General features: G+C 37.4%; 8 protein-coding genes, 1 non-coding gene and 2 pseudogenes across 9 annotated transcripts in view; 5 read left to right on the top strand and 6 right to left on the bottom strand.

The window, feature by feature from the left end:
• LOC115989169 overlaps window positions 1-1755 on the top strand; it is a 3999-nt gene extending 2244 nt beyond the window's left edge. The window contains exons 3-4 of the mRNA XM_031112831.1: window positions 366-666; window positions 1459-1755. Coding sequence (XP_030968691.1) covers window positions 366-666; window positions 1459-1595 — 438 coding nt within the window. The 3' untranslated portion in view covers window positions 1596-1755. The remainder of the gene's footprint in view (window positions 1-365; window positions 667-1458) is intronic.
• Window positions 1756-2258: 503 nt separating this feature from the next.
• On the top strand, window positions 2259-2330 carry TRNAD-GUC. The gene has a single exon. It is a non-coding gene; the product is annotated as a tRNA-Asp (tRNA).
• A 34945-nt stretch (window positions 2331-37275) lies between these two features.
• On the bottom strand, window positions 37276-49999 carry LOC115989581 (cell division control protein 48 homolog C-like). Its single transcript, XM_031113337.1, has 10 exons — window positions 49226-49999; window positions 47330-47946; window positions 44788-44940; window positions 43366-43482; window positions 42984-43088; window positions 38540-38605; window positions 38359-38423; window positions 38073-38274; window positions 37779-37916; window positions 37276-37623 (listed from the first exon to the last, which is right to left on the bottom strand). The coding sequence occupies exons 1-10, from the start codon at window positions 49935-49937 to the stop codon at window positions 37576-37578; spliced, it is 2223 nt and encodes a 740-aa protein (XP_030969197.1). The 5' UTR covers window positions 49938-49999; the 3' UTR covers window positions 37276-37575.
• A 1622-nt stretch (window positions 50000-51621) lies between these two features.
• On the bottom strand, window positions 51622-56117 carry LOC115993138 (putative pentatricopeptide repeat-containing protein At1g12700, mitochondrial). Its single transcript, XM_031117423.1, has 2 exons — window positions 53755-56117; window positions 51622-52311 (listed from the first exon to the last, which is right to left on the bottom strand). The coding sequence occupies exon 1, from the start codon at window positions 55768-55770 to the stop codon at window positions 54034-54036; it is 1737 nt and encodes a 578-aa protein (XP_030973283.1). The 5' UTR covers window positions 55771-56117; the 3' UTR covers window positions 51622-52311; window positions 53755-54033.
• Window positions 56118-61870: 5753 nt separating this feature from the next.
• Window positions 61871-68363, bottom strand: LOC115992904 (probable glycosyltransferase At5g20260). Its single transcript, XM_031117145.1, has 4 exons — window positions 68107-68363; window positions 67565-67726; window positions 64285-64639; window positions 61871-62604 (listed from the first exon to the last, which is right to left on the bottom strand). Exons 1-4 carry the CDS (start codon window positions 68361-68363, stop codon window positions 61924-61926), a joined length of 1455 nt encoding a protein of 484 aa, XP_030973005.1. The 3' UTR covers window positions 61871-61923.
• A 3864-nt stretch (window positions 68364-72227) lies between these two features.
• LOC115992320 (probable glycosyltransferase At5g20260) lies at window positions 72228-75472 on the bottom strand. The gene is made up of 4 exons (XM_031116474.1): window positions 75242-75472; window positions 74851-75002; window positions 73311-73659; window positions 72228-72935 (listed from the first exon to the last, which is right to left on the bottom strand). Exons 1-4 carry the CDS (start codon window positions 75470-75472, stop codon window positions 72255-72257), a joined length of 1413 nt encoding a protein of 470 aa, XP_030972334.1. The 3' UTR covers window positions 72228-72254.
• Window positions 75473-88587: 13115 nt separating this feature from the next.
• Window positions 88588-95377, top strand: LOC115991035 (RPM1-interacting protein 4-like). Its single transcript, XM_031114790.1, has 4 exons — window positions 88588-88678; window positions 90685-91367; window positions 91673-91870; window positions 95230-95377. Exons 1-4 carry the CDS (start codon window positions 88588-88590, stop codon window positions 95263-95265), a joined length of 1008 nt encoding a protein of 335 aa, XP_030970650.1. The 3' UTR covers window positions 95266-95377.
• A 1952-nt stretch (window positions 95378-97329) lies between these two features.
• Window positions 97330-98016, top strand: LOC115991034. Its single transcript, XM_031114789.1, has one exon. The coding sequence runs from the start codon at window positions 97330-97332 to the stop codon at window positions 98014-98016; it is 687 nt and encodes a 228-aa protein (XP_030970649.1).
• An 8663-nt stretch (window positions 98017-106679) lies between these two features.
• Window positions 106680-109147, bottom strand: LOC115991033 (annotated as a pseudogene).
• A 1298-nt stretch (window positions 109148-110445) lies between these two features.
• LOC115988642 lies at window positions 110446-117144 on the top strand (annotated as a pseudogene).
• A 743-nt stretch (window positions 117145-117887) lies between these two features.
• Window positions 117888-131064, bottom strand: LOC115992612 (heat shock cognate 70 kDa protein-like). The gene is made up of 2 exons (XM_031116834.1): window positions 130851-131064; window positions 117888-119687 (listed from the first exon to the last, which is right to left on the bottom strand). Exons 1-2 carry the CDS (start codon window positions 131062-131064, stop codon window positions 118048-118050), a joined length of 1854 nt encoding a protein of 617 aa, XP_030972694.1. The 3' UTR covers window positions 117888-118047.
• Between the last annotated feature and the right edge of the window lie 13115 nt (window positions 131065-144179).

Here is a 144179-nt window from a genome sequence, read left to right as displayed (position 1 = left end):
ATTTATATAGTTTAAAAGATTGCCTCTAAGGGTGTACTCAGGTGGTGGGTTCATTGGTTTGGGACGTGACAAAAACCCAAAAGTGTAAGATTTAATCCACTTTACTATCAGTCCATGAGGTTTCTGGGGTGCCTCATGGGCAGAGAATAAAATAGTCTAGCCAAAGGGCTTGCCCGACTGGGACACATAATTATTTCAAAAATAAGATATTAATCAAACTAAATTATGTCAGAAATGTACAAGGTGCCTAAATCATAAAATTTTCACCTAATTTCAAGTTTTATAAGATTCCTTGTAAGAAAACAATTTCCCTGTTTATTAATAATTTCAAATTTTTTTTTTTTTTTTAACTTATAATTGTGCAGGTATGCTCTATTAGCCTGGTGACTGGGCTTTTCATATGCTTGCGCAGTGCCACAAAAATTACACACAAAGCACAGTCCCTTACAAGTCTTGCTGCAAAGTGGCACGCCTGTGCCACAATAAACCCTTTCGATAACACAGATGGTGAGACTCCAAGGGCTCGGATTACTTCAAGTCAAGTATTTTCTATGAATCATTATTGGGAATCAGATGATGAAGAGGATGGAGATGATGATTTGGACAATACCAAATTGGTGCCAATTTTTACGCATACAATCTCATTTCAGAAGAGACAAGCTCTAGGTTAGTGGATTTCATTTTCTTCTGAATATGAATTTTTGCCAAACAAATGTCTGACATATAGGATTTCATTTTTTATTTAGTTATTGAAAATCTTATCATTTAATTTTATTTCGGAAAAAATTGTTTACTTATCAAGTTAGTCTTTCAATAACCCTATCATTATAATGGAGTGCCATATGTCTTTGTCAATGTTTTTAAAGAAATTCTTACGATTAAAAGGATCTTTTCAAATTCTAATACATATTTGATACTCAATAGTGGGAGTGAGGGGATTTGAATCATGTATGTCTCGGTTAGAACTTGGAAACACTAAAAACTATAAATTGAGTTACAAAACTCTTGGTAATAGTTCATAGAACTTAAGTTAGTTGATAAGCACTTTTTTTTTTTTTTTTTTTTTTCCTCCTTCTTTGGCTGAAACATGAAGGATAACAATTTTCCTAAAAGACATCTAAATGTCTAACACATGGTAAACAATATGTAGGACTGATTTTTGGTAATGACAACTAACTAGGTTTTGAGTTTTCAAAAATGACCTAAGATTTTAGAAAAACAAAAACAAGTAAGCACCTTTTGTTTTTGGGATAGATTCAATTGTTACAATGGGGAATGAGGGATCGAATACTTGATATCTCTATTAAAAACACCATGTATCAGTTGAGCTATAAAACTCTTATGAGAAAAAAACAAATCCAAATAAGGTATGTAATAAACAACAATGTAGCATGATATTTTAGTAATGTTATACTATTTGGTGCTTATGAGTATGACAAAATAATGACTGTGTTGCAGTGACATATTTGGAGAACAACAAAGCAGGAATAACAGTGTTTGGATTCATGCTGGACAGAACTGGGCTTCGTTCCATTTTTCTGCTTGAACTAGCTCTTTTTCTCTGGCTGCTCAAGAAGACAATCGACGTATCTTAATCCTTTTCTTTCGTTCTTCCTTTGTATGTTTTGTGTTTTTTGAAAACACAAGCACCCTCAAAGTTTATGTATATAATCTACTTTGGCCGCCAGTAAACTTTTCTGCATATGGTATGGATCCTAACTTTTTATTAATAAAAAATGTAAAACACTAGTTCAAGTGTAGACTTTACAATTGGAAAGTGTAGTAGTGAAATTCTACGAGTCACAATTTTCTTTTGTTAATCACCAAAAACCAGGTATTAGACTCAGAACACACAGCATGCACAATAATAATGATATGATGATGATAGTGCAATAGTTTGAAATTTTTATAAACTTGAAATGTTGAACTAAAGATCCAAGTAAATTGGGCTCCAAAGAAGAATACACATCAAATGGCCTTCATGAATATGGGTAATGCTTGTGCAAAAATTACCTAGCTAGGTAAAAACTGTCTGATTGCCAATCTTTTCAGACTTGCTGTGGTATTATCCAAACGGTTAAAACAAGAGAGCTCGAACGGGTCTAAGAATTCCAGCTCAGGACAGCCTGACAAGTGGCAACATTGTTATCAGCCACATTGATTGTAGTATTTGACAAAAATTGAAGAAAACTAAAATGGTATTAAAATAATATCATTTCTATTAAAATAATACTTATCGTTACACTCCTAACACAGAAGTCGTTGTAGTATAGTGGTGAGTATTCCCGCCTGTCACGCGGGTGACCCGGGTTCGATCCCCGGCAACGGCGATATTTTGTTTTTCCTTTTTCAAATTTCACTCGTTTAGTATAATATTTGTTTTTGATTCATGCGAATAAATTATGCGATAGTAAATTATTTTGAGCCTTTGACTTTTTAGTCGTTATAGTATAGACTGTATAGTGGGCAACTGTGCTATTTTTTTTTTTTTTATCTTCAGACTCCATTTTATATATACATTTTTCAATAAAAGTTTAATAATATAATCTAAATATTATATCACATAGTGCAAACATTTCATAAAATGAAATAAATATTGTGACAGTAGTAGTAGCTAGTTCTTGTTAACCTAGCTTAACTACAAAAGTTTTTTTTTTAATCACAAGAGATTAAGGTATTCTTAAAATAAGAGATGAAGGATTCAACTGCATATACAAACACCTAATTGATATCTTTTGATTTGGTGATAAACAGCAATTATCATAAAAGTATAGAACAGACACTATATGTTGAAATTCATTGTATTAAAAGTAATGATATTGATATCTTAACTCTAAACCAGTTTGGAGCTATAATAATTTGTTCCTAAATTTTTGGTATTATAAAATCTGGAATTCTCTCTCTAAATAGAAGATCAGAGTTTTATTGAATCAGAAAAATGAATTAATACAAGCAATTGATTCCAATACAGTAAGGCTATTCTATATATACATGTCAAAGACTATGCTAATTGTACAATAGTATTTCATTATATACATGACAACCTAATTATTATAAGCCACGTGTATCATAGTCTCCAAAGCTATGTATGAAGACTCTGTCTTCATGATAAAGCATTGCCTCAATGGTTTCTAGCACATCCCTGCAAGCCCACTGGTGCTCTGTATCTGATGCTTCTGCTGCATGTTTGCTCCACAATTGTTTATTGTTGTGGCTGTCCTTGTCTGCTAGTGATGATGCTACTGTGCTTGTACTAGCATCAGTATAGCCACCAACTATCTCTTTGCTTCGTTGGCCTGCTCCACCATTGGATTGCTGCCCTGCACTAGTCCCAGCAGATAATTCCTTAAGCCTTGAGCAAATTGTATCGGTTAACAGGTATACTATACATAAAGATCATGCATTTCATGCGTTAAGTCTCCTATATTGGTCCTAAGATTTTTTTTTTTTTTTTTTTTTTTTTTTTTTTTTTTCTAGTGAATACGTTTTTCTAATTTTGTTGTTGGGTCCCTCTCTTTCAAAACCTTAAGTCTCCTCTACTCCAATCAGCCTAACCCAATTGACTACTGTCCAATCCAAAAACTTAACAAAAATAAAACTTGAAAAAACTGAAAAACCTATTAGCCCGATAGTTGTTGTTTTTATGGGTTTCTATTTGAGATGCTGAAAAATAAGTCAGTGAGAATTTTTTTGGCAACTAAGCCTTGTACTTTCATGTATATGGAACTTTCGCCTTTGTCTTTTTCTAATTAATTTGCCTTTGGACAAACTCAAAGGAGAAATAACAATTTTAATAAAATAAAATGTTATGAAAAACTCTTTTTGGCTCTTTTACTTAATGATGATGCTGAAAAAATCACCAATAAGCTACACAGTCCTCGTACGCTCAAAACAGCACCTGCACAGCAAAAAGAGAAGACCTAACAAAGAGCACCGGTGTGGTGCCGGCCAAATACCCTCCGAAGGTCAAGTCAGAACTATTCTCACAATTCTAGAGTGCTAGAAAGGGTAAATTATGCATACCTTGGTTTGAGAGGGTGCTTGGGTTTTTATAGTAGTAGGGGTTGACCCTTTTTCCTTGGAATAAAAGTCTTTTCCTTATAGGAGTCTTCTTGGGCGTATTTTGCGGGATCCTTTTCATATAGGAATTCCTTTTAGGTTTCTCAAAACGTGGAGGGCAAGTCATCTCCTTACACACGCAAACGTGATTGGCAAGCAATCTTTAACTAATGTTGTTAGCTTACACTATACCTTCAGTCTTAATCCCGTAAGCTTCAGGATCCCTTCAGCTTTATGATCCTATCAGCCAGGGGCGGCTTGATGTATTTGGGGGCTAAGGCGAAAATTGATCATCTTAATTTAGATGCAAAATTACTACTAATTGACATGAACTACATAGAATTTTTTTTTTTGGAATTTTTAAGACAAAAAAAATTTGACAAAATTTTTCATACCTGTTGATGTGATAGATTGATAGTGGTAAGTAAAACAGTGGTGTTAATGGTAGATTTAGATGAAAACTAGTAAAAGTTTGCTAATTAAACTCTTATTATTATTCTTTTTTTTTTTAGAAGTGTAACATTCACAATATTTTTTACAATAAATCCTAGATTTTAAATTGCTTTTTGTTTTTTATTTGAAAATATCACTATAATTATTTTTTTGCCATCAACAATAGGCTATAACAACCTGCTACTTAGCATTAGTTGTAAAAGTGTTGTGAAAAATATTGTGGACGACGTTACATTTTTCTCTATTTTTTTATTTGTTTTTCATCTAATAAAAAAATTATTTTATTTATTGATTATAAATAATCCTATTGGTTAAAATTTGGGGGCCTTTTTTTTACTTGGGGCCTTAAGCGGTCGCATTTCTTACTCCACCATAGAGCCAGCCCTGCTATCAGCTTCATGACCCCGTCAGCCTTAGGGTGTGCCTTGCCGGTACTTCTCCCTACAAATCTCTTCCGTCGACAGTCATCAAATAAGGGCTGACGGCTTAGTCGTTCCCTGTCACCTACAAACTGTCGGCTTATCTTTTTGTGATTAATCTCTCTTTTATCCTTATCACTTTACATTCATGAGGAATTTAATGAAATCTTTATGGATGCTACTGTGTGAGTCTAAAATGTTTTTGGGTTCATAGACTGAATGAAAAATAAATAAATAAAAATAATAATAAAAATTAGCAGCCATTACCTATAAGTGGTTTAAAAAGTGTTATTATACCCACCAGAAGTCTCTGTTATGTAGCCATTACCTATCTCATCATTTTCTCCATTAAAAACATGAGAGAGAGAGAGAGAGAGAGAGATCTGAATGAGGTAATTGAAAAACTTATGGAAGTTGTTTATGTTTTGAATTAAGAACACTAAAAGAAAATCCTAGAAATGAATCTTAGTCTTCATATAAGAAAATTAAAACTCTTGTATGATTCACAATCACAGGATAAGAAAGGAAAAAATTGGCGTTTGCCCTTTTTGAAAAAACAATCCAGCATTTTGCCTCATTTCCCAAACTAATTAGGGAAATGCCCCTCTTTTGAAACTCGATTTTCTCAAAATCGAGTTAAGCCCTATAGTGCTGTTTTTAAAGAGTCTATAGTGACGTTTTAAGGACATATAGTGGCGTTTTGAAACTCGAGCTCCTTGAAATCGAGTTATAGGCAAAAAAAGAAAAAAAAATTGCATGTAACTCAACTTCACGGAGATCGAGTTACAAAACGCCACTATAGGTCCTTAAAACGTCACTATAGGCTTCTTAAAACGCTATTATAGGGTTCCAAAATTTTTTTTTTATAACTTGATTTTGAAAAATTGAGTTTTAAAAGAGGGGCATTTTCCTAATTAATTTGGGAAAATTAGCAAAATGCTGAATTTTTTTTTTGAAAGGGGCATTTGCCCATTTTCTCTGGATAAGAAATAATAATTGTTTTAAACAATTTTTTATTAATTGAACCTCAATCAAACATCTCTTAAAAGATGTGGGTAGTAGTGATGAGTGACAAGAGTTCCCTAATCACTACAAAGAAAACCGAATTTTAGCATTAACAAAAAATTGGCACTGAAGATAACAAAAATAGACGCAATTTTCTTTGGGTGTGTCAACCAAATAGTTGCCGCATAGAAATGAAGTAAATCATCATACCTTAAATCTTCACCCCAACTTAAAACGTTAACAAAAAAAGTAAATTTTTTTCCAATAATTAATAAGTTTTTGTGTCAATATATTTTTTTGACACAAAAAGCTTATATAACGGCATTATTTAAGTTGACGCATTACATATATTGCATTACATCTTTTTGTGTCAAGCCATCAACAAATATAACGTCAACGACGCATAATGTATTACATCTTTTCATGTCAACAAACTTGTTGATGCAAAAATATATATAAACATATATATAAATTAATTTGGTTGCCTAAAACAATTAGATTCTATTCGATAAACATTTATTTCAATTATTCTCATTTTATAGTAAGGTAAGATATGGAGAATTAGCCGATAAAGAGAGAGACCTAATTGGATAAATCAAATAAAAATTTAATTCTCTATAAATTTCGTGAAAATATCAGTTTACACCTCCAATAGAATAGTTATACATTGTTTTCCGATAAAAGAAAATTGGGAAATGCTAACGAGTGCTCTTAGGATACTGGTTAAGAATCCAGTTAAAGAAAGTTTTTATGGGAAAAAAAAAAAAACAATTAATGTTTTGACAGCTTTTTTCATTTCCCATAAAAGTGATGTCAAAACTTTCCTAAAATTGATTGTTAACAAGTACCCTAAGGGCACTCGTTAGCATAACCCAAGAAAAGTTGATCTCGTCTCGAGTCTTGATTATGCTTCCTTCTTCTAAGATATTGTTACTAGTGAGAAAATTACAAGTGAGTTAAGTGAGAAAACTTTTATAGTGAGTGAAAGAGTTTCTATATCCTACAATAACTTCTTATGATTATGAGACATATTATAATGTCTGTGTGTGTGTGTGTGTATATATATATATATATATATATATCAAAACAGAGTATTTGTCTAATTCATCCCAAAAACAAATGAAACATAGTGCAGCCAAAAACAAAGAGAGTCCAAGACACGATCAATTATGCAATCCATACAGGTGCCAAACAATCCAATATTATTATATTATTGAAGTAAGTTGCAATAGTTATCAATCCAAAAGCCACCACAACATCCCTCATAATATAGCTCATAGATCTCTAAGGCCCTTTAACCACTACTTAACGAAGTTGACGCAAACCTAACAATACTAAGAGTCTAAGACTAGTTTAAACCAGTGCCAGCTCAATGGGTGAGTCAAATAGGCAACTGCCTAAGGCCCCCAATAAAAAAAGACCCCAAAATTTTTACCAATAGAGATATTATTGTATCAATAGAAGTTTTAATTAAGCCCTAAATATTCACCTATAAATAAAAAGTAGTTGTTTTTTATCAAAGAAAAACCAGTTAAAGAAAAAATTTTCATTGGATGGGTCAATCATTTAATCTCTCACACATAAATGTTAAAAGAACTCATTAATCTTACACTAGTAAATAAATTTATACTCAAATTCTATTTAGAAATATCAAATATATAACTTCATTAAAATTTTCAATCATAATTTTTTAGTATTCGGTTACTTCATTCAATAAATAGTGTTTATTTTAGTTGTATAGTCATTGAATAATGCAATGGGTTCGTTTTAATTTGTAATTTTTTTTCCAAAAAAATAGATTTTAAATGGAAAAAAAAAACACTAAAAGTTAAATAAATAATCTATTAATATTCAAAGTATAAGAATAGAACTCACTTAAAGTTGTCGCCTTAGGCTCCACAATACCTTGAGCCGGCCCTAGTTTAAACTTGAATGGTATATTTCAATGAATTAATTTTTTTTAGAAGCTATAAATCAATGAATTAAATCTAAAACATGGTGTGGACCTAAAGCTAGCTACCACTTTTAGGGCACTGATCGTGCATTTTGAAAGTTTAAGGTACAAAGTGTAATTTGGGGTATAGTCTAGAGTAGTAAAATGTAATTAAAAGAATTAAATAAAAATTACAAAACCCTGTCATTGATCTAAAATTGAAACCAAAAATATATAATAAGATTTTATTAGAGAGAGACAGAGAGAGAGAGAGAGAGAGAGAGAGAGAGAAATTCTATGCTATATAACCCAGTAAAACTATCCATTCTTGTGCCCTACTTTCTTGCCAACTAGTAATTTTTAATTCTTCCTCACTCAACCACTCCAACAACCATAAAGGAAAGAAAAAGAAAAAGGTTGTAACTATGGGAAAGTTATTAGGTACTCTCAGAGTATCATAAATGTGTACATCTCACTCTCACATAAATGGTGGGTCCTACCATGAATTTAATTAGTGGAACCCACCATTCATGTGAGAGAATAAAATACGTATTTATGGTATTTCGAGAGTACATAATAATTTCCCGTAACTATGATATATATGACCTTTGGTTTGATACGAAGAGGAAATGCTACTTTTTAAGTACCTTATAATTTTATAGTAACCTACATACTACAATCTAGCATCGCTATTCTGAAATTGGGTTAAGTGGGTCCTAGCCAACATTCAACTGTATTACCGTAGTAAAAGAATGAGAGAGAAATGAGATATAGCTTAGATTTATTTCTAGGGTTTTTTTTTAGTGTTCTTGAGCCAAAACAGAAGCAATTTCTATAACTTTCCAAATAACCCTTTCAGATCTTCTTTTCTCTTCTTTTTTTAAAAAAAAAAAAAAAAAAAAAAAAAAAAATTTATATCTATAACAATGAAAGTGATAATGTGGATAATATTTCCATACCATAGCTAACCTCTAATAGTTTAAGTGAGACTTTTCAAACCACAAATAGGCAACATGAAATTGGGCCTAACCACAAGGGGTAAACTGTAATCAACTTTATCTTTATACTTGAAGAAAAATTAACATTTATTCATAGGTTCAAGCTTAAGAAAAAATAAATATTTATGTTTATGAAGTTTTTTTTGTTTAAATATTGTATTCAAAATATAGTCACATAGTTCTTTATTATTTGTACTCATCACCCTTTAAGATTTTTGAAATTCTATAGGAATTATAAATTACATGTTAGGATTCATTTAGTAACTTAAGTAGAAAAGATAAGTAGATAACTACATAAATTTACTTAATAGAAATTAAAAATTCTTGACCACACATAGAGAATATGTCTCTTAATTTTCCTTCTATGCTTTACAATTATAGTATTCGAGTTAAAATGAATTCAATGCAAGAAATGAATAATTCAACTTTATCCTAGTGTGCATAACCTTTTAGTGGTATATTTGATGATTGTGTTTTAGAGTTTGAATAAAATTTTGTTGTTTGTACTTTGTGGTATCTTAAGCTCTCAAGGTTGGTTTTAATATAGCTCTTATATGAATTTAAAATGCATTCAACAGAAATTTATTAATAAATATTGACTAACAATTAGTAAAATACATATTTTAAGTGTTCTTACAACTGAAAGAAAATGGTATGATCTTTGCAAACAGGAGACATACCTAAAAGTAGCATTCGTATGTGAATATGTGAGACAACAAAAACTATATGTTAGGATTCATTTAGTAATATATATATATATATATATATATAAACATAAAAAGATAAAATTTACATGTTAGAAAAATAAATCACTTGAGCACATATGAAAATCTTTGCATCTTAATCTTCTTTCTATGTCTTACATTTTAAGTTTTATTCTTAAAACAAATTCAAAGCATGATGATAATTTTAACTTTATCCTAGTGCACACGTCCTTTTACTAGTATTTTTGTTAATCATGTTTTGGAGATTGTTGTATCAATTAATGTTTGTTGTTAATTTTGGTTTTAACACTACAAGAAAACTGGGCTATTGCGGCGGGCCGTCCTGCCAGTGTTGCAATGCTGCTATAGGTCAATTGCGGTGGTCACGAAAAGCGCCGCAATAGATCTGCCATTTAGCATTGAACATAACAATTATATCTTTTATGTGAACATAACAATTAATTAAATTTAAAATGCATTCACCATTATTTAATAAATAGAGGGTATCACAGTTAATTAACACAAGTAGTGAAAGAAAAAGGTGGACACTTCAAACACGTGAACAAATACCTAAAAAAGCTTTTGTTTATGAAAATGTGGGGTTTAAAGGTTAACACCAACTCAAAGAATATAGAAACACTAATGAAAAGGGTGGGGGCTTCAAATACTTTAGAATTGAAGGTGGCTTTATATGTGAATATGTTGGGAGAATTGATTAAAGATTTTCATAATTAATGTTAATTGCAAATATAATTGTGGGGCCCGGCCCAGAAATAATGGGCTATTCCAAATTCAGGCCCGTCCGAGGAGCGTCCTGTCCGAAGAGAAACCACGTATGAAGCATTACTCAATCCCATAAACGCCAAGGAAACCCGTCCGAGGAATAACTCCTCCTCGGACATCACGAAGCCCAGACGAGGAACTCTCCCCAGCCACTTCAGTTCATCCTCCCAACATATAAAATGAATAAAATCCAAAATATCCCATGGAGAGCTACCACCACATTAATTGCGCCCCAACCACCCTCTTGGCCGCATTAATGAGGAAATGACCCCTGAACAGTACCGCCTTGGTCTCTGCAACTCACATGGGGAGAGATGAAGGCGTATGATGGGACAGCCACTCAAGTAGGTGCTTAGATAGTCAACAAGTGTAAGGTTGAGATGAGAGAAGGGAACTATATAATGTAGTGGAGTCCCTTAGAGAAGGGGACGAAAAATTCTGTATGAGGAACTGAAGAAATAAACTTATATGGGAGAGATCCATTTTCGTGTCTTTATTTTTCTGCAACCATATTGCCCATGCATCAGACTGAATAGACTCGCTGAGGCCAAGTTCTTTGACCCATCCTCTACAAATATTTATTGTGGGTTGCGCTTTGGGCCAGGGCCTGATCAATCGAATTTGGGCCAGGAAAATCGTGCAACTACAATTGGCGCCGTCTGTGGGAAGAACTAGAGCATCAGCTAGCACAACGGTCAAGCATGGCAGAACTAGGTCCGCACTAGGAGAATCCTCACCAGGCTAACTCCCAACAGACACAACCCGCCGAGTCCTAGAGGCAAAATAACCCCGTCAACCCAGGCCACAGGGGAAATCGTGAGGGAAGTGTGCATACTATCCGGACAAGCCAGAGTCACACTCAGATAGGTAGTCACGTGTCCCAGAAGCGAAATAGTCACCAGGCCATGCAACGAGAGATAGATGATCTGAAGAGGAAGCTACGACGAGCACAGCGAAGGCGATCTCCTTCAGACTCAGACAAGTCCTCTAATGCGGAGGATGTGAGTTACCGACGAAGGTCAAGGACCCCCCCAAGTGAAACCTTTACCTACGAAAAGGAACCACGCCCTGTGCGAAAGTATGAGAGCACATCTAGTAAGGGTTCGGGAAACGACGCCATGAAGAAGGCGTTGGATCAGGTTTCAAGGTCCCCCTTCACGTATAGAATTGAAAGGGCTGAGCTCCCTCGACGGTTCAATCAACCAGCATTCGCCATCTACAGCGGTCGATCAGACCCGGTAGAGCATGTGAGTCAATTTAACCAAAAGATGGCGATCTACTCGCAAAATGAGGCCCTTATGTGTAAAATCTTCCCGTCCAGCTTGGGATCAATGGCGATGAGGTGGTTCAACGGCCTGAAGACAAATTCCATAAGCTCTTACAAGCAGCTCACTCAGGATTTCTGCTCTCGCTTTATCACCAACACCAGAGTCCCCAGGCCCCTCGGTTCGCTATTGTCCTTGTCCATGCACGAGGGAGAGACTCTGAAAGCATACTCCGATAGATACTGGGAAGTATATAATGACCTGGATGATAACCATGATGCTGTCGCTATCAGCACATTCAAAAGCGGCCTCCCCACCGACCATGGCTTAAGGAAATCCCTCACTGGTAAACCGGTTGCCAACGTTGATCAGTTGAGGGATAGGATAGATAAGTACAAAAGAGTGGAGGAAGATCAGCTGCAAGGGAGGGGGAAGGAGAAGGTTATCCACCCCAAAGCAAATGATTTCAGGTCGGAACAGCACAATCATGGTCAGCCGAGGAGAGATTTTTCGCGACAGGCTGGGCAGAGTAACCCGCAAACAGTGAATGCCATATTCAGAGAGCCCGTACAACAGGTACTGGAGAAAGTAAGAGATGAACCCTATTTCAGGTGGCCGTGAAAGATGGCTGGAGAACCTTCCAAACGTAACCAGAACCTGTACTGCCACTATCATCAAGACCATGGGCACACTATTGAGGACTGCAGGAATCTGTGGAATCATCTGGATCAGTTGGTCCGAGAAGGAAAGTTACGTCACCTGCTGCACCCGTCGAGTGGCCACACCGGCCAAGCAACACAAGAGCCTCGAAAGGACGTGACCTTAAGACCACCCACCGGGACGATACATGTCATCTTCGCTGCACTAGGAAGAACGGGGCCACCCATCCCTAGGGTGTTAGCTGTTGATCGGCTCCCCTCCGGGAGCAGGCAGAGGGAACACAAAAGGTCAAAAAGGGGAAGCTCTTTGATATTGGGGTTCTCGGATGAGGATAAGAGAGGAACTATTCAACCTCACGATGATGCCTTGGTGGTCACTCTGAGGATTGGGGGCTTTGACGTGAAAAGGGTGTTGGTGGATTCGGGAAGTGCAGTAGAGATAATGTACCCTGATCTATACAAGGGGCTGAACCTGAAACCAGAAGATTTGGCAGATTATGACTCCCCCCTTCTTAGCTTCGAGGGAAGAATGGTTACGCCAAAAGGACAAATCCGACTACCCGTACAGACTGGGACGGAGGTGGTGGAAGTTAATTTTATTGTCGTCGACGTTTACTCACCCTACACCGCGATAGTCGCCAGGCCATGGATCCACGCCCTGGAAGCCGTAACCTCCACACTTCATCAGAAGGTGAAATACCCATCCAAAGGACAAGTGGAAGAGATCCGAGGAGATCAGGCCGTATCCAGGCAGTGTATGGTGGCCGCCGTCTTACATCGGCCCCATGCCGAATCCTCGGCCCCTGAAAGTTTATAGCAATCAGCCGCCTCGGCAGAGCAAGACGACGGCCTGGCCGAGGAGATAGGGTGTGAAAGTTTAGAAAAAATCGCTGTCAACGACGACCCGGAGAAGTTCTTTTTGGTCGGCTCGGAATTGCCCTCTCAAGAAAAGGAGGAACTGGTCGGATTTCTTAGAGAAAATGTCGACGTGTTCGCATGGGAAGCCTACGACGCCCCGGGCGTCGAGCCTAGCCTTATTTGTCACCACCTGAACGTCAACCCCTCTTCCACTCCGAAGAAGCAGCCACCCCGACGCCCTTCAAAGGAACATGCTAATGCCGTAAAAGACGAAGTGGCAAAGCTAAAAAGAGCGGGGGCTATCAAAGAGGTCTTTTACCCAGAGTGGCTGGCAAACACTGTGGTGGTAAAGAAGAAGACAGGGAAATGGAGGGTCTGCGTAGACTTCACGGACTTGAACAAGGCATGCCCAAAGGACCCATTCCCCCTACCTCGAATTGATCGATTGGTGGATGCAACCGTGGGGCACCCTCGAATGAGCTTCCTGGACGCCTTCCAAGGCTACCATCAGATACCCCTTGCGCTAGAGGACCAAGAGAAAACGGCTTTCATGACGCCCATCGGAAACTATCATTACAAGGTGATGCCGTTTGGGCTAAAGAATGCAGGCTCAACCTACCAAAGAATGATGACTCGGATGTTTGAACCACAACTGGGCAAAATCATTGAGGTTTATATAGATGATATGGTCGTCAAGAGTAGAAGAGCTTCCGAGCACGTGAAGGACCTCGGAACAATCTTCACCATATTAAGGGAGCACCGGTTGCGGCTGAATGCATCCAAATGTTCATTCGGGGTCGGGTCTGGGAAATTCCTAGGGTATATGGTCACCCACAGGGGAATAGAAGTAAGTCCCGATCAAATCAAAGCCATTAACAGCCTACAGGCTCCTCGGAATCCGAAGGAAGTACAGAAGCTCACTGGTATGATTGCGGCATTGAACCGGTTCATATCGAGATCGGCGGATCGATGTCGGCCTTTCTACCTCCTGATAAACAAGTGGAAAGAGTTTGCATGGTCGAAGGATTGCATTCAGGCTTTCCATGAACTTAAAGACTACCTGTCCCGACCACCCATCATGTCCAGCCTGAGGCGGATGAGGTGCTGTTTGCCTACATCGCCGTAGCTCCCCACGCTGTAAGCCTGGTACTGATACGGGATGATAATGGGGTGCAGCGACCGGTGTACTATGTGAGCAAATCACTACATGAGGCCGAGGTGCGATACCTACCTTTAGAAAAGGCAATTCTGGCAATAGTGCATGCAACCCGAAAACTTCCTCATTACTTTCAGGCGCACACGGTCATCGTTCTGACTCAGCTTCCCCTCCGAGCAGTGCTTCGAAGCGCTGACTATACAGGAAGGATCGCCATGTGGAGTGCGCTCTTGGGAGCCTTTGATATAAAATATATGCCCAGATCCTCCATCAAAGGGCAGGTCCTCGCAGACTTGGTAGCGGAGTTTGCTGAGCCCTCCATAGAAACAATAACCGAGAAGAGGGACATGGATGGGAAGTCGGTTGGTGCAATTTCAACAGGGAGGAACACGCATTGGAAGGTCTACGTAGATGGCGCAGCCAACCAGAGAGGGTCAGGAGTTGGGATAGTTTTAATATCCCCGGACGGTGCTGCCATTGAAAAATCATTAAGGCTCGGATTCTCGGCTATGAACAATGAAGCCGAATACGAAGCCTTACTTCAAGGGATGACGATGGTTCGGAGGTTGGGCGGAAGAATAATAGAAGCGTTCTCGGACTCCAGACTGGTAGTCGGACAGGTGATGGGTGAGCTGGAAGCCCGAGATACTAGGATGCAAGAGTATCTGGGACAAGTCAAGCGGCTACAGACGAATTTTGAATCCTTCAATCTGACACACATTTCCAGGAGTGGCAACACCCATGCGGACTCGCTGGCCACTCTCGCCACGTCCTCGGCACATAATCTGCCGCGAGTGATCCTGGTTGAAGATCTAGCCCAGGCAAGTCCCATCAGTAGAGGCCCTGCCAGAGTCCACCAGATCAGAAAGAGTCACAGCTGGATGGATCCCATAAAGAACTTCCTGCAAAACGACGTCTTGCCGGAAGAAAAATTGGAAGCCGAGAAGATACGAAGGAATGCTCCTCGGTTTTGGCTGTCAGAGGACCACAAACTATATCGGCGCTCCTATTCTGGACCGTACCTACTCTGCGTACATCCAGAAGAATCCGAATCTCTGCTTGAGGAGTTACACGAGGGGATTTGTGGAAGTCATACCGGAGGGAGATCGCTGGCGCACAGGGCACTTACCCAGGGGTACTGGTGGCTGAACATGCAGAGAGAGGCCCAAGAATACGCTAAGAAATGCGATCAGTGCCAAAGATTCGCCCCGAATATCCACCAACCCGGAGGAGTTCTCAACCCCCTCTCGAGTCCATGGCCGTTCGCACAATGGGGCCTTGATCTAGTTGGACCCTTCCCCAAGGCCGCAGGGAACAAGCGATACATAATAGTCGGAACGGACTACTTCACTAAATGGGTGGAGGCTGAACCATTGGCCAACATTAGGGACGTGGACGCCCAAAAATTCATCTGGAAGAACATCATCACCCGCTTCGGGACCCCGCGTACACTCATTTCCAACAATGGTCTGCAGTTCGACAGTAAAAACTTTAGGGAGTATTGCCGCGAGTTTGGAATCATCAACCGATATTCCACCCCCGCCTACCCTCAGGGAAATGGACAGGTCGAAGCCGTGAACAAGGTCATAGTGAACGGACTGAAGAAGAGGTTGGACGAGGCGAAGGGGAGATGGGTAGAAGAACTCCCCCATGTCTTATGGACTTATCAGACGACGCCACGACGATCGACCGGTGAGACCCCCTTCTCGATGACTTACGGGGCTGAGGCCGTGCTCCCGATTGAGAACAACTTTCCCACACTGAGGTCTAGATCGTTTACCCCAAGCGATAACGACGAGTTATTAGAACGGAGTCTGGACCTAGCCGAAGAAAGAAGGGAAAAAGCGATGATTCATGTGGCCTATTATCACCAGAAGCTGAGACAAGGGTATGATGCTAACGTCAAACCACGGCCTCTGGGGCCAGGTGATCTTGTAATGAGGAAGATTCTTGGCAGCGCAAAGAACCCCTCTTAGGGCAAGTTGGGGCCCAATTGGGAGGGACCATACCGTGTCACATCCGTGGTCGGAATAGGCGCCTACTACCTAGAAGATTTAGATGAAAAAGCTGTACCTCGACCATGGAATGTAAATAACCTCAGAAGATATTATTATTAATGAGAATGGCTTAGCACACGTTTTCTTTCATGATTATCCGCTGCTTGTTGGGCTACTGACAACTATTCATAGTTTTAAACAGAACCCAAGTCCTGCATGGCTCCTCGGACCACAGACTTGGGGGAAATTATTACTAATATAAGTTTTAAACAGAACCTAGTCCTGCATGGCTCCACGGACCACAAACTAAGGGGAAATTAATACTTAAGGCAACTATTCATAGTTTTAAACAGAACCCAAGTCCTGCATGGCTCCTCGGACCACAGACTTGGGGGAAATTATTACTAATATAAGTTTTAAACAGAACCTAGTCCTGCATGGCTCCACGGACCACAGACTAAGGGGAAATTAACACTTAAGGCAACTATTCATAGTTTTAAACAGAACCCAAATCCTGCATGGCTCCTCGGACCACAGACTTGGGGGAAATTATTACTAATATAAGTTTTAAACAGAACCTAGTCCTGCATAGCTCCACGGACCACAGACTAAGGGGAAATTAATACTTAAGGCAACTATTCATAGTTTTAAACAGAACCCAAGTCCTGCATGGCTCCTCGGACCACAGACTTGGGGGAAATTATTACTAATATAAGTTTTAAACAGAACCTAGTCCTGCATGGCTCCACGGACCACAGACTAAGGGGAAATTAATACTTAAGGCAACTATTCATAGTTTTAAACAGAACCCAAGTCCTGCATGGCTCCTCGGACCACAGACTTGGGGGAAATTATTACTAATATAAGTTTTAAACAGAACCTAGTCCTGCATGGCTCCACGGACCACAGACTAAGGGGAAATTAATACTTAAGGCAACTATTCATAGTTTTAAACAGAACCCAAGTCCTGCATGGCTCCTCGGACCACAGACTTGGGGGAAATTATTACTAATATAAGTTTTAAACAGAACCTAGTCCTGCATGGCTCCACGGACCACAGACTAAGGGGAAATTAATACTTAAGGCAACTATTCATAGTTTTAAACAGAACCCAAGTCCTGCATGGCTCCTCGGACCACAGACTTGGGGGAAATTATTACTCATATAAGTTTTAAACAGAACCTAGTCCTGCATGGCTCCACGGACCACAGAAATTAATACTTAAGGCAACTATTCAAGTTTTACTCCACCACAGGGCTCAGAACCTAGTCCTGCATGGCTCCACGGACCACAGACTAAGGGGAAATTAATACTTAAGGCAACTATTCATAGTTTTAAACAGAACCCAAGTCCTGCATGGCTCCTCGGACCACAGACTTGGGGGAAATTATTACTAATATAAGTTTTAAACAGAACCTAGTCCTGCATGGCTCCACGGACCACAGACTAAGGGGAAATTAATACTTAAGGCAACTATTCATAGTTTTAAACAGAACCCAAGTCCTGCATGGCTCCTCGGACCACAGACTTGGGGGAAATTATTACTAATATAAGTTTTAAACAGAACCTAGTCCTGCATGGCTCCACGGACCACAGACTAAGGGGAAATTAATACTTAAGGCAACTATTCATAGTTTTAAACAGAACCCAAGTCCTGCATGGCTCCTCAGACCACAGACTTGGGGAAAATTATTACTCATATAAGTTTTAAACAGAACCTAGTCCTGCATGGCTCCACGGACCACAGACTAAGGGGAAATTAATACTTAAGACAACTATTCATAGCTTTAAACAGAACCTAAGTCCTGCATGGCTCCTCGGGCCACAGACTTGGGGGAAATTATTACTTACGGTAGATTGGGAGATCATTACTTAAAGGAAACCATTTTAATACGTGCGCGCAGTCTGGCACCATCGCAACCCTCAGATGCGCAGCCCAAAAACCCATTTTTATCTTGACCGTTTATCTGTATCTACATAGTTGCAAATGTTCAAAGAAGAGCGCTACTGACGTGCATCCATAGTAAGCAAAACGAACATTTTATATTAATATTCCGAGTACATTAGAAGGAGAAGTCCTTACAAAAAAGCGGGAAAATTGGACGACTCTCGGTCAAAAAAGGAAAGTGTACAAAGATCAAAAGCCTAGAAGGCTAAGCCTCAACAGGAGGATCTCGTTTCTGCTCGGGCTGAGGAGGCGAAACCTCGATGGTAGAGTCTACGACGGGATCATTCGCCATATCGGGCACAAGTACAGCATCAGGCGTCGCCAGATCCTGCTCAGAGGCAGCTTGGACACCATCAGGATGCGCTCGGATCTCTTTAGGATAGAAAATGCTCTCGGGCAGTCTCAGCGCCGAGTCAGCAGGAACTCCTGCAGCGTCGAGAGCACGAGACCATGAGATATCGCAATACTCCCGGCATACCTCGGGGATCTCCTCGGATAGCCTGGCCTCCGTCTCTTCGGCCCCGAGCTGGCGTGCGGCACTCTTCTCAGCCTCTGTGGCCTCTCGGATCAGTTGGGCCTCCTCTTTGGCCCGTCGCAGCTCATCCTCGACCCTCTGCAGAGCGGTCTTGAGATCCTGCACTGCCTGTTTCTCGGTGGCAAGGTTAATCTGGGTCGAGAACAGTTCCTTGCGCTGGTCCTCCGCCTGGGCCTTAGCACTCTTCAAACCAGCCTCTGCAGACTTGTGCCGGTTCTCCGACTCCTTGAACTTGTCCATGAGTTCAGTGTAATCGTGCTGGAGGGACCCCAAGGTTTTCTCCACCTCCGCTCGCGCCTGGTTCTCGACCTCAGCCCGACTACTGTTACCACGACAAAATTTCTCAGCCACGAATACCTGCTGGGTAATCTACAAACGAAACAAGATTGCTGTAATCTAAGGTCAAATAAATTAATGAAACAGTAAAAGGATTATTTACCATCGCGAGATCCCTTTTAAGGGATAAGAAGATCTCGGGCTGAGAGAACCGCCTATAAGCCTCCATATCCCGAGGAAGGAGTAGGGGCTGCTTTAAGGCCTCGGCCACGTAGCCCGCCCGGCTCCGATTGTACTCTCGGATCGAAGCATTGTAGGGAATGGCCACCCCATCCAGCTCCAATCTGGGGCCCCATACACGCGGGATAGCACGTACATCCGCAAGAGTCTCCTCGTCCCGACTCTCCGAGGAGTTGCCCCTTCTGCTCCTTGGCGCGCGAGTGGTTTTTTGCTGCTTGGTCGGCTGGGCAACCACCTCGCCCTCCTCAGGAGTGTCGGCCGGCCTTTTCTTCTTTAAGTTTGGATTAACCTTAAGGCCAAGGTTTGAGGTGTCCGTAGGAGCCACAGGAAGGAGGGTCTTGCCCTGTGGTGGAGTTGGCGCCTTCGAGGACTGTCCTTTCGGCAACCGGCCTTTCCCTCGGAAGGCCATCAGCTCCTTTAGAGTTTTTCCTTTTTCTGCCATGGGCTCTATCTCCTCGTCCGAAGTATCGTCCGAGCAGAGAACGATGGAAGGAACACCAACTGCAGAATGTCGGTCCCGCTCTCCTTCGGGATCAAAAAATTCCACCAGGGGGGTCTGTTGAACTTCCTCCTCAAAATAAAACTCGTCTATTTCTGCCTCAAGGGAAAGACGAGATGATTCAGCTTCCTCTTCGACCTGAGCGGCAGCACCAGGCTCGTTTGGCGGAGGTAGCTGCTCTGCCAAGTAGGGATCTCTAACACCGGGCAACACAACTGGTGGCAGATCGTGTTCAGCTAGGAGCCCGTCCCTGGACACGTCAATCCGAGCCAACCTCGGACTACCAGCCCTTATGGCGTGACCGATAGCCTGGAAAGAGCTGCTCAGGGGTTGATAGCCCAGAACCAGATGGGCAGCACGTAACTGCCCGTCCTCGGAAACGTAGATCTCCGACCTAAGAAGGTAGTTCAGCGCTAGCACGTTCACAAAGTTTAGCCGAGGGGCAACGTGAATTTTATCTGCAAACAATCAAAGAAAAGGGGATTAGTCCACGAAATCTTCCAATTATAAAGAAAGCAAAAAGTGTAACCCCTCAATGCTAAATCCTATCCCAAAAGGGACCGATCCTAGAGACGCCGCACCTGGGTTTCCTGCCCGAGTTGGACAATGAATACCGTCGAACCACTCCCCAGAAGCAATAAGGAAATCATTCTTCACTGTCTTATTGGATATTGGGAGACAAGAGATTAACCTAACGTCCTCGTTCCGGGATTTAAGATAATACCCCTCATCCCCGAGGCGATGACATTCGTACAGATAAGCCACATCGTGCCAAGTAAGGCCTAGATTCATCCGCTCGTTTAAGACATCTACACAGCCTAGTATCTTGAACATATTCGGGGCACACTGGTACGGCGTCAACCTATGGTTGAACAAGTACTCCCTTGTAATCCTACGCATGGGAAGTGTCATCCCTCCCTCTATGAAGGCAATCATGGGGATAACGACTTCTCCCGCACGCCTATCTGTCAATATTCCTTCAAGAGGACAGTACCGCAGCCCAACCCCCGGGGGAATGTGATATTTAGCCCTAAGGCTTCCATAGCGGCGGGGGTGTTAACTAATTTCTCAAATCTACCCATCTGGACTGAACCGAGGAACAAAAGTAAAGACTCAGAAAAAAAAAAGTAGAGTCCGAGGAGGAAATTGAAACAGCAAGATGAACGAAATGTACTGGTACCTTCACAAAACGTTCAATGAGGCGCCTGGGAATCTCTCGTGGACGAAACGCTTCACAAAAACGGCTACGATGGCGTAACGGTCGCAAGTGTTCGTGTATCTCTGGGGTTCGATGGAGTTCTCTGGAAGCCTCTAAGGTTTGTGAAATGCAGATAAAAGAAGAAACTGAACCCCTATGACGTCTTATATAGCCAGGAGGAGAGAGAAAAGATCGCTCCTGCCTAAAAATACGGGAAAAAACGATAGCCGTTCGATCTACGCCACACCGTTGGATGAGGGAACATAACGCCTCCAGAAGTTAATGGCCGCGCCTCGTAAATTGCAGCGCGTCAGAAGTAACGGTCCGCACGCGCGCCACACGCTCTCCTTATTTCCACCCTCTCCCAAAATATCAAAACCCCGTCTTTTCCTCCTCGGAGGGAGATAGAAACCGGAGTTTTGAGGGGCTAATGTGGGGCCCGGCCCAGAAATAATGGGCTATTCCAAATTCAGGCCCGTCCGAGGAGCGTCCTGTCCGAAGAGAAACCACGTATGAAGCATTACTCAATCCCATAAACGCCAAGGAAACCCGTCCGAGGAATAACTCCTCCTCGGACATCACGAAGCCCAGACGAGGAACTCTCCCCAGCCACTTCAGTTCATCCTCCCAACATATAAAATGAATAAAATCCAAAATATCCCATGGAGAGCTACCACCACATTAATTGCGCCCCAACCACCCTCTTGGCCGCATTAATGAGGAAATGACCCCTGAACAGTACCGCCTTGGCCTCTGCAACTCACATGGGGAGAGATAAAGGCGTCTGATGGGACAGCCACTCAAGTAGGTGCTTAGATAGTCAACAAGTGTAAGGTTGAGATGAGAGAAGGGAACTATATAATGTAGTGGAGTCCCTTAGAGAAGGGGACGAAAAATTCTGTATGAGGAACTAAAGAAATAAACTTATACGGGAGAGATCCATTTTCGTGTTTTTATTTTCTGCAACCATATTGCCCATGCATCAGACTGAATAGACTCGCTGAGGCCAAGTTCTTTGACCCATCCTCTACAAATATTTATTGTGGGTTGCGCTTTGGGCCAGGGCCTGATCAATCGAATTTGGGCCAGGAAAATCGTGCAACTACAATAATTATTATAAAAAATTAAAAAAAAAAAGTTCATCAAAAGCAAACATATAAGAGCCTTTATGTTAAATATATTGTGTGAATTGATGGAATTCTTTGATCCCTATGGCTAGCTCCAAATCACGATCAACCAAAGAATTTGTACGAATAAGAAAATAACAAGATAAGGTTAGATATCTGTAAGAACTAAAACTTGTTTAGAGTTTAGAACTTCTGAAAGTTTGTTGTCTTATATATTTTATATATATAATATGAAATTCATTTATATATTGAAAGACCACAAAAGAAAAAAAGTACAAACAACCTAATAAATTCGAATATTGGTTTATTAATGTCAATAAATTTTCATGTTTATATTTAGAGGAAAAAAAACATTAGTTTATAGGTTCAAAATTAAATATAATAATAATAAATGTTTATGTTTATGTTTATGAAATTTTTGTTTAAAAATTGTATTAAAAACATATAGTTATTTATTTTCAATATTCATAACCCTTTAAGATTTTTTTTTTTTAAAGTAATCAAAATAAACTATTATATAAGGATTCATTTAATAACTTTTATATATATATATATATATATATATATATATGTATTTAAAAACAACATAAAATTTTCATATTAAAAAATGAAAAGAATTTAAGCATGTCACGTAGATCCTGTGAATCTTAATTTCTTTTATGCCTTAAATTTAGAGTTTTGTGTGTTATTATTCAATGTATAGAGACAATTCAACTTCATCCTAGTATGGGCATCCTTTTACTAGTATTTATGTTAATCATGTTTTAGAATTTGTAGCATCAATAAAAGCTTTTTATTTTTCTATCTTAAGTTCTAAAATACTAGTTTTAATATAGCTCTTGTTTGAATTTAATAAATTAATTAAATCCAAAATGCATTTACAAGTAGGTTATTTAATTAATAGAGGTTAACAATTAATAAATTACATATTTTGAGTGTTCTTACAAATGAAAGAAAATTTTGGATACATTAAACATAGAAGACATATCTAAAGTAATCTTCGCGTGTAAATTCATATGAGAGATTGATTACCCATCTGAAGTAGGTGTGGAATTCAAAGAGTTTATACTTTATAAAGGAACAATCTATCCCCCAATATGGATTATATTACAGTAATGTTGTGCCTTTCACCACATACAAAATTACTAAAGAACATGGTTGAAATTGTTCAAACATTGGGATAATTGACTAATCAGTTATTTTTTTATTCTTTTTTAGGATGAGAAATTGATTAAGCACTTTAGTGTTTATTATTATTTTTTATGTGAGATTTTTAGTTATTTTTATCAATATTATATATAAATCACAATAAATAAAAATAATAAGAAAATGGTAGAGTTCAAAGAATTAAGAAACTACTTAAAGAAGTCATATGTGTAAAATACATTGGATGAATTGAGGGGCTGTTTGGTTCTTGTGGCCTGCTCAAAATCACAATCAACAAACCCTCAAATAAAAATTATAACAAAACAAAGTAGGTTTGAATGTTCTTAAGAACTCAAATTTGTTTTAAATTTAAATACTCTAGAGGTTTGTTGTCCCTCTCAAACTTAGTATTGAATTGATTTATACTTTAAAAGAAAAAATAAATTGAGTGTAAACAACCTAATGAATTCAGATATTGGTACAAGAATTCCAATATATTCTCATTTTATATTTGAAGAGAAACTAACTTTTTTTTAAGGATAAAACTTTAACAAAATAAAATAAATGCTCCTTTTACCATCAATTTCTTTATCACCCTTGCTCTCCCCAGAGAATTTGTGATCCCATGGCAAAAACAAGGTTATACACACCTTCATTTTAGAAGAGAGGAGAGGAGAGGAGAGGGTGTAAGAAGATTATGGAGACAGGAAAATTATGGAAGTTGAGTAATGATATAAACTACTATGGAGATGTAAAAAAGAACATGAAAATATGGGATAAAGCACAACACAAGATACAACAAACTGGAAGATATTATTAGATTCAACAACTTTTTTACATTAGACATTGGAGACTCTGGAGAACATCTTACAAAGACTTACAAGGACTGGTGATCATACAAGGCTTCTAGGGGATTTCTTTCTTTTTTCACTCTTGCCTTTACAAAATTACAAAGGTGCTATTTATAGAATACAAAGCTTAGAGATAATGTACTATATTTGTCTCAGTAGATAGTAGGGGCCGAAATGTCTGGTCTACAAGTGCAGGATGGTAGGGGCCTGATTGAGTTCTGCTATCACCATAATTGTGCATGCCAGGATAGGTTTCAGAAGCTAAGCTGAGCTGACAAGTGTCCATTTTGGATGGAGGAGTGATCTGTCTTGATAAGCTTCTGAGGAGGGAGCAGGGATGCTACTGTTGTGGATAAGGATGCCACGTCTAAAGATGATTCTGGAAAATTTTTTTTTTTTTTTTTTTTTTTTTTTTACAACAAACTGGAAGATATTATTAGATTCAACAACTTTTTTACATTAGACATTGGAGACTCTGGAGAACATCTTACAAAGACTTACAAGGACTGGTGATCATACAAGGCTTCTAGGGGATTTCTTTCTTTTTTCACTCTTTTTTTTTTTTTTTTTAAGTGTTAGAGGTAACTAGTCCCATCCATCTCTTCCTTGGAACCATTCTTCATCTTCTTCAATATTGACATCTGGATCATGGTTATGATAATAGGGGTCATCAAATCCAATGAGAGGATTGGGCATTTCCAGTGATCATCATGTGGCCATTGCTGTCTACACACTTCTGGGTCCATAGGTACTATTTCAGGGAAGATTCCTTTGTTTAGGGATTCTGTCATTGTGAGAGCATGGTAACAGGATACCCAAGATGGGACTCGATGTGTATGTGGAGTGCCATCTGGATTGATTACCCAATTGATTTCTGCCGGGTGAAAAATTCCTTCTGTACGGATGTCTTTTTTGGAATTAAGCTTTGCAATCACACATGCTGAAGTAATCTTTCTTCCAAATCTTGGATGTTCTGTGGTAAGATACCTTGTCCACTGTCCATCATGAGCATCATTCTTCAAAATTTCAAACCAGAATTTATGAAAATACCTGTTTTCTCGTGGGAAAATATATGCATAAAATTCTGGCTCAAAATGGAGGCACAAGTAATATTCATTAAGTAAATACCACATGTAAAGATAATGTGCAACCGTCCAATTTGTTATCCAAAAGGCAAAAGGTGTTTTCCATGGCTGGTTTATATCAGGGAAGATGGCCAGAAAATGAGGTTGGCACCTTTTGAGGTAATCATGGAGGGCTTTAATGATTCTTTGGGTTCTAGCTTTAAGAGTTAAGGTCTTTATCTGGTCTTTTATTTCTGAGGGAAGGTCTTCAATCATGCTAAGGATATCATTAGGAGGAAGGCTTGTGGATGAGGATGGATCTGTAACAGGATATACACATAAGGGTGGAGAGAGGATCATGGTGTTAAGGGCTGGAGGTTTTCTTGAGAGATAATCAGTGAGGAGGTTATCTTTTCCTTTGATATGCTTGACTTGGAAAGACCATTGTGAAAACCAATTTGACCATCTGAGTAACTGGGGATGTGGGAGCATTTTTCTCTTGAACTGAAGCATTTTGGGAAAGGAAGACATGTCCATTTCTACTAAAAAATGATGTCCAAGAAGGTGGAACTGGAATTTTTCAATTCCATGTTTGACTGCAAGAATTTCTTTGAAAGTAGAATGGTAATGAAGTTCTGAAGGCTTGAATGCACCACTTTTATAGCCACAAATGCTCCTTTTACCATCAATTTCTTCAAAAAGAGCCGCTGCCCAATATTCATCACTTGCATCTGTCTGCAATACTCGTTTGCCTGGTCCTGGAATCTGTAGGGGAGGAAGCTTTTCAGATAACCTTTTTAATTGTTGGACTGCTTCAGTGTGAGCAGAGTTCCATTCAGGAGGGGATTTCTTTAGCAACTGGGCCAAACAGTTCCTGTATCTGGAGACTTTTGGAATGAAATCTGACATGTAATTCACAATTCCAAGAAACTGTTGTATCTGCTTGGCACTTGTGAGCTTGTCTGGGAATTCACTCAAAGAGACAGCTATGTGAGGCTGCAAAGTATATTTTCCATCTGAAATGTTTACTCCCAAAAAGTCTATAGAAGACTGCCCTATGACCATTTTCTTTTCTGAAAGCATTATTCCTTGAGATTTTACTAAACTGTAAAATTCAGCGAGCAACTTGGCATGGGATTCTTCATCTTTTGATAACAAAAGAATATCATCCACATAAATTAGTGCATTGGTCAAGAGTGGCTGGAATAACATTACCATTGCTTTTTGGAATTGAGAGGGAGCATTTTTTAGACCAAAAGGCATCACAGTCCATTGATAGTGGTGATCTGGAATGCAAAAAGCCGTCTTGTATCTTTCTTCTGGATGAATGCCTAATTGCCAAAATCCTGCTTTGAGATCAAACTTTGAAAACACTTTTGCATTTGAAAGATGCTGAAAAAGGGCACTCTTGTTTGGCAAAGGAAATTTGTCATCTGCAAGAAAGTGATTGAGATCTTGGTAATTAATTACCAATCTGAGTTTACCACGAACTTGCTCAGCATGCTTATTGACATAAAAGGCTTCACATGCCCAAGGAGAAGTTGTAGGTTCAATGAGGCCTTCAGATAGGAGAGTGGATAGTTCTTGGGTGGCCAAAGCTAAGTGTTCTGGATTCATTCTTCTGTGGCTGGCTCTGGTGGGGTTGACATCTTCATTTTTCTTGAATGGGAGGTATATGAAGAATTTTGGATTTTTCCACAAGGGGTTTGGATTTTTAAGGAGAAATTCGGAATTGCTGTTTGCACAACAGTCTTTGATAATCTGGAATTTTAGAGAATCAAAGGGGTCAACTGTGAATAAATGGGGTACTTGGGTCCAAGTGAGAAGGTGTTGCTTATGCATGAGTCCCTTTGAAGACCATCTGAGACTTGGTATCTGGTGAAGAAGATCAAATCCTATGAGAAGGTCTCTGCCTGTAAGGGGGGATCCAAGAACTTGGTGTTTGATGGTCAGGGTTGGAAAGATTCTGATGAGGATAGGCTTACTTTTTAAGGTTATGAGAAATGTTTCTCCATTTGCTGCTCTAAACATTTGGTGATGGGGTAGCCAACATTCTTCAGGCAGAATTTTGGGATGAAGGATTGTTGCTGTTGCTCCTGTGTCAAATAAAGCTATCACCGGAATAGGTCTAGAGTAGGTATCAAGGAGAAGGTGTACTTGAGCTATGGGTGTTGGGTTAGTCAAGGGAGCTATAATTGGCTGGGATGTGAAAATGGCTTGGATTTCTTGTTCTGAATCATATTCACTGTCTGGCTCTGAGTCTTCTTCTGAAGTGGAATAGGCTAGAACTGCCAAGGCCTGAGGGGAGTAATCATCATCCAATGAAAAGAGTGACTCTACATCAGAGAAAGGAATATCTTCTGCATGGATTTGAGCTTGTTCAAGAAGCTTTGCTGCTTTTTCCTTTTTCGGGTAATTTTTTGCAAAATGTCTTGGTTTTCTGCATACAAAGCAGACTTTTGAGGTCTTTCCTTTAAACTGCTTCCTTCTGAGAAACTTCCATTTCTTCTTCCCAAAAGAGTTTTTCTTTTTTTCTGCATAATATCTCTTCTTTCTAAAATATTTCTTGAAATGATTTCTCTTTTTCTGTGGACAAGCACAATTTTTCTCATAGCACTTGATTTGCAAGTCTTTCCTTCTGCAATTGTCTTTTAGCTTGCTATGGACTTTGTCAATTTCGGAAAGGAATTTTCTTTGGTTGCAGAGCTTTTCTAAGGCAATCAGCACATGCTGGTAGATTTCTCCCAAGGAGGATTGTTGCAACGTTATTTTTTGAAGATTCATCATACGGAGAGTTTCATCTCCTAATGGTTCTGGAAGGGAGTTGAGAAAAGTATGCTTGGCATTAACATCATCCATACCATTAAAAGAGTAGTATCTCCTTGACATTCTGTCAAAATGTTTCTCCAAATCTTTCCTTTCAAATGAGCAACATTTCATCAAGAGGAATTCTTCTCGAGCTACTTCTGTATAATGAGTCACTGAGCCCAGAAATTCGTTATGAACAATGGTGAAAAAATCTTCCAACGTTTTGCATTGGGCTACCTGCCTTTGTCTATATTCTCCAAGATTGATCCACCATTCTCTTAATCTTCCCGTAATCCTTGCTACGAATTTACCAATGGTCTGGGCAATAGTAGCATTTGGAGCTTAAAGCTCAGCAATACACCAAGAATACATGTTGAAGATCTCATCATGCCATTTGGACGGAGGAGTATTATCCAAAGTGAACAAGTGTTTTGAATCTATAGTCGGAGAGTAGGCCAACCTTGTTTGATATTCTGGAATAAAAGGAGGTGGAGGAAAAATCGGTGGAGGGGATGGAGGTTTCTTAGGACGAAGAACATCATCTTCTTCCTCTTTTGGTTCCTCTTCCATCATGAACACCTTTTCCAGGCCAAGGTCAGATAGGTCTAGGTCAGCATCTTCAATTATTGGAAGCACCAAAGGTTCTCTTGGATCATTAAGAGTAAGAGTTCTCAGGAATGAAGAAATTGGATTTGGGGGATCAGGGTCTACAGCCAACATATTCATATCTGGAGGTCTAGAAAAAGCACCAACAATTGGATCTGGAGATTGGTTTATCTGTTCTTTATCTGTTTTCCTAGAAAGATTATTTTGAGGGCTGGATTGTTGGTCTAGTTGAAATGGTGCGGTATTTGTGATGCTTGGGAAGATTCCACTTGTTCTAAAAGGATTAGGATATGTCATGGCTAAAGGTTGTGGATTTTGAAAAGGGGAGGCTGGTAAAAATGATGAGGTCAGGGGCAAAGCTAGGTCTTTATATAATAATTGCCGAGGTTGGTAGGATGTATGGACCTGCATTGGGAGAGTTTGGGTGGCTTCTTTCTGTGAGTTCTCCATAGATTGGAGTTGTGCCAGCAACAGTTTTTTCTCTTTTTCCTTTTGTCTAATGAGTGGAAAGGAAACAGACAAGTCTTTCACTGTGGAGGCTATGACTGCCAATTCTTGTTCTACTTCCTTGATTTTCTTCTTCAAATCTTCAATAAGAGAATTAGAGGATGAGAAGGTATGGGTAACTGCTTCAGCCATCCTTTGCTGATTATCTAGAATTCTTGAAAGAACCTTGTTTTGTGCTACAGCATTCTCCGCCTGCCAGTTCAAAGCTGCTTCTGCTGAAGAGACCTGTTTTTTGGTGCCATCTGGATTAGTTCCAACAGGATTTTTAATCTTCCAGACATGTTTGGTATTGGCTTGGGGGTGGTCAAAACTTTCTAGTGGAGGAAAGTTCTGGGAGTAGGAAGGTGAAGCTTGGTCAAACATATAACAAGGAGACAGTTCTTGGTTTTGGGAAAGGACGGTAGGGGGAGATTGGTATTTTGGGTTTTGGGAAAGGACTTTTTGGTAATATGGGATTAATGGAGATTTCTGGTCTTGATCATGATTTTGTTTACTTGGAGAGGGAAAGAGAGATTTTTGTCTTCTGGTTCTGGGATAAAGAACATAGTAGTCAAATTTTCCCGAGGGTTCTCCTAGAAGGTCAACTTCTGGTAATTAATTACCAATCTGAGCAAGTTCGTGGTAAACTCAGATTGGTAATTAATTACCAGGATCTCAATCACTTTCTTGCAGATGACAAATTTCCTTTGCCAAACAAGAGTGCCCTTTTTCAGCATCTTTCAAATGCAAAAGTGTTTTCAAAGTTTGATCTCAAAGCAGGATTTTGGCAATTAGGCATTCATCCAGAAGAAAGATACAAGACGGCTTTTTGCATTCCAGATCACCACTATCAATGGACTGTGATGCCTTTTGGTCTTAAAAATGCTCCCTCTCAATTCCAAAAAGCAATGGTAATGTTATTCCAGCCACTCTTGACCAATGCACTAATTTATGTGGATGATATTCTTTTGTTCTCAAAAGATGAAGAATCCCATGCCAAGTTGCTCGCTGAATTTTACAGTTTAGTAAAATCTCAAGGAATAATGCTTTCAGAAAAGAAAATGGTCATAGGGCAGTCTTCTATAGACTTTTTGGGAGTAAACATTTCAGATGGAAAATATACTTTGCAGCCTCACATAGCTGTCTCTTTGAGTGAATTCCCAAACAAGCTCACAAGTGCCAAGCAGATACAACAGTTTCTTGGAATTGTGAATTACATGTCAGATTTCATTCCAAAAGTCTCCAGATACAGGAACTGTTTGGCCCAGTTGCTAAAGAAATCCCCTCCTGAATGGAACTCTGCTCACACTAAAGCAGTCCAACAATTAAAAAGGTTATCTGAAAAGCTTCCTCCCCTACAGATTCCAGGACCAGGCAAACGAGTATTGCAGACAGATGCAAGTGATGAATATTAGGCAGCGGCTCTTTTTGAAGAAATTGATGGTAAAAGGAGCATTTGTGGCTATAAAAGTGGTGCATTCAAGCCTTCAGAACTTCATTACCATTCTACTTTCAAAGAAATTCTTGCAGTCAAACATGGAATTGAAAAATTCCAGTTCCACCTTCTTGGACATCATTTTTTAGTAGAAATGGACATGTCTTCCTTTCCCAAAATGCTTCAGTTCAAGAAAAAAATGCTCCCACATCCCCAGTTACTCAGATGGTCAAATTGGTTTTCACAATGGTCTTTCCAAGTCAAGCATATCAAAGGAAAAGATAACCTCCTCACTGATTATCTCTCAAGAAAACCTCCAGCCCTTAACACCATGATCCTCTCTCCACCCTTATGTGTATACCCTGTTACAGATCCATCCTCATCCACAAGTCTTCCTCCTAATGATATCCTTAGCATGATTGAAGACCTTCCCTCAGAAATAAAAGACCAGATAAAGACCTTAACTCTTAAAGCTAGAACCCAAAGAATCATTAAAGCCCTCCATGATTACCTCAAAAGGTGCCAACCTCATTTTCTGGCCATCTTCCCTGATATAAACCAGCCATGGAAAACACCTTTTGCCTTTTGGATAACAAATTGGACGGTTGCACATTATCTTTACATGTGGTATTTACTTAATGAATATTACTTGTGCCTCCATTTTGAGCCAGAATTTTATGCATATATTTTCCCACGAGAAAACAGGTATTTTCATAAATTCTGATTTGAAATTTTGAAGAATGATGCTCATGATGGACAGTGGACAAGGTATCTTACCACAGAACATCCAAGATTTGGAAGAAAGATTACTTCAGCATGTGTGATTGCAAAGCTTAATTCCAAAAATGACATCCGTACAGAAGGAATTTTTCACCCGGCAGAAATCCATTGGGTAATCAATCCAGATGGCACTCCACATACACATCAGTCCCATCTTGGGTATCCTGTTACCATGCTCTCACAATGACAGAATCCCTAAACAAAGGAATCTTCCCTGAAATAGTACCTATGGACCCAGAAGTGTGTAGACAGCAATGGCCACATGATGATCACTGGGAAATGCCCAATCCTCTCATTGGATTTGATGACCCCTATTATCATAACCATGATCCAGATGTCAATATTGAAGAAGATGAAGAATGGTTCCAAGGAAGAGATGGATGGGACTAGTTACCTCTAACACTTAAAAAAAAAAAAAAAAAAAGAGTGAAAAAAGAAAGAAATCCCCTAGAAGCCTTGTATGATCACCAGTCCTTGTAAGTCTTTGTAAGATGTTCTCCAGAGTCTCCAATCTAATGTAAAAAAGTTGTTGAATCTAATAATATCTTCCAGTTTGTTGTAAAAAAAAAAAAAAAAAAAAAAAAAAAAATTCCAGAATCATCTTTAGACGTGGCATCCTTATCCACAACAGTAGCATCCCTGCTCCCTCCTCAGAAACTCATCCAAGGACAGATCACTCCTCCATCCAAAATGGACACTTGTTCATTAGCTCTGAAACCTATCCTGGCATGCACAATTATGGTGATAGCAGAACTCAATCAGGCCCCTACCATCCTGCCACTTGTAGACCAGACATTTCGGCCCCTACTATCTACTAAGACAAATATAGTACATTATCTCTAAGCTTTGTATTCTATAAATAGCACCTTTGTAATTTTGAAAAGGCAAGAGTGAAAAAAGAAAGAAATCCCCTAGAAGCCTTGTATGATCACCAGTCCTTGTAAGTCTTTGTAAGATGTTCTCCAGAGTCTCCAATGTCTAATGTAAAAAAGTTGTTGAATCTAATAATATCTTCCAGTTTGTTGTATCTTGTGTTGTGCTCTATCCCATATTTTCATGTTCTTTTTTACATCTCCATAATAGTTTATATCATTACTCAACTTCCATAATTTTCCTGTCTCCATAATCTTCTTACACCCTCTCCTCTCCTCTCCTCTTTTCTAGAGTAGCAGTTGGTATCAGAGCCCTGTGATCAGTTTCCACTCCTTTGATTAGTATACTTTGATTATTGTCCTGATTAGTATGCTCTGTGGTGTGCAGTTGCCACATTCTGTGGAACCTCTGTATTAACCACATCAGAACACTGGATTTGATAATCAAGTAGAACACTAAGGAGTTTGTTCTCAAAAGTCCTTAAAGAATTTTATTTACCATAAGTTTCCTTGTGGACGTCTAAGCCTGAAGTTGGTGTTTTAAGTCCTGATAGGTCTTTGGTAAATAGTTCTTTCTATTAGAAACTATCATGGCAAGTTCATCCTTAGAAGTAACTGATACCACTAAATCTGTTTTTGATCTTTCTCTACGAAAATCCACTGCAAATAGGCTAGATTACTTGTATGAAATTTCCCATGTACCTGAAGATAGTAAAATACCAATTACTGATTTTCCTATTGTAAATCCTTATACTGTGTTTGATAAACCCCAAGTCTCTTTCAAAAAATCCATAAAAAAATTGTTAAGTCCCACTCAGTCTTCTACTGTAAAAGAGTATGTTCAAGCCTCTAAGTTTGACCAGTATAATATTCCAGCAAGAGAAACAGAAAATTTCATCACCCTTGCTCTCCCCAGAGAATTTGTGATCCCATGGCAAAAACAAGGTTATACACACCTTCATTTTGGTGCAGTAAGATTGGCTTTGACTTTCCATGGAAGAAAGGGACTCCCTGTAGTCTCAAGAATCTCACTTCTTGATTCCAGATTTCTGGAATATCAAAATGCTGTCATAGGAACGGTTCAAACCACTCTAAATGCGGGAACAATCTTTGTTACTCTCTTTCCAAACTTCAATATGTCTTTAAAAGACCCCCATCTTTGTGATGCTCTTAAAGTTCAAGTCCAAATTACAGGAGCCTCTCAAGTGCAGGATACGTTTGTTGCCACACTTCACTATCAGTTGGCCTATCGGCTGCAGAATCATGCTTTTGATATGGCGGTTCCGGATATAGCCCAATCTAATGATGCATTGTTGATCCAGGTTGATCCAGGAATGACACCCATGTGCACGTTTGTCCCAAGACAACTTACCAAAGATCAGATGGCTTCTCTTTTCCCAGAATCGTGGATTACAAAATATGAGATGCTTCATCAGGCAACCAAACCGATCCAGTCAAAAGACCCTCTCTTCATAAGAAAAGCAAATGGTGAAGTAGAGACGAAATTTCTGACAGAACAATCAGAAAAGAAGGATGTAACGGTCTTCCCAACCCAAATTGCTATGCTTCAACCAGTGTCTTATGTTAAAGAAGATGGTCTCCAGATCAAAGCATTTCGGGAAGATGGAAAGCCTTGCTATGAAGGGAAATCACCCACTGGACACATATGGTGGGATATTTGTGATTGTGCTGATTGTCAAGAAGAAGAAATTTTTGAAGAAGATTATCCCAGGAGAAAGAAAAAATCTTCTCAGCAAAAGCTTAAAGAAAGGTATGAAACAGGAGACCCAGAAGTTGACCTTCTAGGAGAACCCTCGGGAAAATTTGACTACTATGTTCTTTATCCCAGAACCAGAAGACAAAAATCTCTCTTTCCCTCTCCAAGTAAACAAAATCATGATCAGGACCAAAAATCTCCATTAATCCCATATTACCAAAAAGTCCTTTCCCAAAACCCAAAATACCAATCTCCCCCTACCGTCCTTTCCCAAAACCAAGAACTGTCTCCTTGTTATATGTTTGACCAAGTTTCACCTTCCTACTCCCAAAACTTTCCTCCACTAGAAAGTTTTGACCACCCCCAAGCCAATACCAAACATGTCTGGAAGATTAAAAATCCTGTTGGAACTAATCCAGATGGCACCAAAAAACAGGTCTCTTCAGCAGAAGCAGCTTTGAACTGGCAGACGGAGAATGCTGTAGCACAAAACAAGGTTCTTTCAAGAATTCTAGATAATCAGCAAAGGATGGCTGAAGTAGTTACTCATACCTTCTCATCCTCTAATTCTCTTATTGAAGATTTGAAGAAGAAAATCAAGGAAGTAGAACAAGAATTGGCAGTCATAGCCTCCACAGTGAAAGACTTGTCTGTTTCCTTTCCACTCATTGGACAAAAGGAAAAAGAGAAAAAACAGTTGCTGGCACAACTCCAATCTATGGAGAACTCACAGAAAGAAGCCACCCAAACTCTCCCAATGCAGGTCCATACATCCTACCAACCTCGGCAATTATTATATAAAAACCTAGCTTTGCCCCTGACCTCATCATTTTTACCAGCCTCCCCTTTTCAAAATCCACAACCTTTAGCCATGACATATCCTAATCCTTTTAGAACAAGTGGAATCTTCCCAAGCATCACAAATACCGCACCATTTCAACTAGACCAACAATCCAGCCCTCAAAATAATCTTTCTAGGAAAACAAAAAAAGAACATGAAAATATGGGATAGAGCACAACACAAGATACAACAAACTGGAAGATATTATTAGATTCAACAACTTTTTTACATTAGACATTGGAGACTCTGGAGAACATCTTACAAGGACTTACAAGGACTGGTGATCATACAAGGTGCAATCAGACACTCAATGAAGGTCAAAATCATAATTTCATTCACTCTACAGTAAAAACATCATTTAGACCATTCCATGAACACAACTTTTATTCTAAGATACATCCGAGTTCACAACAATGTACAATCGGACAACTCAATTAAAAGATGAGCCTCCTTGAGAATCAATAGTTGATATGCTATTATACAATTTTAGGTTTGAACTATGTGTTTATGATTGATTAATTTTGATTGGTCCTTAATTTGGATCAATAAAAATTAAGAAGAATTACACTTTACTCACCTATGGTTTGCCTTAAATTTAACTTACCCATCTATGATTTTATTTTTGACACTTAACCCACTTGTGCTTTACTCTGTTACTATTCTGTTACCCACCTCCCTATAAGACATTACTCTTAACACATTTTTTTTTATCAAAAACAAAACCCAAAACAGATCAAACACTCCTCTCTCCCAAAACACACTCCCATCCACGAGTACAAATTTTCAGCATTTTAAGCTTGTACCAATTTTGGTCAGGTTTGTGCCACCTCACAAACTTCATGTTGCAAAAGCAAAAGGACAGCAATAGAAGACGAAGACAAAAGCATGAGGGAATAATCATTATTTGTTAACCTAATAGAAGACATTCATTTCAATGAAACAAAAACAAAAGCCCAACAACATGAGGTTGATCTACTCTCTCTCTTAGGACTAAAACAAAAGCCCAACAACATTGTTTCCTCTCTCTCTCTCTCTCTCTCTCTCTCTCTCTCTCTCTCTCTCTCTCTCTCTCTCTCTCTCTCTCTCTCTCTCTCCAGTGGCGACATTAAGGAGATCAATCTGCCACCATAGTGAATAACCCATATCAACCACCACCATTTTTGCAAGGAATCAATGCCGAAGGTTTAGATCGAACTAGGGCTGTACACGATGCGGTGGGGCCGGTTTTTGTGGCCGTTCCTACACCACACTGGAACCTTCGGTTTCCTAAAAACTTGAGCCATCGCCACGCCTGAGGAACGGTTCTCCGACAACATCGATGGCAGTTCCATTCGGCACAATGGTCGGTGTCCACCTGTCTATCACACACACAAAGAAAAAGAGAGATCTAAAACCAAAATCAAACCTAGAAAACTTAAAGATTCAAACCACAAATCAAAACTTAGATCAAATAAGATCAAAAGATTCAAAACCCACTACAAACCCAAATATTAAAACCCAAACAAGTTGAAGATTCTTGGGACTAACCATCAATTAACTCACTTGCAAAGTCTAATCAACCACCAGGCGATGGAGGCAGAGACAATACCTTGAAGATCTAACTTGGGTGGCACCATGGCAATAATAGCAGAGGTGGCTTGAAGATAAAAAGCTAAAACGGTGGTGGGTTTTGTGTTGTGGGTGGGGGTGGAAATCTTAGATCTGACTTGAAGGGGGTAGAAATCTCAAGTTTTGTGTATATATAAGCAAATCGGTTTGGTTCGGTGTTCATCGGAATCCAAAAACCTTCACTAACAACCGTACCGGCCGACTTCGGTGCTTGAAAATCGCTGTCGACCATCATGCCTAACACCTATGGTGGAGGTTTGAGGCGAGCAAATCAATTTGGCTCTGTCTGGTTTTGTCGGTGGTGGGTGGTGTCTATACAACCCTAGATCGAACTACATCTCTTCTCTCTCAAATTTTGCTTCATGGATTTTGTTTTTTATTTTATTTTTTATTTTTTATTTTTTTGTAGTTTTGGGTTGTGGATTGATTTCATTTTGGTGGAGATTGTGGATTAGGGTTTGTAGTGGTTATGGTTTCCAATGGAGTTGTGGTGGTTGTGGGTTCCAATGGTGGCTGCGATGGCCCCAAATGGTTTTCGGTCTATTATCTAAAACTCTCTGCCTTGTAGCATCTATAATCTTAGTTTGGTGAGCACATGCGTATGGGAGTGTGCTTTGAGAGAGAGTGTTTGATCTGTTTTAGGTTTTATTTTTGATAAAAAAAAAAATGTGTTACGAGTAACGTCTGATAAGGAGGTGGGTAACGGAATAGTAACGAAGTAAAGCATAAGTGGGTTAAGTGTCAAAAATGAAACCATGGGTGGGTAAGTATATTCCTCCTAGAAATTAATTACATGTCATATGATATTGGTTTAAATTTTGAGACAAGAATGTAAATAACGTTATCAGATAAAATTTTCAGATAATTATGATTTTTGATGTGTCCCTCAGTTGTGGTTCGGAAGATCTCTTCTTTTTTTTCCAAGGCAAATTTCAAGCAAAAGATGAGCTAAGACTAAACATAAATTCTAACTATTAAAAGGCTCAACGAGTTTCTCAACTAAGACTCGAAGTAACTAACTCAACAAATTTCTCGAGCCTCATTCAGCACAAAAATTCATTCCCATCGTGGGGAAAGCAGGTTAACTTACATTGATACACTTATAAAACATGAGAAAAAGACAATGGGAAAGGAATTGTTTATTCACTTTTGACATCAAAACTGGCTTCATTTTACATTCAATTTTTACTATGGTAGTCACTATCGCACCCTCAGCCATGGCATGTAGATAGTCGATTAAGGATTCTTCTCATGCTGCCTTAAAACTCTGTGACCAAGTCTGGTAATCTCGTTTTTGCTGTTCCCCAAATAGAGGCAACATTAAGAGTTAAAAATATATAGAGAATAATAATAATAAATAAAAATCATTTTGCTTCAGATATCCTTGCGCTAGACACACACAAGCAGAAGTGGTATTAAGAGATTTACTTTCGGCAACGGAGAGAGTCATACCTTGTCTGAGACAGAAGGTGAGATTTTACCCAGTGCTCGCTCAAAATGTGTTGATTTTATGGTACAAGGAGCTGCATCTGAGGTGCTCTTAGTTGACGTCAGTTTGTCTTCAAGAGCAACCATTGCAGCTTCATTCATCTGTCAATAATAGAAATTTAGACATTTCATCTGAAACCCCATCCAGCTCCCCTACTTTCATCCTCCTCACCCCCACACACACACACACACACTCACACACAAAAGATATCAGCTTCAACATAATATGAAAACAGATGAATTCGAGCATAAACAAACCAGTGCAGCAAGATCAGCCCCACTAAAATTTTCACAAGCTTCCATTCGACCAAGAGCACTCAAATCCACACTGGCATCTATAGGCTTCTTTCTCCCAAGAGCTTTTAAGATCAAGCCACGCTCATCCGGACTGGGCAACGGAACATAAAGAAGTTTACCAAATCTACCAGGCCGTAAGATGGCTCTGTCCATCACCCCAGGTCTGCCAAAAGAGATGCCAACTGAAAGGAATCAGTAAGGCAGTAATCATCAGAACAAATTGAAGAGGATAAACAATTAATTTTACCTATTTGTCGCGCCAATAACAAAAACACCCTGCCGCTGCTCTGCTCCATCTAGTTCTATAAGTAACTGCAATTGTAGGAAATGGGTTGATTTTATCAACATCAGAATATGAATTGGTACAGCTAAACATAATAAGTAGGAGAGTATGATTTTGCTCAGGCTATCTGATGAGATTATTTTACCTGGTTCAGTAGCCGCTCAACAACCCATCCGCCTTCTTTACCACGCTTTGTTGCCAAAGCATCCACCTACAAGTCATGGGGGCAGAAATTCAAAATCTCAAAAAAAAAAAAAAAAAAAAAAAAAAGGCAAAGCAAAATTAATGACCACAAAATAACTACTTTAAAAATAAATTAAAGAATGGAAACCCTAATCAAGACACCCATTTTGAAAAGCCATGTTCTCTGGAGCAAGATATTGTTATTTTGAATACAAACTTACTACCCATTAAATGCATCCGATTTTATCATGAAAGAAAACCTAGTATGATGTGGAAAAACACTAATTATTAAACAGAAATTCCACATACATCTCTACAGCAATCTAGTATAATTCTTATCTAATGCCTGAATGTAGAACACCAATTGGCTTGCATTTGCTTCAAACATATCTTCTTTATAAGTAAAATTAAACAAGGACATAAAGCAGATACATGAGCAAAGGGGTGAAAGGAAAAAAAGACCAATAAAACCAAATTGATTAAGAAGAATACAAAGCCATTCTATTAAGCTCTGGAATTGAGAATTGATGCTGTTGTTACCGTTTTGAAGTATATTCCTGCTGTAAACCTTTTGTATGATGTGACGCTATCTTGTTTTGAAAACATGAGTTATTTTTTTATAGTATCTATTGAAAGAGCACTGTAGCTATCTGGTTCGTAAAGATAGATGTAAAACTGAAATTTCAACCTTCCTTTGAAGAGACTCAATGCCTTGATTGCTGAAGAAGACAGAGTGCCATTTGAAGAAACTAATCCTGAATTCCATTAGACAAAAGAGTTGATCCGATACAGGGCTCCTCTAGAACTCATGTTATTCTCTCTCTCTCATACACACAACAGAGCTGATTCATTATTCTAAATTCCACTTTTAATTTTCTAAATACATTTCAGATTTTAAGGGGATTGGCATAAATGCTCAGATAATATGAGCCTTTGTTCAAACTATGGGTGCGACAAGGTTGGCAAGGTTGGTTTTGCGGCAACGAGATAGTGGCATTATTGGTTAAAGAGGGTAGCATCAGCAATAGGGTGGATATGTGGGGAAAAGGAGTCTAAGATATGCAAGGAAGATGTGGAGAAAAGGAGCATGGTGGTTTGGTGCTGCAATGGCAATTTGTAGTGGCAGTTGAGACTTGAGAGGAGAGATGAGAATGCTTAGGCAGCTGAAACTTGAGGGGAGATGAGAATGTCAAAAACTCGGAAGGGATCATCAAATTGGGGACTTAAATTACGGAAAAGTGCTTCATGTGTGCACGTCCATGAACCTGCACACTAGTAGTTCACCAAATGTTCCTTTATAAACAATATTTTTATAACTTGTTTATATTTTTTGATAAATAATAACTTTTATAGATATTGAGAGACTTATGTACACATACAAAGTGCTCCTAAGGAATTACATTGTGGAAGAATCACATTCTAAGAGAAAGTTCATAGAGTCTAAAATTAAAAACGTATAACCAGTTCCAAAAGTTCAGGACCAATCAAATAATGATCTCAAAACAAGGATTTCAGCTCAATAACTCAAACCCCCACTCCATTAAATGTGCAATTCTTCCTCCGGGAGTAAACTATGGGACAAGGTGGGTAGGTTTTTTGACGGAGTCAAACCCCAAATCCAACTTACTCCCCTACACTTCTCTCTCTCTCTCTCTCTCTCTCATTGATATTAGAAATGAAAGCTTGAACCTTTTTTTTTTGATAAGTATTAAGATTTATTGATATATATAAAAATTAAAAAATTAAAAAAAAAAAAAAAACCCTAGTACACAAGGAGTGTATAGGGGTCAAATACAGAAATTACAAGAATTAAGAAAACCAAAGATAGAAGAGAATGATTGGTTTCGCAAGGCAAACAACCAATCCAAAAAAGTTCTAAAGAAAAATAACTTGAGATCAGGAATGAATCTCTCAGAATCTTCAAGACACCTACCATTTCTTTCCCTCCACCTCCAAAGACACCACATTAAACAATGGGGAACAATTATCCATATATGACCATTTCGATGACGACCCAACCAGCCTTGCTAGCAAGCAAGGAGCCCCACAGCTGACTTAGGCATAACCCAACTTACTCCAAATAAATCCAAAACCATAGACCACAAATCCATAGCAACCGGACAATGAAGGAAAAGATGGTCAACCAATTCACTATTACACTTGCAAATATAACACCAATCCAATATCACTATTAAGAGTGTTATACACGTGGAAGTGATTGCGGAAGAGGTTAAAAGTCAATAGAAATAATAAAAGGCTGAAACTTCAGCTTTCCTCTTTACTGTTAGTCACGTGGGGCTCAAAAAACAAAGAAAAAAAATTAAAACACAAAATAGAGAAGTGGACAACCCAAAACAAAGAAAAAACAGACCCACATACAACACAGTACACACAGCCTCCAATTCCCAAACATGAAAACCCCTAAAGAAACTCACATGTCACATCCCAAAAAAGGACCCCATTAGAGAACTTCATAAGCTCAGCCACACTTGCCTCCTTATCTTGGCAAAATCTAAATAATTTAGGAAAGCAGACAACAAGAGGTGACTGCCCACACCAACAATCTTGCCAAAACTTGATTTCTTTGCGGAACCAATCTTTTTTATCATTTCTTGATTTCTTAGATTCTTGTAATTTTTGTGCTTGATTGTTTGACCCCTTGTACACTCCCTGTGTACTAGGGTGTTCCACCTTTTTATGATATCAATAAACTTTTTACTTATCAAAAAAACAATCTTGCCAAAACTTCACCCTCGTCCCATCACCAATTTCAAACAGAATATGATGAGAAAAAGAAGGCCATCCTTGACTAATATTTTTCCACAAACAAACACCACAATGACCAGAAACTGGACAGGTACATCAACCACCCCATACACATCCATATTTCACCTCTATCACTTGCTTCTGAAGGGCATCCCTTTCAAGCCCAAATCTCTATAGCCACTTCCCAAGCAAAGGTCTGTTAAAAAGTCTTACTTTCCCTATCCCCAAGCCACCTGAAGAAAGAGGCGTATAAACAGTAGCCCATTTAACCAGGTGAAATTTAGGTTCATCCCCTAGACCACCCCATAAGAAATTCCGCTGAAGTTTTGCAATTCGGTTAGCCACAAAAGCAGGGATAGGAAATAAAGATAGGAAATAAGTAGGTAAATTTGATAGAGTGCTTGAATCTTTTGTTCTTCAATATCTTCTTTACTGTTTGTAATTTTTTCTCTTCTACACTGTTACACGACAAGAAATCACCTAAAGTAGAATGCAGCATTGTCGGTGATGGATGAGAAGATACGAGATTGAGTAGGAGGTGAGGCCCAATGGCATGCTTGTCTAGAAGTGAGACGACATAGTCAATGATAACAGTGCTGCTTCTTATGGGAGGTAGGCTACAATAAAAGCCACCTTCTCCCTTAGCTTAGTCAACCACCATATCATGAGAGATTTTCATTTTTTTTATCTATTTGAGGCCCATATCCCTCAATCCCTACCACATTCAACCACATTTGAAATTTTTTTTATAATTCCAACAGTATTTGAATTTTTTTTTTTAATAATTCCAACAGTATTTGAATTTTTTTTATATAATTCCAACAGTATTTGAAATTTAAAAAACATTTATTATTCATCGGATACAGCTTGGACTCATATGAAATGGTGTCCAATCTGAGTCCATGTCTGTGTTCAATACATATCTGACACCACCACGTGATGGGATTTTCCATGTTCATCCTTCCTAGTAGGCATGTCAGAAGCATTCGTATATATCCTACAATGCCATGTATGTTAGGAACTTAGCATTGAACATTTTTCAAGTAAAATGGGGAAAACATGCAATCCTCTACCCAGATTTCTTTTAAAACCAATTTATAAACAAATTTACTGAGTAGGGCCTAAGAATTGTTAAAGATCAAAAAGAGTCATGTTCTAGAAGATTTCCTACCAACTTCAATTATTTTTTTTTTTTTATCAGTAAGAAAGATGTATATTCAAAAAGCTACCTCATGCACAAAAAGCACAAAGCAGACCAAAGATTACAGAACAAGAAACGAAAAGACAAATATACTGATTATTGCCAACTTCAATTATTGCCAACAACGTAGCTATGTTCACTCATAAATATACTGATTAAGTCCTAAGAATTGTTAAAGATCAAAAGAAGTCATGTTCTAGAAGATTTCCTTCCAAGTTCAGTAATTGCCAACAAGGTAGCTATGTTCCCTCATAAATAAGCAAGAAAAAAAGCCCCTGCCCATGAATAACGAAAGGATAATGATAGTAATCCATAAATACTACTGAAAGAGTGAAAAGGTCCCAACATTCCCAAACTTAGTGAAATAGACTAAAATTTAAAATAACCAAAGCCGCTCAACTGCAATAATAGACATTTATCAAGAAAAGAGAACACAAACCTCATCAAAGAAAAGTATGCATGGTGAACATGTCCTTGCACGACTGAATAATGTCCGAACTGCCAGCTCACTTTCTCCAACATATTTATTCAAAAGTTCAGGACCCTAACCATTAAAAAACCATGAACATCCAAGTTAGGACTTGAACTCAAAAATCAGGCAAGAAACAATTAAGAGGACATTTATTTTTCTTATGTTCTCTCGTTATTGAAGCAGTTATGCTTGCGTGAAAGCGCGTGACCGACACTACACTACGTAGATACCTGTGCAGGTAAATCACAACTTGACACTCACTGTACCAATGCACAGAACAACATTACAATAAAACGATCAAAAATTACACATACAAATGTAACAAAAAGGGTAAATCAAAGAGACTGACCTTGATGTGAATGAAATTGGCCCCCGCCTCATTAGCCACAGCCTTTGCAATCAGTGTTTTACCACAACCTGGAGGCCCATAGAGCAAAAATCCTGTCTCTAAGTCTACTCCAAATCCCTGAAGATGCAGATTATTTCATGACATGTGATCAGCCATTTAGACTGCTCCTACTAACCTTTCAAGAAATTTTAGGAAAAGCTTTGGATAAATAAAGAAAATGCAGCAGGACTCCAAATTTAAGTACCATAAAGTAATAACTCTTCAACAATACAAAATATCTATAAACACAAATAAGGGGGCCCATGACAGTCCAAGGTACACTTGATCGATATACAGGGTGGATCTCCAAATTTCCCCCTTCTTTTGGCCAAGAAAAAAGTTCCTTTATCCTAAAGTAATCCTCTGAAATATGCATTTTGATATGTTCATGTGTAGTGGGTTGAAAGACCAAAATTTAGCAGCCTTTGTGCAACATTCTTTTCTCCTAGGGGTCTCTCATGCTTAGGGATCTCTCTTTGGCGAATCAGTGTTGTATTTGCTACTGTAATGAGGAATCTGTTGATCATCACCTCCTCCATTGTCCTGTAGCTCACTCGCTGTGGGTGCATATGCTTCAGGTCTTTGGGATCCAATGGGTCATGCCAGGTTATATGGAAAATTTAATGTATTGTTGGAGCCACTGGTTGGGGAAATTTAATTCGGGCATCTGGAATATAATTCCTAGTTGTTTGATGTGGATTGTTTGGACGGAAAGAAATCGGCACTCTTTTGAGGCTACTGAGAAATCACTGGTTCAATTATAAGCTTCATGCCAGCGAAATCTTTTCGATTGGTCTAGGTGCTAGGGTTCTTTGAATTGTTCTTCTATCATAGAGTTTCTTTCTACTCTTAGAATTGTCCCTTTAGTTATTTTTTCTTTGATGTTGTTTGTTGTTTTTTCTTGTGTTCACCATCATGAACACCATGTATTTTCTTTCTTTGTTTTTTTTTTCATCATGATTAATATTACTCTTATTACCTATCAAAAAAAAAAAACATGAATTGTCCATGCCCAAGGAACCTTGAATCAACATGAGAGACAAAATAGCTCTGTTGGTCTCATTATCTAAATAGAATTTCAAGCTCTATTAATGTTCATAGAAGGACATCCTTGGCATGTGAAGCTAACCTAGAAATAGGACACTTTAACAAATCCTACCCAGTCCATATCATGAATAGCCCAAGTTAACCTATCAGTAATTTCTTCTGATAAGCACTCCATACATACATGTATACATATATATCATTTACAGATATAGGTTTTTCTTCTTTTGAAGAGCCCTCATACTCGTTTCTGTTTTAACTTCCAATGAAGTCAGTTTTCAAAGTGAAACTCACACACACAGCACACAAAATGAGAAAAGAGACAATAATTCTAAATACCTCATAATCCTCTGGATATTTTATACGTCTAACTATATAACGGTCAAACTCCTTTCTTAAATAGTCAAGCCCACCAACATCTTCCCACTTTACATTAGGAATGACAGAGAATCCTTCCCTTTTTGATGAGGGCTGAACCATTTTAACTGCTTCCTGAAAAACACCACATAAAAAGCAATTGACAACATCATTTAAGAAAATCACGTAACAAGAACAAACCAGCAGAATTTTATTCACATTTTCTAAAATGCAAGATCCTTCACCATAAGCAAAACTGTCAGTACACCAATCTCGGTCACCAAAAGGTAGATTTACACGTCAGTGGATAAAAACCACTAAAACAGCAATAAAGATATCTACAGCAATGTTATGAATACTGTTTCGGTGCTCATTCTGGTTTGTTCATTGGAATGGAAAATTTCAGTACCAGCCCATTTCGACATACTGTTTCAGAATTACCGTAATTATATATATATTAATAAGAATAAGAATAAAAGGTAATACTAATAAAATTTAATCTAAATATTCTAATTGTTAAGCTGCAAATACAACATTTGAAAAAAAACAAAACAAAACAAAACCATTACATTAAAAATGAACCTTCCAAGAAACATCCCACTTTACTTGTAAAAGTCTCCCCCAGCCCACATGAATATCATCTTTCCCTAGGAGTATTGATTAGTTTTACTTTACCACTCCTTTTTTTTTTTTTTTGATAAGTAATAAGATATATTGACAAAAAAGGAACACCCTAGTGCACAGGGAGTGAACAAGGGAAAGGAAATCAAATACAAAAATTGCAAGAGTCTAGGAAATCAATAAAAGAAGGGAAAGATTTATTTTGCAAAGCAAACAACCAATCCCTTAAAGTTCTAAAAAAGAGAGGCTTGAGGTCCAGAATAGATCTCTTAGTATCTTCAAAACATCTACTATTCCTCTCCCTCCAAAGCCACCACAATAAGCAATGAGGAATGATAGACCAAATATAACCATTTCGATGACGACCAAAGCTGCCTTGCCAACACCGTAACAGCCCCAAAACAGTGTGCGGCATAACCCAAGTTACTCCAAAAAGACCCAAAACCATAGACCATAGATCCATAGCAAAAGGACAATGAAGGAATAGATGGTCAACCGATTCACCATTTCTCTTACACATGTAGCACCAATCCAAAATCCACACCTTCCTTTTACGTAAATTATCAATCGTCAAGCATTTCCCTAAGGCAGCAGTCCAAACAAAGAAAGCTACTCTAGAGGGAATCTTCTGCTTCCAAATACTTTTCCAAGGAAACCCATAGAAAGCGGAGCCAGCTAAAATTCTATAATAATCACTAACCAAGAAACCCTTAACTTTGCTAGGAATCCAACACATTTTATCCTCACCTAGCACCCTTATAGGAGAACCATAAATGGTTTCCATGAAGTCAGACAGCCTCTAGATCCCGAGCATGCACACCCCTAACGAATCTCACATCCCAAAAGAGGACACCATTGGTGGACATCATAAGCTCAGCCACATTGGCATCCTTATTCCTGCAAAATCTGAACAAATCCGAATATCTAACAGCAAGAGATGTCTCTCCACACCACCGGTCTTGCCAAAACTTCACTCTAGACCCATCACCAATATCATACAGAATACGACAAGAGAAGGAAGGCCATCCCTGACCGATATTTTTCCATAAACCAACACCATAAGGGCCAATCACAGCACTGGTACGACAGCCGCGCCCCCCCCCCCCCCCCCAAAATCCATATTTTATCTCTATCACTTGCCTCCAAAAGGCATCTTCCTCAATCCCAAATCTCCAAAGCCACTTCCCAAGCAAAACTTCATTGAAAGGTCTTATCTTCCTTATCCCTAAGCCACCCCAAGAAATAAGAGAACAAACAGTAGCCCATTTTACCACTCCTTAATAACCATGAGTCCTCTTCTTTCAATAAAAAATTTCTAGCATCTTCTTCTTTCTATTTTTCTCTCACAGACCATAGCCTCCTCTGTGACTCTCCTTTCTCATCTCTCTCTATTTTCTTTTTCTTTTTCCCCACCAGCAGATCTAATACACTTTTTCCCTTCTACAAACATCAAAAAAGTAAGCATATGAGTTACTCATCTTTTCCTTATACTCCGAAATCATGTGTTGTTTTAAGTTTAAGGAGAAGAATACCCAAAACTCAATTCCGGCCAAATCTTCCACTTTGGCCAGTATTGGCCAAAACTCACTGGAACAGCCTGAAATTTTGTCCAAGGTGGAATAAGGGGGGTTATCATTCCAGTTTGCATACCAGTACGAGATTTTCTGGCCATTCCGGCTGCCAGGACAGAACGAAATTCAGAACATCGATCTACAGTATCATGTCCAAATGTTCAACAACGCCCACTTAAACTAAAGTGATGTGTGATGAAACAGAATTTGTAAAAGCAGATATAAAATCAGTATTGTCTTGACCAAAACTCATTTCCCAGGAAACATAGGCAGGTGAATAAATGAGAGTGTATTAGATATAAAAAGAAAAGGAAATAGAAAGACAATAGCACCTCAAAATCAGCCATTGTGATGGTAAGCTTTTCCATCTCCTCAAGTGACCATGGTTGCCTCCACCACTCTTCAGTATGTTCTTCATTTATAGAGTCTTTTGATAGCTCAGACTTTCTTTCATCAATAATTCTCTTCATGGCAAGGTTGCCAGCCTTGTTAGCCAGGGCAGTCAAATCAGCCCCAACAAAACCCGGTGTAGACCTAGCTATTTTCAGAAGGTTGAAAGAACCTTCCAGTCTAAGATTGCGTGTAATTACAGAAAGAATCTTAATCCTTGCACTTTCATCGGGAACACCTAGGACAATCTCGCGGTCAAATCGCCCAGGTCTCCTTAGTGCAGGGTCAACAGCATCAGGCCTATTGGTCGCTCCAATGACAAGCACATGGCCAGGTCTCTGATCAGAACTTTCTGAGTTTGAAATAGCATCTGCTGGTTGTACAAGTCTGTGAGATTCATCCATGCAAGTCATCAACTGTGTCACAATTCGTCGCTCCATCTCTCGTTGTAGATTTTCTCTTTTAGAAGCAATTGCATCAATTTCATCAATAAATACAATTGATGGAGCAGTCCTGTATGCTTTAGAAAAAAGATCTCGAATATTTTCCTCCGATGCACCTGGAATATTCATTAAATGAGAAACAATTATAGGAGTTCCAACTTATTGAGGGGGAAAAATGTAGTTTCTCCATCAAACAATTGAACCCAATGCAGGAAGAGGGGGATAAAAATAAGAAATAAGGTCATATGATCAAAAACTAGGGGGGAAAGAGAGGGGGGGCGGGGAACAAGATATCATTTATGAATGCTGACATAGTCAATATATTCATGTCTTTAAATTTGAAAACCTCCATTTAACAAGAATCAGTCCCTAAAAACCAGATTGATCAGCAATAGAGGTAGAACACAAAAACAGGCTTTAACTTCACAAACTCCTTACCACCTTATTAATTGGAGGTGTGCCTCTTAGAGGGCGGGAGCACCAACCACATATCAATTTTTTATTGGATAAGGTAGGGATTCTTTTTCTAAAGAACAGTCCTTTGGACTCGCCCATTATAACCTATGGGTAACTAACCCCACCGGCCAAAACCATTCCTTAATTCAAATTCTTAATTCATAAACAAATATTTCATACTAGGCAAAATGCCCCAGTATCTGGGAAAAATAACTACATTAGTGAGGCACAGCTGCTAAGGTTACTACTCTTCAAAAGTGAAACCTAAACTTAGCGATAATAATAAAAACACACCCATTTTAGTTTTGGCAATGTAAACAAGCCTTGGATTCAAAACATTTGTTTCAGCACATGATAGACCTTTATTGCAAAATGAACAAGATATTGAGCTCTATAGATACCGAAATCAGAAGCAGATATATGCATCAATTATGAAACTCATTCAACTAATACAAATTCATTTCGCTGAGATTATCCTCCAGCAATAATGATGAAAGAAATGAAAGAAAGTTAGGCAAAATACCCTATTGGTCCTTAAACTAAAAAAGTAACACATCATCACTCTATTAGACACATTAGCGGCTTAAGGACTAAAACTGACCTCTTCAATTTCACGACTAAAATTGCTCATTAGCAATGCATACCAAACGAAAGACACCATAGACAAGTTAAAAAGTAAAAAGTAAAAACTAACATGTCATCACTCCATTAGACACATTAGCGACTAAAATTGGTCATTAGTAATGGATTACACGCAAACAATCACCTAAAATTCACGATCACTATAAACTTCAGAAACTAAAATTGCTCATTTGAAATTCACGATCACTATAAACTTCAGAAACTAAAATTGCTCATTTGAAATTCACGATCATTCCATTTTATACACATTAGAAGCTAGAATTTAAACTTGCAGGTGATGAAGAGAGCGATACATACCTGACACACCAGTGACGATCTCGGTAGCGGAAATCTTATAGAAGGGAACACCGGTCTCATTGGCAATGGCGTGAGCCAGTTTGGTCTTCCCACACCCGGGTGGCCCGCGCAACAAAATCCCACCCATGGGCTTAACCCCTAACCACTGCGGCAACTGCGGATGGTACAACGGTACAATCACCTCCATCTTCAGCTCCTCAATCACGCTATCCATTCCTCCCAAATCCCTAAACCTAGGGCCATCGTTTCCGTCTCCGTCTCCTCCTTTCTTCACCACCATCTTCACCTCCTCAACCCTGTATTCCTCGACTTCTTTATTGCTATCAACCTTTTTGGCCTCGCTCAGCTCCATATACGACGCTAATAGGTTCGATTTCATGACGTCGAATTTCGGCGGAGGGTCTTCCGATGTGGAGACCACCGCGCCGTCGTCTTCTTCTTCTTCATCGGAACTACTACTCGAGGAGTTCGAGTCAGACGACGTCGTTTCCAGAATTCTCTTTCGCTTTTTCTTCTTTTTGGTGGTGGTGGTGTTGTTGTTTTGTGGAGGGAGGGATTGTAGGGTTTTGCGAACGAAGGTTGTGAAGGGTTGTCTCTTGATACGGTTGTAGTCGCGGTAGGTTGCACGGAGATGGTCGACGGTTTCATCCAGCGTTGAGGAACGGTGGTTGCCGTAGCTTTCCAGCCGCCGACGGAGTAATTCTCTCTTCATATTTTTTCAATCTCCGCCGCCCCTGCGTACAGCATAGCGTAGCTTAGCTTTTAAAAGAGCAAAATAATTAAAATTAAATTACGTTTAGAAAAAATTAAAAATGTACTTTGATTTAAAAAAAAAAAAAAAAAAAAAAAAAAGGTTTTTTTAAGGTCCTTATATTTTTGTTTCATTCTCATTTTAATTTTAATTTTTTTATTTTATCCTTTTTAGTCCTTAAAATGAAAAACGTGTTTTATCTTGGTTCCTACTGTCATTTCACTAATAAAAAATAACTTATGTGATAAACAGAACGCACAATTGGCACATAAAACACCTATGCGGCCATTAAATTAATAAAAAAAATTATTTAGCATTTAAATAATGCCATATTAGCATTTTAAATATTAAAAAAGTCACATAAAAAAAACAATTAAAATAAAATTCTAAATTGATAATTTTTTAAAAATAAAATAAAAAAAACTTTTTTTGAATAAAATACTATTTTGATCTTTAAACTTTATCAAAAACTCGTAAACTATGATTGGTATTATTTTGTTTTCTGAATTACTATGCTCTCTTCACTATTCTTTTGTTTTCTTAATTACTATGCTCTCTTTGATACATTGTTGAAGCCAATTATTATTCTATAGTCATAAGTTTGACACTTCCATCTCAACCCCAGACAATCTAACCCTCGGTTACTAACAAATCACAACAGTGCAAAAGGCAAATATCTTTTTCTTTCTTTTAGGAACAAAAGGCAAATAACTTGATTCCCTTAATATTAAATTCATATGCCCCCATACAAGAATTCATTGCAATGTTAATCTCCATCCCTGAAACCTAGAAAATTCAATAGGTAACAGATTTTTCACTAAAACATGTATTTATTCATATTGCACATTTGTGAATTTGAAACTCTTCTTAAAATAATTTTTGAATTCAAAGTATACGTTAGGGTAATTGGGTTTTAAATCCTAATAATAAAACGTAAAAATATTTGGGTTAGGAATAGTTTTTTTATTTTATAATAATGCTGATGTGTAAAAAATGTGAAAGCTCTAAAAACAAGAAAAATATTGGTCAAAAGCTTCGATTTTAGAATATATAGATTAAATATATATAGATTATTAGGACAAGTTGTGGTTGACGGGTTGGGGTGATTGAGTTGTGTTTTTTTTTTTTTTTTTTTTTTTTTTCTTTCAGTGGTTGTGATCTTTCAAAGAGAGAGAGAGATAAAATATGATAGAGAGGAAGAGAGACGAAGAGGAAGAGAGAGAAAGGGGTAGGGAAATTAATAAATAAATAAATAGATGAGATAAATGAGAAATGAGATATTGGATGTACGGTAAAGTATGATAGTATATAATAGATAAAGTAACTTTTTAAATGGTAAAATAATAACTGTATACAAACTTAGATGCTAATGCTCATTGTAAATAGCACAAAGTACACACTCTCTTTTGGAAGGTTGTTTTGTCTATATGCAATGCAATTAGCTTAAAAAGTTTATCATCATAACCATAAGGATTGGTCTTGTTATTTTTAAGGTCTCATGAGATCTATGAGTTCTTAAATTCAAAACCTCTAACTAGTAATTAAGGGCCACCCCAAGAAAACGAGAGGGGATTACACACACCCATAAGAATAGTCAAATGCTCAAATAGTTTTGAACAACCTCATTAAAATAATAATTAAAAAATAAAAATAAAAAGTGTTTCCATATTTCAACCTTGTAAACACAAATTCAATTTCGCTTCTGACAGTAACTATAACTTTTGGTACGACTGTTGAAACAAAGAAACCAAATAAGTATACAAAGAAAAATACATCTGCGGTACAAAAGAAAAAAAAATGGAGGCCTCCAGTGGGAATCCCAAGTGATGTTCATAAAGAATTGAGGCTTTTTTTTTCTTCTTCTTTTTTGTTTTTTATTTTTTAGTAAGTAAAGAATTGAAGCATTTCTTGCAGATTTCTTTCCTTTAAGAAATAGTCTCCTTTTGCTTTGTCTAGACTCATTAACTTACTAAGCTTATATCATCCACTACAGTTTCAAAGACCAGTCACCATTTCCTCTTTTCTGAACATGTCTCTGAAATAGCCACACTGCTTATCAACACCAACCACTATCTGCACTCAACTTTCTGCAAAAGATTCCAAGTAACTTCCCTAATAACTAAGCTAATTGCAGGGATCTTATTAGAAGTGCTTCAACTATGATAGCCTCAGCCCTGTTTTAACACAAGCAATTTCCTTTCCACCTAGATTTTCCATTGGCAAAAGCTTCTGTTGTAATAAGAACTTGTCAGTTGTGACACTGCTGGAGGAATTGCTTGCCCACACCTGCCTGATTATAAATGGGCCCACCATGCTGTTTATCCACAAAAGACTCCTGCACAATTGAATGACGAAAACTTACAGAAAAGAAATCTATACAAAAGAAGGCACAATGATCCATGACTCAACAGGAACTATATTCCACAATACAAAAAGATTAACAAGAAAAATATTTTAGTGACTCATCCATATCACTTGACCAATTGCAGAAACAAATTATGAGATATTAATAACTTTGACCACCATCTGCCAACAGATCTAAGAAGTTACTGTATTGAGCAGATAGTTGACACCATGCTAATCTAAAAGTTGTAAAGATCCTTAAATATTCTCATCCAATAGCACTAGCGGAGACAAGGTTCCAAACTGAAGTTTTTGTATACAGATTCTCAGACAATATAATCAGAGTGGACTTAAAGGGCTTAGTTTCTCAAGAGTTGGATATAACAGCACCTAGAAAGTTAAACCAACTGCAGTGGCCGAAGAAGATAGAATAAATGTTAAATTGCTAAAATCCCAGGGGGGGTGGGGGGAAGAGTTCTAAGGTCTTCCAAAAACAAATAAATTGGATCTAACAAAACAAGAGAACAAAATGTGCCAGAAGAAAGAAAAAATATTAATACATCATAGGAGCTTATTTAGGTAAATATGACATTTATATATCTGATGGCAATTATCAATGTTCTTGCCATGCTAAAGTAATGATCACGACTTCATTGGTTGTCGTTGATGAAACTATTTAAGATTTAAAAAGAATAACCACAGCCTGGATAAATTTGCTATAATTAACAATAATATTTATCTTTTTTATGTTTTGCTGTGCTATATTATCAGCAGAGTATGAAAGTAAACATGCAGTAAGCTGTGGTGATGGTAATTTTAGAAATTGAGCAACAGTGTACAACAAGAAACTAGTTCAGAGAAGCATCTTTACATCCTTCATAATCACACACAACAAAGCTATGTAAAAAGCCCAATGAAAGATGAATTCTTTGATAGCAATTCCTTAGGCTATCTTGTGCCATTGCAATATAATCCACTACTTGTCCAAAAAAAAAGATAAGAAAAGCCCAATGAAAGATTAGAAACTAAAATTAAGGAGAAAGGCCTAACCAGCGAATTGAAAGAAGGGGAAAATAAGGAGGAAATGAATATCATTTTACCCATCATCTAAATTTAAATAAAGAGATGCAGATGAAGTACCCATGAAGGATGGGTAAAAAGATAAATATATCACCGAATAATAAATCACTATCCTTATTTGCAGTATACAGTATTTATGATTTCATGTTTTCTACTCAAACTGAAACCCTGCATTAAGTTATTTTAAATTCAACAAAAAGGCCATTAACTGCATCAAACACAAGATATATTTTTATGAGTAACAAACTCAATTAAGTGGACTAATCCTAGAATCAGGATTCACCATATTTGTGTGGTACAATTGAGGTGTGTATCACAAAATCAATCTCTTAAAAAAAAGATTAGAAAAACTTACATAAGATTCCTACAGTGGCATAGGGAGTGTGTTTAAAGACTGAAAGGAAGAAAAATGCTCCACATTCACGATAGACTGATGAGGAATAGGATGGATCTGCTTCAACCGGAATCATTGCCCGACCAACTGTTCATTCTGTCTTCACATCCATTCTTGTTTTGGAAGCAAACAAGTGCGTGAACAAATCACCAATAGAGCCAGTGAATCAATAACTAGAAGCGTCTCTTTCTGCAGTACTGTGAGCTTATGGGTGAAATTGACCCAAAGATCCAAATAGGGTCACAGAAGCTTCTGTATCGATGGCAGGGAATCGAGATCTAATTTACCATCTGCCAATAAATCAACTAACAACTCTGCGGTTGATGCATCAGCAGAGAAACCCCTCTCCACCATTTCATGAAAAACTTGAATTGCCCTTGACATCTCATTATTACCAATAAGTCCTCTGATTATTGTATTATAAGTGAAGTCATTTGGAGAGCATCCATTTTCTTCCATTACTTTAAGCAACTTATTCACTTCGCTTGTAAGTCCTTCACTAAAAAGTCCTCTAATCATTATAGTGTATGTCTTCACATCAGGTTGCAACCCTTTATTTGATAAACTATGAAAGAGTTCCCTTGCAGATTTAAACTGTCCAGCTTTACACAAATTTTCAATGAGGATATTGTAAATAACATTATTGAGGTGCAACTTGCATTTTTCCATTTGTTGAAACAATGCCATTGCCTCAGCAAGTCGTTGGTTTTTGCATAGGCCATCCAACAAAACAGCACAAGTCTGGATATCAGGAATTACTCTACAGGCTTGCATCTTTTGAAAGAGTTCCTTTGCAATCCGAGGTTTCCCAACATGAAACAAGCCACCTATAAGAGTGGTGAAAGTAACAGTATTAGGAATCAATCCTTTAAGAAGCATCTGTCGAAAGAGATTCATGGCTTCATCTATCTTTTTACTCTTACAATATCCATTGATCAAAATGCTATAACTAAAGACATTAGGTGCAAATCCCTTGCTCATCATTGCATTAAATACTTCAAAAGCCATATCCAACTGGTTTCTCAAACAATATCCATCCATAAGTGCACAGTAAGTAACTATATTAGGTTGTAAACCTCTTTTAATCATCACTTCAACCACATCTTGTGCTTCTTCAACCAATCCTTCTTTACAATACGCATTGACCAATATGGTATAAGTTTGTACATTTGGTTCAATTTTTTTACTCACCATCTCATTTAACAATCTTGTAGCATCTTTCCATTGGCCTAAATTGCACGCTCCATGTATTAAGGAGCTGTAAGTGACAACATTTGGTGGAATGCCTTTATTAATCATTTCTGAGAAAAGATTCAAAGCCTCTGTAATTAAGCCATCCTTACAAAAGCTATCGATTATCGTGTTAAATGTCACTACGTCAGGCTTACACATTCCTTCCATCTTCCTAAGTAACTGAATAGCCCCACTAGTGTTCTCCATCTTGCATAGCCCCTTAATCAAAGTGGTCATAGTTTTTGCATTCGGCTCAAAACCAAGCTTCATCAATTTCCCAAAAACAGAAAACCCACATCCCATTTGATTCAATTGGATGAAACAATTGATCATAATACTGAGAGTACTAACATCAGGCATAATATCTAACGTACCCATTTGTTTAGACAAAGAAATAACGGTTGAATAATGGTTCATTTTGGCAATCACACCTAAGAGTTGATTGAAACACATAATAGAAGGCATGGGTCGCCGTTGAAGCATTTTATCGAACACAATGAGTGCATCATTAATGTTACCAATCCCACCACCACCACTATCTCTCAGAAGCTTTTCCAGCTCTAAAATTCTACTAGGTCTGCTTGGATTTACATCTATTTTGACGTTAGGGGAAGCTCGACTATGGAATTGAATAATGCTACTTATCACACAATCATTATTAGTGAAGAGAAGAAAAGCCGTACCCGTGCCTGTAAAATTAGAAGTAAGAGGAGTTGTAAATAAAGCAGCACTTCTCCGGATCATCTTTTCTCAAGTTAAGTCTCACCCACCTTCAAGAACAGGTTGCCCTGACAACATGACTTTGTTAACAAGTGAAGTTTGCCGATGGCTTCTTATATATAGGTGGGTAGTACCGTACAGGTGCCAAATTTGGATTGACCATGGGAAGGAATTATTTGCATAGTGGTCAAGGGATTTATATATTGTTTTGTCAAATAAAGTAAAGGAAAAGCCTACGACCGCGTGGATATAAAATTTTTTTGTTGAAACTAATGGAGAAGATGGGCTTCCATAGAAAGTGTATAGAATTATTTTTAGCCTGCATTAGCTCGGTCTCATACTCTATTTTGATTAATGGTGAACCAACATGTAATGGTAAGTTTTGTGATCCATACTCCTCTAGATGACATATCAATATGTTAGTTCCTTCTCACAAAGGTGGGTGCATGGTACTAAATCTCCTTAAAGAGTAGTTTTAGACTCAAATTGACGTGAGCCTGGGAGTATGCAATGCTTCTTAAAAAGAAGCAAAGGAGTCGCTGCCTGGTTATAGGTCAAGAATCAAAGAAATGAATCTATGAAGGTCTTCTTACCAAACATGGTCTGGAATTAGGGTAGAAGATGGGAAGATGTTAGGCACCCTAAGCTTGCCCAATAGTAGCTGGCCTTCATATATCGCTACTGGATAGTGGATGATTGTGTCTATCTAGTGAGCCTATTAAGCGAGCGCATTGCATCTAAGGCCTAGAGTTTGTCTACGGGTCATGTGAAACAAATATGGAAATCAAAGTAGACAAATCATAAGAGAGGCAATCAATCATGTGAAGATCAAAAGAATGTATAAGCATATACAAATCTGATCACATGAACATAGAAACATGTGAACATCCACACATGTTCACAGGGAACATGGAAGCATATGAGCTTGCAAGCATGGGATTATGGAAGCATATGAGCATTCAAACATTTGGATATACAAGCATGTGATCATTAAAGTAAGTTAACATGTGAACATGTAATCATCAAAGCATATGAGCATAGAAGCATGCAATCATCAAAGCATGAGAGCATGTGATTATCAAAGCTTGTGGGCATTTAATCATGTGAGCATGAGAACATATAAGCATGTGAGCATGTGAGCATTTAAGCATTTGGATATATAAGCATGTGATCATCAAAGTAAGTAGACATGTGAACATGTAACTGTCAAAGCATATGAGCATGGGAGCATGCGATCATCAAAGCATATGGGCATTTAATCATGTGAACATGTGAGCATGTGAGTATGAGAGCATATGAGCATACAAGCATGTGATCATAAAAGCAAGTACACATGTGAGCATCCAAACATGTAGACATGTGATTGCCAAAGTAAGCAAGCATGTGATCTTGTGAAGATGTGAGAGTATGGAAAAGAGGGCATACAAGCATATGAGCATACTAGCACATGAGCATACAAGCATGTGAGAATATATAAGTTTGTGAGCATGTGAGCACGTACCTCTTATCGCCCAATCACTTCAGCATTTAAGCATAATCATCAAAGTGCATGAGCGCATGAACGTCCAACTACATGATCATTTAAGTATCTAGACATATCATCATCCAAGTGTGTGCACATGTGGATACCAAACAAGAGGCTGAATGCTTAATGAGAATTAATGATTAAGTCTTATGAAAGAGTGACACTTAATTGGAGTGGAGTCTTTATTAAATTTTGAATGTATTTCCTTTATTAAACCCAACATCAATTATTAAATGTGCTTATGCCTTTTAATGCACTTCAATTGATTAACTTTTATTGCTGGTCCTCCAAAAGGTGATTGGTATAGACAATGCCACCATGCCAAAGCTAGTACTTAGCCTTAGACATGGAAAATGAGGCAAGCATGAAAGGAGGAGGATCCATAGGCACTTGAGGCTCTTCTACAACCACTAGCTAGCTGTCCACTCACTTAGCAAGATATAAGTCCCTTAGGCCATCACTCTCGAACAACCGAGAAGTCTAAGAAGAGACAATAGCAGTTGCCTCTAAGTTTGGGGCAACAATAGGAGGAAGCCTAGCCTAAGGTCAACAAGTGATCTGCTAACATGTTTTGTCAGAAAAAGAACCCAAAGACACATAAAATGATTATGACAAAAGAAAAAAGAAGAGAGTTTGGCTCACTGAGTCAGAGGTAAGGCCATCAAGATGCTTTCGCGCCGAGGTAAGGGCCTTCAGGTTCACATTAGCCCCACAAGCAAGTAGGGCATAGGCCAAGGCCCATCACTGCAAAAGAAAAAGATTGATACAGTTTACAAGTTATGAACAGTTTGCAAGAAATAGAGTACATATATAGTTTGCAAGTTAGGAACAGTTTGCAAAAAACAAGAGCGTAGATAAAGTTTGCAAGTTAAGAACAGTTTGCAAGAGTATGAGATAAAGTTTGCAAGTCCAGAATAGTAGTTCAGATGCAAGGCACATATATGGTTTGCAAGGGTACAAAGTGCAGTTTGCAAGACTATGTAAAGAAAATTAAAGAGAGAGAATCTAACCTCAAGGAGCTTCCAAGGCCTTGCTAGCAAGCGCAGAGTTCCTCGACTCAGTGTGTCCATAATAGAGTAGAAGTAGGCTAGGCAAGCATGCCCCTAGTTAGCCTCCCAAGCATCCTCAAAGTTGCGGAAGAGAGCCAATCACCTCAAGGACATTATCTGACCCACATTGGAAAAGAGATAAGCCCCTACCACTTAAAGCAAGAATGCCCCAGCCATCCGAGCCCGATCCTTGAGAGTCGCTTGATAGAGAGAGGCTTGAAATTCATCTCCAAATCAAAGTAACGAACATACTTACAAGAGTAAGAACGCCCCAATAGGTCTATGCCAAGCTCCACACTTGATTTGCCCTCCAAGTTGACAATGGGCTCATGGGATCTCAAACTGGTCATCTGGTGGAAGTCATGAGTCACAAACATCTCCCTTTTAGCAATGTGAAAAGTGTGGGTAATGTCCCACCACCTCTCAGCTAATGCCTAGACCAACACACCGTTGTTCGAGCTTTTTAGAAGAAGGCACAAGAGTGGCCCGAAACCATTTCATCCACTAAGGCCCTTGTCTTGTTAGTCAAGGATCAGTACCAATCGAATAGGGTTTTGGAGTTATCTTACTCGAGTATGCTCGTAAGCCCTAAATAAGACAAAAAGAAGAGCATAAGGATCATATTGGATAGAAATAAGTGAAAAGAAAAGTGAAATAGCATGTTATGGGCATAAAACTGTGTCTGCAAGTCCAAGCATGCATGCGCATACCGCGAGTATGTGTACGCACACCACAAGTATGCGTGCACATGTTTTTATGAACAACCATGTGTATGCATACACTGTGTACACACGCATACCCTTAGTATGTGCATGCACGGATGAAACCATAGCATGTTCATCGCCATTTTTGGCCTCCCTTGGATCAAAACTCATCCTAGACATGTTCCTACCCTTCCTAAGGCATCGGGTTTTCAACTAAACCCTTCCCACATCAAAACCCAGGCATTTACAAGTCTAGAAACATATTAAAAAACTAAAGATCAAAGCAAAACTTGAAAATGATAAAAGTTTGGAAAACTTACCAATTTGAGACATGCATTATCCGAGAGGTGTTCTTTGGCCTTTAGAGCAGTAGAGGAGACTCGTTTAGCCTTGTGGCACCAATCTAGCGGATGAGATTGAAGATATTGCCGGAAATTGTGTAGGAAGCCCTTTTGGTTTTTGGAGCCATTGATGTTTTGAAGAAAGTGTTTTTGAGAAAGAGAGAGATTTTGGATTGCAATGAAGGAATGAGGGATTGAAAGAGAGGCAAAAGCTTCATAGAGAAAGAGAGGAAGTTGGAGAGTTAGAGAGAAAGTGAAGAAATGAGGAAGATGTAGAGAATAAGAATAAAAAGAATGGTTGGTAACCTTTAGGAAAATGAAGTCAAAATATCCTTTAGAGAGAGCGAGGTACCTCTAATAATGGAGAACAAAAAAAAAAAAAAAATTGCTATTGTGAAACAAATATGTTATTGAATTTCCCAAGCTTGTTAGTTATAATAAGAGGGACAAAGATAAGATGTTTATATCTAAAAATATGAAGGAGAGGAAGAAAAAGAAACATATTCATTAATAAAGAGAGAATGAGGAAGGTCAAAGGTTGGGAAAGGTGAATGTTTAAGCAATAAACGTTTCATATGCCATATAGTAAATGAGACTCATTATGAGTGTCAAATATTTATGATGTGTACAAATCATCATTTGCCATATGAAATTGTAGGTTTGCATCACTCTTAAAGATTACACTTGTCACTTTATGTATTGGCAAAAGAATGTGTCATTACTTTATGCATCCACCAGTTGTGAGATCCAACTTTTATAACATTGTAATGTTTTATATAAGATACTTCTGGAGAATATTGTACATCTATTATAACATAATTATTATAGAACTTTGTTTGTTATAAGTTCATCATAAGAAGCAATAATTAAAAATTGCACATATATTCATTATAATTATTCAGTTCAAGTAATGAAAAAAAAAAAAAAACAATATTCTCTCTCTTTCTCCTCAATTCTAAAACAAAATATACTTGACTTTCTCATATCAACATCCCAAACACCCACAATGACTCACAGCCTTTACAAAACCCACAAGTCCATAACGTCTGACCTCGACTTTAAAATCGTAATTGTTGTCATCACTTAATATAAAACACAAGCCCCCTTCCTTGGTTGTAACCAACTCATAAAGGTTAGGATTAGATGGGACAACAATGTCGTAGCTAGGTAAGTGTCATCGAAAGTTCAATAGATCATTTTTTTTTTTTTTTTTTTTTTGTGTATTTGACATGGGATGGCATGAAGGGTAATGGGTAGGTGTATATAATGGAGTAGAAGTGCAAGAGGTGAAAATAGAGAATTGAAGTGCAAAGAATTTTGTGTATGTGTGAGGGAGGAAAAGTCTTGAAATATTGAATCAAAGGAAACAAAGATTTGTATCTTTTAATTTTTTTTTAAAAAAAAATCTTGAAATATTGAACCAAATGAAAAATAAAAAGTCAATATTTTTTTTTTCTTATCTTTGATGTGCATTTGAAAGTATTTCATTTCTTTTTACAAAAAATGCGTCATGTGGCAGAATCTCATACTCTCCTATATGAGATCTATATATATATATATATATATATTTATTGATAGTTGGTAGCAATAGTCAATTAAAGGTTTTGAGAACTAATAAAGGCCTTATTGACCGACCTATATATAATATATTTCTCTAATTTTCCTCAAAACTCTCCATCGCCTATTTAGACCACCATCCCTTTTTCCCAAATTCTCAACCTCTTAACCCCCTTAGAAATAGAATGGAATTGATTTTTTTTTTTTTTAAGAAAATGGATGGAATAGAATGAGTATAAGTAATGAAAAGGAAAGACATAAAATAGAATAAATTGAAATGGACAAATAATGGTGGGCATAAAATAAAATAAAATTTGAAAAAGAAAAAGAAAATGAAAAAGAAAAAGAAAAGAATAGAATGGTGGACTCACCGACCTTGAGATAAGAGAACAAGATAAGAGGGAGCTCTTGATAGACTTGATTGGCCTTGTGCTTGGCATGCATGATGCATGGTATGGTGGAGCTCCTCAATTCAAGGAAGCACTAACTACATTACATTTGATTGCCTAAGTTCCACATTGTACTAAAGTGCCCTCAAGCCACATGGTATTACTAACCTAGCTCTGATTCCATTTGTCATGTGATTTGAGGAGGTGATAGGCAGCCACATTTATACGGAGTATATCTTAAAAGGAATGGTCAAATTATATTTGTAATTTATGGTGATCATTTATATATTCCAATTTGACCTTGTAAACATTCGATATGGGAATCAAGACATACACTTAGAACAAAAGCTTATACAATCCAATCTAATTCAATCAAAACCCACACAAACTAAGGCATCATAGTCAAGAACTTATCTCATTTGATCTGAAAACTGATTTTCTAGCTTACAAATGGCCCATATCCTTTCCAAATTAATACATAAGCAAGATCTTCTAACATGCGCAGATGTTGCATCTAGCAACCAAAAGTCAAAAACCAAAAATACTAATATTTAGTTATCAAATTATAATTAATCATATAAGTGATTATAACATGTAGACATTGATGAATAGTTAATAATCGTTTTGTGTTAGCCTAATATTAAGCCTTCTAAGCCACACGGAGTGAAGCACCATATGAAGGACATCAAATGGCTTAGCTGGTCTGTTTAGCTCAAAATGCCTTGCTACTTGTGCCACCCTCTTTTGCAATGTCAAGTATCTCTCTTGTGAAATCCCTTTCAAAATTGTCTTAATTTCTGGTATTCTCTTCGGAGGAATAAATACTGCAAATTTGCTCCAATCAAGAACATCACTAAAGGGTAATGTATAGTAATCAGAAATAATCACCGGGACACATGCTTGATACATTGCCTCCACCACTCTAGGACTTGCCACTTCTGATCCACTTGGACACAAACAAAACTTGGTTTGTCCCATTAATTGATGGTAATTTTTCTCCTTAGGGAGGTTCTCATAGACTTGAACTTCACCATCTTTGTCCTTCCAATGCTGGAATAATATACTCCTTATGTCTCCATGGGCTCCTCCGGCAAAGAATGCGAGGATGGTGCGCTTACTAGGGGCTAGGCCGTGACGGGGTGGGCCGAGGTTGAATATAGGGTAACCTTTCAAGTTAAATTCTGGTAATGAAACATCTCTTATGGGTTTGAAACCTTCGGACGTGTTGGCATTACATAGCACTCTTACGAAATTCTGGTAGAACTTGGGATCTTCTGTTACAAGCCATGGTGCCTGAAAAATCAAGTAGAGATAGGTTAGTGAATAGAATTGACTATTTCTATTTAGCAACATTTAAATGAGCTAGGTAAGTCTAAGCCAGTTGCAGAACATACAGTACTTAATGTACCAACCAATAAAAATATTTCTATTTGTTTTTCTAGCGATTGTGTACTGCTATATCACTGGATAACAAAAATGTTGCATAGTTTATTTGTCCAAAAAATTAAATTCCAAACCAAATTTAAAATTAGCCGAGCCAGCTCTAACCCACACACCACTTGATGTAACACCACCTCTTTTTTTTTTCTTTTTTGTCAATGCTAAAAAACTTAATACAAATGTTGGTAACTTTTGGAAAGTAAAGACCCCTCAAGACAGCACCTGAAGTTGGAGAAAAATCCTAAAGTTGAAGAAAACAGTATCAGTAAAATGATGTTTGAGTTTTGAAATTGGAGATGGGAAACGATGTTCCTTTGATATGATAGGTGGCAACTGGAGAGTTCACTTTAATTTTATTCCAAGGTTGAAAGTGTCCATAAAATAGGACTCGGTTTTAGAAACCAACCAAATCAGAGGACCTGGTGTTAATTCAAAGCAAGTTGTGAGGATGTTGATAAAAGTCTCTGGTCAGCTTCTAGTTCATGGGTGTTCAATTGTGCAGTAACCTGGGACTATCTGAGAACAAAACGAGAAATACCTAGGTGGAATCTAATCTGGTTCAAAGCTGCTATCTCTATAAGTTCCTTTATTGGCTTGAGTGTTTTGTATAAGGTACATAAAATCCAAAGATCACATATTTTTTGAGTGCTTCTTCACAAGGGAATCTGGAACAAGATCACGAAATTATATATGTTTGGTCTGAAACTTACAATTTGAATGAGTAAGATTTTGTAAGCTGAAGCATCATGAATCTCAATGGTAGAAGTTTGAGAGCTTCACTACGTAAATTAGCTTGGTGGGCTTCTGTCTATCACATTTGGCTTAAGAAAAAAAAAACTATAATCTATGCAGCTTTGGACTGATATGTTTCATATATAGAGCTGTACAGAATCCAAGCAGAGATGACCACTCGAATATATTTCTGTCAGAAACTAATAGATGTTGTTGGTAAGCACGAGTGGTTATCCAAAGTTATTCAAAAATGAGTCCTAAGTCCTAACAGATGTGGATAACGATGAGTATTTATCCAACATTATTCAGATAAATAAGGCTAGAATTGTTAAAAGATAACATGATTTTTAAGGAAAGCTTTCTTGTCATAGATAGTTGAGGTATAATTACCCTTTGTCCCGCCTCTCTGTTTGAGCTCTATAGGTGTAAGTTTCTTGATAATTGTAGGAAGTAAAAGTTGCTAAGAGATAAAAAGAGTAGTGTCACAGGAGGAAAATAGAGTATTTGGGAAACAAATTAAGAATAAGAATAAGAATATATATATATATATATATATATATATAAGGATAGGATGCAAGAATAAACGCCTACCTAGCTAGGATTTAGTTGAAGAAGTCAGCAAGCATGACTAATAATAGGATAAAATAGAAAATTATATAGCAGAAAGCATGATAATGAATAAAAAAAAAAAGAAACTTGTTATGGAGTTTGGCTTATTTCCAGCATTTTTTTTTTATTAAAACAAAATGAGATTACAGTTAAAAAAGTACTGAAAGTAAGCTAAACTTATTTGTTACTTACCCAATCATGGCAAGAGACCATAAAATGGTCCCCTCCGCTGCTTCTATTCCAATAGGGGTACTTATCAGCTACGACGTTGATATAATCTCTAGAAATTATGGCCAATCGTCGACGAAAGGCGTGGGGCTGAAGCCTATAAAAGCTGTCCACAATTTTGCTGACACTGAGTGGAACAAAGAATGCATGTGCCTCATCAGGATGAGGAGCCATGAAGGGGCTCTCCCCTCTCTCCATCTCATCCATGAACTGTCCTCCAATGGAGTATAAGTAACTCATCGGTCCACTGTGTGCCATTGGTATCTCTCCTTCCCTGTACACCCACACCTTGAATCTCTTTATCATTTCAATCTGACTCCTGATATATACATATATTCACCGTCTTATTATTATTATGAAAATACATTTGCTAACATCATTTGTGGTCTAAATTACAAATTACATCATTTGTTTTTTTCTTAAAATTCAATTCAATCCTATAACTTTTGTTCAATTTAATCCTCCTCAACTATTGGTGTAGACACGAGGTGCTAACTCCTAGGGTTTATTCTTTTGTTTGCCGTTGTTTAATTTTATCAGTGTCCTGCGTCAACTATTGTTTTATTTTTATATAACTCACACATCATAAAATTATAGTTGCATGCACAAAAATATTTATTATAATAACTCATAAATACAACCAACCTACTTTGAATGCCCCCTTTCATATGATCAATGCATATAAATTACCAGTCTATTATCTATATAATTTTTCATGTGAAATATTAAAGGAAATTAAAAGTTGACAAATTGTCATATTTTGGTTAAAGCTAAGTGTTCTTATAGGGCACATCTACAATCAGGGGCGAAGGGAAGGGGGGCGAGGGGGCCAATTGAATCTTCATGCAGTAGTACTAGTAGTACACTAAAATGTAGTAAAAGTTTATTTGCCCCACTTGACACAAATGACAATCTATATTTTTCTTGTTATATCTTATATTTATATGTATTAGCCTATTAACAAGAAGACAATTTTACATTCACACAACACTTTTATTACATGATGGGTCCCACCTAATAGTACTTTTTTTTTTCCGCAGTGCTCTAGAAATCACCGATGCGGTCACAGGGGTGTTGCACCCACGTCCGACATGGGGTGTGGTGGGCAACGCCGCTGCCTGCATGTTAGTGCCATGACGGAATTTTTTTTTTTTAATTTCCGAATACGCTCCGATTTGCTAACTCGAGCTAATTCACGTTGATTCAAGTCAAATCGGATCATATTGGCTGAAATCGCTAAAACAGGTTGATTTAGGCCGAAACCAACTTTGAATCAAGCTGAAATTCAAGTAAAAAATAAAATAAAAGAGTGCAAAATGCACCGTTTGAACTTGAAGCATCTTTACCTGAAAATCTCTCATTCTCTTCTCACCAATTGCTCTTTGGTCTCTGCCTCCCTACCTCTCTGCTCTCTCGTTCACTCACTCTTCGTCTCCCCTCTTTCACTCCCTAAGGCCTCGTTTGGGAGGAGGGAATGGAATGAAAAGAATAATTTTAGAATATTTTTTCCTTCCCTTGTTTAGGAGTTTTAATGGAGGGAATAAAAAGTTCATTCCCTTGTTTAAGAGTTTAAGAGAGAGGGAATGTAATGGATAGGAGAGAACACTCATTCCTTTCTATTTCCTTAAAATCTCAAATTTTCATTCCCCCTGAAATCAGGAGGAATGGGAGGAAATGAAATTAGATTTAATGATTTTTTTACTAAAACTCTCAAAATACCCCTATATATTCAACCCTTTATTTTAAAATAGGAGTCTAATAGTAATATTATCATAAAATGATTTCATTCCATTCCCTCCATGTTACTCCCAAATAAGATTACTTACATTTCATTCATTTTCATTCCTTACATCCAATCAAGGTTACTTAATTTCATTACATTCTATTCATTTCTCTTACTTAAATACATTCTATTCCATTTCATTCCCTTATGAACTCCCAAACAAAGCCTAAGAACCCACAACCACTCACTTAATGTCTCGATCTCTCCATCATGAACTTCATGTTTTAGTTATTATCTACTATTACTCTTAAATTTGGTATATGTTTATATAATGTGAAAAAGTATGCTTAGCAATATATATAAAATATAAATAAAAATATTTTTAATAATTTTTTAATCTCCGCACCCCGCCACACCCACACTCTTTTCAGAAATTGCATAGTCTTACACCTGCACCCGAATCGTGAAATGCACTTGTGCTTCATAGACAATGCTTTGCCAACTAGAATTTGAAAAAAAAAATGATACAGAATAGGACTTCGAAAGAAAAAACCTATGTTTATGTGTAATGTATCTACTTTAGCACCTTACCAGTTGGTTTCCTGCTTACAATTTTTTCTCTCGTTATCCACCTTTTTAATATCAAACTTGAGTTTTTGCTATAAACTTGAATGTTAACAGCTTAAAAAGTAAAAATGTCTATTCCCTTGAGTTCTAGACATCCCTTGGATCGGTTAATCTAGGCATACACACCATCACTTCATAGTGAGCAGTGCCTATAAGGTGGCTCTATAATCCATATCCAATCCCAGTCCTGAAGGTTCGAATGGGCAGAATTGTAGGAAATGTTGGAAATCATTGTTGGGTCTCAAGGTGCCAAACAAGGTTAAGAACTATGCATGTCGGGACTGTTGTACTATACTCCCCACTAAGGCTAACCTCTGTCACCGGAAAATACGATGCATAGATACAGCATTAAAATAAAGATGTGGCCAAAATATATTGCAATCCTATCGTATACATCAATTGCTATCTTTTATTTTTGGCAAGTTATGCAATAGTCATCGCACAGAAAAATTAAATAAATGCCATTATTCATTGTGCCAGCAAGAATTCCAAGACATAAATCAACTAAGAAATAATACATATCTCCATCGCTATATTTTTGGGTTATGCTAACGAGTGCCCTTAAGACACTCATTAATAATCCATTTTAGGAAAGTTTTGATACCACTTTTATGGAAAATGAAAAAAGCTGTCAAAATATTAATTACTTTTTTTTCATTTCCCATAAAAACTTTTTTCAAAAGTGAAAAACAGATTCGATCCCAAAGATTATTCTCATTTCCTATGTTACCATCCCAGGCAATTAATGCAAAGAAATAAATAATTAAATATGATGGAATATGAAGAGGAAAATGAGATTGCAAATTAAAAGGGTACCCAAAAAAAAAAAAATTTTCCTTAAAAAGAAAATGTAGTAATTGCAAAAATGTTTCCTTAAAGAAGAAGGAGCTTAACTGATGAAAAGCTTTGGCATTTCTGTATACGCAACCTCTTGGAACGTAAAATTCAATTTTATCATCAGATGTGTAATTCTGATTGTTAATTGCTTTCTGAATAGCTGCACGTGCTTTAGCCAAATCTTCTTCAATCCTCTCTGTACGACTCTTCTCCTGCTCACTCAATGTATATATAGCCCCCAAAAACAAAAATTAATACATAGTCAAATAAAATCAAAGTAAGAAAAAAAAAAAAAAAAGGAAAATTAAAGAAAAATAACACATAGAAATATTAAGTATTTTGACTGTGGGAGGACTTTCTTCTCGGCCCCCAATTAGGTATTGTTCTTTTTAGAAATGGCGTTGAGATTAAGTTCTCAAAGATTTGTTCAATCCTACATCTGGGAGAGACGCCTTCCACTCATGTCTTATGCCTTTGGTCTAAGGATGAGTGTATCACTACTACACATGATAGAGCACTTTTTTTTTTTAATTATTTATAATTCAATAGTTACAGTGTGATGAAAGTGGAATTTAAACCCTTAACGAAATATTGGTTACCTATGTACCTTGATATGATTGGCAGTGTTGAAAGTAGAGGGAGGTGCTTCCAATGAAGACTTTGCCATAGTTGGAGAAGGTGCCAGCAGTGAAAGTTGAGGGGATTTTGGGTTTGTTTGTAATAGACGAGAAGGTGATGGAGTTGGAGTAGAAGAAGAGAAATGGAGGTTTTCGTTTAAGGGAGAGATATAGATAAGGAGAAGAAGAAGAAAAGTTGGAATGAGCAAAAATGGTGAGTGGAAACTAAAGGTTGCCATTGCTTCTTCAATTGTTGCGAAGGGACTCTCACAGTGGGAAGACCAAGTTGACAAAACACAACAAATTTTTTGTGTCAACTAACAACATTATATTGCCACAATATATACCGTACGCGGACAACAATGACATCTATAAAAAAAAAAAAAAAAAGGGTGAAAACTTAATAAATAAATAGATAAAAAGGAAAATATTAGACCTCTTTAGTATACTCACTCAAACACATGTTTTTAATTTTTAAATAATATTACACGTATTTTTACATACTTTTTCACTCACACATATTTCTATGCATGTTTTCAAATAACAAAACACATGTTTTTAAGTACTTCAAATTTGGAAAATTCTTTGATATAGATATAAAATAGAATATTATGTTGATATAAAAGGTATAGATTTAATTGTTTTATTTATAAGGGGACGTATCATTTTAAGAAATATTTCGAGAGATTGAATTTTCTTAAAATTTCAATGGAAGGGTGTGTACTTTATTATATCTTTTTTAAAAAAAAAATTAGAAAAAGAATTTTTTTTTTTATCCCTTTGTGTCATATTTATTTTAGGTTAGTAATTTAATCTAATTTTTATGTTGATTGTTGAGTCTATTTATTGATAGTTCAAAGGAAAAAATAACCTCATTTTTTATGCTCACATTCTTTGTGAGTGTACAAAAAGGAGTCCAAATCTTTTGTCTCATTTTTTTTACTTCACTCTACACTTCACTAATAAAAACATAACACATATCCACTTATTTAATTAACTCCTACCATTATGCCTTTCCTACTTTCAATTACCTAAAGTAAATAAAAACCCTAGCTCATCCCCACCACTACCACCATGGCGTTGGCGCCAACATCACCAATCACGGCCGCCATCATCGCCTAGTCTGCACTATCGTCTCACTATTTTCAAATCCAAACCACCCAAAAATAAAATCTAAGGACATAACAAAAGTGCAGGTGTGAAAGAACCGTCCAAATCAAAGAAACCAAACCAATAAATCAGAAACAACAAGAGGAAGTGAAGGCTCTAATTTGAGAAAGTTTGGTGCCACACCCAATTACACCCCTCCACCCACTACAACTCGCCACATGGGTGAGTTGTAGGCAAAGTTGTGTAATTAGGTGTGGCACTAGAATTTTTCCTCCAATTTGCACATCACCTACAAAGCCCTTTTTCTAATCAATAAAGCTACGGACTTACAGTAGCTTTCTTTTCAGTTACTTTTTCCCTTGAGCCCAGTTTTCCTTTAGTTAGACAATAAAGTTACTTAAGGCCTTTGTTCAAGTATTGTTTATGGCTGAAGAAAATGCTATGTGGGTTATATTGGTAGTTCATGTAGTGTGATGGTGGTTGGTGGAGGTGGGATTGGTTTGGATTTAAAGAACAATGAAGTGGTGGTGCAGACCAGGTGATGGTGGCTTGCTGTGACCGGAAACATTGATAGTGCTGGAGAAGGATGGAGGTAGTGGCGGGAAAGGTGTTTGGGTATAGAGTGGCAACCCCTTAGATTCCTCTAGTAGCCTCACAAGTTGTAGAGGCATAGGTTTACTTGGAAGCACTCAAAGATAATTGGCATGTATTGCAAATCAGTCAATATATATGTGTGTGTGGCGTTCTAATTTTTCATTTAGCATTTTTTACTATTACCCAAAAGTTCACTTTAACTTAATTTTACTGTTATCTCATTAATCTCTTATCAATTGTTTAAACTTACACCACACAGTTCTATCTTCTTCATGTCTTTTACCATACCCACTGTTTTAGTATTAAAAATAAAAGGAAAAAAAAATATAATTGAGGACTAATAGTAATAATTAACCAAATAAGACCCTAAGGAGAGATAAAGAGACATGAAAATGTTGTGGACTGTTAAATGAAAAGCACCATTTCACTATTACCAAAATAAAAGACTTGAGATTGACAAAACATATATAAGAGAGAGAAAGAGGAATCTTAGGGGTCGCCACCTTTGTCATACTGGCCTCCCACCACCATCAAGTCACCGAAACCTCTACGTATGAGTAATTTTTTTTTTTTTTTTTTTTTTTTACCATGGTTTTAAATCATCTATAAAACACATGCATACACACTTGCTCACACGATGTCTTAATATTGCATTATCGATAAGTGGAAGGTGGTGAGAGAGTTGGACATATTTTCATTTCATGGTATGCAATCTGTGAACCCAACACACAAATTAGTTGATTTTCATGGTCATGTTACTCTTTTGCATTTGCTTTTTGGTTTCATGAATTTTTTTTTAATTTAATCTTACTTTGAAAAGGCTATAAATGTGCAGTGAAGTTACTAAACTGATTTTTAATATATCAAAATATATATGTTTATTTACTCTAATTTAGTTTACTTTTTCATTATAATATATGTACAACATTCTCCAAAACCGTCTTATATAAAATACCACAAAATTATCTGTGCATCATGCGGACAACTTACTATTTTATAATATATAATCATAGAATATATCTCATTGTTTACTGACCTCGGGTGACATTGGATACGTATATACATGGTATCATCCTAATTACTTCCTGTCGGCTTTTATAATGTCATAACTAGGGAAAAAAATAGTTTCAACACGTTGATATTTAAAAGTAATAGAAAGTTCTAATCATGTAATAAATTTCACCTTATTTTTATTGAGAAGTATTACGTTTGTAACATTTTCACAACAATTTTTAGGTGGCAAGTTGTTATAGGCTTTTAATCTGAATCCACCACTGAAATTATTTTCTTACTCATCAATAATAATAGGTAACAACTTCCCACCTAAGATTTGTTGTGAAATTGTTATGAAAATGATCTTCCATAACATTTCTCATTTTTCTTTTATAATTTTTGAGATGATCTATTATAATTAGCGTATAATAAAAGTAATGTAAGAAGTAACTTTAGTGATATAGCATCAATCACAATCTGCTATAGTAATATGTTGTAAAAAAATGTTGTAAAATTTATTGTGTTTGTAGCATTATTAAGGAAACATGAAAACCAATGATGAAAATTTTTGTGAAATTTATTGTGTTTCTAGCATATTATGGAAATACGAAACCACAATTTATGCACTGTCAATCACGCCTACTCATTTTAACAAAAATACCTCTTGACACCAAAAATTGTATCGATTGTTTCACACATTCTTGTGTTTTGGTTTTGGTTTTAGTTTAATACATTGATTGTTTTACACTAGGTGTAACTCTAAGCAATGTTACATTATTCAATATTTTTTTATTTGATACAAAATTTGAAAAATCCACCGTGGGATTAGATTTTCTTCTTAGAGTCTCTATGCTTGTGAATTTCAAGCCGATTTGAGATTAATAACCATGTTATTGATCAAATGTTTAAAGTTAAAGTTTTTGTATTTATAATTGTGTATAAAAGATGGGCTTCTAAATCGAATAATAAATGACATTTGATTGACAAGAAACTCGGTGTGTGTTTGTTAAGAGCATAACAAACATATAATCCAACGGTGTGATCGGTGTATTTTTGAAGTATTAATCTGTTAAAAAGTAATTAGGTAGTGTAACATTACTTAGAATTACATCAAATACAATTCAAATTAAAAAAAAAAAAAAAAAAAAAATTATTTGACAAAAATTCCATTAAAGAGATTGCATAACAAAACTGTAGCAGTTCAATTGATGCTTGTATCTGTTTTCTACTTTTATTTTTGGGCACAAAGAAAAACAGCACATCCGAGCCTAATAAATTTACCAAAGAGAAAGAATACATATCTCTGCCAGCACCAATAGAAGCGGTGCACCTAAATACCAAATACATTTACGTTCAATTACAATGATGTACTCTCAAAAAAAAAAAGAAATTTATGTAAGGTATCAATCATTAAAATTTGTATACATTACTAATCAAAAAATATTCAACGGTAGCTGAATGTTAAGCCTTCTAAGCCACACTGAATGGAGCACCATATGATATACATCAAAGGGTTTTGCTGGTCGGTTCAACACAAAATGTCTTGCAACTTGTGTCACTCTCTTATGCAATGTCAAGTACCTTTTTTGTGAAATTCCTCTCAGAATCGTCTTAATTTCTGGTATTTGTTTTGGAGGAATAAATACTGCAAATTTGCTCCAATCAAGAACTTCACTAAAAGGTAATGTGTAGTAATCAGAAATAATCACGGGGACACAATTTTGATACATTGCTTCCACCACTCTAGGACTTGCTACTTCTGACCCACTTGGGCACAAGCAAAATTTGGCTTCTGACATAATTTTGTGATAGTTTTTCCCTTTGGGAATTCCCTCATATACTTGAACTTCACTATCTTTATCTTTCCAATACTCAAACAAACGTTTTCTAATGTCTCCATGTGCAGCACCAGAGAAGAAGGCAAGGATCGTGCGCTTACTTGGAGGTAGGCCAATGCGTTGAGGACCAAGGCTATACTCAGGGTAACCTTTTAAGTTAAATTCTGGCAATGAGACATCTCTTGTGGGGATGAATCCTTCAGATGTGTTGGCATTGCATAACACTCTTATGAAGTGCTTAAAGTACTCTTGCTTCTCTTTTATGACTTCTGGTGCCTGAATAATCCCATAGAAGATAGTTTAATATAGGGTTTTTCAGTATGATGCCTAGGTACTAACATCTTAATATAGGGTTTTACACAACTAATTCAAGAGAGATGGTCTAAAGAGAGAAGACAAAGTCGTGTCAAATTGGATGTATATGTGTGTGTGTGTGGTGCACATGCATATGCAATGGAGATAGTATATGATGTATCCGGTATATGTAACTACCCTCTCACATAGGAATGAGTCACACATTTGTGGAATACACTCTCATGTGAGAGAGTGTTACATATGTCCCATACACAATGAGCTTTCTCGTGTGCAAGAGAAAGGGTTAAGATCATATATGAATACTCAACTTTTTAAGCAATTGAAAAAAAGCATTACCCAATCATGACAAGAGACCATGAAATGGTCTGCTCCATGGCTTCTATTCCAGTAGGGGTATTTCTTTGCTACTACATTGACATAATCTGTGAAGATTGGCAGCATTGGAAAGTGAAAGGGGTCAGCCCTATAAAAGAAGTCAACAACTTTGGTAATACTTATTGGTAGGAAAAATGCATGTGCTTCATTAGGATGGCGAGCCATGAAGTGGCTCTTTTCACTTTCCATCTCATCGATGAATTGGCCCTCAATGGAATAAATATAACTCATTGGCCCACTGTGTACCAAGGGTCGCTCTCCTTCCCTGTACGCCCATACCTTGAAGCTCTTCACCATCTCTATATGGCTCCTGCCCAATCCCAATCCAAAAAAATTATTGTATGTGACATGTTAATATTTTTAAATCCCAACGTCACCGTGCAATAAACGTATACCTATTACTAGTTAATTACCCAAAACACTATCAAGTATAATAATTAAAGAAAAAATGTCTTGGGATTGAGACATTCATTGTTTTATGTGCAGATATTGCATATTGTACAAAGAATTTAAAAAGTTGAGAGATGATCAAATATTACTCCGGCCCCATTATAAACATTTTCTTCCATAATTAACTACTAAAATTATATTCATTTACAATATTTTTTGTATTTGGTAATTTGTGCATAATTGTTCCACAAAAAAGAAAAGAAAGTGATGTTGTATGGCTCGTATCCAATGTACACAACAGCCACTTTTTGCAAGATGAGAGAAGTCATGGCAGACAATTTTATTCCCAATTTCATAATAAACAGAGGTAAGTGTTAGAACAGAAAATTGTATTCTCACTCAAACTCAAATTACATTCAATCCAATTTGTTCATAATTTTTCTGTATATACAAATTGGTATCAATAATAAGTCCAAGTAAAAGTGATAATGATATGTTTCTAACATTACTCGCTAAAGATTGGAAAAAACTAAAACAGAATTGGACTCAACCCCAACCTCAACCTCAACTTCAATTTCAATCACAGAACCAACACAGACACACACACACACAAAAAAGGATTGGGCATGTTTGCTAGCAGGAATGTGGACTTCTGAAACGAGTTTCAGAAGATTTGGCAAAATGGAATTGCCTCTGATCCTAATTTTTCTGATCTAATTAACAATCCCAAACAGCCCAAAAAATGTAATTTGGACAATGTTAAAAAACTTCCTGCTGTCCTAATCCTCAGCTAGGTTGGGATTTTTCTTTCTGCGGTTTAATTGCTGATCACTGACTGACACTGGAAATGTCATTAGATTTATAAGCTATTGCCAAAATCCTAAACTAAATAGTGTAGTAATTTGAATTTCCATTAAAAAAAAAGAAGAAGCTATTTTGACTTCCACCACCACTGACCAAACAGGCTAAAGCACAAAGTCACTAGCAGATAAACAGCTTTATGAGAGTAACGCCATAGTTTCAATGCTTCATAAAGTTTGATGGGATTTCTGATCAAAATAAACGAATAAATAATCAAATATTAAAGATATAAAAAGACTAAAAACTTAACTGATGAAAAGCATATGCATTTCTGTAAATGCTTCCTTTGGGAATGTACATTTCCTCTGTGTCAGAAGTATAGTTTTTTGTACGAATAGCTTTATGAATAGCCGCTCGCGCTCTAGCCAACTCTTCTTCAATCCTCTCCGTTTTATTCTTCCTCTACTCCCACAAAAGTGCCCAAAACAAATCAAATATATATACTATAATATATATATATATATATATTTTAACAAAGTTCTTTTACAACCACAACAGAACTATTTGAAGCGTGAAAATATTTTGAGATTTTGTTGTACTAATAACCTTTTTCTAATAATAAAAAAAAACCATTGATACATATAATTATAGAACAAAAAACCAAATCATAAAGCTTTGCAACAAAACAAAGAATTGTGCACCTTGACATGGTTGGAAACGCTGTTAGCTGCAGCGGTGGAAGTTGGTGAATTAGCATCAACCGGAGAGGGAGGGGGTGCAGGTGGGAATTGTGTTGGAATTTCATGGTTGGTAGGTGGTGATGGGCGGAGAGTGAGGCGGTTGTGGTTTAAGGGAGAGATGTAGATTAGAAAAAAGAGGAGGAGAAGAGTTAGGACAAGTAAATATGGTGAAGGGAAACTCAAGTTTGCCATGGCTGAGATAGCCTTCCTTTGGGGTCTGTGAAGAAAGGAATTTACTTCAACTTCTTGGGGGGAGGGGGGAGTGGGACCTACTGAAACTTTATGATGACGATTCGATTTGTTTTTTATTTATTTCCCTGTTTGGAAGGAGGCCTTTAACTGCTCCCCTACTTATTTATGAATAATTTTTGTGTCACACCAAAAGGCACGATCATAATCCACTCATGTGATAAATTGTGATAAATAAAAGAGTGATGATAGGTCCATATAATAACATATTTTCATCAATTACAACTCATTATATAAGTGAGTTGTGACCAATATTGTACTTTTTGATGTGGTAGAAGAATTTTTTCCTATTTGTTTATTTCATTTTTGTCTTGTGTGGGACCAATCCATTACTTGTTTTTTTCTTTGAAGGAAGATCAGATTATTTGTTGAAGGTTGATTGTACATCACGCAAAAGGAATCGATTCTAATTGGGATAATTAAGGGTGATTAAATTTTATTCCTTATATTAGTATTAAGATTTGAATTTTACTCCTTAAAGTTTGATGATGTTTAAATTTTATACCTTAATATTTCAGAATTTAGATTTTATTCCCTATATTTTAAGAGTGTTTGAATTTTTCTCCTTAAAGTTTTGGAGTGTTTAGATTTTACACTCTAAAATTTTAAAATTTGGGGTGTAAAATCTAAACAACCCTAAACTTTAAGGAGTAAAATCTAAATTCTGAAACGTCAGTGTGTAAAATCTAAACACCTCAAACTTCAAAAGGTAAAATTTAAATTCTAAAACTTAATGATGTAAAAAATCTAACCACTCTAAATTTTAAGGGTGTAATTTACTATTTACACGGTTAATTACTACTTCTTCTCTTTTTTGAGTAAAAAATTATTTGATAGTTTTTTTTTTTTTTTTTTTTCAAATAGGGAAAGCCTTCTTGTCATTTTAAGTCATATATACAAAATAAAGGCTCACCAGATAAGAGCGTTTTAAATTATATGCCTGAATGACGCTAATGAAAAAAAGGATTTTTTGGCTTGAACATTCTGGCTGCTTGCGATGCCTTTTTCCTCCTTCAGATAACACCGATCCTCTTGTTGAAGACATGGGATGGGAGAGTTTTCTATAACGATCAATTCGGAATCTACTTCCAGTTTTACACACAACTCTCGTGAAGTAGACATTTCATTTTTCAGAAAGAGAAAAGAAACTCGCCGGCGCCGTCGCCTTCGCCTTGGACCTGCTCTGGTCGAGCTGGAGCCGTCAACGGTGAGCATCAGCAGGTCTCTGAGTATTGTGATTTGGGAAAACGTTTTGAGTTTTGGTGAAACGGTGTCGTTGCATATGGTTTGGGTGAAACGGCCAGTTTACGGTGGTTTTGGCTTTGGTGGAACTCAACTTCCTATTAAGTCGAGTACTGTGTAAAAAATGAAGGAAATTAGAATATATTAGAGTAAACCTTTAAGTTACGTTTGGTAGACTGTAATAGAAACTGTAATATAATATCTATTCTTATTGTTCAATTTTACAGTTGTTTGGTTATGTTTTTATTACTTGTAATAATCATTCCATACGAATCTCTATTCCTTAAAATGAGGACTAGACATTCTTTATTAAAAGTACTAAATCTCTATTCCCTTACTAAATATAATACGCTCTACTTAAGCAAAATTCCCAAAATCCCCCTCTACCTGCGTCTTCTCCAAAAATTTCTTTCTCCTTGCTCTGTTAACAAAAATCCCAAAATCCCCCACTACCCGTATTTTCTCCAACTATTAACAAAATCTCCAAAATCCCTCAATACCTGCATCTTCTCCAAAATTTCATCTCCTTCCTAAATCTTCCATCTCCCTTCTCTCTAAAATTTTATTTTCCCCGTTACTAGAGATCTATTTATATGGGTATTGTCTTTCTTTCACCCTAAGTTGCTACTCCCTCTTCTCAAGGAATTTTTTTTTTTCCTTCTTCCCTTAGGTCTGCGATTTCCACAGTTATTGCACCCTCTTTCTCTTCTTTTCTCATCTATTTGTATGGGTATTTCCTTTTACTCACCCTCAGTTGCTGCTCTCTCTTCTCAGGATTTTTTTTCTACCCATAGATCTGCAATTTCTACAAGTACTACCCTCTATTTCTGTTATCCGTATCAAAATTTTTTTTTTTTTTTGGACATTATATCAAATTTTCCATAATTGATATTTGTATAGCTGTGAGGTTCTATGAAACCGAGATTAGAAACAATGACCGTGAACCCTATAGCCAATCTAAAGAGTATTAATAATATATATATTAACAAAAGATTTTTATTTCAACTATGCATTTTGGCATTATATTTAGGAGTGTGTATATATATATATATATTAACGTGTCTGATATATACTATATGTAATCTGTGGGGATGACTTTAAATAATCAAAATTTAGAATTTCAAAATTAATTAATTAATATTAAGAGACAGAGAATTGAAAGTTATCTATTGAAGTGTGGGTTTGTGTCAAAGTTATCTATCAAGTGTGAAAGTTATCTATTGAAGTGTGGGTTTGCACAAAATTTATCTATTGAAGTGTGAACATTAGTCTCAAGGAATTTGGTGGTGGGTTACCCATGCACTTGGTATTGTGGTTATTCATATTTACTATATTATTTTAATTATCATCTTGTTCAATTATTTAAATTGTGTACAAATTTTATTAATAGTATTGTGAATTTGTTCAATGCTATTGTTTGCAGTTATGGCCCGTTTGAGTTTAGCCACAAGGAATAGGATAAAGAAAAGGAAGTTGGTTTTGGTTGTGATGTTTTGGTTTGATATTTATTATAATAAGGGCATTTTAGGCAATTTGATTTAAAAAGCTTTCATTACATCGTTTTAAGATGTTGTACCAAACATGTGGAATACATATTCAGGGTTCTATTATTACTATAGGGTTACCAAACAACTGAATAGGAATAATTATTATATTACAACATCTTGCATTCCTTGTAATAGCTATTTCTATTCTTATGTAATCATTATTACAATCTACCAAACATGCCCTCAATTTCTATAAATTTATTTAGGCATAATTGCAATTAACCCACCTGTGGTTTTGCCGGTTTTAACTAAACCACATGTAATTTAAAAAATGTCACTTAACCCACCTAAGGTGCTCTCCGCTAAACATCCGTAACCTACCTCTCCCTTTTTACCATTAAAAATATGGGTAAATGTGTCTTTTTCATTATATTTTATGTCTCTCTCCTCTTTTTTCTCATTCTTCTTCTTCTTCACATAAAACATAAAAGAAAAATATCAAAAAGTAAGTCAAGTTCATCATTTTTCATATACATAATTAGCACAAAGTTTTACGAAAGAGGGTAGACAAAGCAATTTTTCAAACCATAAAGTAATTTTACAAATTTGAGTTAATAATCTCCAATAAAAATGGGCTGCTCATTTTCTAGGTTGAATGAGCTAAAATCAAAACTCAAAATTGTATATGGAATGATGCATTTAATGTTCTTACCCAATGCCTACTGCAATTGCCAAACATACTTTTACAATGACAAGAAAACCAATACACCTACAGTCAAAGCCACAAATCCATGTGAACATACACCTTTAGATTTGCTAGCCTTCCACTACTAAATCCAAAAATTGACTACTTAATTCTTCATAGAACAATCACAAAATAAAATTAATTAAATACAAAAATTAAGGATAAAAGGTACCCACTAGTTTGCTGGATTCTATCTTTACCCTAGGCTTTCTCTCTTTAAAACTCTAACCCTCTCTCTTTTGTTGGGTTCTCTAAAAGAAACCCAGATTTGCAAGAAAAAAAAAAAAAACCAGCAATCTAGCAAATCCAACACCACAGCCAACTCACTGAACCATCAAATCATAGCCTCACCAAACTACCACCTCCAACACCACCACCGTTGTTAGCTACCACCCAAAACCCTAGACCGGGAAGCAAAAACAAAGAAACAAGAAAAACAAAATCATGAGATCAGCTGAACAGCAGAGCAACCTGATTGTCTAGATCAGCTGAGATCGAAGTAATGGAGAGTGGTGGATCGATGGATTCAAATTTTCTGGGTTTGTTTAAATTTCCTTATAGTTGGTGGGTTCAAATTTATTGGGTTTAATGGATTTGTGGGTTAATGGATTTCTAGGTTGGTTTAGTTTTTCCTACTGTGAGTTTTTAGGAGGCGTAAATGCACTTTTAGTCCCTACATTTTGACTTTTTTCTATTTTAGTCCCTACATTTTAATTTTACCACTTTTAGTCCCTAAATCAATAAACGCATTTCATTTTAATTACTCTTTTTAATTGGTTTATGTTTGTTATTGTGTTCTTTGTGTTTGTGATCTTGTGTTAATGTTTAAATTTGAGTTTGTGTTTTTTGTGTTTGGTTCTGGGCTTGTGCTTTATGTTCTTGTGTTGATGTTTAAATTTGTGAGTGTGTTTTTGTTCAAAATGAATTAGATCAGAATTGATGTATTTTATTGTTTTTAATTTTTTTTTTAATTTTGTTAAAATTGATTAATAATTTTTTTTTTTATATTTAGAAGCTGACATGGCATTTTTTTAAATGCTAATTAAAATTTTTTATTATTTTTTAATTGGCCATATCAGCATTTAATGTGCCAGCAATGCACTCAGTTTACCACCTAAGCAATTTCTATTAGTGGGCTAACAAAAAGGACCAAAATAGAACGTGTTAATTGATTTAGGGACTAAAAGTGGTAAAATTAAAATATAGGGACTAAAAGTGCATTTACGCCTTTCATTTATGCCTTACATTCAAAGTTTTTGGGTGAAATAATTCAATTCATAGAGATAATTCAACTTTATCCTAGCATGCACATCCTTTTACTAGTATTTATGTTAATCGTGTTTTAGAATTTGCAGTATAAATAAAGGTTTTTTTTTTTTTTTATCTTAAGTTAAAAAATTATTGTTTTAATATAGCTTTTATTTGAATTTAATTTTTAATTAAATCTAAAAGACATTTACTAGTAGATTATTTAATAAAGATAGTTTAACAATTAACAAAATACATATTTTGAGTGTTTTTACAACCCAAAAAAAATAGAAGAGATTCAAAAATTAATAAAATCTGACATATATGTTAGGTCGATCTGCAGCACTATATCTTCTACAAATATAAGATTCACATGAATGTATCTCAGCATTATGTCTAAGGCAAAACCAAAATATCTCAGCATAAGAGTCACATGAATGAACAGGGTCCATTACCTCGATCATCCTATGTCTGAGGCAACACCATTTCTAGGTGCATTATGTTAAATGAGCAATTGCTTTTATGACTAATTTGATTCAGTAGCCACTTGAGCTCTAGCTTAAGGGATAATTAGGATAGATTTGAAGTTTAAATCTTATATATGTGTTACTAAAGAGTTAATTGTATATACTCATACAGTTGTAGACGTGTTATAAAGTTAACTAGTCAAGCGTGTGTATTCAACCCAACAACTTAAAGAATCTGACCCAAGTACCCAATCCAACTTGACATCTTGGATTGATTAGTTATAACTTTTTTTATAAAGTTTGGGTTGGGTTCAAGTTGGCATTATTTTCAACTCACATAATCCAAGTTCCAACGTTAACCCAACCCACAATTTTAAAAATATAGGTATTTTAGATTTGTTAGTTAATTTATTTTGGATTTTGATATTTTTGTTTAAATTTTTTACTTTAATATTCTTTAGTATTTTAAGAATTAGTTTCGATAAAGCTGAAATACACATTTTGAGTGTTTTTACAACTGGAAAAAAAAATGGAGGAGGTTTTGAATTTAAAAGACATATTTGAAGGAGTATTTGCATGTAATAACAACCAATTATTTACTTTTGTCTTTGAAAACAGGGAAGAATGTGATGTCTTTTGCTTGAAACATTACCATCATGATACTTTGTGTGAATTGATCAAAGCTTGGAATAATTGATTAAACAATTTTTCTTTTTTTGGACGAGAAATTGGTTCAGCACTTTAGTGTTTATTATTATTTTTTATGTGAGATCTTCAGTTATTTTTATCATTATATATTATATATAAATCAAAATCAATTAAAATATTAAAAAAAGGGTAGGTTTTCAAAGAATTGCAAAAATACTTAAAGAAGTCATATGTTAGGTGAATTGAGGGAGCTGTTTGGTTCTTGTGGCCTGCTCAAAATCACAATCAACAAATCCTCAAATAAGAATTACAACAAAATAAAATAGGTTTAAATATTTTTATGAACTAATTTTTTTTTTTAAATTTTAAAACTTTGGAGGTTTGTTGTCCCTTGAAAATTATTGAATTAATCTATACATTAAAAGAAAACATAAATTGAGTGTAAACAACCTAATAAATTCAGATATTTTATATTCTCATCTTATATTTGAAGAGAAACTAACTTTTTTTTAAGGATAAAACATTAACAAAATAAAATAAAGGTTTAAGCTTGAATTTATGTTTATGTTTGTGAAGTTTTTATTTAAATATTGTATTCAAAACACATAGTTCTTTCTTTCTACATGTGTAACCAAGATTTTTGAAGTTGTATACACAATATATGTATTAAAAAATGATATGTTTGTACATATCCAATTTTGCAATCGTCCACTCATACAAGGTCAAAATCATAAATTCATTTCACTTAGTAGTAAAGACATCATTAGGTCCATTCCATGAACACAAATTTTATTCTAAGATACATTTGAGTTCATAACGATATGCAATCGGACAACTCAATCAAAAGATGAAGCAACATTGAGTTTCAACAGTCATACTAATTAAGGATTGAATTATGTGTTTATGATTAATTAATTTTAATTCCTTAATTTGGATTAATAAAAGAGTAACGCTACAGACACAAACTATTTTACAACATTTTTATAAATTGAAAATGTGGCTTTAGCATTTTCTAATAATTATATTAGTAAATTAAAATGTAATGTTAATAGTGGACCCAGATTAGAACTAGTAATTATTTGTCAATCAATAGTTTGTAAAAATGTTGTTAAATAGTTTATGTCTATAGCATTATTCTTAATAAAAATTAATTACATGTGAAAATGACATTGGTTTAAATTTTAAGACAAGAACGTAATTGAAAATTAATTATTTGTGAAAATGACATTGGTTTAAATTTTAAGACCTTTCTCAAAAAAAAACAAAAAAAAAAAAATTAAGACAAGAATGTAATTAAAGTTATCAGATAAAGTTTTCAAGATAATTATGATTTTTGAATTAATTTCCTTGTAAAATAAAGAGGAAGCATTGAAAATTAAATATTACTTGGAGAACACCCTAATATTTTAGTGGCTGAAAAAGGACTTTTAAATTTGTAATTATCCTAAAACAAATATATAAAAAATAAAAAATAAATAAAAAGCAAAAATCATGTAAAAATCAAATTTAAGAGCCAAAATGTCAAAAAAACTCAATTAACACTGGGTTTCCATATTTTTCCAAATTTGAATTGTGGTGCCTCTTATTAGCTCGAATTTCAATTCAAACATGTACAAAGGTAAACATGAGTTCAAAAGCATCTAGAAGAATTGAAGGGAAGGAAATTGAAACTCCCTTATCCGTTCACCTTTATAAATACAACTCCCTCGTCAAATTGGGGGATTCCAATTCCATGTATCAGATTAGAGAATTGTTGCTGAGAAAATCTTGAGAGAGACATTAAGTTACTTCATGCAACAATACCGTCTTCATGTCATCTAACTCTACACATTCAACTAACACTACACTACACAATTGTTATCAAATCATTCTAAAATATACAACCCATGTTGGCGTGCACAACTCCCTCAAAAATTCAAGTGAAAGTTTTATAGATTAATTAAAGGAGGTAAGCATAGCAAGCAAAGTCACATCGGTAGAGGAAATCTGCCATCATATCACTTGAAAGAGCTCGTGCATGTAGGTTGCTGTTCCTAAGTACATAAAAGCATTATTTATATAATCATATTTCACTAAAATTGTATTTAGAGCATCTCCAGCAATCTCTCTAAATTTTTGCCTAATTTTTGTCTGTTTGGAGAATGAACAGTGACATTTACCTTTTACCTACTTACTTTTTCAAATACACTTTCCAACAGACTCTCTATCACATTCTCTATCTCATTTAAATATTATATCTTCATTCATTCTTTATTCTTTTTTTATCATCATTTATTCTTTCTATATTCATTACCAACAATTATATTTTTCAATGAAAAGTGTTATATTCACAACATTTTTCGCAATACTTTCACAAGAATCACATCAAAATCTTATGTGAAAAGTTGTTACTAGTTCTAATTTGAACCCACCACTGAAATTATATTTTTACTCACCAATATTAGCTAATTACTTAAAGTTTATTGTGAAAATATTGTGAAAATATTACAATAAAATTTCTAAATGGTTATTTCTTATTCTTTTCCTTCCTTTCATCCACACGTTCTCTTTTATTTATTTTTTTTTTCTCTTGGTTTTTCCTCCACCACACACGTATCCCACCATCTCCACCTACTCTTCTTTTTCTAGTTCATTCCGGATGGTAGCCTCCAGAATATCTCCACTTCTCCCTCTCTGTTTCTTTTTCTTTCTTTCTCTCTCTTACACAAACACACAAATTTCTCTCCCTCTATCTCACTCAAACAAATTCTCTCTCATACACACATAGATCACTGGCAGAGAAGTGGAGATTGGTGTTCTACACAGATCGGCGTTCTACATTTTTTTTTGGTTTGATTAGTTTTATTTTATTGCTCAGATTTCATTAGGCTTATGAGAAATATTGTTTTTGTGTTTCAAATCTTTCGATTGGGTTTTGTGTTTTTGTTTTGATTGTGGTATGTTACTGTTGAGATAGAGAAGCACAAGAGAGTGAAGAACGAAAGAGAAAAGGAATGAGAGAGAAAGAATTATTTTTTTATTCAACCAGGTATTATTTTAAGGGGGAAATATTCTTTAGATGATGAACAGTAATTACTACAGTGCTATCCATACCTAGAGAGCTACTGTAGCAACTCTAAAAAAAAATTTGGAGTTACCGAGTCTGTTGGAGTGCTTGTTTTGCGTGAATGGTGTCTGTTGCTCTCCAAAATTTGGCTTTGCCGAGTCTGCTGGAGATGCTCTTACCATAAATTAGAAAACAAGTTGAGAGATATTACATCATTAATTGGGATTTTAAAAAAAATAACTACAAAACCCAAACAATATCATTAGTTAGGAAACGTTTCAAACTAATTTGGATTCTAGCAATTCGAGTTCAGAGGACTCGATTTGTGGCTTGTTAGACTGGCCAGAAATCGAGTCCATTGGACTCGGTTTCTAAGCATAGAAACCGAGTTCGTTGGACTCGATTTCTAAGCAAAGAAATCGAGTCTACTGGACTCGATTTTCATTCGTGGAAACCGAGCCCAATGGACTCGATTTAGCAACGCAGTGATGAGAATTTCCAGCAACCCAGAGAGTTCAAAAACGAAGAAGAAAGAAGCAACAAATGATGAACCCAGCGTCGATCTGACCAAACCCAGCCGACGAAAGCTTCAGGCGATGCAAAACACCTCATCGGACGTGTCTCGCCGCTGCGACGATGCAAAAACGATGAAACCCAAGCGTCGATCTGACCAAACCCAGCCGACGAAAGCTTCAGGCGACGCCTGGGTTTCATCGTTTTTGCATCGTTGCGACTGCGAGACACGTCCGATGAGGCGTTTTGCATCGCCTGAAGCTTTTGCCGGCTGGGTTTGGTCAGAATCGGCGCCTGGGTTCATTTGTTGCTTCTTTCTTCTTCGTTTTTGAACTCTCTGGGTTGCTGGAAATTCTCATCACTGCGTTGCTAAATCGAGTCCATTGGGCTCGGTCTCCACGAATGAAAATCGAGTCCAGTAGACTCGATTTCTTTGCATAGAAATCGAGTCCAACGAACTCGGTTTCTATGCTTAGAAACCGAGTCCAATGGACTCGATTTCTGGCCAGTCTAACAAGCCACAAATCGAGTCCTCTGAACTCGAATTGCTAGAATCCAAATTAGTTTGAAACGTTTCCTAACTAATGATATTGTTTGGGTTTTGTAGTTATTTTCTGAAAAATCCCTCATTAATTGGTACTTTAAAATCATCTCATAACAGTACTTTCTTGAAACCAGAATAAAGAGTATAGAAAATATATATTTTCTAAAATAACAGGAAATGACCAAGCAGAATTTTTGGAAATTGTTGTTGCATGCAAGGGTGAGAAGATAAAAGGCGCAAAAAAAAAAAAAAAAAAAACGCATCATCTGCTTTAGTGTGACAAGTAGACCTATCACCTATATATAGATAGGCCAATGAATCATATAATAAAAATCATGTTTAATGGGATTAAATAATATAGATAACTTTTCTCTCTTTATTGCTTTGACTAATCAAGTCAAAAACAATTCAATAATAAATGACAATTCTCATATGAGGATTCATATCAGAACGTTTGAGAACAACGTTTGATATGGTAATATTTATGGTTGACAATTTGGGAAAATTATTGAATATTTCGGGAGGATTTGGCTTACCTCCAGTACTTTTTTAACTTACTTCCAATATTTTTTTAACTGGAAGTCTCATTTTGTTTTAAATACACAATAACAACTGCTAGTGGGTTTTAATCTTCATATTTTATTTAGTTAGTGGGTGATGTGATAGTTTCTCATTAAAACAAAAAGATATTTCAGTTAAAAAGTATTAGAAGTAAGCCAAACCCCTCCGAGAGTACCACACTACCTCCTCTCACATGATTTGTAGGTCTCACCATGAATTTAATTAGTAAAAGTGTAAAACCCATAATTATGTGAAAAAGGGAGTATTATATATTTATGGTACTCCGGAAGTATTCTATAATTACTAGACAATTTGATAGTTGCCACTAAAGTTTTATTAGATATCTAATAAAACTTTAGTGAACGGAAATGATTTAAATAAAACATATAATCTTTTTAAAATATTCCAACAAGTATAAACGTTAATCTAATTTAAATTTTTATGATTACACATATATAACATGATGATCCTACACAAGATCCTGTAGTTGTGTTCTTAGCTGAAACATTACTAAATGAAGTTATACTAAGTGTATGTTTGGATTCGGCTGAAAGCGTCTGCGTCTGGCGTTTTTCTTTTTTCTTTTTTTCACGCGTTTTAGGGACAAATTTTACTGTTACGGTTACTGTTCATACACTGTTCACAAACGGTAGCCACAATATTTGACTTGTCAAATAATTGTCAGCCACATCAGTGGATCCCGTGCACTGTTCACAGGACCCACAAACCTCACTTTTCAGCAACTTTTTATTAAAAATGGGTTTCACTATACTATTCACACATTTAAAAATTATTTTGTTATAGTGTTTTTCAGTTTCAATTTTCAATTTTTAGCTGTATCCAAACCGACTCTAAATGATATTTGTGAATTATCAGCGTAATCTTAAGAAGCGACAGGTTCTGCAGGCCAGGATGACATCGGCTCTCTTTGTGCGAAAGGCCCAAAAACTACACTCCATGCCCTGTGGTAATGTGAAGAAAGCCAACCAGTGTGGAATCAAATCAAGCCTTCAGTTGGGTGGATCGAGGCATAACAGCTCATGGTTCTTTCTCTGATTTTGTAGCTCTAATACGAAGCCAACCTCACACAGTAGAATTATTTGTTGTCACGGCTTGGTTGTTATGGACTTGATGTAATAAACTTCGACTAGGTGAGGATGTTTTACCCCTTAATAGGTTAGCTGAGTTAACCATTCAATATTCAAGGGCAATTCAGAAGTGGTTATTAATTCTCTCAGTAAGTGTGATATGTTGTATTCAGCTTTTGGTCATCTTGTTAAAGATACTTTATCTCATTCTTTGCAAAGTTTCTCTTTCTCTCATACTTTTAGGCAAGGTAATGCAATTACATGTCTTATCTAGGAGAAAAAACTTGTCTTTTCTTTTATTAGTTTGGATGGAATCTGATTCACTAGACATTACTACTGTATTTTACGCTGATTTACCAACTGCTTGAATAAAATCCCATGATCAAGCTGTTTCTCAAAAAAAAAAAAAAAAATTATGATTTCTAATGATATATGTTGATTAGCATAATCATACATCTAATAATATGATCATTCATTAGATCTAAGTTTATGATTATATCAAATATCACATGAGCATAATATTTATATTTGAGAATCGCATAGCAATATAACAAGTTGGATGAAAGTGTAGACATGACATAGCTATCAATTTCTCGAATACTAATTTATGAATAAGGCAAAATGAGTGTCTAATACCTTCCCATCTCTATAGCCTAGTTTTCGATTTCAAATCTTGAGTTTGCGGATGGAGTGCTTATTATTTTAGGCTTTTCTTATGTTGTAGTTAGGAAAAAAATTAATGTACTTTTCTTTTTTTAGAATGTATTTAGGGCCAAAACATTGTACATTATCTTTTTCTTAGATTGTATCTATGACCGAAGCTATGTAATTTTTTTTTTCTTTATAATTCATTGATGTAATGTTCAAGTCATTCAATTTAGAGATACTTCATGATGGTTTTCTTATTTTTCCATGAAAAAATAATTGGTGACTCCATATACACATATGATGAACACAATTCTTTCCTATTCCTCTCGAAGGTTTCCAAGCGGGGAAAGAAAGTGGATCCTCAGTGGTGACTCCAACAGGGACATTGAGGGCTAAGTTTTACATTGAAATTGATGGCTATTCATGATATGTATATTAAGAGCTTTCCATTATTGTCATCATTGCTTTAGCATGCATCATTCACTTGCTTTATTTTACTGCTCAATATGTGATATCCCAGAAGCCTGGTAAAATGAATTGAAGGCCAATACATAAGGCCCAACAAAATGCATATAATCCAATACATCAAATGAAGAGACTAAGAGGCCCAATTCAATGTAGGGTAGAACTTGGTCAAGAGATGAAGAGGGAAATTGAAGACAGTTTTTACACTGGCATCAAGTTTGTGGGGATCCACAAGATGAAGAAGTTAGTACAGATTTTGAAGCTCCAAGTAGTCTGAGATCATACCAAGGGTCCAACTGTAACCCAACCCAACCTTTGAACCACAACAAACCCATTTACCATAACATTAAAATTACATGTCCACCACCGAGCTTGTCTCATTGGCTATTCCTACATCCTTCTACAAGCCCAGAAAGAAGCTTGCCACAAAGCCCATCATTCCTAGAGGTATCACCAAATCCTTCACCAAGCCCAAATTATAGCCTGACACTATCCACATTCTCAAGCTTGTCTTCTCAAAGGACCAATTCCACAATGAACCAAACCAATTCTAATAACTAAAAGACCTTGTCACTACTTTGGTCCAAGACCAAATACAAATGAGGGAAGAATTTTTAAAAGAAATTTCATACTCTCAATTGTTGTCCTTATTTACCTCAAGTACTTCAACCTAGTTACCCCCAAAGTTCACAATGCCATCATTGAACAAGTTTGATGGGAACGATTGTCCAATCTCTCATATAAAGAAGTATGTAAAGGCCTTACAATCCTAAGAGCACTCGCAGTGGGTGTATAGTTTTAAAAAAATGTCAAATTTATATATTTAAGACCAAAAACTACTTACTTCAATTATTTATAAACGTGTATATTTATATGGTTATTGTAGTCTCATTTTTAAGTGTTTTTATAATTTCTTCAATATTTTATTATTTTTCTCTTCATTTCATCTCTCTTCTTCTCCCCTTCTTCTTCGCTCTCATCGTCTCTCAGATAAATCCACCCACCACTACAATTTAGCACCACAAAATTTATGCTTAAATAGATCAAATTAATTTTTTAGTTCGCTAAAGTAGTTTTGTTTTTAAACACCCAAATGCTAGACTATTTTCCCCCTAAAAACTAAGGTAGTATATTTAAGAGAAAAAAAGTCCAGAAGTCTAGAACATAAACTGTTGTGCACTATTTTTTGGAATCGATTTGAGCCTGTTCCCGTCTTCTATCCCCCAGCTATTGTTTCTCAGGCCTTGGAAAGAGATGGGCAAGGGCCCAGGCCCCAGTTTTGGTTTTCTTTTGTCATTGGCTTGTTGCCTTCTTTTTTGCAATAAATGTGTTTATTCAGCCCAAAAAAATAAAAGTAGTTGATTACTAACAACGAGAACCAGAAATATCCAGCCCGTTTGGTAAAGGGGTTCGACTAATGTTTTTTTTTTTTTTTTTTTTTGGGTAGTTTTTTGAAATATATATGGATAAAAAAATGTGTGGAAATGTGTATAATGTTGTTTAAAAGCTGAAAATGAGTTGTTTAACAACTCTACCAAACACACCCCAAAAGTTTCAAGATCATACTCCGATCCATTGAACCAAAAGTCTAAACAGTTATTGGTTCGGCATGCACAACTTTTGTTTTAGCTAGTGAAAAAGTCTATACGTGTCACATATACATAAAGTTCATCTAAAGGACTTGCTTCAAAGCAATTTTCTAGTAGGGAAACTGACAAGAAGAAGAGAGAACGTGACAAAATGCCTAGCTCATCCAATCAAAGGAGAATTTAGCATCTAATTTTTTGAACAACTAAACAAATGCTATATTGCCGTGTTTGAGACTCAGATAGATTTTTAGCTTTTTTATATTTTATTGGCTTTGGAAACATTGAAGCAATCAACTTAGCGTCTCAAGAAGCCAGCTCCTTGGGTCAAAGCAAGCTCTAATATTGGTCCAAATACTAATAATCCTAACTTCATCAAGGATTTTGTTCCAAAAGTCAGACCTACAAAGATTATAACGCATCTAATTAATGGCTGTGAGTGTACTTCATATCAATTTTGTTCTTATCAAAGTCCTTATCATTAGCGGTTTGATTAGTATTTAAGATTTAACTGTAGCTAGTTTTCTTTTTGTTAACAGATGATAGCGTTGACTTGCTTTTTGCCTGGTTTTTGGTTCTTTGTTAGTTCTTGATTGTGTATCTCTTCATGCTTTTGGTGCACTCTTTTTGGATTTATGGCTTCGAAAGTTGTCGTTTCTTCCAAGACACTACTCTGTTTATGGATTTTGATTGATTGTGACGGTTTGCTTTGTAATTTGATCACTAGATGCAACTAGAAAATAGACTTACAAGGGATTGGTTACTTTTTAGTTAACGCTCTTTTTAATTGTTGTCATGAAAGTTGTTGCAGCCACCCACTTTTACAGGTGAGACAAATTATTAAGCTCTAAATCTTAAGTAACATAGCTGGAAGTCCAAAACTCATAGATAGTCCCTCAGATACATTACAATTGTTCATTAAGAAGGTGAGGGTGTACCTCCTGAGTACATGTGTTGAACAGTTGACAATATATCCAGACTTTTCAAGAACTTTTGCACAACAATTGACTGTTCTTGTTAAAAACTATCCTCATACAGTGCCTTGGCTGCAGAAAAACTCCCATGTCCCAAAATTTGGTAGCTGGGACAACGATAATATACCTTACACCGCTTACTTTGACAATGCGCGCAAAGAGAAATCCAGTGTAAAGATGAACCCAAATGATCCAGAGGAGAATCCAGAGGCCTTCATGTACATGACAGGGGGCTCAGAAATTAATGCTGATTACCATGCATTTCACGATCCTCTCCATGTCAATTCCAATAAGTCAAATTCATCTGTAGGAAAACACCACATTGAGGGACATACAAGGCATCATGCTGACCGGAGGAACACAGTTAATCAACCAAAAATTCAGAGCCAAAAGAGCATCACATCAGAATCTGGCAGCGATAAAAGCAACTCTGATCATTCAATCATGCAGCCTAATCACCGACGTGTGGGGTCTGATCACAAGAAGAAGAGTTTGGCAGAAGGAAGTAATACCTTCTCTCTGTCAATACCTGGACACGCAAGAAAAAGAAGTGGAAGTCGTCCCTCTGTTGAAACTGTAAGTCTTCTATTTTAAAATTCTAAGACAAGTCAGTAAAGAGCTCAATATATAGCAATTCACAGATCCTAATCCTATTGTGAAATAAGGCAAGAAAAAAAGGACTTGCATGATACTTAATTGGATTAAGATAATGCCTTTAGCATTAAGTTTAACATGTGTCTTTTATGTTAGCAAGACAATAGTAGATGGTCTAAGTAACATGCTAGAACGACCAATGTATGGATTCCTCAAAAATTTGGAAAGTCATTCTGTTAAGTGCTACATGAAACTACTGATTTTCTGGATTTTATGGGGGTAAACAGCATCATAGAGCAGCCTCGGTACCCAAATTCGGAGCTTGGGATGAATTAGACCCTACATCAGGAGAAGGATTTACTGCCATATTCAACAAAGTAAAAGAGGAAAAACAAATTGCATCTTCGCAGTTACCAAATGTGTCTCCACAACCAAGCTATTATCCTAGTGCTCAAAGACATGGACGATCTTCCTCCAGATCAAAGGTATATATATAAGTGCATGTGAGGGTTTGTGATAAATACATATTTCATGATTATAGTTTAGCTTTGACCTTGTTGATGATTTAGTAGAAAGTCACCTAAAGATTCTCAAAATATAAAATAAATAAATAAAAAGGAGAAACTCACCTCAAATATTGATTCACATAATTTGTTTTACGTTTCATTGTCAAATAGGCAACGGCATATTTGGAGCATAATGTAAGTGCATGGGACGATAACACCATAAAATAGTACATTTTTATGTATCTTTTGCCCCCTTGAAAAGATGGTTTATTTCAAAATACAGTTGTTTTATTTGGTGATGTATTGCAAGTCTTGAGAAACAGACAACTCTTCTAAGAGTTGTGGATCTCCATGAATAGGTGCATAAACATCTATAAAAAAGAGAATGATAAATTATGAAGGATGGCTTGCGGGTCAACCTTCATAAACATTCATAAGGGTTAGTCCTCGAGTCTTAACCTAAACGCCCTGCTTGGGGATTGACGTAGCTTAACTAACCCTTTTTCTTTTTGTTAAAAAAAAGAAGGATAAATTATAAAGGTCATTCCATTTCACCCTCATAACAGAGAGGAATAAAATTCGTTTGTATTGTGTAAATTATTGGTAGGAAGCCTTTACATAGACATATAGAATAGGTTTAATAGTACATAAGTACATCACACAATACAAAGGTAGTAAGGTCTAGTATAGTGTACTGACACGCTAAACCTTGAGATGATATTTTTGGCCCTTGGGCCTCCTATATCCTAGTAACCTTCCTCAAACTCATGTTGGGTTATAAGAGACAAACTTGAGTTTGGATACAGGATCAAGAAAGTGTTCCAGTCGATGAGAGTAAAAATATCAATCAACTAATTATGGGAGGAAATGCAACGCTCCAAGGTATTTTGTAGAACAGGGTAATAGACAAAATGACAATCAATTTCAGTGTGCAATATTATGTTCATGGAAAACAGAATTATGTACATGGAAAACAGAATTATGTACAATTTGGATCACACTCACTTTGCGTGCATTTTGGATGAACTATATTTTTCAGCTTATTTTTGCTACTATTCATAGGTCTCATTGCACTTTTTAATACTATTCATGGATCCTACTGTACTATTTAGATTATTTTTTAACCTTTTTTTACACTTTCAGCAAAAAGTTTTCAGTTTCAGCTAAACAAGCTATTCCAAACAGACACTTTGTATAGTTATCCAACTTCATCAAGGGCAAGGACTTAGGAAAGAGGTCAATAAATGGATTAACAAGAGTAAAACAACGATATATTTGTCGAGTTAGATAAGATGTACAATTTTATTTTTTGTTCCCAAAAGACTACATGATGGATGGGAGATGTTTTTTAGTAAAACCATCATAACATCAGTAACCCTTTTGCCTAATACCATAGCCAAAAGCATTGCAAAGCTTAGTGCACTTATGAGGGTGAAGATTAGGAAAGTAAATACCATACTAGTATCAGTTGTGCCAACCAATACTCCATCTAAACGTACCGCAAAAAAAAAAGGGGTTGTATCGGTCTATATTAGGGATATTTTGGTTGTTTCAGTTGGTATTGGCATTTTAGCCTGTATAATAAAAAATTTAAAAATATTAATAATTTTTTTAAAAAATCATTAAAAACATGTTATTTAAACTAATATATTAGTTAATGTAATTAGGCTAATATGTAGGCTTATAAAATATGTAGATTTTAAATTTTTATGTTAATAAACATAAAAAATTCATAAATTCATACTTACATAAATAAATACAAACATATATTTATGTATAAAAATATATAAATAACAGTAATCCTGAAACGGTACACTAGTATCAATTGAAACATGAATATTTAGTGAAGATGAACAAAGTAGACACATAAAAATAAATAAAGAAAATGCTTTTAGATGATTGTAGTTAGGAAGGGTTCCAAATAGGTGTGTATAAAATGTAAATAGGAATAGGAGTCGTTTATATAGATATATAGAATAGTTCTAATGTTACATAAGTACATTACATGGTACAACGGTACTATAGTCTAGTACAATATATTGATACACTAATGGTTTGTTTGGATTGAGGGCAAGGTTGTCAAAATCGGAATCCTGCGTAAGATCGTGGGAGGTAGGTGTGTCGTGGATCATAGGGTTAGATCGTGAATCGTAAGATCGGATCATGAATCATAAGATCCTACATTATTTGAGAAAAAAAATTAGTATGTTAAATAATCACATAAATTATACATTCATAAAAAAACAAAAAATTTGCATCCATTTGATATAATTACCATACATTATTACATCCATTTGTAAGTATCATTTAAAGAGGCCAAAAATCTCAAAATGTGATACTCTATTGAGATGTTATTTTTCATTTGGTTCAACTAACACTCTATCTCTCTACATTAGAATAGCAAAACTTGGTCTATTGGGATGTTATTTTTCATTTGGGTCTAACTGAGTATTTTGTCAAGTTAAAGAAGATTACAAGAAACTAGAATCGTTTGGAATCGTCAGAATCGTACAATCTTGAACAATTGGTAAGATCCTTGAAAGATTAGATCGTTTTGGGTAGGTGAGATCGTAAAATCGTGAGATCGTAGGATCCAGATCGGGATTTTGACAACCATGATTAAGGGGAAGTAGAGTAGAGTAGAGTAGATTTATCTCAAAAATAGCTTATTTTCAACCAACTTTACTCTACTTCCTTCCACTCTCCCCCCCCCCCCCCTTCCTCCCTCCATCCAATAGGCCTTAAACCTAGACATGATATGGTTTGAACCTTGGGCCTATATTTTTACAAAAACAGGTAAGTCAATATATGTAAGGTCTATTTAAGATCCGTTTATTTCACTGAAATTGAAAACTTTTTATTGAAAATATTGTAGATAAAGGTAAAAATTAGCTAAAATAATACAGTGGGACCTATGAATAGTACCAAAAAGTGTAGTACGACCCATAAATAGTAGCAAAAATAAGTTAAATAGTAAAATAAGTTGACAAATTTCATCCATGCCAAACGTTTGGGAAGTGCATTTTGCGCTTCCCACATCTTGCATTTGCCTTTTTTTTTTTTTAGTGCCTCTTGTACTGTCCATGTCCGGACATGAACAGTGCATTTAGGCATGTGAACAATGCAATGCGCATAAACAGTAACTTTATTATTATTATTTTTTATTATTTTCAATTTTCAATTTTCAGTTTATTGCCGTTGAGACCAACATGTAATGCACTTTTTTTTTAAAAGGAACCTGTAATACACTTGATAAGTTTCAATTTCTTTCTTTAAATCTAATAATCAGATTTCATCATTAGTGATATTATTATATATATCCTTGTGATACTATGCAGATTTGTTGCTGTCTTTTTTCAAGCGGAAGCGAGTGAAGTACGTACATGGCTTTACTTTTACAGTTTTACTTCTCACTCCCTAGTCTAAAAACTTTCAAGTTTGTTTGTTGACTTCGCTATTTTTCTCGAAGTATTTGACCACTGGATGTTCCACTGATATATATATATGCATGTATGTGTGTATATATATATATATACATATATATATATATATACATATATATATATATATATTTTTTTTTTTTTCTATTTGTAATTGCTTCTTGATTTTTCTTCTGAATTTTAAAGAAGTTTGGATTAATTTTCAGGGAACACTATCCTCTTCTGGCGTTTATATATAGCATGCATATTATTGAATATTTTCTTTCTTTTGTTCAGTCACTACAAAAAACTGGGTCTATAGTTGGAAAATTTGTTTGTTTTGTGTAGTTGACTCATTATCTCCTGCCAAGGGTTAGATTCCCCCTGCATGAATTTTTCTCACCTCGAAGAGGTTATATAGCCTTATAGGACCGGGATGGATATTACTAATTGCTCACCTTTCCCGAATATGTATGTGTGTATAAATTTTTTTTATATAATTTTTTTTGTTTTGTTATCTCTCTCTCTCCCTCTAAAGGCACCCATCTATTTTTTTTGTTATCTCTAACTCATCAATATTGAAATCATCTCATTAGGAATGATAAAATACTTTCAACTCATTTTACTCCATCCTACACTACTCTATGCCCGTGCGGGTTTTTGTTACTGAATAGGACTAAGGACACCCAATTCAACCTCATTCCTTGGCCATTCCTACCTAAAAACACCTTCAAAGCATGATAAATAGTAATCATTAAACATAAAATCACCTTATCAAAAACAAATAAAATATCATGATTTAAAGATTCATTCTTTATTACATAAAAAAAATGGTGTACTTTTTTTTTTCTTCAATTCATCCGCTTGCGTGTTTCATAAAACTGATATCAAGGGTGATTCATCAAGAAAATGGCTGAAAATGAATTGTTGAAAAAAATCAAAATAACAAAAAATTTATCTAGTCATGATGGAAAGTTTTTAAAGATTATACCCATTAATTATTGATGTGTATATTAGTTAATAACTAATTGGCACATCTTAATATTACCAACAAAGTTTTTCAAGGTTCAAATCCACCTTCCACCAACTATTGAATTATAAAAATAAATAAATAAATAAATAAAAGGGCCTTTAGTAGACCAAAAGAGAGGAAAAAAAAAACAATAATCTTATTTTATATATATCTTAAATTTGGATTATTCCATAGATTTTAGTTAACTCAATTAGTAAAAGTCATTTTACTTAAATAATTAAAGTACCTACCAAGTCAAAATTGCTTATATTTTAAATTGTCGGTTTAGAAGTTGGTAGGTCAATGACACTTTGAAAATTTCTCATCTTTTTAATTGATTTTTAGTATTGGAGGTTTAAAAAAAAAAAAAAGTTTTTTACAATCTAGCAAGTCAAAACTACTCATATTTTCATTCTTAAGTTTAATTGTATCTACGACAATTATTGCATTTGACATTTTAAAAAATTGCATTTTCATTGATTTTACATTAAGAATCTAAGGACAAAGTATTAATCAGGAGAAATATTCAAACACCATATGCATCAAGCCTGACAAATGATCTTAGTAAGTGCACCAAAATGGACCAAAGTGGACATTATTGGATAGAATTGGATTGAAGTGACAAAAATGGTCTGGAATGAATTGAATGAGACCGAATTGGATAGAAACAGACTAAAGTTGATCGAAATGCTAAACTCATGTGACTCAACAAGAACGTAGCAATAATAAATGTTGTGCTTCAATTTTTAGATATTATATAGAATATAAATTACTATATCTTAAAAATGAAACTACTCTGTTATGAATTCTATAATTTTTTTTTTTATAGGAAATCTAGAAGTTTCATTGACTAACAACGAAAGACAAGTATCATCAATCATAAAAACTTTTCCTGACCTAGGTTTTCTCTCGAGAAACCCTAGTGCCGTGAAACCTTTTGCCTACCTTAGGTAGGCCACCTTTTCTCCTATGGGTAGAATTTGGCGTCCAATTTTCTCTACACAACTATGGAGGAAATCATTGGTAGGTGGGCCAACTTGTCTCTGAATAGCAAGGAGAGTCATACCGTGGACTTGGTAACCCCAGACACTGATAACACCAACAACAGGGTATTAGTGGTGAAGTTTTTTACCAAGAGACGACCAAATATGGATGCCATAACTCGAACACTGAGGAGCATGTGGAGATCGGGAGGTAACTTTGAGATCAGGGACATTGGGGCAAACACAGTTCTACTGCTATTTGATGATGAAACAGATGTTAACCGTAATTTATTGCAAGGACCTTGGACTTTTGACAAGTATTTAATAGGGCTTTTCAAGCCTGGGGAGGAGGTAAGCGTTGAAGATGCTAAATTTGACAGAGCCTCTTTCTGGGTTCAAATCCATGGATTACAACTGAGGTGCATGCGAAGGGAGAACGCTGAGGCTATAGGAAAGACACTAGGGACAGTTAAAGCCGTTGATGTTTTTGCTACAGGGGACTGCAGGGGTAAGTGTATCCGTGTACGTATTAATATTGACATTACTCAACCACTGTGCAGAGGTAGGATGGTGAATATTGGAGGGCCTCAACCACAATGGGTTTCCTTTCAGTGTGAGCGTATGCTGATTTTTTGCTATTGGTATGGGGTGTTGAACCATGATGAAAAGGATGGTAAGCTTTGGCTCAACAGCAAGGGTCGCCCTTCGTAGAGAGGAACAACAGTATGGGGTATGGATGCATGCAACAATGGAAAGGTTTTACAAGTCTCAACCTGTGACTTACCATGGGGGAACTCAGAATGCTTCAGTTGATACTCCACCACAGAGAACTACGCAATCACTCCAGATTACAGAAGTGGTTGACTGTGGGGCATATATGGCGGCGACAACATCAAGGACGGTGAATGACCCATGCAAGGAAAACCCGATAAATGTGGAAGAGATTATACAGCTCGGTCCTTTAAATACGGAAATTCTTAATAATCAAGATCTTTTCCAAACGCATCTTGAGGAGATTGATCGCGACTTGGGAACTTTGCCAACTATTACAGGGGAGGTTTCAATAGAGACTATACATGGGAAAGACGTTCTACACACTAATACTAGTAGTTCACAGGTAGAAGAAAATGTTGTCACTAAAACTACGAGGACAGTCCAAAACCGTAGTACTGTGCCCATACAAGAGGCGCCTAGAGTTAAAGGACAGGAGCATACCCTTGGTACGTGGAAAAGGGTAACGGACAAGATTAGGCTAATGGACAATAGGGAGTCATCTAGTGAGAAGTCAGGGCCAAAGCGAAAAAGTGATCGGCTGCAAGAGGAAGATGGGATGGATTATGAGAAGAGGATGAAGTTGGATGAAGAGACTCGAGCTCTAGGCCAGTTAATGGCACACAATTTTGGATCGGCGGTGGCTGCTGCGTAGCACCGCCGGGTCCAATGAGTACCCTTAGTTGGAAATGTCGGGGGCTTGGGAACTGGCCGACAGTCCTAGCTCTAAAACGAGCATTGCGTGTGGAAGCTCCCAGGTTTGTCTTTCTCATAGAGACAAAACTTTCTAGTGATAGTATGAATGCATTGAAGAATGAACTAGGGTATAGTCAAGGGGTTGCAATCTCTAGCGTTGGTTCTAGTGGCGGTCTAGCTTTACTTTGGAAACCAGAATTAATAGTGGAGATTAAAGGTATTACGAGATGGTACATTAATGCTATAGTTGACAGTGATAGCAATGGGGATGTCTGGAGGTTAACTGGATTTTACGGTCACCCTGAAACGAGTAAGCGAGAAGAGACATGGCAACTGTTGGAGTCACTCAGTCATGTTAGTGCACTTCCATGGCTATGCATTGGCGATTTCAATGAAATAACCAGTGCCACAGAAAAAGCAGGAGGTAATGTCAGACCGACAAGGCAAATGTCTCGGTTTCGCGATGTTATACACTACTGTGGTTTTCATGACCTTGGCTTTCATGGTGTACCGTACACTTGGTTTAAGAACCAACCTAACGAGGGGCGCCTGAGGATTCGGCTGGATAGAGCTTTAGCAAACCATGCATGGAAGTCAAAGTTTGTTGGAGCTAAAGTTCACCATGTTCCTATGTCTACTTTGGATCATTCATTGTTGACACTAAGGTTACCAAAAGAAGAGGAGGATAGAAATCGTAGAGGGCAGAGGATGTTCAGATTTGAGGCTATGTGGTTGCATGATCCACAGTGTGACGAGGTAGTACAGGAAGCTTGGCATGAAGGATTATGTAAACCGAGTGGATTTCCCTTTACAAACTGTATCAACAATTGTAGGGCAAGGCTACAGGTGTGGAACAAAATGGAGTTTGGCTATGTTGGTAGAAAGATTGCCGGTTTAGAGAAGCAATTAAAGAGGCTAGAGCTAATGCATGGGTCAAAGGAGAGTGATAGGTTCGAAAAGCTTTAAATATATGGCTTGATGCTGAGAGTACAATGTGGCAACAAAGATCCAGGAATTTATGGCTGACTAGTGGAGATCGAAACACTAGTTTTTTCCATGCTAAAGCATCCAATAGATTTCAATGGAACACCATCCGTGGGTTATGTGATGAAATGGGTATTTGGAAGGAGGATGATCATAGTATAGAACAGACCACACTTAATTATTTTTCAATGATTTTTCGATCTAATGGGCCTACTGATCACAGCAAGGTAGTAGAGGCAATTCAACCAAGGATATCCACGGCTGAGGAAGTGTCAAAGGCTCTAAAGCAAATGCATCCAAAGAAAGCACCAGGTCCTGATGGTATGCCTCCTTTCTTTTACCAATATTTTTGGCCTCTAGTGAGTAATTGTGTCATTAAAACTATACTTGATTTCCTTAATCATGGTTTACTTCCACCTAATTTTAATGACACTCATATTGTACTAATCCCAAAAGTGAAGAATCCAACTGAGATCAATCAATATAGGCCTATTAGTCTTAGTAATGTTGCTTCTAGACTTGCTTCTAAGGTCTTGGCTAATAGGCTAAAGCGGTTATTTCCACAAATTATTAGTGAAAATCAAAGCGCTTTTATGTCTAACCATCTCATTACAAATAATGTTTTAGTTGCTTTTGAGACAATGCATCACATAAGCCATAAGAGAAGTGGTAAGGTGGGGGAGATGGCCTTAAAGCTAGACATGAGTAAGGCTTATGATAGGGTGGAATGGGGTTGTTTGGAAGGTATTATGAGGAAGATGGGCTTTGCTGAAGAATGGGTGACTATTATGATAAGGTGTGTTAGTACTGTAAAGTACTCTGTAAAAATTAATGGGAAACCTCGAGATTGTATCACTCCTACCAGGGGTCTATGCCAAGGGGATCCTCTGTCTTCTTATCACTTTTTGATTTGTGCAGAAGGACTCTCAGCTTTACTTAAGCAATCTGTGGACCAAGGCTCTTTAAAAGGAATTACAGCTTGCTAGGGTACACCAGAGATATCACACCTTTTTTTTGCAGATGACAGTCTTATCTTCTGCAGAGCCATTAAGGAGGACTGTATGGCCTTGGAACAGGTGTTGGAGACATATGAGCATGCTTCTGGGCAACAATTGAATAGAGAAAAAACCTCCCTTTTCTTTAGCCGCAACACTCCCCAAGACATTCAGGATGAGATCAAAAACATGTTTGGTGCAGAAGTCATTCAACAGCATGAGAAATATTTGGGCCTCCCATCTTTGGTGGGAAAGAATAAACGTAACACATTCCGACAGCTCATTGATAGACTAAACAATAAGCTCTCTGGTTGGAAAGAAAAACTCCTCTCACAGGCTGGAAAGGAAATACTCATCAAGACTGTGGCTCAAGCAGTTCCCACATATACAATGAGTGTTTTCAAGTTACCAGACACTTTATGTGATGAGATGACTGCTATGTTTCGAAAGTTTTGGTGGGGTCAATCAAATGAAAGAAACAAGATGGCTTGGCTAAGTTGGGATAAGTTGTGTCTTCCAAAAGAGGAGGGGGGTCTCGGCTTCAGGGATTTAAAGGCCTTTAATTTGGCATTGTTGGCAAAACAAGGTTGGTGACTGCAAACATGTCACAGTACTCTTCTGTACAAGGTGTACAAAGCTCGTTACTTCCCCCAGGGTGACTTCCTTACAATTGACCTTGGGAATAATCCATCCTTTGCATGGCGAAGTATCTTCTCAACTCAAAGTATTATGCGTAAAGGGTATTTGATGGCAGGTTGGGAATGGAGCATCAATTGATATCAGAAGGGATAAATGGCTGCCTAGTCCGGACACTTTCAAACTCATCAGCCTTCCAGTGGCGCTACCAATGGGAATGACAGTTGATAACTTAATTAACCCATACCGTGGCACTTGGCAGGGAGATTTGATTCGGCACACTTTTTCTCTAGATGATGCACGGTCAATTATGAGCATTCCATTGAGCTCTAGGCTACCCCCAGATCGGCTAATATGGGCATACACTTCCAAAGGCAATTTTACGGTTCGAAGTGCTTATAAGATTGTCTTGTCTTCTTCTTCGGATCAGAGACCTAATAGTTCCAGCAGTGGAAATCATAGTAGCTTTTGGAAAAATCTTTGGCGATTAAATGTCCCAAATAAAGTTAAGTCATTTGCTTGGCGAGCGAGTCGTAATATTTTACCTACAAAGGACAATTTGTGTCATCGAAAAGTCCTTAATGATCCGATTTGCGAAGCATGTGGGTTAGGCACTGAATCCGGTGGTCACCTATTCTGGAGTTGTGACCGAGCTCAGGAAGTATGGAAGTTATCAGGAATTTCGTTTGATAATTATGGGGTACACTTTCAAGACTTCATTGATCTCTTGTGGCATCTACAATTCTCTCAGCAGGTGGGTAATGAATTGTTGGAACTTGGAATAACAGTTGCCTGGAGTATGTGGTTTAAGAGGAATGCAGTACGACAAGGAAAAGCACGACAAACGGCAGCAACGATTTTGCAGAAGGCACGATTGTTGCTTGAGGAGTTTCAGCTTGCCAACTTCCAACCTTCACAGACGGTGATGCATGATAGGGAACAGTGGACCAACCCTTCTCCGCCATGGTACAAGGTCAACGTCGATGGAGCAGTTTTTGAGGCCCAACAAGCATCGAGTGTGTGGGTCATCATCAGAGACCATGGTGGCCTGGTAGCAGCAGCCTTGAGCAAGAAGGTGTTCTGTCCTTTGGGTCCTTTAGAAGCTGAGGCTAAAGCTCTGGAGGAAGTTGTGGACTTCATTTGGGATGTTGGTATAAGGGATGTTCATTTTGAATGTGATTAAAAAATGATCGTAGATGTTGTGCTCAGTGCTAGCTGTCCTCAAGCATCCATCTATAACATCATTACAAGCATTGGTTAGAAGGTACAAGCGTTCAGGTCTTTCCAGTTTTCACATGTTAAGCGAATAGGGAATCGGCCAGCTCACATATTGGCTCAACATGCCAAGAATATTGATAATTATGTAACTTGGATAGAGGAAAATCTAGACTTTATTGAATCCGCTTTAGCTCAAGATGTACTGCTTTTATCTTCTTCTTAATAAAGTTACTGTCTTTTCATTAAAAAAAAAAAAACAATGAAAGACAAGTTGATTAATCTTGAGCACACGTGTCTAGTGGCGACTCTAGGAATTTTTCTCAGAGTGTTCTTGGGTGGGCTTGCTCTATTACAAATTTTTTTTTCTTTAGATTCTCTATTACAATTTTTTCTTTTTTAGATTATAGTTCAATTTTTTTTTTTTTAGCTATTTCTTTTTGCTTAAAAGCAATGTTATGAAATACTGTTTTAGACCCTGTTTTGGTTTGTTTAATGAAACGGAATATTTCGGTACCGATCTATTTCGACGTACCATTTTAAGGTGTTTTGGGGTTTCTAAAAAAAATTAAAAATAATATGTATTTATATTTTCTTATACAACATAAAATTATTGATCCAAATAAGTAAACTTCAAATAAAACAAATCATTTAGCTTTTCTTTTTTGACACTCAAATCATTTAGTTATTACATAACAATTACTGTTTTAGAATATTAAAACATAAATATGTAATTAAATAATGAAAAACAACAACCAAAGATAGTACAATAAGAGTGTATATATGTATATCAAGGGAGTCAATATTGTACCAGAAGCCGTTTCGGTTTAGTCAAAGAAGTGAAATATTTCGATACCGGTTAATACCGGTATACCGTTTCGAAATTACTACTAATTATATATATAATTATTTAAAATGATAAATTTACATTTTATATATTTTTATTTTTAGAATACATATGTAACCTATTGAATCAATCAATAATAATAATGGTAATCTATGATTTCAAAACCTTTTTTTTTTTTTTTTTTGAGAATCTACGATTTCAAAACTTAAAAAACCAATAATATATTAATATATATATATATATGAAAATATGGAACCTTTATTACAATAGGTGAATATAAGTACATTGATGTGAGAATGGTACAGAGGGAACCATTTACGAGGACTTGAATCACCTGAGTGAAAGGCTGAAAGCTTGCCTCATGGCCATCGGTCCAAAGCTTTAACCCATATGTCTTTTCACTTGGTCACAAGACCATGTGGGAGTAAGGAGTGAAGATAAAGACAAAGTCCTCTCACTTCCCATCTCAATTTAAATTTCCATCAAAAATTCACATGGGGTGAAAACCAAAAGGTGAAATGGAAAAAAGAGAAGAGGCTTGACAGATGTGTTGGTGAGAGCAAGACCGAGAAGAAGAAGAAGCAAAAGTAGCAACAATGGTGTTCCGCAGCAACAACGTCTGCTAAATCTGGTTTTACAAAACCCTCTTCTTCTTGCTCTACTTCTTTTCAACCCTCTTGTTTCCCAAAAATTTGCAAAGAAATCAAAACTTTTGTTTCGCTCTGGTATCCAGTTACCGGCCGAAACCCTTTTTTTTTTTTTTTACTTGAAAATGGAACAAATAATTTTTTTTTTATTTTTTTTTTTATTTGAGAGTGTTCCTAATTTTGATTGAGGGTGTTTCTAATTTTTTTTAGAGGGTTAACAAATAAAAAAAATTTAATTATTATATATAAATTTTTTTTTTCAGGTCAGGGTGTTCTTGGGAACACCTTGACATGAACGTGGTGTTGCCACTGTACGTGTGCTCAATAAGCCTGGGAGTTTCCTCCAGCCAAGACTCAAAATCTTCTGCATGTTTAGCATGCTGAGCAAGTACATGGGCAGGCATGTTGCCAAGCCTTTTGATATGAGAGAAATCTGTTGATCTAAAGTTCTGAATCTGAAAGAGAATACCAGAGACTACATTCTTGATGGAAGAGGCAGCATCATTGTTCCCTTGAAGGGCATTGTATAGGAGAAGGGAATCAGTCTCAAAGATAACTTCTCTGACCCTAATATCAATTGCAAATTGAATAGCAGCTTCCATAGCTTTCGCTTTAGCTTCTAACGGGCCCAACAAGATGGAAATCTTCTTGGTCATGGTAGCAACAACCAGCTCCGCATCATCACGAATGACCATACCTAGACCTGTTGCTTTGATTTGGGAGAATATTACACCATCAATGTTTAATTTGTATCGGCCTAAAGCCGGGGGGGACCACTTAATGTTTTCTTTAACAATGGCGGGAGCAGATAGTTCGTTTGCTGTTTGAAATTCCTCGAGTAAGACAAGAGATCTGTGGGCAATGTCACTGCTTGAACGACAATGCCCTCCATGCCACACCTCACACCTATTCTTCTAGATGCCCTAGCAAATTGTAGCAACCTTTTCCAATAGATTGGGAGAGACCGAATCGCATCTAACAATCTACCAAACCACATCCACAAAACCCCATATCTGGCTTATTCGGAAAGGGAAAACAAGTTTAGTGTTTGCCCAAACTTCCTTTGCTTTATCACAAAACCAATACAAGTGTTAGATGGATTCAGACTCCATATCACATTCTTCACATTTGTCATCTGTAGTGATGTGCTCTTTAGTAAGTTTTCTTTAGTGGCTAGTATATTATGGTAGGTTTTCCAAGTGAAGTTCCAAGTTTTATTTGGTTACTATCTCCATTTCTTTCCTTCCAAAACTCCTCCTTTGCTAGTCTGTAAGCGCTTCTAACAGAGAATCTTCCATTCCTGTTGGCAGCCCAAATAACCTTGTCTAAAGGGAGATGGTTACTAAGTGGTATGCTTAGAATAGTCTCTACATCATAGGCTAAGAAAATCTGTTTCACCAAACCCACTTCCCATTCCCTCTTTTCAGCATTAATGAGCAAACTAACCTTTGCATCGGTTGGTAGGAGGTTCACAGGGGAGGATACTTTGTATGTTGTTGGAGAGGGTAGCTAGTTGTCCTGCCATATCTGAATTCTTTCCCCATTACCAACTCTCCACCTTAAACCTTTTCTCACAATTCCTTGGGCCGCCAAAATGCTCCGCCACACATAAGAAGGGTGAGACCCCGTGACCGCATCCACAAAATTACTATGAGGGAAGTATTTGGCCTTAAAGACTCGATAGAATAGAGAGTCAGAATGATTTTGCAATCTCCAACCTTGTTTTGCTAGGAGGGCTAGATTGAAAGTTTTTAGGTCCTTAAACCCCATGCCACCTTGGTCCTTTGGGAGGCACATCTTTTCCCAACTCAACCAAGACATTTTCCTTTCCTCTTTATTTTGACCCCACCAAAATTGGCTTACCATGCTAGTTAGTTCATCACATAGGGCCTTGGGGAGCTTAAAGCAGCTCATTGTGTTGGTTGGCAAAGCTTGGGCTATCGCTTTAATTAAAACTTCCTTCCTGGCTGTGGATAACAATTTCTCTTTCCAACCTGCCAATTTGCTTACCACCCTCGCCTTGAGCTCTGCAAATGTATTCCTTTTAAATCTACCCACCAATGATGGGAGGCCTAGGTAGGTTTCATGTTGTTTGATAACCTGGGTGCAATTTGCCTTTGATTGCTTCTTGAATTCTCCTATCTGTGTTGCAGTTGAAGAAAAGTGATGTTTTCTGTTTGTTTAGTTGCTGGCCCAACGACTCCCCATAAACCTTCAGTAACCTCAGAATTTCCTCACTTTCTTTAAGAGCATCTGTTGCAGATGTTGTAAAAATTATGTCATTTTACCACACCAAAGGCCTACTTTATTATTTTACCACATCATTTTACAACATCCCATTTATCAGATGTTTTATAATTCAATCCTATACATTAAAATAATATTTTCTACACGTTAAAATAAGGGATAATTACAGTAAACCCACCTGTGGTTAGGTCCGTTTTCACTTTACCTACCCGTGGTTTAAAACTTTACACTTTGCTCACTTGAACTTCAATCCGTTACCCAACTCTCCCTTTACCGTTAGAAAAACATATTTTTAAGAAAAAACAAACATAACAAAGATAAAAAAGTTAGGGTTTTTTATTGCTTAAAAACTGAGTTCACAGTAACAACCTCGGTTGGGCGGATATCGAGCATGGATAGCTCGATATCCACCAAACTATCGACGACTAATCCTCGGAAATGGAATTGGACGCCAATAGTTTCGGCCAATTGTGTCAACTTCAAACCCACTTGCTGTAAAGCATCGGTGTTATCCGATTGAGATGGGCCAATTCCGGTTAATCAAAAAACCGGTGGCCCACCAGGCCTTAATGCAAGCACTTGTATCAGTGCTGGCCATTGCATCCCTTGCTTCAACCTAAAATTGATAACGTGTACGCTGCTAGCAGTAGTGAATGCCTGGAGTATCACTTGGTTAGCTGTGAAATAAGCGAATTTGAGGTGAGGACAGGTCTCGTAAAAGTGCATCTGCAACATATCAAGCATGGAAGCATCGGAGCAATCTTGTGGGTAAAGTTTGTAAATTCGAAAAGCTAGAGCTTTGATAAAATAAGTAGCGACTTTTCTCATAGCACTAGCTTGAGACGCCGTGAGTAAATTGATGATCTTGACGAGAGCACTCGCGAGCTCCAAGTTTTCATTTTAGACTGCTTCGGCACAAGCCATGAGTGTGTGCACGAGTCAAACACTGGTCTCTTGCGAATCCACAAGAACCACTGGCCGGGTCTGCTCACACACATTCGACGAGGACAAAGATGAAGAAGACGGTAACAACGAACAAGACCCAGTTGAGGATTTGAATCGCTTTCGACTTCCTTCACTGATATCCACTTGTGGGTACACAGCAGAACCAGGAACAACTAAGAGTACCCCACTTTGTTCTCATAGAAGTTCTTAAGCAATAAAAAACCCTAATTTTTTGATCTTTGTTATGTTTGTTTTTCCCTAAAAATATGTTTTTCTAATGGCAAAGGGAAAGGTGGGTAATAGATGGGTAACAGATTGAAGTTCAGGTGGGTAAAGCGTAAAGTTTTAAACCACGGGTAGGCAAGATGAAAACGGGTCTAACCACAGGTGGGTTTACTATAATTATCCCTTAAAATAATATATTATCTCCTCCCATTATCATCCACAACAACCCACACCGCAGATCAGCTGCCACAGCCCACAACCACCGGCCACCCCCACAGATCAACCACCGACCACCAATATCTGCCACTGCTACCAAAAAAAAAAAAAAAAAAACTCAAACAAACACTACAACCAATATCAGCCCCTACACCAAAAATTAAAACAAACAACCACCAAAAAAGAGAGAGAGATTGGCAAGATCGGAGTGGCGTGATGATTGGCGAAGAAGATGGCGATGATCGAAGTGGCCTCACCCATGCCGCTTGCGCCAAAATACCCATGAACACCAACCATTCTTAACACCGATTCAGCCCAAGCCAAAATACCCATCACCCGCAACCTATTCAACCCAAGCCCCAACCGATTCAATCCATGGCTCCCTCACTGAAACACCAACTGCCACTGGAACTGAAACCCAAACGACTAAAGAGGGAGAGACAACTAAAACCCAAAACTGATCTTAAACACAATCTCCACAGTGACCGATACCCAAAACCAATCTCCACCATAACCCAAACCCGATCTCCATCATGACCCAAACCCGATAGCCCCACAGCCCACCACCACTGCCACTGTCACTGCCCATAGCCCACAGCCCACCACCACCATCAAATCAACCCAAATTGCTGGAGCGTGGGTGAGATTGAGTGTGGCGGAGCGTGCTGTTGTCATCGAAGCTACGCCGTCGTCGCTGCCGATGAACATCCCGGACTGGTCGAAGAGAGAGGGAACCGGAGAGTGAGAGAGAAAAGAAAAGAAAAAAAATGAAGAGAGAGGAGAGAGAAAAGAGAATATAAAACAATAAAATTTTTGCAACATTTGTCCGTACCGTTGTAAATTTGCAACGATATTGTAGCCATGTTGTATAATTTTTGAGATTTGACACATATCAGAAAACACTATTTTTGTGTTTGGTGTGGCAAATGTGCCAAATATTTGGCATTTGGCACATTTGCCACACCTACTGTGGATGCTCTAATAGTTGCCCGACCAAAAATCAAACGGAAGCGGCTCACTTCCAGTTTTTATTTCCCCTGTTTTCTCCTGTTTTTAGACAGATGAATGACACCTGGAAGCAAACTGATCCAACGATAAAAAAAAAAGAAGCCAACTTGGAAAAATACAACAATGACTTACCTGCCTCTTCCTTTTCTCTCTGGCCCTCCTCTTACTATGCAATTATGCAGCATCACCACACCACTTTGCAACTATGCAGCATCACAACGCCAAACTGAAAATGTAGAGCATAAATGGAAAGCCCAAAACCGACCATATTAGTCAAACTAAAATCTCAAACCATCTGTGAAAAGTTAAATCTCACCATTGACGACCCTATCATGTGCTTGCAAGAAAATAAATTGTTTTCCATTTTCGATTTTCAAATCAAGCTCGAAATCAGTGAGCTTTTTCGTCATTGAGGTTTCAAATCTCAGATGCTTTTCATTAAAAGCTTACCCACAAAATTTTTCAGATTTCGCATCCCCCTCTCTGTTGAAATCTATCATCGTTGAAATTTTTCAGATCTGCATGTGTTTTTTCTTTTCTTTTTTTGCTTTTCAGATGGTGAAAATTTCGATTTTCACTCTTCTTGTTGTGTTTATTTCTCTAGTTTTAAAATGATGTTCAACTTGAGGAATTGAGAGATTTGTGAATTTTGAAAACCCCTTCAATCTTTAAATCTTCAACGGAGCATAAATAAAAAAATCTGAACAAAGATTTTTGAGAGAGAGAGGGAGGCGCGAAACAAGAGAAAGAGAAAGGGAAAATGAGAGAAGGGAGATTGAGGTGTGTGATTGTGATAGCCCAGAAAGCTCCATTAGAAGGATGGGTAGCTGTAGAAAGAGATAGAAAAAGAAAAGGGAAAGCAACGCACAAATTGAGAGAGAGACGTGGACTTTTTTTTACCTTTGGATGGTTGGTATGCCAGATGTCATTCATCTGTTTAAAAACGGGAGGAAACAGGAGAAATAAAAACTGGAGGTGAGCCGCTCCCAAATCAAACAATCATCAACAAAAACCAAGTGAGATATCTTAGGGCCCTTTTGAATTCTATAATTCAATTGGTTATATTGTTCTAGCCTTCTAGATGTTTCCAAAGAAAAAGAAAAGGAAAAGTTACAAGGTTTAAATTCGAAAAACTTGCTTACACACTCATCAATTGAAAAACAAAAAAGTGAGCTAGCTTGAGCAAAACGGATTTTGTTCATTCTATAGTGCAAATTAAATTTTATAAATTTAAACGTGTACAGTAGACTAATTTGAACTTAAAAGATCATCGAAGATTTTCAAAAAAAAAAAACACATTACTCTACCAAGTTGCAAATGTGGGATCCACATTTCATTATTACTTAATTAATTTATTTCGATAACAACCCTATGATTGATTGATTAGATGTCTACGTGGACTCCCACCTCTTCTATAATCCTGTTCCCGAATTGCCAATGCCGCTTAAATTTAAACGTTCAAATTAGCACAGGCAAACACCCCCCTGCAGTAACCAACTTTATTATACTCATGCTAAGCCTTATCACGACGTGCCGTTTTCAACATCGCCTTAAGTCCAGTCCAAATCAATCAAACACGATCATCTCGTGCTACATAACCAAAAAAACGACACAATAGCGACCTCAAACGACGCCCAAAACTTTTCATAACTCTACCCAAGCGCCAAAACTGTTATAAAAAACCGAAACCCATAGCGCTCTATCTCTCACTTTCAAATTTCAATCTCTCTCTCTCTCTCTCTTTCTCTCTCTCACAAAAATGGAGATCGGGTCGGGTCCGATCGGTTCGACTTCGAAAGATCACCAGGCGATCTACCAGGAATGGTTCAACTTCGCCGATTCAGGTTTATTCATCAACCCTCATCTCATTGAACTAATTACGAAAATACATTCTTTAACTATAATGTTTTTCCTTCTTGTACTATAGATGGAGATGGTCGTATTACTGGAAATGATGCCACTAAGTTCTTCGCCATGTCGAAGCTTTCTCGTCCTGAACTCAAACAGGTCTACAATTCTTTTTTTTTTTTCACTGTTTTTAATTTCTGTTTATTGATTTGATTTGATTTTGTTCACGTTTTAGTTATGTTTCTGAATATAGAAAGTTCGGATTTGTCTATGATTGTGTTCGATTTATTTAAAATTTAAAAGAGTTTCTTAAATGAAATATAATTTAGTAATTTTTTTAAAATTTATTTAAAGACTTGTTTGGATGAAGAATGGGTTTAACTAGTTACCTTGGTAGATTGATTTTAGTATTTTACTATGTACTTTTTGTTGTACTATACTGTTTGGCCCTACTGAGTTTTGAACTGAAAAAGGAAAAACTAATAAAGGGCCCTTTTTTTCTTCTTCTTTTTTCTTTCTTAATTTGGTCCATTTAGTTATTGTGTTATAAGAAATCTATTTTGCTTTTAAAATTGGTCTTTTATTTTCAATTCGTTATGTTTCAGTTATGATGGTTTTATTGTATTATAGTTACAGGATTGTCTACATTTGCTTCGAAATGGGGAGGATCCATTTTGTAGTGAAGATTTAATTTTTCATGACTCTGCAGTGTCTTTCTAAAACCATTTCACTTATATGATAAATCATGAAAAACTAAATCTTTATAGCAAAATGGAAGAGATTCTAGTGCCTTTTTTCTGATGGGGTTTATCTTGGCTTTACTAGTTTTTTATTTATTTTCTATGAGAATGAAATGATTGCTAAAAGATCTCATATTTATTTATTGTTTCCGAAGGTTTGGGCACTTGCAGATTCAAAACGACAAGGGTTTTTAGGCTTTACTGAGTTCATCACCGCGATGCAGGTTGTACATTGAATAAAATTGTTTCTCGGATTATATAATGTTTAATGCGTGAAAAACTTACTTTGATCTAATTGTTGTAATGCCCAGCTGGTTTCCTTGGCGCAAGCTGGACATGAATTAACCCTGGATATCATTAAAACTGCAGGTAAGTAGAGTAATATGTATAATACCAACTTTGCTTTTACTCATACATGTACTAGTGAGCAAAATGCTAGAGCGAATATGGACTGTAATTTTCCCTAAAAATCCATCATCAATTTTGTGAAATTGGCTTTTATGTTTCGCATTTAATGCACCTGATAAATCCTTCAGCATAAAACCTCACATTCCCTGTTTCTTAAATTAAAATTATATAGCAAGTTGCCAAGAAATCTGACCTTAAAGCATTAGACTTCTAGGCATGACCCTAAGCACACTCTCCTTATAAATCATTAATATTTATTTAGCTAAAGTTTTGTTTGTGAATCATATATACCTTGAAAACATGTTTTAAATGTTCTTTTTAACATGATATTGGAGAATAACTGTCCTTAAAACTTTAATGACTGATTACATAGAATGACTGGAAGAAACTGTAGCATTCAGGCTAGTTAGACTTAGAGGCCCATCTCCATCAATTGGTAGGAATTCTAGTACATCACAGCCCTTCATAGACTAAAGTTAAATAAGTATTGTAAGGAGTTTGGAAAATATCCCTCTTAAGTATCGTTTAAATATAGCTTTAACCGTGCATACATTGCATCAGCATCAAAACTTGAGCCTCTCAGCTTGATCCCCATGTTGTTTCTTATGAGCCCACCCTCAAGACCAGTTTGAATATTATGCTTCAAATGGTGTATAAACATTGTTTAATCTTGCATTCTGATTGTTCGAATAAATATTTTTTTTGAGCAACTGATTGTTCAAGTTAGGTTGATGCATTTCATTTCTTTTATTACAGCCAATGTTGAGAATATTAATCCTCCATTGATGGAAGGTTTGGACAGTTTAGTAGCTGTAAGTAGTCTTCCTTGTCTTCCTTGGTACTTTGTGGTTGAAACTAGTAATTTCATTTATGCTTTTTCCTGTTTCTCTTTTCTCAGAAAACCAAGACTTTGACGATAAATGCCCACCCTGAAGTAAATGGTTCGTAGATTTCCTAATCTCTTGATATTATAAGTGACATTTTCTAATTGGTATTTCATTATATTCTTTTGCTGGTGCAATATAGGAAGCATTCAGCCTCAACCACCACCACCAACTCAATGGTTTGGTTCAAAATCAGCAAAGAACGTAAGATTTACTTTCCATTGCCATTCAAAGACTTTTTTTTTATTCAAAAAATATTGATAAAGTACTGAGTTTATTGTTATCTTCAGGCCAATTAATTTTGGGAAGTTTCTAAGTCAATTATAATACTTCTGATCGTTGAGTTTTGTTATTCATTATTCTTTCTCTGTCTCTCAAATACATCAGGTTTCCTTATATGTTTAAGTAGTTTTTATTTTGCTGTTCCTTTGGGACATTCAATAAAATGGGAAGGATGCAGGGAACTATTTTTTGTTTGGCAATATATTCCTTTGATATACAATATAGGCTTTACCTTTCGGTGCTTCTCTTACATGCATCCCATGTAATAGGGTTGTGCCCCATATTGCCTTTTTTATGAAAATGTTTTACCTGTAAAAATACAAAGTAGCATACAATGCAAACTTCTCTCTAGGGGGATGTCTTCATTTTCATTTGTTGCCTAATGTGCCTCCTCTCTTGCTCAGATTCCTTCCAATGCAGTTACATCAATTATTGATGGCTTGAAGAGATTGTAAATTGAAAAGCTAAAGCCACTGGAAGTTGCATATCGTTTTAATGATTTTGTCTCTCCCCTGATGGTCAGTGGACTCAACACTTCCTTTAATTATCATTAGATACTTTTGTCTAGTTCCATATCTTAATCTTTTAAACTAGAGGTTGTGGTTTGTAAAATGGAGATATTCTTTCTAGCTTTGCCGTCAAGTGTCAACTCTAGTTTTAAGGCTTCTGTAACTGAGAATTGATTTTTATTTGTATTTTTGCAGACGAACAGTGATTTCGATGCTAAACCCATGATCATGCTTTTGGGTCAATATTCAACTGGGAAGACAACTTTTATAAAACATTTGCTAAAATGCGACTACCCAGGTTAGTTAAGTTGTTGTTGTTGTTGTTGTTGTTTTTTATTTTTTATTTTTTATTTTTTATTTTTTTTTTGTACCTTGTGATTTGTTAATATGACTGGATCACAAAGATAAATGTACCTTGTTATCTGTTTGAACAGGTGCTCACATTGGACCAGAGCCTACAACAGACAGATTTGTTGTTGTTATGGTATCACAGCTCACCCTCACTTTCCTATTTTATTTATGAAGGCTAATTAAGTTTAAATGGACTATAGAAATGTTTTAAACTATTTTGTTTTAGACAGAAACTACCATTATGGTTTTCTGTAATTTGTGTTGTGCATATTGTTGTTTTCCATAGTTTTTATTAACATGTATGTTTTGTAGGTTAATGTTGCATTTGGATGCCATTTCAATATCTCAAATTGTTTGAGAATTATCACTTCCTAGTCCTAATGGCCAAAGAGTGTCTGCTTCCCCAATACCCCCCACCCCCCCCACCCCCCTCTCTATTTTTCTTCTTCTTTTTCCTTCCTCTTTAGACACTGAATGCAGATCTGACAAGTAGCAAATGGGGGTTTCTGAACAGATTTTCTTATGGGAAAAATATACAAACCCCCCTGTGGTTTCCCCTAAGAAAATTGAACCTCATGAGTTTTGAGCATAACACTTAACCCCATATGGTATTGTTTTATGTGTCAACTGGTTAATTGTGTAACAATTAACCCCCTAGGGTTTTTGGGTATAACACAAAACCTCCCTTCGGTATTTTTTTGAAAATAATATGGACATGTGTCATCTATGAGCAACTCATTGTTTGTTTTCATAAATGTTTAACAATTTATGCAGAAAACAATACTAAAAGGGGGTGAGTGTATGTTTTCAAAAAAAAAAAAAAAAAAAACGTGGGGTTTTTTTTTTTTTTTTTTTTTTTTTTTGGTCTCCTTACATTACTCTGGTTTTTTTTTTTTTTTTTGGTCCTGTCCACATTCTCACGGCAAGTGTCTAAGAAATGAATTTAACTTATGTGTTTTCATTTTTGGATTGTTCAGGAGTGTTATTTATTTTTAATACAAATATTACAATAACAATAGTCATATTTAAAAAGTACATGTTTATTAGGGAGGTGGCTAAGAATACGATTTTAGATATGATAGAATGACATAGAAGAATACATGTGAACTACTATAATTAGTTTGTTGAGGATTCATAGTCATCACCATTGTTTTTAGATTAAGGCTTTTTTGTTGTTGTTTTGTGTACTTTGAGGGTAATAAAACTTGAGATTGGGATGACCACTTCTAGAGGAGCATGCTTGGCATTATCACTATTGAGTCACTAAAATACAAGTGTCATGTAATTGGACATTATTATCATTGTTTCATATTTATTTCCATGATGGAAGTCCTGTTTAGTGACATATGTTGAACAGTGGTAGCTAATACCTTACTATCTCCTTGAACTCAGTCTGGACCTGATGAGAGGAGTATTCCTGGGAACACCATAGCTGTCCATGCTGAGATGCCATTTAGTGGATTGACAACTTTTGGAGGAGCATTCTTGTCAAAATTTGAGTGTTCCCAAATGCCGCATCCTGTGAGTTATATACTTAAACCATGTTAATGTAAATCTTACTAGCATTTGTTCAAAGTTGTTTATTATCAATATCATCATCAGCACTTGAGATAGCTAATCTTTTCCCTTGTGCATACAGTTGTTAGATCAAATTACATTTGTGGATACTCCTGGGGTTCTATCTGGAGAAAAGCAACGAACACAAAGAAGTTATGATTTCACTGGTGTTATATCATGGTTTGCAGCTAAATGTGATCTCATTCTTCTTCTGTTTGATCCCCATAAACTTGACATCAGTGATGAATTTAAGCGTGTTATTGCATCTTTGCGTGGTCATGATGACAAGATACGTGTTGTTCTAAATAAAGCAGACCAAGTTGATACCCAACAAGTAAGATGTTTATCAAGTCTTTCAAATTTTCATTTGCTCATTTTGCTGTGCATATGTCTTTATTTTTAGTTGCATCATTTGATAAATACAATTTGACCTACTTCTTTGTTGATATCATATTCTTTAGCTGATGAGAGTTTATGGAGCATTGATGTGGTCTTTGGGGAAAGTTTTGAATACTCCAGAGGTTGTCCGTGTTTATATTGGGTAGGTTCTATATCTTTTGTGTGTAATTTTATTCACTAACATCTATGTGTTTCTAAACATAGAGATCAAACGTTCTGTCAAGAGTGCAATATGTTATTTTCCTTTCTGATAACTTTTTTCCAAATATAGTCAACGTTTATTGCAAATACTTGCATTAACATGTAAAACACTGTATATCCATAGTTTGGTACTTTGGTTGGACTTGTGTGATTAAATCTAATCATGTTACATTAAATGTAAATATCACTCATATTCTATTGATGTGGTAAAATGGTGCTTGTTAAGTACTGGTTCTAACCAAAAAGTTTGGCTCTTTTTCATTTTGATCATCTAATAATCTGAGTTAATGTCACTTGTCTCTGCAGGTCATTCAATGATAAACCTGTTAATGAGGCAGCTATGGGCCCGATAGGGGGGGATCTTTTTGAGAAAGAACAGGATGATCTCCTTGCAGACTTGACTGATATTCCAAAGAAAGCTTGTGATCGTCGAGTATGCTCACCATATTTCTTTTTTCTTTAATCATTTTGCATACATATTTTCATGCATGCATACATGTACATTTTGATTTATATGCTAGTTAACTAGTCTGACCCCATCTGCATATTGCAGATCAATGAATTTGTAAAACGTGCTAGAGCTGCTAAGATCCATGCTTATATAATTAGCCATCTTAAGAAAGAGATGCCTGCGATGATAGGCAAATCTAAGACTCAACAACGACTAATTGACAACCTGGAAGAGGAATTTGGAAAGGTACCTCTCTCGTTATTCATGCAAAGTTATGATTGTGAGTTTTGTAAACAGGTGCATACAAATTTATGATTGTGACTATTGTGAAATAGGTCCAGAGGGAGTTCCATCTTCCTGCAGGTGACTTCCCAAATGTTGAGCATTTTAGAGAGGTCTTGAACGGTTACAACATCGACAAGTTTGAGAAATTGAAGCCTAAAATGATTCAAGCTGTAGATGATATGCTTGGTTATGAAATCCCAGAGCTCTTGAAGAATTTCAGAAATCCTTATGACTAAAAATGTTGCTACTTATATAAGGCTTGGTGTGGAAATAGTTTTGCTGTTACATGCTACCTACTAAGCTTGTCCAGCTTAGATGTTTTGTTATGTATTGTTTGTCTATATTTGTAAGACTTGCATGTTGAAATGCATCTTTAGTGGGAATTGGGGATTGTTTTGGGGTTTAGCTAGGGATAGGCTTATCCTAAATAGTGAGAGATTGGAACAATTATTTCTAGTTTTAAATTGAGAAGTCACTATCATCTGCCATCTAGTTATTATGATTTGTAATTTCTAAACCAACTTGTCAGCAATTTTGGCTTAGAGATGATTTGTTTGGAATTTGGATCCTGATTTGGAAGATGTGTTTTTAGCATCTTTCTTACAAAAAATTGAGAAAGATTAATGGATTAGAAAAGGAAAGATATAGAAGAATCTTGAAGAATAATTTTCCTAACTACATATTATAAAGGATAATTGGAGTTATGAAACTAATGCATACAATATGAAGACCGTCAATTCATATAAATAGTTTTAAATTGAGTAATGATTATCATACATTATTGAAATTGTAATTTCAATTAAAATTGTAAAACCATGTTTTCAAAACATGATTATAATAGTCTTAACATAATTGTCTATCAATTCATATAAATAGTTTTAAATGATGGTTATCATATACTCCAGTGAAATTGTGAAATCATGTTTTTAAAAACTCTATTTTAAAGGAGTGTAATAGTTAGTGTGTAACAAGATTTAACTTTAAATTTTTATAATAAAAAATTAGTATTAGTTTCCTGCTCATCCTTGTAGATATACCAGATTCTAAACTAAATAACACTACTTGTAAATTGGTAAAAAAATTATTTAAGAGCATATCCCTTCGTTTATAAACTGCAATAATATTTATTATCTAACAAGAAATAAAAATACTTTCATAACTTGACCGGATGTGATATAAATTAAATGGATTACTGGTTACATTGAATTTACATATGATTTGTCCAGATAAACACCTTACAAATTCGATGGAGTAGCTATAATTCTGTGTAATGAAACAGACAATTCAACCAAGCTATCAGTGGACATTTTTACAAAATTTCAAACAATTTCTGAACAAGACAAAATATGAAAAGAAAACTCTAGAACAAAATGTTTTGTACAAAATCAAATGTAGTCAATCTATTATCAAAGGTGAAATAGGTTTGCAGAGTCTCTGGAGCAGTTTCAGCTCATCCTGATACAGTTCTAAATTATCAACCCCTTCTTCATCTGATAACCATTGAATCACCTCTTGAACAGCATCTTTAATTCGTTTGTGATCTTTAGGACGAAGTTTGGAATATATGCTGTAGTCATTGATTGCTTTCCTCATTTTGTAGGCATAAGTCTCTAGCTCTAATCTTGCATCAAGCACCTTCATGTGATGATCATCTTTGGCCTTGAATCTCTTGGCGTCTTGAAGTAACCTCTCAATCTCTACATTTGAAAGCCTCCATTGATCGTTCGTGATGGTGACCTTCCTTTTATACCCACTGATTTTGTCAACAGTGGAAACTATAAGTATTCCGTTGGTATCCAGTTCAAAAGAAACAATGACCTTAGCATCACCCTTGGGTGCCGGAGTAATAGGAATTGTAAAATTTCCCAACAAGTTGTTATCACTAGATCTTGGTCTCTCACCCTCATAAACTAGCAATTCTATTAGACCTTGGTTGTCAGCGGTGTTGCAGTATTGCCTCACCTTCTTGGTTGGAATAGTAGTATTCCTAGGAATCAAAACAGACATCCTATCTCCATGAGTCTGTATGCCAAGGGAAAGAGGAGTGACATCATAGAGTATGATGTCTTGAATTTTCTTATTACCCATTCCAGTCAATACAGCAGCTTGAACAGCAGCTCCATCAGCCACAGCCTCATCTGGATTAATGTTCTTGCACAGCTCCTTCCCATAAAAGAATTCCTGCAACAATTGCTGCACCTTGGGGATTCTGGAAGAACCACCCGTAAGAACAACTTCATGGACACAACTCTTGTCCATATCAGCTTCAAACAAACACTCCTCCACAGGCTCAATACACTTCCTGAACAAATCCATGTTGAGTTCCTCAAATTTGGGACGGGTAATAGTTGAAAAGAAATCAATCCCATTACTTAAACAGTCAACTTCAATGGTAGTCTCAGATGTAGAAGAGAGAATCCTCTTTGCTTTCTCACATGCAGTTCTCAACCTCCTAAGAGCTCTAGCGTCTCTACTAATGTCCACCCTACTCTGCCTCTTAAATATTGCAACCAAGTGTTTCAACAATCTGTTATCAAAGTCCTCACCTCCAAGGTGAGTGTCTCCAGAAACAGCTTTCACTTCAAAGACACCATCTTGAATGGAAAGTAGTGAAACATCAGCAGTACCACCACCCAAATCAAAAATCAACACTTTTTTACTCTTGCCATTGCCAATCTTGTCAATACCATAAGCAATGGCTGCAGCAGTTGGTTCATTGAGAATTTGCAAAACATTGAGGCCTGCAATGGCTCCAGCATCCTTTGTGGCCTTACGCTGAGAGTCATTGAAGTAGGCAGGGACAGTAACAACAGCTTTCTTCACAGTTGTGCCCAAGTAGGATTCAGCAATCTCACGCATCTTTGTAAGGACCATAGATGAGATTTCCTCAGCAGTAAAGTGCTTCTCTTCACCCTTATAGTTGACCACAATCAAAGGCTTATCATCAGGACCTTCAATCACCTTAAATGGCCAAAGCCTAATGTCACTCTGAACCAAGTTATCACTAAATCTCCTTCCAATCAACCTCTTTGCATCTGCAATAATGTCATACCTTTTAAGAAACACATAAACCTCAAATAGAAATAGTAGAGGGAGGAAAAACAATTAGACAAGAATAGTTCATAGATATAAACGTCTTCAAAAGTATAAAATGAGAACCTTAAAATCCTAAACTCAATTTCCTCTTCGTCCTTCTTCAATTTTTTCTAAGCCTGCATTTCTTCAGCTTCTTTTCTTCACTCTCTCGTTTTTTGTAATTTCAAGAAACTTTCTTCATTTTGAATGAATGTTTGATAGTATTTGTGTGTTTTTGCTGCTTTCCAATTAATTATTGTTTTCTTCTTTTAAATGATTATTTTGATGAAAAATTATATGTTTAACATTGTAATTGCAATATGATGGGAATGACGATGATACATCTCAGAGATGAAGATAACATTAATGACGAAGGAAGCATCCTTGACGAAGTCATCAGGAACAACGAAGAAAGCTATCATCACTGACGAAGGCAGGGAGTCATTCAATGCAGTCAATCAATGACCTGAGCAGTTACGAAATCAACCCAGCAGACCGTTGGGAACCTCTTAAAAGTCTCATTATTGGACCAGGGGCGTTACTTGAGAAAGCATTAACCACCCCAACGGCTAGCCCCCAAGGCCGCAGGTATAAAGCTCTCACACAGTCAACAGAAGGTACGAGATATACAAAAACACATACTGACATCTTGAGAGCACATTCTGATTCGAATTTCTATTTATCATTCTAACTTTGGCATCGGAGACGTTGTGGCAGGCACCACACCGGTGACCATCATTAAGCATACTCTCTCGCACTACGAAGGGTTCCATCTGCTCACTCTTGCTGACGATCTTGTGCATCATCAGTTTGGCGCCGTCTGTGGGGACCGATATTTTCAGATTCATATCTGAGAACGTAGTTCCCATCAACCTTCTACATTCAGATGGAATCCAACCCAGACTCAGCAGCCTTGGCCCAACAAGTCCAGGCCCTTGCAGCCACCATTGAAGAACTCACCAAACAGAACTAGGAAATGAAGCTGCGGCTCCAGCAGGTTCAACAAGCTCAATAAGAAGAAAACCGGTCCAAGGGTAACATGGAGGAAGAAGGGGATAGTCAACGAAGGGAAACCCCCCGAAGACCAGCTACTCCGGACGAATAGAACTCAGATCTTCTTCGAGAAATGAGGAAAGAGATGGACGAACTAAGAAGCGCTATCAAAGAGAAGATGGACCGAAGCGTAGACAGGATGATAAGGGCTACGGATTCGCCATTCACTGCTGCGGTACTTGAATGCCTCGTGTCGTCAAAGTTTCGCTTGCCTCAATTAGAGCCATTCGACGGACTCAAGGACCCACAGGATCATCTTAATACCTTTAAGACGACCCTGGGTCTTCAGCAACCACCTGACGAGATACTGTGTCATTCCTTCCCGACAACTCTCAAAGGAGCTGCAAGAGAATGGTTTACTAAGTTGCCAAACTCGTCCATAGACAATTTCGATCAGCTGAGTAGTGCCTTCTTACACCACTTCATAGGGGGACAACGCCCAAGGAGGCCGGTAGATTACTTACTCACCATAAGACAGGGAGAGAAAGAGACTCTGAGGTCATATGTCAAGCGATTCACCCGGGAAACTCTGGAAGTAGACAAAGCTGATGACAAGGTACAGCTGACGACCTTCAAAGCAGGGTTGAGATCCAGAGACCTCGTGGCCTCTCTTGCAAAGAACCCCTCGAAGACGATGGCAGAGATGCTCCTGAAGGCACAAAAGTACATGAACGCGGAAGATGCCCTAGCTGCCATAAAAGATACCGAAAGGCCAGAAGACAAGGCCAAGAGGGAAGATGACCGTAGGGGGCAAAAGAGAGACAGACCAGAACGTCGGAACAATGACGGGAATAGGAGGAAGGACGATAAAAATCCTCGGACGGTAAAATTTACCCCCTTGGTTATGCCTGTTGACAAGATTTTCACGCAGATCAGGGACGAACACTATCTCAAATGGCCCAGGCCATTACACTCATCCCCCAACGTACGTGACAAGAACAAGTATTGCCGGTTCCATAGAGACCACAGCCACAACACAGAAGATTGCAGAGACCTGAAGGAGCAAATAGAGGAACTAATACAGAAAGAGAAGTTACAGAAGTATGTAAAGAAAGGAGGATATAGCAAGTTCAGAGACAATAACAGGACCCAGCGTGAATCCTTCACTCGGGATGACGACCATCCGTCCCAGTCTCCAAGCAAGGTGATCGGGGAGATAAACACGATCACAGGAGGACCATTCTCAGGAGGGTCATTTGGATCACTCAAAAAAGCATACCATAGACAGGTAAACAGCGTCCACACCATGCCTCCGTCCAAGTACCGACGAACATGCCAAGATATGTCCTTCAATGAAGGAGACGCCAGGGGAGTAAAGCAGCCCCACAACGATCCCCTGGTCATAGTGCTGAATATAGAAGGGTTCAATATCAAAAGGATCCTTGTTGATAACGGGAGTTCAGCGGATATCATCTACTTCCCAGCCTTCCAACAGCTGAGATTAGATCCAAAAAGGCTTCGCCCTTTTGACTCTGCACTCGTCAGCTTCAGTGGAGACAGGGTCTACCCCAGGGGTATAGTGACACTGGCGGTAACGGCAGGGACCTACCCATTGTAGTTGACCAAACAAGTAGACTTCCTGGTGGTAGATTGCCCCTCATCCTACAATGTCATCATTGGGAGGCCCACTCTTAACAAGTGGAAGGCGGCGATGTCAACATACTGTTTGAAGTTGAAATTCCCGACAGACAACGGCGTGGGTGAAGTGAAAGGTGATCAAGTCCTAGCAAGGGAATGCTATCAGGCCGTACTGGCAGGAAAGGAGAACCACACGTGGACGATTGAAGAAAAAGAGGAAGACGGGATGGAGACCTTGGAAACAGTGGAATTGGTAGAAGGAAATGCGGACAAGACGACCAAGATAGGGACGACGCTAAGCCCCGAGATGAGAACAAGACTCATAAAGTTCCTTAAAGAGAATCTAGATGTCTTTGCATGGAGTCACGAAGACATGCCAGGCATATCTCCAGAAGTCATCCAGCATAGGCTGAATGTAGACCCTAGCAAGAAGCCCGTTCAGCAACGACAAAGAACTTTCACCCCAGAGCGAGATCAGGCAGTTGCAGTAGAAGTAACCAAACTCTTGACGGCTGGATTCATCCGGGAAGTATATTATCCTGAATGACTCACCAACGTCGTCCTGGTAAAGAAAGCAAACGGAAAGTGGAGAATGTGTATAGACTTCACCGATCTGAACAAAGCATGCCCAAAGGACAACTTCCCTCTACCAAGGATAGACCAGCTCGTGGACTCCACCGCCGGACACAAGTTGCTGACGTTCATGGATGCCTTCTCGGGGTACAACCAGATAAAGATGGCTGATGAAGACCAGGAGAGGACAGCCTTCATCACAAGTCAAGGACTCTACTGTTACAAGGTGATGCCTTTTGGGCTAAAAAATACTGGAGCCACGTATCAGAGAATGGTAAACAAAATGTTCAGCCAATAGATTGGCAGGAATATGGAGGTGTACGTGGACGATATGCTCGTCAAGAGTAAGGAAGAGCTCACACATCTGGACGACTTGGAGGAAACTTTTGCAACCCTCAAAAAACACCAGATGAAGTTGAATCCAAGCAAGTGTGCTTTTGGGGTAGCTTCGGGGAAGTTCTTGGGATTCATGGTGTCCCAAAAAGGAATAGAAGCAAATCCAGAGAAAGTACGAGCTATCATTGACATGGCCTCACCCAAAACCGAACTCACAGGAAGAATAGCAGCTTTAAATAAGTTTGTCTCTAGGGCCACAGACAAATGCCTGCCCTTCTTTAAGACATTGAAGCAGGCTTTTGCTTGGACCGACGAGTGCGAAGCGGCGTTCCAAGAGTTGAAGCAATACCTGAGCAGTCCACTTCTCCTAAGCCCGTCCAAAGAAGGAGAAAAACTATACCTGTACTTGGCGGTGTTAGCCTCGGCAGTAAGTACAGCTTTGATTAGAGAAGAGGGTAAGAAGCAACTCCCGGTTTACTACATCAGCCAAGCTTTCCAAGGGGTTGAGTCCAGATACCCAAGGATTGAAAAGATTGTGTTTGCACTAATAGTGGCCTCGCGCAAGCTCAAGTAATATTTCCAGTCAAATCCTATTCTCGTAATGATGGACCAACCAATCAAGAAGTCAATGAGCAAGCCAGAAGCAGCAGGAAGAATGGTCCAGTGGGCAATTGAACTTAGTCAATTTGACATCGAGTACCATCCAAGAACAGCGATCAAGGCACAAGCTCTAGCAGACTTCATCGCCGAATTCACGTTCCCTGAAGAAGACAGGATTACCGACGAAGTAGATAAACTAGTAATACAGACTGATGGTTCGTCAGCCCAAAAAAAGGGGGGAGTAGGGGCCATCATAACCACCCTCGACGGAGAAGTGCTGAAATATGGGGTCCAACTAAAGTTCCCAGCCACCAACAACAAAGCTGAATACGAAGGAATACTGACGGGACTGAGACTTGGGAAAGCCCTTGGTGCCAAAAGTTTGTTAATCCAAAGTGATTCAAAGCTAGTGATTGGACAGATCAGGGGAGAATACGAGGCAAAAGAAAAAAGGATGCAGAAGTACCTCAAGTTGGCAAGACAGCTAGCTCAGGAATTCGATACAGTGGAGTTCATACAAATCCCAAGAAGTCAGAATATGGGAGTTGACGAAGTGTCAAAGCTAGCGTCATCAAAAGAAGAAGGGACTAGCACGAACCTGGCGATGGAAGTCCAAAAACATCCTAGTATCAAGGAAGTTGCAACCTTCACCATCCAGAGCACTGATACCTGGATGACGCCCATAATGTCCTTCCTCTAGGACGGGCACCTACCTCAAAACACTGAAGAACCCAGAAAGATCAAGAAAAGGGCAGCCAGATTCACGATCCTGAATGACGTCTTGTACAAGAAAGGCTTCTCTATGCCCTACTTGAAGTGCGTCGACGAGGAAGAGGCCAAATACATCTTGGAGGAAGTACACGGAGGAATTTGTGGTGACCATGCCGGCTCCAGATCCCTAGTAAACAAAGTGGTAAGGGCAGGATATTTTTGGCTAACCATGCAGGTGGATGCTGCTGAGATCGTTAGGAGGTGCGACAAATGCCAACGATATGGGAATGTGCAGCGGCTTCCAGCAGAGAAAATGACGACCATAGCTTCCCCATGGCCATTTGCACAATGGGGAATCGATATCGTCGGTCTTCTGCCCCAAGGTAAAGGTCAGGTAAAATTCCTTCTTGTTGCTATTGACTATTTCATAAAATGGGTTGAAGCAGAGGCCCTAGCAACGATCACTGAGGCTCGGATCCAGAACTTTGTATGGAAGAACATAATCTGCAGGTTCGGGATTCCCTCGACAATCATATCAGACAATGGAAGGCAGTTCGACAGTCAAGGCTTCAGGGAATTCTGCTCAAGCCTTGGGATCAAGAACCAGTTCTCATCCCCAGGGCATCCTCAGGCAAATGGACAGACGGAAGTGATGAACAGGACGTTGCTCAAAATTATCAAAACCAAGCTGGACGAAGCAAAAGGTGCCTGGCTGGAAGAACTGCCCAATGTCTTGTGGGCTTACAGAACCACAGCCAGAACCCCAACAGGAGAGACATCCTTCAAGCTTACTTATGGCACAGAAGCAGTAATCCCAGTAGAGGTTGGGGTAACGAGTATCAGACGAGGAACTTTCACAGAAGGACTCAATGACGACGAATTGCGACTCAACCTGGACTGTCTAGACGAAGTAAGAGACAATGCATCCAGTAGGATGACAAAGTACCAAAAAAAGATGCCGAGTATTAAAACAAAAGGGTCAAACTCAGGCGACTGGACATAGGGGACCTCGTCCTGCGCAAGATCACTGCAGCAACTAAAGACCCTACTTAAGGAAAACTGGGTCCTACATGGGAGGGGCCATACCGCGTCACTCACTACTCAAGATAAGGAAGTTATCATCTGGAAACCCTGGACGGAAAAAAGCTCCCTCGGCCATGGAACATTGAGCATTTAAAGAAGTACCATGAGTAAATGTAATAGACGAATGCATTCGTTCTTGAGATTAATAAAAGAATTATTCTTCTGATGTCTTTGTGCAGGCAGTACTGGTCAACCATAAGGTCCATAAAAAGTTAAAGTAACAAGATTCCGCTCTGACGGATGTAAGTTACTGACAACCCACCTATTGGGTATGAACCACTAAGTAACAAGATTTCGCTCTGATGGATGTAAGTTACTGACGACCCACCTATTGGGTATGAACCACTAAGTAACAAGATTCCACTCTGACGGATGTAAGTTACTGACTACCCACCTATTGGGTATGAATCACTAAGTAACAAGATTTCGCGTTGACGGATGTAAGTTACTGACGACCCACGTAATGGGTATAAACAACTAAGTAACAAGATTCCACCTTGACGGATGTAAGTTACTGACGAAGACACCATGATTATAAAAAGTTAAGTGACTATGTTCCGCTTGGACGGACATAAATTACTACATACACAACCCACAGCAAGTACAAGTGACAAAAGCCCTCTTGACGAATTCACATAAAGAGGAAGGGAAAAAAGTGAAAAGTCATACATCAAATCAAAACAACACTCAAAATACGTTCAAGATCGTCAAAACAGTTAACAAATGGTTGACGAATAAACATATCGTAAGATACTAAGATATGGACGAGCGTAAATCAACCAAAACAGCTGCTGAAAAAAGGTAAGTATGCTTCGTTTTAACCCATAACCACTGGGTGATTAACATCGTTTCCAAAATAAATGATTGTTCTGGAATTAAAAAAAAAAAAAAGGGGGCCCAAAACAAGAAGGGCATCCACCAAAAATACAATAAAAAGGAAAAATTTTCTAAGTGACAAGGTCAGGCATCAGCAGCAGCGTCCTCAACGGTAGGCGCGTCGGTGGCAGGCTCTGGGGCATCACCATCTGGAGCAGAGGACTGAGCAGCTTCGTCCAGAGCCATCTCTTTATCTACCTCCTCCAGATCCAAGCTCTCCATGTTGACCCCAGAAGGATGCTTGACGAGATACCTCCTGAGAAGCTCGAAACCTTTAAAATACCAACTGAAGAGTACAGTATTGTACTCGTCAGTGGTCTGGAAAGCCTCCACCGACCTGGCAGCAATAGTTGCAAGCTTCTCCTTGGCTGAAAGAAGCTGCTCATCCTTCTCTTGAGTCAGCTTGCGTTCAACCTTGAGGTCGTCATCCAACACTTTGACCTTCTCCTTCAATGAAGTTGCCTCGTCCATAGAGGTAATCAGGTTCTTCTTCAGATCAGAGTTCTCTTTCTCCAGGGCCTCCATTCGTGTTGTCAGAGATGCCACCTTGGCCTCTTAAGTGAGATACTCAGTGGTAATATGGAGGCTCTCTCCCAACACCTGGAAGAAGTTATAGAGTCGTCAGTAAAAAAAAGAAGAATGAAAAGGGGAAATGTGGAAGAACTCCGTACCTGGACGAGCTTATGAACATGACGAGAGGCGACGTCATTCAAAGACATGTCTGAAAGAGCCCTTAGGTCCGCTGGAGTGACAACCTCGTGAGCCCTGTCCACGGCCAACCTTTCGTCATCCCATATTGTGGACGGACGAATATCAGCCTTCTCCTTCTCCTTCCCTTTACCAGCCACACGTTGCCTCTTGGAGCCAGGAGTAGCGATCTCCTTTATTGACGTAGTTAGAGAGGCAGTTCTCGTCGTTTCAGGAGCTATGGGAGGAATGGTACTAAGGGGAGTGGGAGTAGGGCCCTTCCAGGTCACGCGCACAATCTTCTTCCCCAGATTGGACAGCGGTTCGTCCTTCTTCGATCTCATCTTCGCGTACATGTCCTTGTTAAATTTTGTCGTCATCTTTGCAAGAAGAAAATGCTAATCAAGAATGTTTAAGTACACATAAGAAGAATCAGCACTGACGAGGATAATACTTACTTTTTTTGCCTTCAATACCAAGTTGACGAAGGACGTAAGGAGACGGGTCGGGACCTAGGTTGTAAAATGCAAGAGACCGGGGGTCAACCAGTTCGTCCCAGCTCTCAATCGTCTCAGCGTACCCAATCGCAGTCTCGATGCGTTCCTTATACCGGCTCTTAAGCCCAGGCCGTCTCTTAACTATGCCAAATAAAGGAACAAAGAAGTTAGCAAAACCAGAACCTCAAAGGTGGCAAAATTAAACGACAGGGAGAAATACTGACGCACCTAAGGTCGGGGTTCCCCACCGACGGAGCAACCTCGAGATATCACCCCAATCACTACTGGATTGAGTCTCGAAGTCGTCCCCAGACACAAAGAAAAAGCGCGACTTCCAATACCTGAAGGATGAGGGCAAGCCCTTGACAATCCTAGTCTTTCTCTCCCAAGGGACTAACTCATAATATCCCCACTCCTTAGATTCTTTCAAACGGTACAGGTAAGTGAGCTCAGCTATCCTGATCATATCACTGTTGGAGGCCAACCATATTTGCATACAGTTGATCAAGATCCTCCACGAGTTAGGCATGAGCTGCCCGGGGGCAATACCAAAGTGATCTAGAAGTTCCATTAGGAACGGGTGGACGGGGAGTCTTAGCCCGCAGGTGAAAGTTGACTCGTAAAAACATACTTCGCCTGGAAAAAAGTGGCAGGCCCTATCTTCTTCCCTAGGTAGACGAACACGAACCCTAGATGGAAACTGAAACCTATCCTTGAACCTATTTACGGTTTCGGCGTCCAGACCACAAACCTCCCCGAGGGCGTAAAAAGCCTTAACCTCCCGAGGGCCAGAGACGGCTGTATCCCCTTCAGCCGGGTCGCCGCTGGATGACAGCCTAGTCTCAAGGTCACTAGACCTAACCTCAGACATTGACACTCTCCTTGCTAAACCCTCGAACCAATTTAGCGATTGACGAAGCAAGGGCAACAAGTCGCCTAGAACCACGCTCAGACAATTGCCCTCAAACACAAAATTTTCTAAAAACGGATAAGTACCCAAAGACCCCCCTAGGTGCACAAAAAGGAAGGAGACCGACGGGCTAGCTATCCTAACCTCCAAACTATCAACCATGGAAATGCAGAAATCGAAGGGCAGAGAAATACAATATAAACTAAATCCCCAAAAAAGAAAAACAGAGACCAACAACAGAAGAGAAATAAAAGGAAACATAGAATCAGAAATTATGCTGCAGTAAAAGAAAAAAGAAGGAAGTAAAAGGAAAGAGAAACGCACCTCCAATGGCGGAACAGCAAAAGCACAGTGCAAGGTGATTCGGAGAAGAAAGGAAGTCTCAAGAGAATACTCAGAGTATCACTGGGGAATTTTTCTATCTTTGCTCTCTGAAAAGTAAAAGAAAAATTAAAGAGGAGAAGTTTTAAACTTAGGCCAAAAAGCGATTGAAGAACCAGCAGGAAACCCAAGGGTCATACCATTAATTCCACAGATCATCACGCGCCACGTGGCCATGATTGCGTATAGCACCGCCACTAAGCATTAAAAGCGAAACAAAACCTCAAGAGTCACAAGAAAAACTTTTCATCTTCTGTGATCGTCATGACACATCATCGATGACCCCAGAACCTGGGGGGCAACTGATGGGAATGACGATGATACATCTCAGAGACGAAGATAACATTAATGACGAAGGAAGCATCCTTGATGAAGTCATCAGGAACAACGAAGAAAGCTATCATCATTGACGAAGGCAGGGAGTCATTCAATGCAGTCAATCAATGACCCGAGCAGTTACGGAATCAACCCAGCAGACCGTTGGGAACCTCTTAAAAGTCTCATTACTGGACTAGGGGCGTTACTTGAGAAAGCATTAACCACCCCAACGGCTAGCCCCCAAGGCCGCAGGTATAAAGCTCTCACACAGTCAACAGAAGGTACGAGATATACAGAAACACATACTGACATCTTGAGAGCACATTCTAATTCGTAATTTCTATTTATCATTCTAACTTTGGCATCGGAGACATTGTGGCAGACACCATACCAGTGACCATCATTAAGCATACTCTCTCGCACTACGACGGGTTCCATCTGCTCACTCTTGCTGACGATCTTGTGCATCATCACAATATAAACTTATATACACAAAAAGCGGCAAATGTTGTTCACATTTGCAAAAAGTGTACAATATTTACCACTTTTGGCAAATGTGTACTACATTTGCCACTTTTTGTATATTTACAATGTAAGTTTTCATTACAAGTACAATGTAGACATATAAAAGTACTATTCTAATGTTAAATATTTTCTTTTGAGAGGATTAAATCTTTTATATTGTTAATGGGTTGAGCATGACACTTGGGCTTGAACATGATGGGAGATATGATATTCACATGGAAAACCCACACCCCTTCCCCCCCCCCCCCCCCCACGGTTATAAAGATAACGTTCTGAAATGGGAATGCTATACATTAGATTTTATCAATTGAAAAGTAAGTTTCTCAGCTCTCAATTGAATTTTCAAAATGCAGCCATACATCATTTTCCTGATAAATGAGTTCACGATAATTTCACCTTTTAAGAAAGAAAAACCAGAAAAAAAAATAAATTTCAGTTTAAATGCGTATATATTCTTATATTGGTGGATAAGAATAAAAAATTAACCAACGTTTCATTTTTCTTCTATCATGCAGTCAAAACACATAGCAGTATATGTCAAGGCTAAAATTAAAAAAATTCAACCAACCTAATCCATTAATCCACAAAAATATTGAGTTTAAGTAAATTTTGTCAAGTTGATTTCATTTTTCTTTTCTCATGCAGTCAGAACACATATCATATCATATACAGAAGTAGTATATGTCAAGGCTAAAAACAAAACAAACAAACAAAAAATTCAACCCAACCTAACTCATCAACTCACAAAAAAATTTAGTTAAGTAAATTTTGTCAAGTTGATTTCATTGTTATTTTCTCATGCAGTCAAAACACATATTATATCATATGCAGAATTAGTATATGTCAAGGCTAAAAACAACAACAAAAACAGAAACAAAAAATCATATTTTCGATTTACTTCATCCACATGTATTTTACTTCTATTTCCCAAAAAAAGAAAAAAGAAAAAAAAGAAAAAAGAGAGAGAGAATAACGAGTATGGAGAAGTAGAGTACCAAAGACGGAGTTGGTAGAATTCCTAGCAACTTGGTTCTTGGCAGCATCACCTATCAAGCGCTCATTATCAGTGAAGGCAACATAGGAAGGCGTCATTCTGTTGCCCTGCTCGTTGGTTATTATCTCCACACGATCACGTTGCCACACTGCCACGCATGAATACGTTGTCCCGAGATCGATACCGATTGCAGGACTCTCTTCTTCACCAGCCATTCTTATTTCTTAATACGAAAACACCCTACACAGTTACTGAAAGAGATGTAGATGCAGAAGAACAGTTAGTATTTTTTTTTTTTTTTTTTGATACGAACGGTTAGTGTTTTTGGTAAGCAGTAGAGTTAAGATAGGAACAGTTAAAGTCTTATTATATGCAGTGATTTTAGGAACCTTCCCTACTTCCTAAAAAAGAGTAAAAAACTATCTCCCACTGACCCTGCAGTTACACAGTTTCCTACTTTTTTGAAAAAAACTCTTCTCATAATTACCAAAACACAACCCCACTACCTTGAGATTAAGCCACGTTTTAAAGTTTTAGCCCACCTCTTTGGCCAAAAAAGAAAACTAATACTCTAAAATTTAGACTTTTTATAATTATTTACTGATAAGTTACTGCAAGTTTATCCATTTCCAATTGGCAAAATTTATCCATCAAATTCTCTACTCTCATTAAACAAAACCCATATATATACACCACGCCCATCAAAGTTTTCATCATGTAAAAGTTTCAAATGAAAATTCCAAAAATTAGGACTCTAGGAGTGAAATCTGCTTGTTTCGCTTTCGCAGCATATGTTAATGCCCAATACTTCAATTACAGGTTAATGACAAAATCTTACTTGGAAAACAGTTGGAATGGGCTACAAAACATGATGAACTATCATCATCTTTGTCACTGCCTAGTGAGTTGGGGTGGATGCAAATTTCAAAACACATATAAATACAATATATATATATATATATATATATGTGGGGCCCAATAATTCATGGACCAGGCCCATTTGCCCTTAGAGAGTCCAAAGGCCCGAGTCGAGGAGAACTGTGGCCCAAGCTCTACAATACAGAGCACGCAGAACAATTTTGGGAGGCAGCCGAGGACAGTTCAGTCCTCGGCAGATCCTGAATCCCACCGGAATAAAGGGGTAAAACTGGAATAGGGACGAATTTGTGAAGAGATCCAAAATATCTTGGGGAAGTTATCCTTACTACCCTTTCAGATAAGACCCAGCACGTGACAGAGCCGTACTCTGCAGCCTTATCAACCATCCCCAACAATTCTGGGATTAGACTGATGGGACAAATATCAGTCTTGCAAAGATCGACCCTACACGTGGACGAAGGACAATTAACGCAGACGAGTATAAAAGAAGGAAGAAAGTAAATCAAAGGGGGATCCCATCCCACCTCCGAAAAAGAAAGATCAAATGGGGGAGAACATCTCAACAACACCGGACTTCACTGAAGAAAGTCCGTCGTTGGATAACCGGGGTAAGACCTCAATGGTCCTCGGATCAACTCCGAGGAGTCCCATCCCATAGGTTGCGACGTCTTAGGGCTTAAATGTTCAAGCCCAACTCCTTTTTTCTACATGAATTCCTCTAAACCAGGATCGGGCACCGCCCCGTGACCAGCGGCTAGCTTTTCAAGCCCACTCTCTACAAATCATATTGTGAGGGATCTTTCATGCGCGAGTCCAACATCCTTATTGGGCCGCCAGAGAATCGTGTCCTTACAATTGGCGCCGTCTGTGGGGAAGCTTGCGCGCTGGCGCAGGTGGCGGTGGAATCAACTCACGCGCCAAGCAGAAATTTCTGGGATCTCCTCTGTCTCCGGCGACATATAGTTGTTGCTCTGACGTAAGCTTCTACTAGGGGCTACGCCGCGCAGTGCTAAGGGCGCGGGCGTCTCTAGGGGCTTCCAGCCTCAAGCCAACTGTCCCCGCCTTGGTGTAGGGGCTGGTGGTTGAAAAATAAAACAAATAAAAAGATCATAAGTTTTGGACAGAACCAAGGCCTTGCATGGTCCACGGACTCAAGCCTATGGGGAAACCAAGTACATAAAAAGATCAAAAGTTTTGGACAGAACCAAGGCCTTGCATGGTCCTCGGACTCAAGCCCATGGGGAAACCAAGTACATAAAAAGATCAAAAGTTTTGGACAGAACCAAGGCCTTGCATGGTCCTCGGACTCAAGCCTATGGGGAAACCAAGTACATAAAAAGATCATAAGTTTTGGACAGAACCAAGGCCTTGCATGGTCCTCGGACTCAAGCCTATGGGGAACCAAGTACATAAAAAAGATCATAAGTTTTGGACAGAACCAAGGCCTTGCATAGTCCTCGGACTCAAGCCTATGGGGAAACCAAGTACAAAAAGAAAATCTCATAAGTTTTGGACAGAACCAAGGCCTTGCATGGTCCTCGGACTCAAGCCTATGGGGAAACCAAGTACATAAAAAGAAAATATAAATTTTGGACAGAACCAAGGCCTTGCATGGTCCACGGACTCAAGCCTATAGGGAAACCAAGTACATAAAAAGATCAAAAGTTTTGGACAGAACCAAGGCCTTGCATGGTCCTCGGACTCAAGCCTATGGGGAAACCAAGACATTAAAAGTCAAAAGTTTTGGACAGAACCAAGGCCTTGCATGGTCAGGACTCAAGCCTATGGGGAAACCAAGTACATAAAAAGATCAAAAGTTTTGGACAGAACCAAGGCCTTGCATGGTCCTCGGACTCAAGCCTATGGGGAAACCAAGTACATAAAAAGATCATAAGTTTTGGACAGAACCAAGGCCTTGCATGGTCCTCGGACTCAGGCCTCAAGGGACCCCAAGTGTGGGGAAACCAAGTACAAAAGATCATAAGTTTTGGACAGAACCAAGGCCTTGCATGTCCTCGGACTCAAGCCTATGGGGAAACCAAGTAAAAAAAGAAATCTTAAAGTTTTGAAGAACCAGGCCTTGCATGTCCAGGACTCAAGCTTGGGGAAACCAAGTACATAAAAAGGACAGAACCAAGGTCTTGCATGGTCCTCGAACCAAGCCTATGGGGAACCAGTACATAAAAAGATCATAAGTTTTGGACAGAACCAAGGCCTTGCATGGTCCTCGGACTCAAGCCTATGGGGAAACCAAGTACAAAAAAGAAAATCTTATAAGTTTTGGACAGAACCAAGACCTTGCATGGTCCACGGACTCAAGCCTATGGGGAAACCAACTATAAAAAAAAAAAAAGAAACTACTACGGCATATAAACCTCAAAATCCATCCGAAGAGAACTTCTCGTTAACAGTTGGGTCAATCCTTTAATTGCACGGGTTCCCCGGTCTACCCTCAGATCCCCAGTGCCAAAGGGGCTGATACGATACGGCACAGTATGTTACCCCAAGGGCACGATCCAAGTCCATCGCTGCTCGGCTGCACTCTCGGATATTCGTCTAGCGTGCATCACGCAGCGCTCAGCAGCTATCTCGATTAGTTCCATGAATTCAATCTATTGAGGATTACCATTGTTATACTTGATAATATTTGCAAGTTTAAACTAATAAGGGTTTGTATTAAAGTGTTCTTCCGCCCAGCATATTGTTAAAGGCAGGCTTAGACTTAATATTCAGACCCAAAGTGGTTATTGTAAAAAAAAAAGTATGTATAAAGAAATAAACACATCTTTTATTAAGACAAAAGAACAGTACAGTGTACAATAAAAGCTAAAACCAGCTTACATTAGAGTTAACTGCGTAAGCAAAAGAAAAGTACAAAAGAGTGAAGATGATGCCGAGGAGATATCTCAGAGGAGAGGTTGGCTACTGTTCCAAGATGTCGTCTAAGGAAACTATTCCTCGACGCTTCTACATGCCCATAACTCAGGCAGCCAAAGAACCTGACCTCAGGCTAACACCATCTACAGAAAAGATGCAGGGAGTCGGAAGTTGGGAAGTCCCCGCAAAAATTTGCCTGCTACAAGGTAGACGGCGCTGATGGCGGAAATTCCTTCTTCGGGCATACCAAAAATCTAGCATGACCAGAACCTGCTTCGGATTTTGACTAAAAGAGGGAGAAACATCCTTTCCCCTCTCTCGAACTGAAATATTCTCTTGGGTCTACGCCTCCTTGGCCCGTACCTCACTATCTAGAGTCTCAGGAAGACACGGAGCTTTCGTGGCGGAGAGAGCTTCTTTGCCCCAATCCTCGCCTCAAACATGATGTACTAAGAGAGGAGACTGAAGAATTCGTGCGAAGGTAAAGCAACTTTCTCTCCTATTTATTTAAAAGATGAGGTGATGGCATTTAATTCACGCAGCGTCCCAAGGAACGCTACAGACAAAATGTCTCCGGCTCGATTTCCAATGCTGTCTGCAACCCTGAGATTAAAGGAGCCTCGTGAAGGCGCACCTCGAATACTGGGACGCCAAAAAGTACCGCGTGACCAAAGACTACGGAAATGCCTCTAAATCTGTGGGCCTAATAAATTCGCGGCCCAGGCCCGTTCTGCATGGAAGCCCACGGACTATGGCCCACACCAAGGAATAACCGTTACCGAGGACAACTTCTTGCTCGGCAACTTATGAGACACCTGAGGAAAGAGGTGCAAAAAGAAAAAGGGAGGGCATAAAGTTTTGGACAGAACCAAGGCCTTGTATGGTCCTCGGACTCAAGCCTATGGGGAAACCAAGTACAAAAAATTATTATTATTACAAGTTTTGGACAGAACCAAGGCCTTGTATGGTCCTCGGACTCAAGCTATGGGGAAACCAAGTACAAAAATATTATTATTATTACAAGTTTTTGGACAGAACCAAGCCTTGTATGGTCCTCGGAATCAAGCCTATGGGAAACCAAGTATAAAAATTATTATTACAAGTTTTGGACAGAACCAAGGCTTGTTATGGTCTTCGGACTCAAGCCTATGGGGAAACCAAGTACAAAAAATTATTATTATTACAAGTTTTGGACAGAACCAAGGCCTTGTATGGTCTTCGGACTCAAGCCTATGGGGAAACCAAGTACAAAAAATTATTATTACAAGTTTTGGACAGAACCAAGGCCTTGTATGGTCCTCGGACTCAAGCCTATGGGGAAACCAAGTACAAAAAATTATTATTATTACAAGTTTTGGATAGAACCAAGGCCTTGCATGGTCCTCGGACCCAAGCCAAGGGGGTAAGTATTACTTTTTATTGGTCTGCCTTATTATGCCAAGCACTTCCATTAAAGTTATGGCAACATCTTTTTATTATTAAGTATTTTGGTCTTAGTCGTCATTGATTTAGATGCTATATTATTGTGCCGAGCAGCGCTTACAAATTTATAAAACAGAGACAAAACATGCAAAATGAAATAGAAACAACTTTTATTAATATGAAAAATCATTGCAATGTACAAAAAGGGGCTTCAACAAGCCTATACAAAAGAGGGGCTGCCGAAGCAGCACTAACATCCACAGTACAGATAAGCAAACGGTCAAGCGCCTTTTAAACTTGTCTTCAAAGTCTCTCCAATCTCTGCCTCACTGTTGCTCATACTAAAAGAAGAACTCACTTCAAAGAAAAAAAAAAAGAACGAAGAAGAAGGAAATAGTAAGGAAGAAATCAATGAAGAAGATGGAGGAGATGAATGAAGAAGATGAAGGACATGAGTAAGAGAAGGAGGAGAAGAAGAGGGGGAGAAATGAAAGGACAAAGAGAGGGAGAAGTAGAAGCACTTCGCCCCTGCCTCAGCCCTGACTCCTAACACACTAGTGCCATGTTAGGTACGCTCGTGAGGAGCCGAGTGGTGCTGATATTGGGTGTTCTCGACTCAGTCACGCCGAGAATTCGACATGACGAGCCCCTGCTTCGGATTTTGGCTGAAAAAGAGGCGGGACAGATCTTAAGTCTGCGCCACCCTTGCCCCGATCGAGCCATTTCAAGCTTTATCGGAACATGGTGTTTTGAGGAGGGGCATGGTTCCTTCATCGTTCGTTATGGTAGGCGTGTACTGATATGGTGTATAACAAACGGGCTAAGCAGGCGCTAAAGGAGGCTACGGGTTTCAGATCTCAGAAGGGAGGAGAGGAGTCTGCACGAAAGTGATGGCCTCCTGCTTGCCTTCTTATAGGAAGGGCAAAACGGAGGGTATTAAATGCATTCAAGTTTCCCAAAGGAATCTGAAGAAAAAAGAGGCGTCCGTTCCATTTCCCCACCTTATCAGATGAGCCGCCGGACATAAATGAGTCTCGTAAAGAGGATTCATTAAGGGCGCGTCTGGGACAGCCAAGTGGCAGGAGTAGATCACGAGCAGATTAAACGGAATCCCTTGAAAACCGGCTAACTTCCCGGACAGGTGGAAAACCGCTCACATAAATGCGGGGTTGAACTAAATAAGCCACATTAAGGGCCCGGTTTTGCCAAAACCCTCCTTCCCAACTCGAAAATCGGATAGAAGGGTTTTGAGGGGCTATTGTGGGGCCCAATAATTCATGGACCAGGCTCATTTGCCCTTAGAGAGTCCAAAGGCCCGAGCCGAGGAGAACTGTGGCCCAAGCTCTACAATACAGAGCACGCAGAACAATTTTAGGAGGCAGCCGAGGACAGTTCAGTCCTCGGCAGATCCTGAATCCCACCGGAATAAAGGGGTAAAACTGGTATAGGGACGAATTTGTGAAGAGATCCAAAATATCTTGGGGAAGTTATCCTTACTACCCTTTCAGATAAGACCCAGCACGTGACAGAGCCATACTCTGCAGCCTTATCAACCATCCCCAACAATTCTGGGATTAGACTGATGGGACAAATATCAGTCTTGCAAAGATCGACCCTACACGTGGACGAAGGACAATTAACGCAGACGAGTATAAAAGAAGGAAGAAAGTAAATCAAAGGGGGATCCCATCCCACCTCCGAAAAAGAAAGATCAGATGGGGGAGAACATCTCAACAACACCGGACTTCACTGAAGAAAGTCCGTCGTTGGATAATCGGGGTAAGGCCTCAATGGTCCTCGGATCAACTCCGAGGAGTCCCATCCCATAAGGTGCGACGTCTTAGGGCTTAAATGTTCAAGCCCAACTCCTTTTTTCTACATGAATTCCTCTAAAACCAGGATTGGGCACCGCCCCGTGATCAGCGGCTAGCTTTTCAAGCCCACTCTCTACAAATCATATTGTGAGGGATCTTTCATGCGCGAGTCCAACATCCTTATTGGGCCGCCAGAGAATCGTGTCCTTACAATATATATTGTGTATCAAAAGATTTTTTTCAATAGGGTTCATTATCAATAAAAATCTATTTGACTATTTTTGGCATTTCGTTTCACTAATGTTCTATAAACTTTTTTTTTTTTTTTTGGAGAAGGTTTCAACCAAGACACCAATCGATTTTTGGTGTAGAGGGGGATTAAACCCAAGATCTCTTATTCAACCATGAGAGACTTTACAAGTTGAGTTAATTGGAACCCACTTAAACAATATTTCTAATTGTATTAATTTTTCAAAGAAAAGAAATTACTATATAGTTAGAATGAATAGGTAATAATTATGGTACTGGCAACTATGTGATTAGAGGGATTTTTTTTTTCAAATGCTAAATAATTGAAGAAATTAATAAATTTTTTTTTTTTTTTTTTTTTTTGAGAATCTAGAAATTAATAAAACTTGATTTGCTTCAAAAAAAAGAAAAAGAAAAAACCTTGATTTTGAACAACTTTAAAATTTCAGCCCAAAAAAAAAGGATTTTGAGCAAGTGGCAGTTAACCAATACCTCTATAATTGAATGCAGGTTTATTAAATAAAGTATTTATAAACAAAAAACAAAAATCCAATTGAGCTTTGAGGACCTCTTGACCTATATTAATGACAAAGAGGACACTAAGAATACAATGGATTGAAATTTTATTTTAGACGTATGCTCTTAAAGAAAAAGTATTTGAGCATCAGAGCATGCACATATGGTTTTTAAAAGCATTCAGTTTGACTAGTGTTCTAAAAATACCATTTCTAATTATATTGATTTTTCAAAACCAAACAATTGACACAATCAATTTAGAAGCAATGCAAAAATTGGATGATAATAATAATATGCTAGTCTCATTGCATGTGCTGTTCAAAGACTTTTTTTTTTTTTTTTTGAAATGTCATAATTTTTCATTTATCCCAATTCGAGATTCAAGTATTTGTTCACTGAGATTTAAGTGTTTGCTAATCACTAAAATAGTTAGGAGTATGATGAGACCTAGCACAACAAAATGAACACTGAAAATCCTTTAAAGTCATGATTTCATGCAAGTGTTTTCTCTTTGGATGTCTATGGGGCCGTTTGGTCACCCATTTCAAAACATAGTGTTCAGTGTTTAAACACTGAACACTAGTGTCCAAAATTTAAAAAACGTGTTTGGTGGACCATTTCTGTTTAAGGTTGTTTGAAAAATATTGTTCAAAAACCCATGTTTAAACAGATGTTTTTGAAATCACCTCGGTGCTGATTTTAAACAACAAACACTAGTTTCAATGGCACTTCGGTAATTATATTAAACACTCTTATGGGGCCCACCTGGTTAGCTTTTTTTCAAGTTTGTCTCCACTCTTTACTCTCATCTCTTCACGCCGAATCCTCTCGCACCTGGTACGAAGATCACACAATCAGAGTAACCCAGAACTCTCCCACCTCCATAACTCCCCTGACCGACCCAGCGCCATTCCACCTCCATAACTCCCCTCACCGACCCAGCGCCATTAAATCCTCACCGACCCATCATAAACGTGTCTTCTACACACTCAGTTTACACCACATCACCAACCTTAGTCAATCACATTAACCCCTTGCTTAGAATCATAATTCCATGCCCAACTACCCCTAATCCACGTAGAGATCCCACCCTCACCTACGAAGCTCTGGTGCTAACAAAAAGCCAAACTCACATAGTCCGAAGGGCTTGGTCAGGTAAAGATTTGTAATTTTCTTAATTACTTGTTGCAGCTTTCTTTCGCATCCCAATCTAACTCAGATCAGTTGACGTTAATCCAGCTTAGGGCTTATTTAATCCCACATATTCATTCAGATGGAAGCCTCATTCTCATCCTCATCCACCTCTCTCGTGCTTTACAGAGCATCTGCTTCCTCCTCTCATCGTGTTCCCTTACTGGTAGGTCTGCCTAAATGTAAATTGTTATAATTTCATAGGTTGTGAATCATTTTTTTGCTTGTTCTGTTATAATTTTGTACCTAGGTCATGTATTTTGTCTTCATTTTGTGGCCTCTATGTTGTTGTTGATGTGAACTTGAGATTAGTAGGTGTAAGTGTAACTGTAACTGTAAACTGTAAACATGTATCTTTTGCTGTCAAAAGAATGAAGGGCATAAAGTTAGGTACTCGGGCCATTCTCCCTTACCCACTACTTCAAAGGAATAATCCATCTTTCTTACAGTACCTCTGCATTTGTAAATGATGCACTATACAAGTAAACATGATCTACTTATAATCCGTTTCATTTGACAAAATTTTAAGTTTTGATGGAATACAATATTTTAAAAATTAATTGTACTTATATCACATGTATTTATTATAGTCTCTATGTACGTTGTGTTAACAAAATAAGAGGCTAGTGTCAAATATAGTACATAATATGGATAGAGATTGTCCTAATTTCCTCTTGCCTTTTGTACAAAGGTTTTGATTGAATTAGTTCTACTATCATTTTAGTTAGTAAAAAAATAAAAGGGTCCATGATATAATTAAATTGACATCACTATAATTTTTTTTAAGGGATAATCACTTACAATTATATAAATATACAATGCCACTGCAAGTGTATGATAAACTGATGTGTATACAATGCATACCTATGTATTTTTTCTTTAGTTTTTTTAAATTTTCTTGTAAAATAAAATGAGGAACAATATATTATATTTTTGCAGTTGCAAACACACAAACCATATAATGTGTTCAGTACTGCTTGTTCCCATGCCCAAATAGGAATGTCCACATGCAACTGATTATTGCTCTTTGGCTCTCCTGCTGTATAATAATCTAATTAGATCATTTTTACCCTTGTTACCTCCCCCCTCCCCCTTCTTTTTTCCTAAAAAAATAAACAGTAAGGCTGGCCATTATCCCAACAAAGAGTAAGTAGATGTATGGATAAAGATGCTCTCAATACCAGGCTTTTCAATTATTGGGTTCTCATATCATATATGACCATTTATGGTCCTTGGCCTTGCTTATATTATATTAAAATTTAGAAAATCTATCTTAAAATTTCCAGATTTAGACCTTAGTTTCTCTTATATGCTTGCTGCTTGGGTCTTTACTGAGTAGGAAATTAATGTTTTTTAATCCATATCATACAATTTCAAATGACGAGTCTATGTAAGTATACCAAAATTTATTTAGATGGAAGAGAGAACAGCTGATGCCGAGGATAGGAAGTTGTGGCCTGAAGCAGTCGAGAAACATTTCACTGATGTATTGTAAGAAGAGGACGCTAAAGGGAATATGCCCCAAGGCCAGTTCAAGATTGGAACTTGGACAGTTGTTATGAATGAGTTTAACAAATGTGTGAATAAAAATTACAACAAGACACAACTTACACAAAAATATCAACGAATGAAAGGTCGACATCGCACATTCTCTCAGCTCATCGTATGTACAGGAATGGGATGGGACCCCATTTCAAATACGGTGATGGCCAGTGAGGAAGCATGGGCTGCTGCATTTGCGGTGAGTCCTTTAACATACTCCAAACAAAATTTATTACAATTAGCTATATGCATAGTTTATGGTTGTAATTAAAATGATCCTAAAATCTACCTTGTGTTTATAATAGCATGGCCCATCTTTTAAACACTGAATGTATTCACAACTAAATAGAGAAGAAAATCAAAAACAAAAATGTTTACATGGACCAGCACTATGTTGTAAGTGTATACGTATCTTTATTTACCTTTCCTTGCATATCAAGAATATGAGGTTTATTAAATGGTGTATTAATAAATAGTGTGTTGAAATAGTTTTTTTGTAGCATTTTCTCATGATGATGCTTTTAGGAATGGAATGAAATCTGATCTAAGTGGTTTATTACTATAGAAAACAAAAATGTGATTTTGGTATAAAGTTAAATTTTGAGGAAACGCTTTTACTCTTTGTTGAGGATTGTTTTTTCGGCCCACGTAGCATTACTTCATTGGCACCCCATGCCACATCAAAATATCATTGATTTTTGGGTAAATCTATTTAAAACCCAAAATAAGTTCATATCTCATTCAACTACAAGGATTGGGCTCACATGGCCTGCAAGATCCTTACTTCAAGAGGCGGATTCATGGTCCACATTTCCTCTTCATCAATTGGGATCATAACCCCACGACATTATCAACATCAACATATGGATTGGGCTTAAGCAATGAATCAAAGCTTACGACCCATATTACCTCTCTTACACTCATAGCAAGCAGCTTCTTCAACAAGAGCCCATATTTACACAAAATGACAACAAAACCCGAGATACGTCATCTCATCTTCAGCTTATGACCCAAGCTCATAAGTCTCTTTAGGGAAACTTTGGGAGTCGTGGTTTGGAGGGCCAAGAGGTATGTTCAGTAAAGTTCCAGCGGTTTAAAGTTGGTAAAAGAAACATGTTGCTTGGCGTGTCTTCTCCAACTCCCTAAACTCTGACGAGTTCATGTGTAGCGGGTAAGATATGGTAAGCATCTCTTATTACGTAGTACTCAAAATGATAAAATTCCCCATTACTCTTTTCCTAAAGCTTAATATTCATCATGTGACAAATGCTCAATATCCCCAGCCATCTAATTGCTGGGAAGATAACTGTTCATTCAATCCCCAGTTGTTGCTATACCAATTTAGAAACTTCATTATATTATTCTACATAAATCTCATTACTTCTTTCAGCTATAATCCAACTCAAACACATGGCTTATTCTAATTGGCTATCTTTTATCTCCAACTACATACATAATATTTATGATATCTTTTATACCTAGCTGCTGTCTGCCACAATCAGACCATATATGTCTCTGCTAGCTACCAGAGTAGAGCACTAAATACTCTTCTTGCTCACCAAGATTATTTCACAACCCAATGAGACCTTGACCAAATCTGCAAAGCTTCCTTAGCCTTCAACCAATCCTTCTATTACTTGCTAGAAACATGTCGTAATGGAACCTTTCACCAAAAACACAAACACCCAAAAAGGAAACATTTCCAGCTGAACCCCAGCAGTGCATTCAGCACTTGACACCTGGCTGGAAGTGATATCATCAGCCATTTAATGCTGAAATCCCAACAACCAGCTGTTATACCCAAAATAGTAAGATACCTTTCAAAGAGATCTTACCATTTTTTAGCCAAATCCATCCAATAAATGTTGAATGCCCTCTCTAGTAGTCTGAAATCACCCATTTGACATCACCCATCTGACCTCATTGGCTTCTGCCCAAAACAAACAGCTTTCTTATGACAGTTGTGACAGCTTTTTCATGATAGCTGTCACAGCTTTTCTTGACAGCTAGGGCAGGTTTTTCATAATAGCTATCACAGCTTTTCCTAACAGCTGGGACAGCCCTTTTCAGAACAGCTGTGACAGTTGACCCATCAACTTGAACATCACTGATTTAGCTATCACAGCTTTTCCACAGCTGGGACAGCCCTTTTCAGAACAGCTGTGACAGCTGACCCATCAACTTGAACATCACTTATTTTTCCACATTTGGCTAAAACCAAAACCAACTATTGAAACTACCTTCCTCTTTCTAAAATACCTTCATTTTCTGTTACTTTCTCCCCAGCAACTCTTACCCAAAATAGAAAGAATACCTTAAAGCTAAACATACCATTTTTGGCCAAATCTTGAGATGGATTCTCTGAAAATTTATTACTATTTGGGACATATTTTGGCTGAGATTATTTGCTAAAATACCCCTTTAAACTCAGCTAAATGGAACCCTTCATCAACACCTCAAGGGGGGACACCAATGGGGAACTCTCTCATACACTTCCTTATTCTTTCTCCCTTTAATAATTTTTTGAAGCTCTTAATGAAGTTCTAAGCTTCTGAGTTTTTTAGTTTCCAAATTAGGAACTAAACTCTTCAGCCCTTAGCTCATAAATGCCTTCATAAGCTCTCATACAATCCCAACAGAAAATCCCAGAACTTTGCTAAACACACTACAATACTATTATTCTCATATACTCATTATCTCACTCTCCATATTCTGAAAATACATATATCTTGCTGCCCATATCTCTAAACATCTCTTTCTTCACTTCTCTTACACAATATCATACACACTTACTACATCATTACATATAACACACCACAATTCTTCTAAGCTCCACTCTC

This window comes from Quercus lobata, chromosome 5 (genome assembly GCF_001633185.2).
Source record: "Quercus lobata isolate SW786 chromosome 5, ValleyOak3.0 Primary Assembly, whole genome shotgun sequence".
NCBI lineage: Eukaryota > Viridiplantae > Streptophyta > Magnoliopsida > Fagales > Fagaceae > Quercus > Quercus lobata.
The sequence above is the reverse complement of the archived record's forward strand: the minus strand, read 5'-3'. Positions and strand labels throughout refer to the sequence as shown.

Excerpts from the sequence above, each read along its gene's own strand:
- LOC115989581 (XM_031113337.1), bottom strand. The coding sequence starts at position 49,937 with ATGAAGAGAGAATTACTCCGTCGGCGGCTGGAAAGCTACGGCAACCAC. Across the intron at positions 43,089-43,365 it reads CCAATTTCATTCACATCAAG|GGTCCTGAACTTTTGAATAA; the intron begins GTCAGTCTCTTT and ends TTTAATGGTTAG. Across the intron at positions 38,275-38,358 it reads GTTATTGGCGCGACAAATAG|ACCTGGGGTGATGGACAGAG; the intron begins GTAAAATTAATT and ends CTCTTTTGGCAG.
- LOC115993138 (XM_031117423.1), bottom strand. The coding sequence starts at position 55,770 with ATGATCCGGAGAAGTGCTGCTTTATTTACAACTCCTCTTACTTCTAAT.
- LOC115992904 (XM_031117145.1), bottom strand. The coding sequence starts at position 68,363 with ATGGCAACCTTTAGTTTCCACTCACCATTTTTGCTCATTCCAACTTTT. Across the intron at positions 67,727-68,106 it reads AATCATATCAAGGTACATAG|TGAGCAGGAGAAGAGTCGTA; the intron begins GTAACCAATATT and ends ATATACATTGAG. Across the intron at positions 62,605-64,284 it reads TGGTCTCTTGCCATGATTGG|GCACCATGGCTTGTAACAGA; the intron begins GTAAGTAACAAA and ends TTGATTTTTCAG.
- LOC115992320 (XM_031116474.1), bottom strand. The coding sequence starts at position 75,472 with ATGGCAAACTTGAGTTTCCCTTCACCATATTTACTTGTCCTAACTCTT. Across the intron at positions 73,660-74,850 it reads AATGCATATGCTTTTCATCA|GAGCCATATAGAGATGGTGA; the intron begins GTTAAGTTTTTA and ends GGGATTGGGCAG. Across the intron at positions 72,936-73,310 it reads TGGTCTCTTGTCATGATTGG|GCACCAGAAGTCATAAAAGA; the intron begins GTAATGCTTTTT and ends GGGATTATTCAG.
- LOC115991035 (XM_031114790.1), top strand. The coding sequence starts at position 88,588 with ATGTCCACCACCGAGCTTGTCTCATTGGCTATTCCTACATCCTTCTAC. Across the intron at positions 91,368-91,672 it reads GTCGTCCCTCTGTTGAAACT|CATCATAGAGCAGCCTCGGT; the intron begins GTAAGTCTTCTA and ends GGGGGTAAACAG. Across the intron at positions 91,871-95,229 it reads GATCTTCCTCCAGATCAAAG|ATTTGTTGCTGTCTTTTTTC; the intron begins GTATATATATAA and ends GATACTATGCAG.
- LOC115991034 (XM_031114789.1), top strand. The coding sequence starts at position 97,330 with ATGGAGGAAATCATTGGTAGGTGGGCCAACTTGTCTCTGAATAGCAAG.
- LOC115992612 (XM_031116834.1), bottom strand. The coding sequence starts at position 131,064 with ATGGCTGGTGAAGAAGAGAGTCCTGCAATCGGTATCGATCTCGGGACA. Across the intron at positions 119,688-130,850 it reads TTCTACCAACTCCGTCTTTG|ATGCAAAGAGGTTGATTGGA; the intron begins GTACTCTACTTC and ends ACATTATTGCAG.